Below are 144,179 nucleotides of genomic sequence, written 5' to 3' on the forward strand. Positions count from 1 at the left end.
CACCCGTGTGGGTATCCAGGCACTGGGCTACAGGTTCACTTGGAGAGCCAGGTCTTGAGTCCCTTCCTGAAGTACGTCAGCTAGTTCAAAGTTCGGAGGTGGAGGGAGAGGGCATCCCAGGACTTGGTAGCAAGGTGGGGAAAGCAGCATCTTCCGATGTGTCAGTGGCGGATGCGTGGTATCTGTGCGAGGTGAGCGGATGTTTCTGGAGAGTTGGTGGAAGTTCAGGCGGTGGCTCATGTATGCAGGTCCTTGGTCATCAAGGGCTTTGTAGGTATGGGTCAGCAGTTTCAATTGGCATCTTTCCTGGATTGGGAGGCACTGGAGGTCTCTCAGGTGCTGGGTAATGTGGGTCCTTTTGAGGGCTCCACTGTATGCTAACTCCACTCTACACCACCCCACTCGGCGCCACTCTACTCTGTGCCACTTCACTCTGCACCACTCTACTATGCCCCACTCTAATCTACGCCACAGCATTCTATGATACCGCATTGTATGCTGTTGTGCTCAATGCCAATAACTTTTAGATATACTGAATGCCAGCCACACTAGTGTACAATATGGCTAAAACATATTGGCAAAGCCACAGGCAAGGCATATTGGGTCTGCCAATGCTGGTCTTTGGTCGGCAAAGGCTTGTAATGAAGAATGTATGTAATGGTGTTGCTAATACTTGTCTCTCATTGTTTTAAGTTTGATAAAACAACATGAATCACAGTCTTTAGATTTGTGATCTGTTGCCGCAAAAAACATACAAACAGAGTGTTCATCATTTTAAGCAAACTTTGTGCTGCAATTGGGAAATTTCTTGAAAATACGAACATGCATCTTGTAAAACGCAATGGAACAAATTCTCTGACCTGGTTAGAGCTCTTAAAAGCCTTATAATTCAATTAGTAGACATTGCCTCATAGCAATAAGTGTTGAGTTCAAATCTTTACCAAATGTTGATGTCAACAGTTTTCCAATTTTCCACACAGCTATCAAAAACCATCTTCAAACCCTATGGCAGAAAAAAAGAATCCAAAAGGAAGGACACATTTTAGGAGACTGTGGGCTTCTGGCTGTCATAGAAAGCAATATTAACACTTATGGTCTTCGCCCAAAAGGAAAACTTTAAAGTAATACAATATTCAAGACCCATGCACTAAATAGCAGAAAAATCTACAGCATGTGGCTCTAGACGAGGTTCCAGCTACAGGAATTGTGTATTGTTTGACATTACAGTAACAAGATGTTTGCCGGGCATCCGTTTGGCAGAGAAAGTGCTTTGAAACCTTCAATGTCATGACATCGGTCTTGAGGACACATGCTTTTCTGAGCAAGATCTTCAATGAATTGCATTTCCACAAACATATGTTGAGCTTAATTTATTTTGTACCCTTTTCTTGGGGGTGAACAATTATGCTGGATGGACTACAAAAAAGTCTAATGTGGAAGTGACCTGGCCACATAACACTGGCAGTCATAGCCTATGATGCTCCAGTGGTCACAGAACGTTTCTTCCAATTTTTCAGTGACCATGCCCATTAGGATTAGACATTCAACCTGACTTTTTTCCCTTGAAATCACAAGTGTCAATGTAAGGTAACAAAGCCCATCTGCTTAGGATGACTTAAAGCCTGAAATGATGCACAGAGAAAAAGTCTTTCCCACGAATTCCTGTGTATATCTAAGACTTCACAACCACAAGCTCCAATGATCTGCATAAATGAGTCACATCCTAAGGGTCTCTCTGGCAAGGCAAAAGGCTTACACCCTGACGGACTGTTCTATACAATAGCAACATTTTCTCAAAATGGGAAATATTGACTGCATATGAAGGATTATCCTTGCAGTGCTAAAAAAGCCTAAAGCAGCAATAGTATTTCGTTAGGTCTAATCCAGCAAAAATATTCAATTTTCTAGCAGAGGGAGCCTGGAAACTGTCAGAAGAACTCATTCAGATCCTTTGCAAATCTAAGCTCTCCCAATGGAACTAAATCCAAATAGTTTTGTATATGTTTCTTCAGTTACCAACATCTAAGTGAACAGGGGCCAGAGGTTAACGTATTTTCCAGTCCCATAAAAACATCTCTGGCAAGGCAAAAGGCTTATACCCTGACGGACTGTTCTATACAATAGCAACATTTTCTCAAAATGGGAAATATTGACTGCATATGAAGGATTATCCTTGCAGTGCTAAAAAAGCCTAAAGCAGCAATAGTATTTCGTTAGGTCTAATCCAGCAAAAATATTCAATTTTCTAGCAGAGGGAGCCTGGAAACTGTCAGAAGAACTCATTCAGATCCTTTGCAAATCTAAGCTCTCCCAATGGAACTAAATCCAAATAGTTTTGTATATGTTTCTTCAGTTACCAACATCTAAGTGAACAGGGGCCAGAGGTTAACGTATTTTCCAGTCCCATAAAAACAGCAACTCAGCAATTAATTTTCTCTATGTGTCAGGCAAAAGAGCAGGAAAGAAAGGGAAGGCAATCTTATTTTCAACTACATCAAATCTTCTGTCTAACCCTGGAATTAGTTTATCTGGAATAAAAGGTCCTGGGGAGGAAGGAGTGCCTACGGAGGATATTACAATGTATCTGTGTTCTCTTTCCTATCTCAGTTAAGAGTAAATGTCAGGAAATATAAGAGTGAGAACATTCTGCTTTGGTGAGTAGTGACCTGTTGACTGTCACTTTCCATCACTGCTGCTCACATGCTGACACACACAAACAAGTGCATTGCTCGAGATAAGAGTAAGGAAACTGACAGTAAATTCCGAGCCAATAAGTGGATTATTAAATATTATAATATTACTCAAAAAGTGATACCAGCCACCATTTTAACAAGCTAAGAAGTATGTATATGACACAAATAGGCAAAATCATCAGGTGTCTCTTTCCTGGCCTACAGAGTGAAGTGTTGTAATTTAGATCAAAACTCCTGCATTAAACAGAATCACAAAGACATAACATTTTTGAAAGAATCTGTAAGGACACAAAATGAAAACAATCCTCATATAATTTTTCCAGTATGACCTTTAGAGTGGTCTCTTTTGGAATCCACTGAGCCAGCAGACCTCGATTCTACTCCCAAGAAAAAGCACAGTAAATGATGAATTTACAGTGGACCAGGATATGACAATATTTGCTGGGGCCCTTCAATGATTCCCTCACTATCACCATTCAACAGTGTCCTTCATCTCTCCACAGCCCGTCTTTCACATGTATTTCATTTCTTTTATAGCACCTATCATACCAGTGTAGGGTGTTGGAGCACTTTACATAACACATAACATACAGAGACAATGACCCGTACATGAGTAAATCGGTGTAACGAAAATGTTATCAGACAATGGGGATTACAAGCTGTAGGATTCATGTCATCCATACTGGTAGGCATTTTTTTGAGAGGTCATGATCTGGAGAAGCACAAACTCAGTATTCAGAACGTAACACAGTGGTTAGGGTTGGCTTTACTAATAAAAATTGATCTTTATCCAAATAAACCCTTCTTAGCAAAATTAGGATAATAAAAGACACTGAAAAAAACATAACTTCTAACCTGTACCGAGTAGTTTGCATGCAGCTCTTTGATGACACTTCAAGGCTCACTGTGCTAGATTATGATTGAAACTTATGAACTGCACAGTAACAAAATGGTCTCTTTTTGCAAAAGCAGTAACCCTTTGAGCAATGCACATAAAATACTGTTCTATGATCTGCATGATGCACATCCTTTGCAGCAGGCATATTCTCCCTCTGTGCTACCTTACATGAATCAAAACTGCCAATTGACAAAACTTATCTTGACACTTTTATTGTTGCTTGAAAACGACTAGATATACAAGGAACTCTGCAGCGGGTGCTTTCAGAACTGCTGCACTGCTATAAAGCTAGCCCCCAGTAACAGAACTTGCCCCCCACACATCTAACCTCCTGGGTAAATGCCAGATGCCTGGTACGGCCAGTCTGGCCTTGCTTAGTTTAAAAGAGTTCCTGAAAGGAACAGCATCATCTCATCAGAATCAGAGAAAGTTTCTTACCAGTTTAAATGTTTATGTGATTTGACAGAAAACAAATGAAGGGACATTTCATCAAAATGGTTTGAAAATAATTGCACACTTAATAAATAAACATCTTGGGGACAGGGATAAGACCAAAGTACTTATTAAGATCAACACTAGTTTACTAACAATGTTTGTGTTTTCATCCAGGGTTTTCTCCTTGGTATCTTCTCCAACATATTCTCTACTGTACCAAAATATTTATGGTTTGAGCAAAATTCTTCTCATCCACAGTACATAGGCAAAATTTGTATACAAATATTTATCGCTTTTAGTGACCACTTTGCACACTGATGGTTTTCTCATGTTCACCAAATTTTTATTTTCCCTCCTGGATGTGCTGCACGTAATTTCATGAAAAACGTGCCATTTTGGGTTTCTTTTCAGAATTTATATCATGCATTTTCTGGTGATTTCTAAGGTTTCCTTTCAAACTAAACCATTTTCCACATTCTATGCATTGATAGGGTCTTTCTCCTGAATGTGATCTCTGGTGCCTGATAAGATCTCCATTCTGAATGAAGCTTTTCTCACATTCTGTGCACTGAAAGGGTCTCTCTCCAGTATGCGTTCTTTGATGTCTAATAACGCTTTTCTTTGCACTGAAGCTTTTTGGGCACTGATTACAGTAATATCGTGCACTTTTTTGCTCCATGTCAGGCTGATTTGGAAGATTATTCAAATATCTCTGATGGTTATTATGTTCAGTAAATCTATCTTTTAACCCTACTGTGGCGTAATCCTTATTCGAAGTGGAATGTGATGGACTACTGACATGAACAGCACTTTGAGTCATTTTCTCTGCTCCTTGGTTCTGGTTGGTTCGTGACAACAGTTGCGTTTTTCCTTTTATTTCTTTCTTAGAATTTTGAAGCACTTTCATTGTTTTGTTTATCTGTACAAGATCCTTCATTGGTTGGTTTTGTTCCGTAAATTCTCCAAAATGTTCTTCCTCTCTTATTCTGTTAATTGAAGTATTAGCTGTTGGATTGAAAAAATAAACATGAATTAGTTTTTGACAGCTGTACTGCATATAGAAAAAACGTTATTTTACATAGGGTTTGCTGAAGCTAAAAGTCACAAATGTGTTTCTCAGGTGGCTGTCACCACACCCACCAGGGAGTGTCGGAAGTCCTGGAGGGGGTTTGTAGATAGTATTTCAACAACAAGAAATGGTGTAAATTTTTCTATCTGCTACTTGGAGGGCATCGAACAACAATAACATTATGAGAAGGTGATAACTTAAGGAGGAGACTAATCCTACGTATTTACTACGAACATTAGCTGTCAAGAGAACTCAGTGGGAAAAGCCACCATAGCAGAGTGCTGTGTTTAATCTTAATGGTTCACATTTGCATTCAGAAAGAAAGACCAGCTGTTTATCATTTGTGGTTGAAATAACAATAAAACTCAATTGAGTAAACATGTACTATCACATTTCAAAGAAATAGTGCAGTTTGTGGTGTACACACTTAATAAATATTCAATATTACATTGATAACTCCTGCACCTTCTGGAAATATTTGCCTACTAGTCACACAGTGATAAAGGAGTTTCGACATGTCTCCAACTACAGAAGAATAAAACAAAGAAATCAATTTTCCAGCTCCTTTCATTTATTGTGCATCCAGGCACAATTGTGTTTGTTATTTTCTTACTGCAAACAATCAAACCTATTGTCTCTAACGTGGATCCCTTTTCTGCATTTGTTGTCAAAGCTTCATGGACAAGTTTGATCACCTATTTACAAACATCATTAACACATTTGAAGAATCAATCTTTCCAACAAGCTAGAAACATGACATTATTTGCCCGATTATGAAACAACAAGTAATTTTACAGCTACAGGTGATAACAAAACCAAACTCTCTTTTTGACACATTTCAGTTCAGCCTTTACCTCTGAAGCAAAGCCAGTATGTGTACAACATATAGTCTGGCAAGTTACTTGCAATGCAGATAAGGGATAAAGCCACCATTGCATGCTCACTGGGCCATTCAGTGGTATCAGGACTAGGAATTCCTCATCAAAAGCCTTCCCATCATGCATGTTTGTCACCTAGTTTGTATCCTTTCTTCACAAAAGATGTCACCATATTCAGAATGATTTATCCTACTCCTCTACAACTGACTACAGGCCTTCAGAATAAAATAATGGAAATACTGACAGCAGAAGGATAGAAAGAAACAAATGTAGTAGAAACGTAGGAAGGTATCAATGGTTTGCAACAAAAAAAAAAAAACAAGAAGGAAGAGAGGAAAAAGTTTAAACTTTGAAAATATTACCACAGTTTACTTTGATTCTTCTCTTCGCAGGCAACTCCTCCTGGAAGTCTGTGGGCTTAAGGTTTACTGAAAACACATCTGCAGTTACTGATTCTCCTAATAAAAATTAAAAAAAATTGCATAAATCATTGCAAACATTAACAAAACAGCCTGGTAATTATAATAACTGGTTATCCCTTTATAAAGAAAAATGTAAAATTTTGAGGAAAGGAGGCACATAACATTGTTGAAAGGGTTTCAAATGGTGCAAATCAGGATTCTGTTATAACTACTCTTCTGTTGTGGGGGTGAGGCTGCGTACATTCCCAAACTTGGACTCCTAACCAACAGAGAAAAGGGCCAGGATCAGTGAGACAATTCGGTGCTGTTCAGTGTTGTAGAACATTATCTGTCAGATTGGGCATTTATGAGACTTCATCAGGCTCAAAAACATAACTGGCATAAAGATCTTTGCCACTAGAAATCCACAAGACAAGAATTCAGGTGTCTCCATCGAGCAGAGATTTAGATGACAAAGTGCAAGCTAAAACACAAATCGTACAACAAAGTTCCAATGATTAAGATAGGAAAGCAAATTTATAAAAAGCACAAGCTTGGACACATTATGGAGCCGCATGACATTCCACGCAACATTACACATGGATGTTGGCAAACCAACATAATGATGACATCTGATACAAACTATACTAAAACAAAGACCATTGTAATGGTCAGAATAATTCTGGAAGCAGAATGAGCTGTACTTTATTTGATAATGTGATACATTTTGTTTCTTTCTTGAAGTAAATACAATGAGAAAAGTAACAGAATTTCTGTTGAAAAACATTTAATAGAGATTTTGCAACATTAAAATACTTTAGCAGATCGGTCCATCTTAATAATTTAGATACTTGTTTTACGAATAAAGTAATAATTGATCTGGGGGAGGCATTCTTGTATCATACTCCATGTTATCCGAAAATAGAACAAATCTGGTTGATCAAAGGTGAAGCTGTAAGTGACCTATAAAATTTAACCACAGCAATGAATGTGGCACTGAATTGGATGCCCTGTTTTGCATCTCAAAGGCACCCTACCCATGCTATAACTTTAATCCTTTCAATGATTAAGTGTGAATGGGATTTTCATGTGGGATAAAAGATCAGTCATAAAACAATGCTTTAAGACATGGTTTTAGAGACAGACTCAACAGACATATTTGAGGAAAAAAAAAAAGAGGGGGCAGAGGAACATGGCGGCCGCCAGCTGAACGTCCGCGGCTCGGCTCCCCTAAAGAGATGTATTGTTATAGTTCGTTATGATGTTCCTGCTAGCTTTTAAGTTGGAAATCGCGGTAAAATCCCCCCTATAATCCTCTATAACCCCCCCCTGTTACCTGTTATGCCGCCGGAGTGCGCTTTGCTTGGTTTTGGATCCCCTTGCATTGAGGAGAGAGGCCCGGGCGCTGAAGGGGACAGCGGACGAGGCTGGTGCTCGCGTTGGCCGGAAGCGGCTCCAGCGCAAAGGAGACACGGCTCAGCTTTATTCCTATTCCGGGTCGCGGGAGGCAGCGAAGGAGGTGGCACGGGTTTTCTTTCGAATACAGCAGATGCAGTGGAGAGAGGAGTGAGCTCTTGTTCAGTTTTTGAAGCTGACGCCAGCACCAAGGTAGGCAGTCGGCAGGCAATTAGAGGCTACATTGTGGGGAGGACATGTAGGAGAGTGTGGTCCCTGGAGAGATTTACTGTGCCTGAGGAAAAGGGGGAAGAGAGTCCTTGATGCTTCGGACAGATGGATGGAAACAGAGGGAGAGTTCAGTTTTGGTACTTTCCTGGACAGGACAGTCTTGGAAGCACGGAAGTGGTGCCGCCAAAGGAGGTCCAGACCCTTAAAGTTAACAGGTACGCCCTCCGTGCTAGGTCAGTTTTTGATCCTCTAAACGGGAAACCAGTCTACCTTCCACGTGTCTCCGCCCCTATCTCTGAAATAGGGGTTAGTGCCAGAAGGGGCAAAGCTAAAGGGTGCAACTCCGGCGAAGGTGTTGGGGCTAAAACCAAAAATGGTGACATTGCTGGTAGAAGGAAAGGAAAGGGTAAGAAGGGATCACCTCCTAAGATAAAAGTTACCCCTTCGCTTAAAACTTTTTATAAAGTCATGTCTACCAGTACCGCCTCAACAACCCCACCCAATTAAACCATGGAGATGTAGCCGAAGAAAATGTAAGTCAGGGGGATCCTATCATCGTCAATACTGTTAATATCATAAGTCCAGCAAATGAAGAGGCGAAGAATCAGCAAGTAGTCAAAGCCCCGATAATGATACATCCAGCAGTAAACCTGTCAAATAAATATTCCGTTTTGGCAAGTAATGACCCAGGAAGTTCCTCTATGGAGCTGTTTGGTGCTGGTAATTCAGAACAACAAGGAGCTATAGGAGTTATAGAAGACAACGGCACTACCATTAATGGAGTAGCAAAAATAACAAGAAAACCCGATGTAGCTTCGTCCACTCTGGCGGATATTCTTTTGGCAATGAAGGACGAAATAACCTGTAGATTTACAGTCTCAGAAAATAATCAAAGATGACTAGCAGATTCCTAACCTCAGAGGCGAACCAGGCAGCAATTCAAGCCTCCTGCGAAATACTAACAAAAAGATTAGACAAAGTCACATTAAGAACTGAGGCCATGGAGAAAGAAATCCCGATGATGAAGGACTCTTTGCTATCGACCGAAGCAGAGGTAGCCAAATTGTCCGCTCAGAATAGAGAACTGAAAGAGGACATTGATCGCTTTGAAAAATCATTCTCGGGGGAAAAAAGTAATGTTTTTAAACGTTACTGAAGCTTTGGAGAGGTCTGATCTTAAGGGGTTTGGGATTTCAATGCTAAAGGGAACGGTCCTGAAAGGAGCGCAAGAAGTGGACCTAGTACACGAAATTCAAAGGGTGCATCGTGATCCCTTTAGAAGGAACCCAGCTAAGCAAAAGCCAAGGAAGATTTTGGGTAATTTTTTAACTTATTCAGTAAAGGAGCAGATCCTAAAAGAAGGGCCTATGGGCCATATGTATGAAGCATTATTGCATTTGCAAACGCCGAAATTCGCCGAATTTCGGCGTTTGCGAATGCAATTTAGCAAAAGGGTATGTATCAAGGCAAAATAAGGAATTGCAAAATTTGCGATTCCTTATTTTGCAATTGCATTTAAGGAATCGCAAAGTTTGCGATTCCTTAAATGCAATGTAAGAAGCCAAAAAAATGCAAATTGGCTTTAAGGAATCGCAAATTACCACCAACTTCAAGTTGGTGGTAATGTGCGAATTTCTTGAAAAATGCAAAAATTTGCGGTTGTCAATGTGCCATGTGACGCACCTACATGCCCTCAGGGCATGTAGGTGCACCACATGTGCACCCATGCTTATTTCAGGGGTGCAACAGGGTGTCCTTTGGACACCCCTGCACCCTTGGAAATATTTTCAATTTGCGATTAGCAAATTGCGGTTAGCAATTTTCCCTTTCATTTCTATGGGCCAGGAGGCCCATAGTAATGAATGGGAAGTATTCCTTAATTGCGAATTCGCAATTTGCACATTCGCAATTAAGGAATGTCTAGAAATCGCAAAAAAATTGCATTTTTCTTGGTACATACCATTTTGCGATTCTGAAATAGCGATTTCTTAAAAATCGCTATTACAGAATCGCAAAATGGTTCCTTGATACATATGGCCCTATTTCTTTTATTAGTTCTAATCCCTTCTCCTTTCAAATTAGATCAGACATTTCTCATGTAACTGCTACTGGACAGTGGGAGTTGGGAAAAAGGCTGGAAGAGCTAAATAGTATGGGGGATAAGGCACAACTGAAGTTCCCAGCACAGCTTCGTGTGATGTGGAACAAGCGCATATACCAGATAAAATCAGGAGAGGAAGCCGACGCCCGCATTGTAAAGATTAAGGAGGAACCGGGGGTTAAAACGTAGGGGGAGAGGATAAAAGATAAGTAAAAGATAAGTAAAATGCTTCTGATTGTTCAGCACGGGTACTAGCAGGAATTTAGTCAATTTAAGGTTTTTGCATCTCAGGGGGGAGGAGGAGCCAAATAGGCTTTGCCTTTTGGAAGGGAGGGTTCCTTATGGAAAGAAGGGGCACAGGCACAGGGGGTTTGGGGAGGGGGGTGGGGGGAGGCACATGGGTGGGGAGCATGAGGTCAAAAATAAAAACAATCTTATCTCACTTTAGTTTGTAGTACATCATGCCAAGTTGAGTAGTTAGCCATACAGGTAGATTGGGAAGATAGCCGAGTTGAGGAGTTAGCCATACAGGCCCATACAGGTAGATTGGGAAGATGGCAGGAAACCAAGGTTTAAGGGACCATCTTTATCTTTTGGAACGTAAATGGACTGAGGTGCCCTCGGAGGCAAAGGCTAATCCTTAATAATCTGGAATTATCCACTGCCCACGTCTGCTTATTGCAAGAGACACATTTGAGTTTAACAGAAAGCTGTTCCGTTTTTTTCTAAAGTCCCCTGGATAAAATGCTTTAGTGTGTCTCATCAGACGTCCCATAGCAGGGGCGTAGTAATATTGGTGAAACATGGTGCTTTTTGTTCCATTAAAAGAACACAAACAGACTCCTCTGGGAGATGGTTAGTGGCCCAAATTACATTAAATAATACGGACGTAGTGTGTGCCTCGTTTTATGGTCCTAATATTGATGACTCGGCCTATATACTTAAGTTGCAATCAATATTGACACTAGAGACCCCTCCCTATATTCTAGGTGGAGATTTCAATGTCCTATTGGACCCCATAAAAGATAGGTCTAATCTGAGTCATTATACAGGCGCCCCAAAAATACGTCGTGCATTATTAAACCTGATCCAAGATTTAGATCTGACTGACGTGTGGAGAGCTATGAAGGGTAAACAACAGGGATTTACGTTTTATAGTAAGAAATACGGCCACTCCTCTAGGATAGAATATGTCTTCTTATATAGACAGTTCTCGAATGACATAGAGGGGATTACCGTTATGCCAAGCCACCTTTCAGACCATGCACCATTGCAGTTTAAATTTCAGAGTAAAGGGTTGCAGGTACAGTCAAGATGGACGTTAAAGAGGGCCATGCTTCTCGACCCTGAAGTTATTGAGACTATTCTCTTTAGAATTTTTCCCGTTGAATATCGGTTCTTCAACTATGGATTTCATTTACGATGCGTACAAGGCATGCCTAAGGGGGAGAATAAATGGTATCATATGCTCCAAGAACAGGGCAGAGGCCGTGGCACTAAAACATATTGAGGAAAGAATAAGTCAGTTAGAGAAGGACAGAAATGGCTTAAATAATGCGGACTCAGAGCATCTCTTGCAAGTTTTGCAGGACCTGGACGAGGCATGACAGGAATATAGAGGGGCACTGGATGCAAGGTGTAGAGCGCAATATGCAAATTTTTGATTATGGGGAAAAAGCAGGGGCTTTACTGGCATGGAAAGCCAGAGTTGACAGTATAAGAAACGATATCAAAGAACTGATTGTTATTGGTAACTGGGAGACATCAAGTAAAAATGAGGATATTCAAACTTGCCTTCTTTCGCTGTTCTAAGACCTCTACAAAGAGGATCTGGCTCCATCCCCGCATTCCATTCGCTCATGGCTGAGCAATAAACTATTGCCCACCTTGTCTGAGGAGGGTAGGAACAGTTTAGATGCTCTTATCATATTGGAGGAAATCACAGAGCAGATTAAGAAATCAAAGAACAAAAAAGCTGCCGGCTCGGACTCACTTCTAAGTGAAGTATATAAGCATCTTGAAGAAGAGCTGTCTCCCGTTCTGGGCACTATTTTTAACTCAGTATAGTGCCTAGCTGGTAGAGTACCCAACTCGTGGAAGGAGGCAATAATCGTTCCGATTTTAAAGCCAGGCAAGGACCCTTTAAGGGTAGACTCATATCGGCCAATCTCCCTGCTAAATGCCGATTACAAGATCTTTATGGGCGTTTTGGTGGGGAGATTGGCAAAACTGGTACCAAGCTGATCATACAGACCAGAAGGGGTTCGTGGCTGGAAGGCACATCCAGGAGCAGACACATCTATTAATAGGCAATATAGATCTAGCCATTCTAAGATCTGAACCCTTGGCCGTAGTCGCATTAGACGCGGCCAAGGCGTTCGATAGACACTGCTGGGTGTACCTTTGGGAGGTTTTGGAGGTAATGGGGTTTGGTCCCATTTTCATCCAAACCTTAGGAAATTGCTATCAGGGAGCCTCTGCGCGGATTCTCTTAAATGGTCTGTTAACACCAATTATTAATATCCAGCGAGGAACTAGGCAGGGGTGCCCCATCTCCACTCTATTATTTAATACTTATATAGAACCCTTGGCGCAAGCTATAAGGTTAAATGAATCAATCAATCAAATCAAAAATAGCTTTATTTCGATAATACATATCTTAAAAGTTGCAAATTTCATGTAAAATTATATAAATGAATCAATCTCCTCTTATAGGTCTGACTTTACAGCTCCAAATTAGCCCTTTATGCAGATGACCTGATATTATATACAAGTGACCCGGAGGTGGTGATTCCTCAGGTTGAGGAGTTATTGGTCGAATTTGGGTCCATGTCAGGCTATGCGGTGAATAGATCAAAAACAGAGGTTATGTGCTGGAATCTGGAGCAGTGGAGGGGACCAGTGAGCACAGACTTTAGATATCTGGGGATTTATATTGTGAAAGATCTGGAAAGAATTCCTCAGATTAACCTAAACAGAGTGGCTATAGAAATAGACTGTCTTTTCAGTAGATGGAGAAATCTCCCTTTAAGCATTTATGGGAAAATCAATTTGGTAATCCTTTTGGGTCTTCCCCAATCAACCGCCAGTTATGCTGTTCATCTGGAGATAGGGATGGGTTACATCTCAGATCAATTGAATATGCCCCCTATCCTACAATGGATAAGAACATGGATAAACCCCAACCTAACTTTGAACCACAAGATTATTAAGGACTGTATGGCTCTCGATAAAGTGGCGGAAATTCAATGGCTGTCTTATATTAAATCCATATCTAATTATCTTGGACGTCCAGAGATCTACTCCAACCCAGAAACTCTAGTTAAAGCCGATATCAACTGGGTAAAAACAAATTTGTTAAAATCAAGGGAACTGGACCGTGAAGCAACAGAACTCTGTAAACCTACTGTGAGGGCCCATTATTTGTTGATATTGGTAATGTCTATTCAACCATATTTGACAATTGTTACCAAACCCTTTCACCGATGGTTGGTCACTAAATTCCATTGTAATCAATTGCACGTGTTATTGGGAAATTACAAGGAGTGGAGCAAACCAGAGGAAGCTGCTCCTTGTAAATGTGACTACCATTCATACCAGGACACGATGCATTTTGTGTTTTTTTGCCCATACTACACGGAAGGAAGGAAAAAGTTTATTACTCCACTGTTGAAAAATAGGGGTTTCATACAAGTAAAACCTGCCTTACTTTACCTACAGCTAATGGAATCCCCCGTTGTTATGTTTGGGGTAGCTAATTTCTTGGTAGTCTCCTTTCGTAACAAAAAGTTGAGGCAATTAAGGGAAAAATTCACAGATTAAAGTAACATCATTAACTGAAAGAAATTTTACATAATTAATTGAGTATATACATGAAAGTGAACCTCTTGTTTGTAAAATTGTTGTCTCATAGATATTGTGTATACTTTGTAAGATAAATTGAATATTTATGAATTTGACAACACTGTGTGTTATGTATATATGAATTGTATATCTATGTAAATCATTTTTTTAATTGTAATATTTTTGTACCCTTGATTTTAATATGTGATTGAATAGCATACTTTTATGATTTTAAATAATCAAATAAAGTGGATTTGACTACTAGAAGCGGAAGATCTTGCAATTCCTTCCCCAGAGGCGGTATGGAACCGAACCCCCATAGAATCCTCAGTAGAGTCCCTTTTTGAGCCATCAATAAAAACACTATATAAGTTTATAAAACCTGCGTGTCTGAAAAAGAATAATTTTTTTGTCATTAATAGACTCTATTATTCCCCCGCTAAGATAGCAAAGTTCGCTCCAGTACCTCCACCCAAATGTCCAATGTCACATACTTCTAGCTAATGACCTCCACGTCTTTTTTGAGTGCTCAGAATTGGAATCCTTTTGAAAAGAGGTGGGTGACTCACTTCGGGACATTTTTAAAACCAGAGTTGATGTTAATCTCTCCTTAGTCTTATTCGGAGATGATGATTTCTTCTGTCAGAAAGCCTCACAGTGAGACAGAGGTCTCTAATTATATATGATTCTTTTGGCGCGGAGAGAGAACTGTAAGAAATGGAAAGATCCCCTCCCACCAAAGAGAGGACTGGCTCAAAGCCTCGTTTGCTATGGCCCGGCTAGAATATAAAGGTGTATAGGATAAGTCATTAAACATCTGGCATCCTCTTATGAGTTGGGGGCGAAGCCTTAGATTGATCTAGCTGGTCCTATGATTACACCAAGTCCCATACAAAAGGGGATGGGTCGGGTGACCCATGCGTGTGCGGTAAGCCGAGAGGTCCTCAGTTAGTGAAAACGGCTTCACAAGATCCGCAGAGGCTTAAAATGTGAGATGAGGACTTTAAAAAATTACAAAAAAAAGAAATAAAAAGAAATAAAAAAAAAAAGATATATTTAAATCAGGATTTGGTATATACAACAAGCACCTACAGAGTCGCATCTTTTGGGAAAGGCCTGACAAAATAAGAATAGATATTTCCTTTTTTCCTCACATGTCAAATAATGCTCAGGTAGGACTGAAGAAACGTGAAAAATGACAGATTTTCTTTAGTGATGGTCAAGAAGGTGCACATTCCATCAGAGTTTAGGAAAAGTACTGATCACCTGAAAAACAAGCATTGGAAATGCAATATGTATCGGATTTATTTGAGTTAGAGCTAAATAAATGTAAATGGCAATGTCTTTTAGACATGTGTTATGAAGTGTATGCATGTGGTGTGTAGTGTAATTATGTGGGTTGGATTGGAATTGTTAGTTGTGGAATTGTGTGGCGTGAAATTGTGTGGTGTGGAGTGTATTTGTGTAGTGAAATGATGAAGCATGGTAGAATGTTGTGTGTAGTAATTATGTGGTATTGAGTTTACTGGAATTGTGTGGAGTGGGATTGTGTCTTATTGAGTGTAATTATGTGTAATGGTATTTTGTGTTGTGGAATGATATGTGGTGGAGTTTAATTATGTGATGTACTGTAGAATTTTGTGGCATGATGTGAAATTCTGTAGTGTGGATTAGATGTATGTGGTGTGTTGTGTTATTGTGTAGTTGAATTGAATTATGTGGAATGATGTGAAATTATGTGGAGTGGATTTTTTGCAGCAATATGAGTTGGTGAGGTATCCGCATACGAAAATGTCACTTGTAGCCCCTCCTCCATGCATTCATTCTCAGGGAATGAGGTGTGCGCTTAGGAGAGGTAGGCAACAGTTTAATCTTTCTCACATTACATCAAATATATTGCATGCATAGCAGGGTAGTTGGTTTGGGATATACAAAAGGAAATCGTGTTTGCATTACTACTGTCTTTGTGGAGATAGGACGCCAGCTGACTAGGCCCTGCTTTGAATATCCTCAAGCAAAGTCTCCACACTCCGATCCTAGTGAAGCTCCTTTCTGATTTCACACTCAAGTTAATCAATGGCTATTGATTGCATACCCACAGTGTGCAGACACCATCCTAATTGAGAGGCTGCACAAGAGGAGCTCATCAATTAAAAGGTTCTGGGATCACTTTTTCCGTGAACTATTGAGAATGATTTCACGATGGTTTTCGATGACAAGCTCTTACATTTTAAAAGTGAGTGCCTGTTTTCTGATATTTTGTTAACGTGTATATATGTGAAGCCTGACAGAGTGCAATGGTTCAGGACCTTTAGGAAGAAAAGAAAAACCGACGAAAGAGTAGTACTATTAAAAATAAACCCGAAATAGCTGCCAGAACCAGGATCTGGCGGGATCCCTTTTCTTTCCAGTAGTGTCTGCTATAGTTGTGGCGCAGGGTGCAGATAGTTTGGTGTGTTGGGTTTGTGCAACAGGTCATGCCTACTGGGGCAGGCTATTCAGCGGATCTTAAACGTCTGCAGGATAGCCGTCATGTGTGTCAGGTGGCTCCCAGCGATGAGCTGAAAAACACGGGTAATAGTGTAGGGTTTGTTAGTGACCACCTGCATTCAGTGGATTTAAGTGGAGCACTAATTGAGCCTGCAAGGCAAAGCATCACAAGAGCTAATAAGGTTTCACGCTGCTGTCTTCATCACGGTGCTGGTTGCGTTCACTTCTGTACGTTCAGCTCGTCATTAGGAATGGATTAATTCATGCAGGGTGTTTGCACGATTACAGTTTATGCTTAGTGTATGTTTTGTATCATGACCATGTTAGCCAAAAAGGCATGTTTGTACACAGTGTGTGTATATAATCTAAACAACATTCAGAAAGTTATAAAAAATAGGGGTGTAGAGAGAGAGGAGTGTGTAGAGAGAAAGAGAGAGGGATGTAGAGAGAGAGGGGTGTGTAGAGAGAGAGAGGGGGTGTAGAGAGAGAGAGGGGGTGTAGAGAGAGAGGGGTGTGTAGAGAGAGAGAGGGGGTGTAGAGAGAGAGAGGGGGGTATGTAGAGAGAGAGGGGGGTATGTAGAGAGAGAGAGGGGTGTGTAGAGAGAGAGAGAGGGTGTGTAGAGAGAGAGAGAGAGAGAGAGAGAGAGAGGGGTGTGTAAAGAGAGAGAGAGAGGGGGTGTGTAGAGAGAGAGAAAGAGGGGTGTAGAGAGAGGGGTGTGTAGAGAGGGGTATGTAGAGAGAGAGGGGTGTGTAGAGAGAGAGGGGTGTGTAGAGAGAGAGAGGGGGTGTAGAGAGAGAGAGGGGGTGTAGAGAGAGAGAGGGGTGTAGAGAGAGAGAGAGAGGGTGTAGAAAGAGGATTTGTTTATTTAAATCACGTTTTCTTATTGCTATGATGTATGCTTGTGTTCTTGTGACCTGCTGGTTCCCTGGTGTTTGTTTGATTCTTACAGATACAGTATGGATTGCTTAGCCATATGTAGGTGCGCTGCTATAGGTTGGTAACATTGTGAGCTCTGCAGCACCCAACTAGAAGTCAAGCAAGTGCAGTTGGTCCGATAACCTAAGGATGTAGTTAGTCAAAATGAATCAACACACACAACCAACCGCTTTACGTGCAGTGTAGCCTACAATGCTTGTTGCACTTGACGTAAGGCGTTGTTAACAAGGAAGAAGTTGAGCACCCTCTCTTGACAGTATCTACAGAATATGTACATATTTCCCGACCCCAAGGAAAACAAGGCAAAATGACAGTTTTTTGTTTGGGTGCTCCATTTTGCCTACCAACAAGGCTTTTTAAGCAAATTATGTTCCAGTCTGGTAGCTCATTCTAGCGGAATGAAAGATAATGGACCATCCCATCCCTTAGTTGTCCGCAAACCTGAGGGAGACAGGAGAATAAGGGAGGTGCTCTAGCCACCAGTTGTTTTTTCTGAGGTCACTTGTAGATCACTTGAGAACCAGAGTAGAAAGTAACCTCTTTATTGATCATTACCCAGGTATAATTCTATATAACTTCTCCCTTCATTTTTCTTACTGAGCATATAATTCTTTACTAAGCTACCTCTCCACTAAATATATATCAAGTGCTCTAGCATTTAGACCGCCGGTGTTCCAATTGCAGCTTCAGGCTATTTATAAAGCATTGCCACCCTCCAAATTGCCCCTTGCTTCTGCTAACTGGCCTCAGCCAGACCCACATTTTTTATTCACTGCCCTGTTCTATGCCAGGCAACTCATGTTTGAGATGACCCTGGTGCAAAAAAAATGTTGTCTACAAATCTCATTGCTGCTCCTAGGAGGTCTGTAAGCACGTTATCAAATTCCTGAAATAATAAACACTGCCATTAAAGAACTCTTTTTGTGTTTTTAAACAATTTTGAATGTGTTTATGTAGTGATCTTATGATAACACTGATGATAACGGAGAGAGGTCGGCGCACAACCACAGTTGTGATATCTGAATAGTACTTCTGTTAAAGAAAAGCTGAAGTAGTTGTAGTTTGGCTGATTCGCATCTGAGACGCTTCAAGTAACAGAGGTGGGGGAAGAAATGCGAAGCATAATCAGCGGCTATTTGCATTAGTAACTCAGAGGTTTCAATCAGAGGTTCATTTTTAGGAATAATTTTGTGATCTTAAATTATACAACAGATGCTCAATACTGTGTGAAAATGTCAGGCCCAGATGATTGATGACTTGTTTTAGCATTGAAAGAAAAAACACTTAACTACTTATATTGTTTTGGTCACTGCTGGATAGCATTCCTTTTTTTTCTATCGAAATAGGTGACTATTTTTTTTCTGTGCTTTGTTTTGTTTAATTTATTAGTCTGTGTTCCTCCTGTGAGGGGCTTGGGGGAGAAGAAGTGTTTGGAGTTTGCAGCAGCCCGCCCATTCCATATGGCAGCTCGGATCTCTGTGTAAAACGTGCTCTCTCCCACCCTGGCCCATATGGCATGCTGAGCATGGGGCCCTTCATCCTCCACAGAGGCCATATGGCACGGAAGGCTCTGCGAGCACTCATTTACCGCCCATTAAAATTTTATTTTTATCTGACAGAAAAAAATCGCATTGAAGTGAAAGGATTCAGCCCCGAAAGAACCGGAGCCCCAGAATCGATACGTGTTTGACAACACGGTTTGTGAAGTGGGCGCTTTTTTTTTCTAATGTGTGTTTGAAACATGAAGCTCTCCTGAATAATATATCAGAACGGTTGATACAGTCATTCAGCACTCGAAACAAGTTGAGAACACAGTTCTTAGCGTTTTACATTTAGCAAGTTGTTAACACAAATTGTTTTTTAAGATGTCCACTTAAAGGAATGGTGTTCATTGTTTAGGTTTTAATACACTGCTTGGAACAGTGCTAAATTATAAGCACTGGGAAAACGCGTCTGCATCACATGTGCATCATCTGCATATCAGAGACGGGATGAGCAATGTCAATAAAGAGTCCTCGCGACGAGCGGCAGTGAACTTTAACCCTTCAGTAGAAAACCAACACGAGAGGCTTACAGAATACATGCCCCGATTGAGCAACGTGACTGGCTAAAATGAAAAGGTTTATTTTATATTTTTTTACATTTTTGGTAAAATGTTTTGTGAGTCCAGGAACTGAAGTCAGGCGATCAGTACATTTCATACACGACAGACGTAGTCAGCAATTTTAAATTCTTTTTTTACCGTTGGACGAAACTGAAGCCAATATGAATCGAGGCTCCAACTCTCAGCACTAATAATACCAAGCAGCACTGAAAGCGATCATTTCGCGATAGCTATAGTAAAAAAAAAAAAGACATATGGGCTTTGGTGTGCGTAACAGACACCAATAGGCCATGGGCGGAGCTACGCGACTGCCATGGCCTATTGCGTGTTCTGTTTTAAAAATACACGCACACAAAGCCCAATAAAAATAGACATAGGAAATTCATACGCAACAGCTGTGTGGAATTTCCAGGTCCATTTTTAAAACCCTGACAAAAGGACTCTGGCTGCGCGAACACTGCTGCGCAGTGTACGCTAGGCCGAGACCTAAAGAGGACTTCTGGATTCGGCGCATGGTTTACTTACAGGAATATTTCCTGTAAAGTGCTGAAGGGAATAGTAGAGGTGTACTTCTATACTGATTTATTTGCAAACCGGAATCCAGGAGCCAATATCAAACAACTGAACAGTGAAAGGAATATGGACTTGCCAAAGGTTTATGCAGTTTTAACCCAAGTTGACCCCCAAGTGCCTTTTACCCAAGTATTACAGTTAATATAAAAAAACAGACTGCTTTACACCCAGATTTGATGCAGATAGTATTTTATTACTACATGTATGACAAGGAGCCACAGCTTAATGCATTTTTTGCTCATTGTTAAAGTGTTAGTTGAAAGTTATGTTAGAAAGAAAGTGGAAGCACTGAGTTTACCAAGGAAAATCCAGTAAAAGTATTATTCTCGGTCAGGTTACATAATGTATAGTTTAGGTTATCGGTATCCAAGGACGATTGTGCCAGTTCATGCCTTATGCCCACTGTATCCTGGTGTCTGCCACCAGCAAATAATTGGAAGCACTGCAGGTAAACTGATGATGGGGTTGTAGGAGTTTGTATCCAAGTGTTTGGCAGTAGTTCATCCCAACCAGCAGTCAGGATGTGGTGAATGGTATCCATGTGGAGCCAGAAGGTAGTAAGGTCCTATGATCCATACTTATTTAAAGGACTGACAGGAGAAGTAGGCCCCTAGAGCAGCAGCAGGAATTTCTCTGAAAGGGTCAGTACCAACTCTCTGTATCCACACTTCTTACCCCCCTGATCCACCCTCACTCAGGCTGTCCGAGGCCCTAAATCTACCCCTTTTGAGAGCATTATCAGGAGCTATATGAGCCTGGGAGAGGAGATAAAAGGCAAGCATTCTGAATTGTAAGTTAAAAAAAAAAGAAAGAAAAGGGATGCTACTTAGCCTGTAAGTATCTGTTTGTAGTGTGTAGTGCTGTAGATTCTCTGCATACGTCTGCCATCATCTAGTGCTGGGTACTTATTTTACTTCAAGGAAGTTTTGAATCAGGAGTATCCTGTGACTCTTCCCTTAGAAAACAATACACTCGCTTCTATACGACTTGGTGTGGGTGACCTTGGTTGTCACTCTGTTGACCCTGGTGGAACATCTGGTGTGATGGTCCTTGCTGGTTTCCACCCCTTCCGTTCGGCCTCCGAGTAGGAGTGCCTCTTCTCATCCCCCTGAATTGCAGGGCCCCCATGGACCTTGCCGTCTCGTTGTCTTACTTCAGTTGGGTGAGTTTCTCATCAACTGGGGCTCCGAACAGTGTTTCCCCATTGAAGGGGGTGTTCAGGATGTTGTTTTGAACCTCCGTCTTGAAGCCTGAGATCCTGAGCCAGGCTTGCCTTCTCTCTGTGATTCCTATAGCCATCAGCCTGCTGGATGTTTCTGCCCCGCCCAAGGCTGTCTTCCACAAGGTGAGCGACTCTCTGCTGGTGGGAGATGCTTGAGCAATTGGTTCATCTCGTCCCAATGTTGGTACTGGTGCCTGTTGAGAAGGGCGTTGGAGTTTGCCATCCTCCAGTACATTGCTGCGTTTCTCTCAATTTTTCTGCCGGTTAGGTCCATCCTCCTGCTTTCCTTGTCAGGTGGTGGCCCAGATGTTGTTGGGACGTTGGCCCTTCTTCGGGCCGTTGCGGCTATAATTGAGTATGCTGAAACTATCCCCTGGATGTAAGGGGGTGTCCTGGGAGGAGAATTTGTTCTTTTTCTCCGTCCTTGGCGTGACTGACCTGCAGGTAGCTGGTTCTCTGAACGCCTCTTTGCCCTGTGCCATGATACTCTTCAGCATGAAGTGGCTTTTTGTCTGTGCAGGGAGCAAGGTTTCCAGCAGGAAATCTGCCTTAGCCTTCTCCTCCTTCAATTTGACTCCATAAGCTGCTGCAGCCTTCTTGACGACCTCATAGTAGGTCCCAATGTCGTCTGGCGGCGAAGGCCTCGAGGGGTATGTCTCCACAGCCTTCTCCGGGTTTTCAGCCTCGATGTCCTGCCAATCCTGGTCCTGAACCGTCGAGGATCCCGAGTTGTAGCTCGAACGCGGGCCCCCATAATCACCCTCCGTGTAATAGAGGTCCTCCTCTTCTCCCTGCTCCGAGGGCTCCAGAGTTTTCGGCAGCTCTTTGGCATCGAACTCCTCGTGTTCTTCTATCTCTTCGAGGACCGTCGTGGGCTTCGAAGGGATCCTATAGTTTTTCATTTTGTCTTCGAAGTCCGTATACCTCTGGATGATGTTTCCCATCTCGGCCTCGAGCCTTCTTTTCTTTCTCTCCATCTGTGCGGCCTGCTCGGCGTTGAGCGTTTCGGCCGCCCTCTTCGACGGCCCCGTCGATGCGGCTCTCAGCTCCTTCTCCTTCGAAGTTGAGGATCCCTTTTCGGGAGCTTGCTTCGACGACCTTTGCTTTTCGCTGGTCTTTGCCGTCTGGGACTCCTTCTCGAAGGATCCGCTGGGCTGTTTTTCGGGGACCGCAGCTTTGGTCGTCGAAGATTTCGACGCCGGTGCTCTTTGAGGTTCTAAACTTAGATTTTCGAGAGTCAGCCTCAGGTTTTCGAGGCCCTGTCGAGGGTTTCGGAGTCGTAGACTCTCCTACCTTGTCTGACGATTTCTTATCGGTCTCTGCGACCGTGGAGACATCTGGACCTTCAGCGATGTTGTCCTCGTCGTCGGTGGAGAGGCCCAGGTCGTACAGCGATGGGGCCTTGTCCTTGCCCTGCATCGTGTGGTGAGCTATCCTCTGTTTTTCCCGAATCCTCAGCGTCTTTGGCGTGAAGACTGAGCAGGCGTTGCAGTCCTTGCTCCTGTGGTCGATAGGCAGACAGAGGTTGCAGACCGGGTGCTGGTCTCTCTGCGCGTACTTGAGGTGGCAATTACGTCAGAATTTAAATGGTGTGTTGTCCATTACTGCGCTCAGGGGTCCCCCTGTGTGCGCATTCTCCGTCGGATGTCGAAGATCTCGAGGTTCCTCTGCTTCTTCTTCGTCCCCGCTCTGATGATCTTCTTTTCCTGGTCGTCTCGAGTCTTTTCTGAAGAAATTTGCGCATTTTTCTCCTTTTCTCCTCCAAAACTTCTAGAGCTCCACGCGACGATCCAGACCCAACGGCAGAAAAAAGAACCTGAAGATGGCGCCCAAGGGTGGGAGCTTCCGCCGGAAGCATGCCGACGTCACCGAAGGTACACCAAATGGTGGGACATCGACGCCCACCTGGGCTACGGAAAAAAAAAACAGAGAGAAAAAATGACTACGATTCCGGACCCAACCACCAGGTAGCGGAATATGCACAGCATAGTGAATCCAGAAAGATTCACGCTGCAAAAGTGATTGTTCCGATGCTCTGTCAATTGCTCAACTTGTCTTTTACCACCGGGCAAGTCCCCTCTCAAAGGAAACATACTACTGTGGTTCCAATTCTGAATAAGCCCACTCTCGATCCATCTAAGCCAGATAATTTTAGACCTATCCACCTATTCCCTTTCTTGGGTAGAATAGCAGGGAAACATACCTCAACAGCTGTTGGTTGACATATCGAGGTAAATGCCTTGCGACATGAAACCCAATCTGGATTTAGACCTCATTTTAATACAGAATCAGCACTCTTATTGGCCCAAGAATTACTAAGACTTGTCGCTGAGGAGGGCAAGACGTCCGCCCTGGTCATGCTAGACCGGAGTGCGGCCTTTGACACCCTGTCTCATGGTCTTCTATTGGAACAAATGTGGAAGTACGGTGTTGAGGGTCAGGTGATCAGATAGCTGGCAGACTATCTCTAGAATCAAACATTCCAGGTGTCACTGTAGCCCTGTACCTCAGAGATTATTGCACAGCATCGGGATTACCGTAAGGTTCTTCCTTGAGTCTGACTCTATTTAATCTATACATGCGCCCACTAGCTGATGTGATCGAGCGTCATGGTGAGAAGATTGTGCCGTACGCTGATGACAAGCAGCTAATCATCACTCTGGTGCAGGACGAAGGCACTGCAGCGAATAATTTTAGAGCATGTCTAGTGAATCTAGCAGAATGGATGGACACCAGCTGCCTGAAAATTAAAGCTAATGAGATGGAAGCCCTGGTTGTGGGGAAACAACCTTTGATATGGTCCTCGGCGTGTTGGCCAGACAATCTAGGTTCACTACCAATGCCTAAGCCTAAAGTAAACAGTCTGGTCTCTGATTTGATCGTAGCCTGGCCTGTGACAGCCAAATAAATGCCCTGGCTAAAACATGCTTTGGCATTTTATTACTACAAAAAATACTATCACTCCTTTCCAGACCGGCAAGGAAGACAGTACTTCAGGCTCTCCTAGTATCAAGATTGCATTATTGTAATCTTGGCGCAGACTGGCTGAAGAAAGGTCAGCGGGCCCAAAACGCTGCTGCACGGATGTTGCTAAACATTCCTAGACACTCTCCTAGGGGCGATGCCCTTTCTAAACTCCATTGGCTTCCTTTAAGGGAAAGAGTCTCATTTAAAGCTTTATGCTTCAGTCATAAAATTCTGCATCAGAGAGGTCCTCGCTACCTCTTTCCCTTGATCGAATGGTGCCATCCAAATAGATGTCTTAGGTCCTGAGGGGAACACTGACTGTGATCCCAAGATAAAACGACCAGGTCTGGGTAGTCGCTCATTTAACTATTTGACAGCAAAGCTGTGGAACTCCTTCCCTTCTGAGCTGAGATTAGAATGCTCGGAAACCATAGTCCGAAAAAAATCTTACAACTTGGTTTTTTAGACAACTATAATTGTTAAACTTCTAACACGTAATATGGGCACCGACTTCCCCTTAGATTGTTTTCCACTCAGACGGTAAGTAGTGGAAGTGAAGTTTAGAGTAAGATTAGTATTGTGTGGCATGCATATTGTAAATAGTTAAATAAATATGGTGTGAGAAGGTTTAAAATGTGCCCTTGTTACAAGCCAGATTCTGGGAGGAGGGTGAGGACATGTGATTTTACAGAACTCACGCTATGAACGGACAGGTGCAGGGTAAGTAACATTTTCAGTTCATAGCAGGTGTGGCTTTACAAACACATGTTCTGTGTTGACTGTAAAGCAGTTTCTTGTCAAAATGGAGGCTGGCAGCAGATGATGCATATGTTTGGAACAATGTCCTTAATACAATTTGGCTCACAATATTCTGTTGATGGGTTAGTATGCCCACTAGTACTTTGTAAAGGTGTGTGGTGTTGACTAGGTAGATAGTGGTAACCCCCTTTTTGCTTTTAGAGTGTGCTCTAAGGGGGTACATTGAGTACATGTTTACATTTGTTGTGCACTTAAATGAGTGGTTCTTGAGTAGTGACAGCTTGTACCTCGCTTATACGTCTGAGCACGGTTATAGTTACTAAGAAAGGCGCCTTCCCATATAGGAACGGCAGGCTGCAGGAATGGAGGGGTTGAAATGATGGACCCATAGGTCTTGTGAAAACTATGTCAAGATTCTGTAGATGGGCTAGAGGATTTTAAGTGGGTATTACACTTTTGAGTCCCAGCAATGAACGCCTTGATCGCAGGTATTTTGACGAGAAATGAGTGTTTCCAATTTTGCATGTATTCTACAACAAGGTTGGTGAAGATATATTGAAGTACACTCAAAATCTGCCTTTTGGAAGTGTGAAAGGTAGCAGACAATGTCTTGAACTCTGATCATAAAGGAATTTAGTTGTTTTTAGACGCAATAATGGACAACCTCTTCCACTCAGCTGTATAACATGCACATGTGGTAGGTTGATGAGCTTCATGAAGACAAACACTCATCAGGGAGGTTTAAGTAAACAAACTCCAAGACCTGAGTGCCATATTGCTAGGTTGAGTTGCTTGTGGCCTGGGTGCCTGACTTACAGTTTTGCTGTGTGAGAACATCTGACCTGATAAGTAGTTTCTCGCAGGAACCAATGGACATCTCCAGGAGTATTGAGTACAAGGGCTACCCTGCCCAGGTTCTGGCCACTAGGATAAGGGTCATTGACACCCGTCTCATATTCTTCATGAAGTTTGGGATGAGAAGGAGAGGGAAAGCTAAGGTAAATATCTCTGTCCAGTCCATCCACAGTGCATTGCCTATGTACTTTTGATGTGGTACCTGGAGGCAAAGCATAGGCATTTTGCATTTACTAGGGTAGCTGGGGCTCCCCACAGCTGGAAGTATCTGTGGAAGACTTGCCAGTGGAATTCCCACGAGTGCACTTTTTAATACTGCTAAGCATGAATGCAAAGCCATCGACAGCCCTCGCTATTTATCCTGCTAACAGGTGCATCTTGTTGTGGATTCGCCAGTGCCAGATATCTTGTGCTAGCACAGACAGCTGGCAGGGAGTTAACTCACACTGTTTTTGTACGTAATACACGGTCCTCATGTTGTCAGTCATTGTAAGGACAACCGTACGTCAGACAAGTTTGAAGAAAGCTTTGAGGGCTAGACGGATGTCAAGTATTTCCAGGCTGTTGATGTGATGACCCTAATGTTAAGTGGTCCAGGTACTTTGCCCAGTCATTTTGGAGTGATGAGTGTTCCACCCAGTGAGTGAAGTAAAAGTAACTTGTTTCCCATGCTCTCCATGCCATTGGAGTAAAGCTAGCCTGGCTGATGAGGAGTGAAACCCTGAAACAGGTCCCAGAATGCATGTTTCTGGTCCAGGAAGCACCTAGCCTGGCAGTTCGGGCTGGACTGTTCCCATGAGGAACAGGATCAAGACTGATTTGCATATGGCTGGGTTAAACTGGAATGGCATGGGTAGCAAAAACACAATGAATGTAGGCCCAGATCTCTGTACTCAGGTAAATGTTTGACATTGTTCAACATTCTGTCCATCAATTGTTCTTTTTGCATTTGTCACCCAGAGTGGGACAGGTATGCCCAGACGTGGCTTCAGTGCTCTCCATGCCTGGCAGTTTGGGCTGGACTGCTCCCATTGGGAACAGGGCCAAAACTGAGTTGCCTATGGCTTGGTATATACTGGACTGGCATGAGGTGCAAAAAAACGATGGATTTAGGGCCAGATCTCTGTACTGGGATGAATGTTTGACATTGTTCAACATTCTTCCATCAAATGTACTTTTTGTATTTGCCACCCCAAGTGGGACGGGCATGCCCAGACGTGGGTCCTGTGCTCTCCATGCAATTGGAGTCAAGATAGCCTGACTGCGCAGGGATGGAACCCTGAAACTGGTCCCAGTATGCTTGTTTCCGGTCCAGGGAGGCCCTGGCCTGACAGTTCAGGCTGGACTGTTCCTATGGGGAACAGGGTCAAGACTGATTTGCATATGGCTGGGTTTAAACTGGAATGGCATGGGGACCAAAACAACGATGGATTTAGGCCCAGATCTCTGAACTATGTGAATGTTTGACACTGTTTAATATTCTGTCCATCAATTGTTCTTTTTGCAATTGCCACCCAGTGAGTGATAACTTGGTGGTGATGGTCACCTGCTGAATTGGGCCCAAGAAAGTTCTACTGAGCAAAATGTTGCTGTTCCACCATTTCTGAGCTGGTTAAATGCTGGACTTTATCAAGACTAGATTGTCCCAATGACCCTTCATTTGGAGCATACACAAGCAGTTTGGAGTGTGGCATAATTGCTATGCAAGAAGCCTACACGCCTATTAGCTTCATTACAATTCTTACAGTGAGTGGTCAAGCAGACTGCAGACTGTAAAAGAGACAGCATTGTCTGAAATGCCATCCCTGTCTGTTCATTGGGAAGAGATTACCCAGTGATAACTTTTAACACTGAATGTCAGAAGGGATGGATTATTTGGGGTAAGTGGTGGGATTTCTTTATGTCTAAGGTGAACCCTAGGTTGTTAAGTTGGGACACCACTGTCTATGAGTGTGCACTAGGCATTGTTGCCTTCTGCTACTCAGGAAGAGCCAGTCACTGAGGTATACGAAGACATGAATGCTGCCTTCGTGCAAAAGCTTGGTCAACACTGCCAAGCACTTTGCAAGGCTGTAGTGACTTTGAAGGGTAGGACTTTTTACTGCTAGTGTTGTCCTGTTACCAATAAATAAAGGTACTGGGAATGGTCAGGGTGGATGGAAATCTGACAGTAGGCATCCTTCAGATCTAACATCATCACAAAGTCCCCTTGTTGAAGGAGCAAGATGACGTCCTGCAAGGTTGTCATATGGGCATTCTCCGACACGATGCATCACTTGAGTGAAATTAAGTTTAGGATGGTTGCGAAGGACTCGTCCTTCTTTGGAATGATGAGGTACAGCAAGTGCATGCCTTTGCTCTGTTGGTGTGGTAGCACGGCCTCAATTACACCATTTTAGAGGACCACCTAAACCTTCTCTTTCAGAATTCTGAGGTGGTCTTGGATGAGGATATGGCGGCTGGGCAGTATGTTGTTGGTGGTGGTTGCGTGGCACACTAGGAAATAGCCCTTCTGAACTACTGCTGACACCCATTAATTTGAGGTAATCTCCTCTCAGCAGCAAAGGAAATCTTTTAGTTTTGCCCCAGACAGGTGTGTGACCGGGGCCGGGGAGGAATATGGGGGTAGGCTAGCGGTAACTCATTGTTTGGAGAAGAAGGCTTGTTTACCAAAGCGGGCTCTGCCCCTGCCCTTCCTTTTGTTTCTATATTCACCCCTTGTGCATCCTTTGTTTGTCTGTGTCTCCTGAAAGAGCAGCTGCTGCTGTTGTTGTTGTTAGGGTTATGTCTGATGAGGAGGTGTGGCCTCAGCCCTGCCCCAAGATTGTTAGATGTGAAAGGCTCCCCTTGAATTGACATTTTGTAGGGTACTCATGGATTTAGCTATTTCAGAGTACTTTTTATTTTTTTCTAAAATCTCATCTACCTGGGGCCCCAAAGGAGTGCTCGTCATAAAATGGGATGTTGAGCAGGTGCTATTATACTTCCAGTTTAAACCCCGAAATACGTAACTCTACATACTAATGCAACATAATGCTTAAATTAATTCCCCGTGAAGCAATACCCACTGCATCTAGTGTGCAACAGATACTGTCATTTGAAGAATGTTCCCCCCAGCTACAACCTCTTGGCCCTCTTCCCATAGGTTTCTGGGACATGTTGCACCAGAGTCTCCATTTCCCCAGTAAAATGTGAGTGTGAGTTGAAATTCTACATTGCAAAGCACAATAAATTATCTCACTCCAAGTCAAGAGCCCATTCCTGCTCCAAGTCTTGGTCGTGGTAGAGGTCCCCACCCATCAGTAAGTTTAGGACAAAGTCCAAGGACATATCTTGCCACAAACATAAGAAGTGCAGATGGGAGTCCTCTCACCACTGCTACAAATACAGGAAGATCTTCGTAGTCAGCACAAAAAGGCCTGATCAGCACGAGTTAGCTAATTTTGACTCTATTCCACAGCTGGAGTAGGTGGGCCCTGAATTTCCTGGTTATTCTAGACTCCACAGCAGGGAGAAGCTTTCAAGGAGGCAACACTGCAGTTATACCAGACAATTCCAGATCTTGTGGAATTCCTTTGGTGCCATGGATCCGCCAGGGTCCCCAACAGAACTTTTACTGGGAAGACCTGCCTAAGTTCTGACTGGCCGCATTAGACCTCTGCCCAGCTCACCACTGGAACTGGGCCATGCCTCCACTTCTTTGCTAGAGGTCATGTGGGTTTCAGCCAGGCTGGCAATGGATCCGGAAATTAGCTTGGCTAAATTTAAGCCAATGTCTTGCTATGAGATTAATAAAATACAGCCAGTTGTCAAGGTCAAAGGGTTAATTTATTTAGATCGGAATCTTTAAACCAATACACAGTACTTACTTTCATTACAAAAAGACGATGTCCATCAACAGTAATACATACAAAATTCTCATTGAGCTCTCATTCCTTTAAAAGAAAGGTGTGAATGGCCTTCTTTCAGACATTTAAAGCTGGGCACACATTATCAATTACCCCAACAATTTTTGTCATTATAAAATTCATAAAACCGGTTATCTCTAGACACAAATCAATTTAAAACCTTAAAATCTATTTCTGACTTATTAAAAAACTCTGTACAACCTTTATAAATTTCCCTAGTGCAATTACAATATCAATGCTTGGAAGATCCGTAAGTAGAACAAGTGCTTGACTCCTATTCCTTATGTCATATTTTACGAATAATGGCCGCAGCCAAAGTTTACGCTGTTCTAAAATATTTATACAGTCCAACAAAAAGTGCAAGGTATCCCCTTTTGTACCCAACCTGCATTTACAGTGCCCATTTGGGTCCAACATTTTGGTTTCGAGTTATTTATTTGATATCCATGGGTTGATCCCAATACGTAACCTTCGGATCTCTTGTCTAAACCACGGGTTAGGCAACAGATCCAAGTAGGGGAACCAGATTTCCTTTGCCCATGCATTCATCATGAACTCCACCAATCTTTTTTTTACCAAGATATTCCCTGTCCGTGCTTCTAGTGACCACTTGTCCTTTAGTTCTTAGCTCTTGTTTAGAGCACTCGATTGTTAGCGAAGCACCAGATATATCCACATTCATATTTTCGCAGGCCTGTAACATTCTCTTCCTACACATTTTTGCCCATTTTAGGTCACTGTGTTGTATTTCATTTCGACACCATTGGGCAACTTTTTGATCATTTTCGAGGCGTTTCCAAAATCTAATTGCTGCACATTGTGCCTGGACCCCCCAGGCAGTTGTCCCTAGCTCTGTTCTTATGGCTTGCACCATTGCCGATGGGGGTAGGGATAAGAGCTTTTTCAAGCATTTTCCTTCCTCCAGGTCCCAGACTCCCTTACCGCTCAAATAAAGGATTTCTGCTCCATAGAGGACTTGTGGTGGGATCATCGCATTGTAAGCTTTCAATAGTGGTCGATGAGACTTATCCCCATATGCCCGGTTAAACATTTTTAAACCAGCAATTGAGGTTTGTGACTTTGCTTTTTGGGCTTCAAGGTGTGTTTGCCAATTTAATTTTGTATCGAACCACACACCTAGGTATCGGTATTCATTTACAGATTATAGTTTAAGATCCCTAAAAACCAATTAAACTTAATTGCTTTTTTCCCAAAGCACAGGATTTTCGTCTTGTCTAGATTTACCTTTAAAAACAGATTTTTACAGTATTCATTAAAAGAGTTTAGTTTCTTTTGGAGGCCAATTTCTGTTTGGTCCACTATTACTAGATCATCTGTGTATAGCAGACACTGTACCTTTTTGCCGTCCATTCTTGGGCTGGCACTACCCATCACTTCTAGGCATTTTGGTAAATCGGATAGGAAGATGGAGAATAACTGAGGGGCCAAAACGCAGCCTTGCCTCAGACCATTTCCAATTGGAATTTTCGGCGTTAATGACCCCTCAGTATCCCTAATCACTTGGGCCCAATTTTCCCGGTGCAATTCTTTTAGTACTGTCAACAGATCTTTTGGGATATTTTTCTTTGTTAGTATTTCCCAGAGACAGTCCCTGTCCACTGAGTCAAATGCGGCTCGGAAGTCCACAAAGCAGCAACAAAGTTTTCCGTTCAGCTCTGATGACTTCCTTGCCATGGCCCATAAGGAGAAGCAATGGTCTATCGATGAGTGTCCTGCTCTGAACCCTCCATGTTCGATCGGTATTATTGAGTTCTCCTCAACCCAGACATTTAGTCTATTTAAGAATACCTTTGGTTTGTATTCTCTACCGTCTGACCGACTCATTCGTGAGGAAGGCTGAGGGGTGGTTGCGAGTGACCCGGTGGCCTGAATCGGGGCACTTTCTTCATTTGGTGCCCGAGCAGGTACTCCATCGGATGACCCATTCTTACCGGCAGATGGGTGAGGAGGTGGGGTCCACATCGGGTCCGACAGGTGGACCGGGGATCCCTGCACGAGAGTCTTAATCTCGCAGCTGCCCAGTCTGTTTGACCGGGTGGTGCCTTGTCCAGTGATCATCCCGACTGGGGTCCTGATTGGTGAAACTCTTGGATCTGACCTTTTGGTTCGAAGAGTCGGCAGTGGAAAATAAACTTGTTTGACCTATGTGTATCAGGTGAGTTTGCTTTGGTTCTTTGTGGATGGCGCCATTTTGATTTGCATTTGACACAGTCTGAGGACCATCTTTGGACAAGCGCTTGAATTTGTTTGAGTTCTTTATGAACATGGTACCATTTTGATTTGTATTTGATGAGGTCCGAGGACTGACTTTTGTAAAGATATTTGCAAATATCTGCTCTGCCTAAATAGTATACTTGTTTTCTTTTGAAAAATTCTGTGACTTAGTAAAACATTTGTTTGGGCTGTCATTGCTGTTCTGCTGCTGCTCAATTGGAAGAAAGTCAGCCAGCGCCTCCAGAAGGCACCCCAAATTTCGATATGTACGTAAAACATGTTTGCGAAAAGGAGTAGGCAGTCGATGTTTGATTCCCTCAGAACATGGCAAAAGGAAGCTAGACAGAGACTAATAAAATCGGAGAAAGAGGCCCGGAAGAGGAGAATGCAGACATTGACTCAGGAAGCTGTAGCGCATGATGGAGAGAAAATAAAAAGAGGAATAGAGTCTGCTGATAGGAATTTTCGATTACAATGTGAAAAGTCTTATGTTGCCCGAGAAGAAAATGATAAATTTGAGGAGGAATTATTACATACTTGACCTCCACCTCCATATGGATATGTACCCTGCCATGCCACAGCCTCAGTTCTCCGTTCTTTCTGTATCTGCTGCTTCTGTTTCTTCTGCTATTGATCAAGCTGTCTCGGCCACAGTGCCTCCTGCCCTTTATTTGACTTTGCCTTCTGTGGCTACGATGATTGACAGTCTTCCTGATATGGCTATTGTTTTGGCATCTCTCTCGCCAGCCCTCACACCTACGACACATTCACCAGCGACATTGGTGCCTGTTACTTCTGTTGCTACTCCTTCCCTGTTCCCCCATCGCCCGACATTACTGAGCAGTGGAACGCCAGTATGTGGACTAGGGGACGGGGACTGGGCGACTGCAAGGAAGCGACTGGGGCAGATATTGATACAATCTGATGTGAGCGATGAAGAGAAAAGGGTGGTAGTTAATCAGTCGCTCAGTGGGCTCGTAACCCTATTCAAAGTGTGGAGGATGTGTGGAGTGTGATGAAGGATTATGATCCGTTTATGCAGCAGCATGCCCTTAAGCACATGTCGGCTACTTTGATTGGACTGTGGGAACAGTGTTTCAATGATGTAGCACCCCAGATTATTTAGGATATTAGGGACCATGTATATGCTGCTTATATGGCACCTGGTGAGGTTTTTGGTAATGTCGCAACGCTGGTCACTTATTGTAATAGGCTGCTTGAGTAGAGTCCTTGACACTAAGACAGTATCCCAGTTTCCGATGAGGGAAGTCCATCCCATATATCACCCTGAACTACAGGAGCTATAGGATCCGCAGAATACTGTTATTAGACCGAGGGCAGAGGCCCGTTTCCAAACACAATGGGTTTACACTCAGTGGAAAAGGAGTGAGGTTTTGTCCCTTTAGACTCAGCTACCTGACCCTAGGAAAAAACCTACTGCATATTATAAGGAATTGACTAAGGCCGCTTCATTGACAGTGATGCCGCTTCCAGGTATTGAAATGTTCTTTAGTATACTGGTGCCCGTTGATATTTAGAGACAGGTTCAGACACAGGACCACATTGTGGAATTGGGTGGTACCTGGGATCAGATTAAAGCATGGGACTAGGAGCGGAAGCCTGAGGAGAAGCCTAAGGCCAAGGTACTAGTTTTGCCTGGTCGAATTATTACATATATGCACTCTCTTATTCCGCTGAGGAGGGTAGATTGGGACAAGTTAGCGGCATGTCGTCAGAAGAAAGAGAAGTGTTTCTGATTTTTTCACTCGGTTTGAAGGGGTGTTTTGGGATTTTAGCACACAGGATTTGTCAGTGGAGGGAGGTGTCTGAATGTTCGTTAATAGATTTGTTACAAACCTGCTTTCTGAGATTGCAACTAGGTTACATGCCTCGGAGAGCACTTGGACTACCTTGTCCCCTTCTGTAATATTGAGTATGGCGCAGTATTATGAGCACAGGGAAAATGAAGGGAAGGTGGAGAAAAAGCACAAGGAATTGAAGACAAAGGTGCTGTTGCAGCAGGCTTCTAGGGGAAATGGTAGAGGACAAGGTGATTCAGACTGGCAGCTTCCACGTACAAACTGGAATACTACGCCTGAAGGGCCGAATCAGTGTGCATATTGTAAAGAGTAGGGACATTGGTGTAGCAAGTGTTCAGTGTTGTTGCAGAACGTCACGGCCCCTAGAGGTCGAGGTTCTCGTGGAGCTGGTGGACAGGAGGGAGCTCACCATGGCGAAGCCTCACAGGATCGTCCTGAAAGTAACTAGTTTGATGACTATAGGGGCGGACAGTATTATCATGAAAACTATGACATTGACGAGGTGACGGGACTGTCTCGCAGCTAGGACAGCAGGGACAGAGTGAGGGACCAGTTCAGATACCTGTAAATCAGCGCGGTCCTTATGTTACTGCAGATTCGCATGGCTCAGCTAAGGAATTTTTGGTTGATACAGGTGCAATGAATAGCTCTATCTCTCTTTCACTGGTCCCGGAAGCAGCTCTGTCTGGCCATGATAATGTTTTGGTAGGATTTTCTGGCGTACCGGTCGTGAGCCCCATTTCCAAACCACTTACATTGACTATAGGTCCTTTTACTGAGGATCTGCCATTTTTTTTACATCCAATTGTGGGGAAAATTGGATGGGCTTAGATTTATTAAAGAAGTTGCATGCAGCCATTTATTGTTCCCCGGAAGAAGTTTACATGACAATGTGCCCGAATGTGGTCAGCACTAAGCAGTGCCTGTCCAAAGATGCATTCCTCCCTGCTGAATGGAAGGACGTGCCGCCCACGTTGTGGGTAACGGGTGACACGGACATAGGACTATTGCAGATACTCCCAGTTTCCATCAAAGTTAAAGATAATGCCATTTTGCCTTCTGTTCCTCAGTACCAGATACCGCAGTCAGGGAAGCGAGCCTTGTTGCAAATTATACAAGACTTGATTAAGTCAGGGGTTGTCGAATAGACGACTGCGAATGTATGTAACCGCCCCATTCTTAAGAGGGCACCTTCAGGCTCCTCTGATGTTCATCCAGATGTTTATCATTTTGTGATTGACTTGCGCAAAATTAATAAAATAGTAGTTCCTCAGTTCCCGGTGGTCCCTGACATTACTGCCCTTTTGACAGGGATTCCTTCTACTGCTAAATTCTTTGTGTCAGTTGTCTAAAAATGCATTCTTCAGTATCACAATCGATCAATTATATTCAAGATCTGAAAAGGGACACTTCTAATAAAAATAAGAAACAATTAAAACCTAAAACAAAAAGTCTCTTAGAAGCCCTCATACTTGAATATCAATTAATAGACCCCTGGAGTTGCAGGAACCCAGATAAAGATTTTTTTACATGCTACTCCCATCGGTTCCGGACAGCATCCAGAATTGATTTTTTTCTTAACATCCAGATCTCTTCAGATCTCAAAAACACAGAGTGGATGTAATCCTTTTTCTGATCATGGCAAAATTGAACTTGAGCTGGTATTGGGAGTAGCGGACGGGGAGCGTCCCAGGTGGCAGCTGGATCGCACGTTGCTCCAAAATCAGGACTGGGTTACAGGTTTTAGAGAGTGGATTGTGGAATATTTTTAAATGAACGATAACACAGCCGAACCTTTTTCAGTATGGGGCGGATTCAAAGCAGCTGCCCGCGGCCAGATTATTGCGTATACTAGTGCCCAGGCGAATGACAGAAAGCTAAAAATATGTAAGCTACAATCTGCCATAGAGAAAGAATAGGCCTTGCAGCTTCAACAACACCCGAATCAACTAGAGCAAACCAAAGCACTTTTAAGGGATTTCTTTATTTTAGAGATAAATAGCTCAAAAACCTACCAGCAAAGCGTTTACGAAGATAGCCAGCTGGTAGGGAAACTACTAGCTAATTCCGTGAGAAAGAGGCAGGAGTCATCTAGGATAGTAAAAATCCGCGACCCCCAGAGTGGGCAGGAAGAAGTTAATGGTGACAAAATCTCAAGGATTTTTTTGGACCATTTCGAGAATACTTACTCCACGGAATACCACGTAGAGGTAAAAATGATCCAGGAATATTTTTTCAAATATTCAGATCCCTAGAATTTCAGAAAATCGGTCCAATCAAATCAGGCTTGAAATAAGTTCTGCTGAAATACTAGACTCTATAAAAGCAACAGCCGGGGCTAAGGCATGTGGCCAGGATGGGTATCCAATCGAATTTTATAAAGTTTTTTCGAAAGAATTATTAATACCCCTAAAAAATATTTAATTATATTAGACTAGGAGGCCATCTACCCGCAGATTTTAAAGACTCAGCAATTGTATGTTTCGTTAAAAAAGATAAAAATCCAGATCATGTTAACTCATATAGGCCAATTAGTTTATTAAATTCGGATTACAAAATTCTTACGAAAATCTGGGCGGAAAGATTTGTACTTGCAGCACAGGAAGTAATACATCAATATCAGACCGGTTTTACTGTGGGACGATCAATTGCAGTATATCAAAGTGGGAAAGCTGGTGAGTTCAGTAAAGGTTAAAAAGGAAAACTGAAGAGGAAAGCAGAGATTTGTGTACAGTTTCTAAAGCCACATGGCCCTTATATTATGTAATATTGCCACCAGATGAGGTTCTTCGGGCCAAAGGTCAGTTACATATGAAAATAGAAAAAAATCAACCACAGAAGAAGACATCGTATTTTCCATTTCCTCTAACAAGAGCAAATAAAGTGCAATTATTTATCTTGATGTTCATATTATACAACATTCTCTAAGAATTGTGGGAACATTCTATTCTAATTCAGCATTTTTCTTCTACACTCGTGCATTCTGAATACACAGTTGTAGGTATAACGACAGGAGGAACGAGGAACATACTACATCTGGTATCCTACTCTCTATTCTTAGCACCACGTGATAGTAATAGCATAGTAAAATGTATAGGTCTGAAATGAGAAAATATTTACGCTACGTTCACTGGCTGAAAATGAGGCTAGAACCAAACTAGCAGTGTTTCAATGTGTTTAGTTTATCTGGTGACACCGAGAAGAAAACCTAGCATACTTAATGAGGAAAAAAAGAGGTAATTTGAGTGCTGGGGCAACATTGTCCTAGAACCAGCGAACAGCGCTTACTGACCTGTAGGCAAAATAAAACTTTCAATTCCAATAGGGGATTGCTGTTCAAGTGGCTCAACATCATCCTCTTCTTTGATGGGTAAAGAAACAACTGATGTGACAACTACTTGGTCTGTCAAAAGAACCAACAAACAAATCAATTAGTAGTCATTGAACAAATTAGGCCACCAGGAAACATCAGACTACAATCCATCTAAATACACATTACTTGAGGTATTGCATATTTTAAAACACCCCATAACAGGAAGTGCCAAAGTAAGTGGGGAAGGAGGTACATGGAGAAGAGAGGGGTGTTAAGCAATAAAGTCATAGGTGAGCTGTGATACCCCCAAAACAATAGAGGAAGCGTAGAGGTAATGGTAGAATCATCCTCCTAACAGATTTATCTAAACAAAAGGATTCTATCAACGTGTGATGTGATTAATTTTTATTATTTTTATATAATGCAAGTGCGGTACTAGGCTCTCTCTTTAGGATGTAAAGACGAGGGCACTATGTGCTTTTAAAATACCCCTCACACAATAAGGATCCCTTAGTGTCATGCTTCACTATGGGGGTCTTCCCGTCCCTCTATGGGGCGGGCGTGCTGCGACCTACGAGCTACGCGGGAGCACTGATCGTTGTGACAGAAGGCTTATGTGTTGGTGCAGTGTAGGTGATATCAGTGAGGTGTAGGGACCTAAATATGTGAGTGCAAGATTAAAAAAGGGGGTTTAAAAATTCCCTGGCTAGTAGAAAAAATATATTTTATTCACTTCTCTGGCTGGGAACATTAAGAAGGGGATTTTGAGGTAGAGCAATTAGCTGGCTACCTGGTCAATACCCTGTGATACCCTTCCTGTTCATTCACAATGCCATCACAGCAACGTAAAAACTCAAGGATGAATGTCACTGTGTAAGTAACAAAGCCACTGACTCTTACAGCAATGTAACATCTCTTTTTTGTGTTTGTTGTACCTTTCCCGAGATGGGCCGAAATCAGTGATAATACAATCAAAGCTGTGGAAAAACTCAAGGATGAAAATAACTTACCTATGCTAGCGCTGGGGCTGCTCTCTCTCGTTTGATGATCCATCAAACATTCCGCAGACTTTGCTTCTCTCTTTGAGCAACCGCCAACAAACGGTGATGACAACCCTTGAAAACAGGTAGAAAATAATGATATATTTCAGAAAATTGAGATTCATGGATTTTAAATAATGTGAAAAACAACTTTTAAAGAGCTATATCGTTCATAGGAAAAAGAGGCACTGAAACATTTTTCATTTACTCCCTTATCACTTTCTTTATTGCCTCAAATGAAAAAATTAAGGTAGCTACTGAGTTAAGCGTACAATGAATAATTTGCGTAGAAAGTGAGTGAAGTCCAACCTGGCACAAAGTGGATTAAGACCATTGCTTCTTTTAGGGGGTTGGTGTAGGAGGCTGACTATTTGTGTTGTGCACCTAAGAGATACACTAGGCAAATAGTCCATGTGACGCATATTGGTTAACAGGGGCTTTCTTTAAAAATCCCAAATGCTCTCTTTGTAGTAGTGTAGTTGAGCAGTTTAGGATTATCAAAGGGGAGTGTTAGGCATTTGTTGCACACACAGTCAATAAATAAGGCACACACTGAATAAGAAAATCTGAGACCAATTTAGAAAATTAGATAGATTTTTATAATAATTTAAGACACCAAGATCTTTGGAATCGGGTAAGTACTTTTCGAGTTAGCAATTTTCAGAATCACAGAAAATACAGCTGTCAGATATGAGGCATAAGCCTTGAACACAGTAATATTTTCCTATGCTAAAAACATACACTACATAGGCATACTTGCAATCAAGTTACAGGGTTGTTCTTCTGGACTTAAGTTACGTAAGTAGGGGCCAAGGTCCTTAGAACCACCAGTAGTTTTGATTTACCTGCCCTGGAGTGTCCAGGTGCAGAAGTGCTGGTCGCAAGGGTAGCCTCAAAAGCTACTGCTGAAGTCAATGGGGAAACCTGTAACAAGAAAAAGGATGCAATTGGGGACTGGGGAACCAGTCCGGAAGAACCCAAAGGGGAGGCTTGGATCTTTAGGGTCTCTGTAGGAAGGGTGCACTGCTGGTAGGCTCGGGGTCAGGTGTAGAGCGGTTTCGTTTGGCAGATTGCTTGCGTTGGAGGTTCTCACTTCTTGGGTTGACTTGGAGATGGAGACAAAACAGGACAACAGGGCTAATTTCGACGATGCCCTCTCTGATGCTGTTGTTCCATGTCGTTAGGTCTGTCTCGGAGTTGTTGGTGTCCGGGTTGGACACTGAACAAGACCTGGTTGTTGCAAGGGCTCTGATACTCTGGGTATTGGTGCTGAAGGGCCCCTGAAGGGTCTAGCGTCTCAAAATGCACTAGAGAGATAGGGCTGACCTCAGGGGGCATGAAGAACCTTTTCCTGGGCTGCTGCTGCAAAGGTGGACCCGGTGGTCAGCAGGTCGGTGAACTCCACTTTGCAGTTGGTGCCTGCAGGAAAGTGGTTCCTCCACTTCAAGAGGATCCTGGCTTGTTGCCGAAGTGCTGGCATCCCCTCCAAGGTTTAGGGAGGATGCACAGCTGCAGGACTATTCGGATCTTTGACAGGAACTATTAGGCAGGATTTGGCACCAAAGTCCACAGCTACTCCACAGTTCTCACGTCTTAAGCTCTTCTTTGCCCATAAACAAAAAACCTATACCACGCTTATCACATATGAGCACACATTTTGAACAAAGCACACTCCAGCAGAGGGTCACAATACCACCCATTCCAATGCACTGATCATGCCTTTAAAACACTCAGTCCATATCCACCAGCCAATGAAGAAAACGTTCTTACTGAGCAGGCCCACCAAAACAATAAATATAAATAACCCAGCAAGACCCCTGTATTGTCGTCCTCAAATACCGAACCACACAAAAAGGTAAGCCCACTTTATGCCATACTCAGCACATGCAAATCCAGACTCAACACACAACACACCAAGTTCAAAACATATACTACCCAGCAGTGGGAGGTCAAGGTCATAAAACACATAGCCTAGTGGTCTGCGCTATATAGGCAATCTAGTACTAGTTTTTTAACTATGCAGTAGGGGGAGAATAGAATTAAGAAACTAGCTTAGGTATTCTTCACTTTCTGACACAATTTTTATCTGCTTCTCATTTCATTACATTAGGTTCAGAAGTAAAATTATCTCCTTGCCTAAAAGAGCTCCAGAGAGAATCCACCTTGTATAACCAGATTTCACCACAGTGAGAAAGGGGCCCAACGATGAAGCATGTCACCTCGGTGAGTGAGTGCACCTGTCCTTTTAGGGAAAGCCCTTAATTGAGGGCCACCCTCTTCTGATGCCAGTTCTCTGAAACCAATAAGGGATCCCAGGCAAACACAATCTCTGTTCCACAGATTGCAGTGAAAAAACCAGAGGAGATCAAGCTCAGCGATTGGCATCATCTGTAGCTGTGTATATGTCATAATGTGCTACACATAAATCATAACAGATATGAGGAAGAATAAGTCAGAAGGAGGCCACATGGAGGTATTCATGCTAGGACCTGGTTTTTTTTTTTTTGAAAATCTTTATTGATATAAAGTCATCATTAATATACATAATATTGTCGAAGGATGCAGGTAATCATCATACAGGTTGAATTAACAATATCAAATGGCGTCTGTTGGTCGATAACTGTATTATGTGGGGATCGTGTGCGTATTCAAATGCTCTATTCACAATCCGATGTCAAGTGTTGTATTCGGTACAGTAAGCATTCCCAATTTCGTCCATTGCAGTACCCCCTAAGCTATTCATGGATACGATTCATGGTTACAAGTAGACGGATAGCTTCGAAGTAGAAAAAGTGATTAATAGAAGAACTAGAAACAAAAATTAACAGTGTCGTCATCAAGCTATCTGAAGCAGTTTTACACCATCACTCGAAGCAGTAATGTAAAAGAGTTTGCATAGTCCGGTACCCTAACAAAAGCCAGTGCTCAGCCGGTTACGGCACCCAGGTCATGACATTCCCCCCCTCAGTCCTCTTCTTCCTCAGAGTCCAGATCCTCGTCCTCCGGAAGGGGTTCACAGATGTCTCCTCTGTAGCTGTTCCAAGGCGTCCATATTTTATTCCACTTCCTAGGGCTCGCCCTAAGTACATACACACCCCGTTCCACTGTCATTAACATATCCATGTTCTTGGCCCACCTTGCCGCCGTAGGCATGTCTTGAGCCCCCCACCTCTGTGCAATGTCTCTTTTCGCTACTGTAATGGCCAGGGTGGCCCACAATTGCCCATATCGGTCCAGGTCATTAGGTTCCCAAATGTTCAAGAGGCATTTACGGGGTTCAGGCAGGACAGATATGTTAAGTGCCTGAGAAACTGTACGCAGAACCTGTTTCCAGAACTCCTGTACCAGTGAACATTCCCACAGTGTGTGAAACAGGGTCCCTTCTGCCCCACAACCCCTAAGGCAAAACGGGTGAGGAGCTCGATGGATTTTGTGTAGTAGTGACCTCGTGTAGTAGACTCGATGTAGGATTTTAAGTTGTACAAGCCTAAATTTCATTGATATGCCCACTTCTTTTGGCGAGGCCAGTGCTTCGTTCCACTCCGTCTCGTCAACCTCCCCTATCTCTCTTACCCACCTCTCCTGAAGTGGTAGCGTGGGGTCTTGCAGATTATTGACCAGTTTCTTATACGTAAGGGAAGTGGCGCTTTGTGGCATAAACTCCGTCAGGAGCCTATCTTCTAACGGGGATGATTCAGGAAGATCAGCGCCCCGTGGAATTGCTTTGAGTAGGGCGTGGCTGATTTGAACGTATCTGTACGTCTCGGTGTGGCCCAGACCATACTGCTGTTGAAGCTGCGGCAGAGGAATCACTGTGCCCTTGTCCCATAGGTCCCCCACTGTGGAGATCCCTATGTGATCCCATTGCGTGAACCCTTTACATGCTCTGAGATTACCCAATTGTTTGGTGTCCCATAGCGGCGTTAGTTTAGTAAGTTTGCCCGCCCAACCTAGTCGGGCCTGCGCTCTGTGCCATAGTGTCGCCGTGTGGTGAGTTGGGCCAATCAGTCGCCTGACCTGGGCTTTATTATACAGAACCGAAAGCATCCCCTCAGTTCCCAACTGCGACCAGTCGGCCCTGTAGGCCGGATCCTCCCGCGAAGCATGCACCCAGGAGTTGATCACCTTGAGTTGGGCTGCCCAATAGTATAGTTGGACGTTAGGAAGAGCAATCCCTCCTCCGTACCAACTTCTCACCACCTTGTCATGGGCTATTCGCGCCGGACCATTGCTCCAGAGGAGACTGGAGACTATCGCTGCGATCTGTTTGAAGTAGTGTGGCGCAACCAAGTGTGGCGTGTTCTCTAAAACATACAGAAACCTGGGAAGCGCCATCATCTTATATAAGGCCGCCCTGCCCAGTAGGGTAAGGGGGAGAGTCGCCCAGTGTTTGGCATCAGCTTTTAGACGTTCTAGAGGGGGTTTCAAATTAGTATTATAGAAATCGGTGGCGTCCCTCGTAATGTGGATACCCAGGTATTTAAAGGAGGATGTCGTTAAGGTCAAGGGGTAGGTTGCACTCAGTAATGGCGCTGGGCCTCGGAGTACATAAACCACGGACTTGGTCCAGTTGAGCGTGTAGCCCGATGCCGCCCGTGTGTATCACAGAGCTGCAACAGTGCTGGGACGCCAGCCTCGGGGTCTACCATATAAATAAGCATGTCGTCTGCATAAAGGGAGACCTTGTCTTCCCACCCTTCCTTCCATGTGATCCCCCGAAACAGTGGTGTTTTTCTGAGTAGAATCGCTAGGGGCTCTAGTACCAACGCAAAGAGCAACGGGGATAAAGGGCATCCCTGTCTCGTCCCTCTCTTCAGCGGGAAGGGTGCCGAGATGTGTCCATTGGCCACCACCTGGGCGACCGGCCGTGTGTACAACAGGCGTATCCACGCCTGAAATTTAGGCCCGAAGCCCACTCTGGTGAGCACTGCGAACAGGTACTCCCATTCCACTAAGTCAAAAGCCATAGTGGCGTCAACGGAGAGGATCGCCGTAGGCTCAGTAAGAAGGTGTGTGCGCGCCAGTACCCCATGAACTCGCCTCAAGTTCAAAGCCGTGCTCCGGTGTGGCATAAAGCCTGATTGGTCAGGATGGATCAACGAGTGAAGGTGGTGCGTCAGTCGGCTTGCCATGATCTTGGCGAGGATTTTAGCCTCCACATTGAGAAGGGAAATGGGACGGTAGGAGGCGCAGGCAGTCGGTGGCTTACCCGGTTTGGGGATCGCCACAATTGTGGCAGTGCGTTGGTCGAGTGGCAGGATCGCCTTGTCAAGACTTTCGTTATACATGTGCAGCAGCGGTTTACTCAGTGTGGGCGCCAGCGCCTTGTACCATTCCACCGGTAGGCCATTAGGGCCCAGTGCTTTACCCGACTGCAAGCACTGGATTGCCGTCTGAATGTCCTCTTCCGAGAGGTCAGCCTCCAGGTCCTGTTGTGTTTCAGGTGTGAGTGTAGGAATGTCGATGTTTTCCAGGGAGTACAGTGCAGTCTGTGTGGTGACTTCGCTGTCTGGGGTGTAAATGCGTTGGAAATGGTTAGCTAAAGTTTGCACTATGTGTTCTGGGTGTTTCTGTAGGACCCCATCGTGCGTGTAGAGCATCTGTATGCCTTTATTGCTACCTCCCCTCTTGTCTAGCCATGCCAGCATTTTCCCGGCTTTATCTCCCACATCATATACCCTGTGCAGTGTGTTCTCGTGTTGTGCGCGGACAGTCGTTTTGAGGTGATCATGGTATTGTTGTTGGCGTAGTTGCAGCAGGTGTGTCTTTTCCGGTGTGGGGTCGGACATGTGGGCTATATTTGCGTTGTGTAGTGCAAGTTCCAATTCCGTGAGCTCCCGTCTCGAATCTCGTTTGTGACCTGTTATGGCTGCTATGGCCTCCCCCCTCAGAACAGTTTTGTAGGCCTCCCAGAGGATAGAAGGTGAGGAGACTGTTCCCTCATTTTCAACAAAGTACCTAGCAGTGGCCTGTTTGAACTTTTTTCGTACTGTAGGGATTTTTAAGTAGTTGGGGTACAGTGGGTAGGTTCTCGCGCTCTTCTTCCCCCTGGTGGCAAGTGATAGGGAGATTGGAGAATGGTCAGAAACTCCTCTTGGAAGGATTTCAATTTTGTCAACTAATCCCAACCCCAACCCCTGGAATAGGAAATCATCAATTCGCGAAAGGCTTTTATGAACTGCAGAGTAGTATGTGAAATGTGTGGTGGCTGGGTGGAGGTGTCGCCAGACATCCGTGAGGCCCATTGCTTCTGCAAAGTCGGGAAGTACAGTCGTGGCACCCGAGCGGGCGCGCATAGGTAGGGAGTCCAGCGACGGGTGCATTATGGCATTAAAATCCCCCCCAATGATCGTGTCCCCCTCCGGGAGGTCCAGGAGAAATTTGCCCAGGGCCGGCAGTGCTGTTGAGTGGAGTGCTGGGGGGATGTAAGCGGAGACCACGTTTAGAGCCCGACCTTCCCATTGCCCATGCAGTGCCGCGAAGCACTGCATGGGCAATAAAGGAGGATGTTTTCTTCATGAGTATCCCAGTGCCCCTGGAACCCGATGTAAACTCTGAGTGTACCGCCATTACATATCCCCGTCTGTTGAGTGCTTTACATGCGGTCCCTGCAAGGTGCGTTTCTTGAAGTAATACCAGGTCAGGTTTCTGACGTTTAATTACCTGCAAAACGAGACCTCTCTTGATTTTATCCCCCAATCCCCGAACATTCCAAGTCAAGATTTGGAATGGGGGCACCTCAGTAACCGCTGTCGCCCCCTCCTCGGGCCCCGATCGTACCCTTCTAGTCATTGGGTCGAAAAGGTCGAAAAGGTAGGGCAGCGGACCGATGTACGTCGTCCCCCGCCCAAAGGTGGCGTCTCGCGCCAGTGCACCAGCAATGTTTGATCTGCAGAAGTGTGGTGTACTTTAGTGTAGACATGACGACAAAACAGAACCATGTTAACAATGAAACAATCCCCCCTTCCCCCCACCCTGCTCCCCTGCTCCACGGACCATTCCCCGCCCGCTTCCCCAACTTGGCAGAGTGCTTTACTTCCCTCCCAACTATGTTACTTGCTTGTGGGGTCGGTGAGTCTCCCGTAGGCATCGGCTAGTGCCCACCTTACTCGGCTTAGCCGCCCAGAAGTCCAGTGTTACACATATCTGTTCCCAATTACAGTTCACCTCTAGATCGATGCCGGCTGTCCGGAGTCGAGGGGGTCTCTTTCCAGATCAGAGTCTAGTCCAGAAGCCGTTGTTTGCTGCGAAGGTCGAGCCTGTTGGTTATTCGCTTGGCCATCGTTGTGTGGATGTGTTCGGTCTCTGTGCGGCCGTTGTCGCTGCCCCGCTTGCCTCCATCCGTAGAGCCATTCTCGCGCCACTTCGGGCGTATCGAAGAACCATGCCTTTCCCTCGGCCACAACGCGGAGTTTGGCGGGGAATAACATGGAGTATTGCAAGCCCCTGTCCCGCAGTGTCTTCTTGACCTCCGTGAAGGTTTTTCTACGCCTGGCTACCTCCGCCGTGTAGTCCGGGAAGAAGGCCAAAGTAGAGTTCTGAATCCTGATTGGCGGGGAGACCCTTGCCGCCTGCAAGATGACGTCTCTGTCCCTAAAGTTAAATAGGCGAGCCAGCACAGGTCGAGGAGTTGCACCCGGCTTGGGCGCCCCCCCCCCGGGACACGATGTGCTCTTTCGACAGAAAAAAAGTTGGACAGGCCTTTAGGTTGCAGAGTGTTCTTTATGAGGTCCTCTACGTAGAGATCCATGGCCCCTTTCCCTTCTGATTCCGGCAGGCCAAGAATACGCACGTTATTTCGGCGGGAACGTCCTTCCTGGTCGTCCAGCCTGTCGCGTAAAAGTTTTGTAATTTTCTCCACACGCTCCATCGCCACTTGCAGGTCCGAGGTGTCTTGGATAAGTGATTTTGTTACCCCTTCCACCTGTGCCACCCTCTCTGTGATTTTTGAAAAGTCTGCTCTCAGTAGGGTGACTTCAGAGGAGATGGAGCCCACTGTCGTTTTAACCTCCGCAAGCGTTCTCATGATGTCCTCCAGCGTCACTTTTTTGTTACCCTCCGCATCAGGGGGTGTCCCTGCGAAGTGTCGGACGCCTGTTTGCGAGTGTCCTTGTTGGCTGTAGGCAAACTTGTCCAATTTCGCTTGTGTTGTTGAGCTCCTGGTGCCTTTGCCCGCCATGGTGCTGGGTCGTAGATCCCAAGATGGCGGTGGAGCCGCGCCGTCCCGGGGTGAATGCCAGGCGTCCGCTGTTGTGTGGGGTCTGCCGGCAAGTGAGTGCGTCAGGGCCGCCCTGACAAGAATGGCGCTGTCCGGGTCCGAGTTCCGGGGGCGCCCGTTCCCGGTCACGGGCATTCTAGGCAGACATGGTCCCTCTCCAGAATGGCGCTGGTCCGGGTTCCAAGCCGTCGATCGTCTCCTGGAAGTGCGTTCAGGTTCTTTCCCCACCTCCTCGAGTGACCGGAGCGGTCGCGGGTTAGGCCTTTGTGTGCAAGCGCTGGTCGAGTTAGTCCCTCCAAGTCTTGTGCTAGCCGACCGGTGAGGCCGGGTGTCGACACTGCGCCACGCCCAGGTGAGTTACACCGTTTCCGGCGAGGTCAGAGAATCCAGGTCGGGGATCCTCTCTCGCTATAGGCCCCTCTTCGCACTCGATGGAAAGTGCCGTTCTCGACCTCCGGTTTTCATCAGGATTGGACCTAGAGGTGTAGTTCTGGTCCCTGAGTCGGTGCCACCGCTTCGGGTAGGCTATGTGACGGATCAGGGTATCGGATTCTTCAGAAGGCCGTTATGCCTCGGGGAGCTCCCAATTCACGCTGCCGCCATGCTCGGCCGCTAGCCACGCCCCCCCCTAGGACCTGGTTTTAATTGCAGAGTGAACAGGGAGACTGGATGAAACTATGTTCTGAGATACGGGAACTAACCAGACTGTGTATAATAGAAAGTGAAAAATGTATATACCATGTGCAATATGGTCGGTACAACCAGCACAAGAGGAAGGATAGGGAATTAATAGCATGGCTGGCTGCCTCACATTCTGTGGATCCTGCTCTGAATCTAAAAGGCCACTAATTCTCCCTCTTTTTATGCATTAAGCTCAAAGATGAGAAAGTGCAGCTTTGTCAGATAGGGAGGTGGTTAGCAGAAGACTTTGGATAACATGAAGAAGTGAAGAAAAGTTGCAGACGGTGAGCAACAGTCGTTGAAGGAGTAGAGTAGGTAACAGAGGGAACTGAGGGACAGCAGTAGGAAACACAGGTGAAGAAGAATATGTGCTTTTTTTCTTCAACTTCATTATCAGACAAGCGTTCAGGGGGTCACAAGGAAGACGGGGATTACTGGACCATAACCATGGTGGCTAGTGTTGCTTGGCACTGGAGGTCTGGGGTCTGCCCTAGTATGGCTCTGGCCAAAAACAACCTGGAGGAGTCTGGCTCACTGATTAGAGCGGCAGACCCTGATGCAGAGGTCTGGCCCGGGACCAGGGTTCAATTCCCGACGCGGCAGGGTCCTGAGCCCAAAAATGTCCACGGACTCGATAATTCTCGCCTCGGTGCCTACTCTAATCATGGGGTCCCACGCTGCAACTCTGGGCAATAGCTTGCTTAATCTCCACTACGGCGGCCCATCCGCTGCAGGATGCCTGGCTTCACCTTTGGGATGCCCAGTAGGGGTTATCTCACAGGGAAAAGCCAGGACGGGTTCCTAAGGGAAGCGCCTTGATGCCTTCGGGTGATACGTGCGCTATATAAGTCGCAATACATTTACCTAACTCTCAGGGTAGTGGGACAAAGGCCTCTCAGGGTGATAGTGTGAGAAGAGAAATCACAGAACCCAACAGTCAACGAATAGACACATTATTTTGATGGATGGCCAGTGTTATCTTAAGTAATGAAAAGTATTTTAATGTCACAGCAAAACAAAATATGACACATGCCAATAGTGTTCAATACAGGATTCAGTAATCTTGACTATGATTTAGCACTAGGCGCCCACCACCTCTAGTGCTCTCTTCTCCTGTCCTATGGAGCTTCACCAGGCCTGGAATATCTCAAGGGATAGAAAAGTACAGGTGAGAACAGCACAGGTGCCAGTTATCACCATGAAGTATTAACCAGTAGGTCAGTTTGTGTGATCTTGAGCTAAAAGAGTTCAAATTGCTAATGCAACATTCTAACTTTTTAAACTAGGCTTTGTAGTTCAAAAATCTGCCTTACTCTTGTTAAGGCATTGTGTAACTTCTTTGCAGGGGACACAGGTGTTGCAGCTCTGGTTGGTGATTGTTTGTTTCCCACAAGCTGCGTCCTTAGAAGTAGTGTGGCACAGCAGACAGGGACCTTACTCTTCGATGGAGCAAGTCAAGTCCTTAGTACCCGATTGTTAGGTGCCTTTTACTGGCAGTTGCAGCTCCGGGACAAGGAAGAGGGGTACTACTTGCTATAACGATGATTGATTCTCTTCAAACATAGCATGATGAGCAGCAGCACTAGTCTTTTCCAATGAACTACACATGTGCCAGACAGCACATATGACCACATGACCCTTCACATCTTAATCGATAGTGGTTGAGGTCCAAATAGTCAGGTTCTTCTCGTTGTTCCACACACCAGGAACAAGGCTAGTCTTTTCCTCCTGGATAGTAACTCCTCCTGCAGGGCCAGGCCCTCTCCTTCTCTCTCTGAGCAAGCAGGAAGACTTCCAGGTGCTAGGCGCTCTCAGCTCTCCAGCAGGTTGTGCTGGTAGAGCCTACATCAGAACTGGAATTAAATTATAAAATAATTTTCCCTTGCCTCTGACATTGCCCAACAGGGCACTGGAGCGGGGGTTCAACAAGAATCTTGTATTGGCACTGATATAAGTGTAGCTGGGGGTTCTATGGAGGGGAGCAGAAAAAACCTAGACACGGGGGGCATCCAACAAGCAGCAAGCAATAAAATGTGCCCAACAGTTCACGGGATGGATCAACAGAGGCCATCAATGAGGCGAACAAAACACACAAGCGCCCACAAGTCTCACAAGCCTCATAAGCACTGTGGAAGAAGTCACGTAAGAAGGCTTGGACCATGGTGCAGTAAAGTGCTTCTTCTCGTTATCAGATGGGTCAGAATGGTCTATGGAGGGCTCAGACTCAGGGGAACACTCCAGGGACAGTGTCCTCAGTAAATCAGTGGATGTCCCTGAGGGCAGCATTCCATCAACAATCCTGAAGGCCACAGGAACGGGCACGAGTCAAGCAAAAGCAGGAGCAGACTTAAAATGGGATTATTCAACAACAACGGCACAACTGTTAGGAGAAGCTATCATAGACTCCCAGGGCCCAATAGATCAGCATCCACTACCCTTGGATGCTATGTGTCAATGTGTCATGGTGCACAGGGACGAGACCTGGTCCGATAACTGTAGGGCCTGTTCGGTGACTAGCAAATGGCAAGGAAATTTTGGCATGGTGGCCAAAACATGTTCTGCTTTAGCAGAAAAGATGGCCAAATGGAAAGTAGGGTCACTGCTTTGGAGAAGGATGATGCTTCTGCCCGTGGACAAACAGAGGCTCATCTAGTTCAACTCATCGACATCCAGTGGAAACGGGAAGACCAGGAAAATCAACAGCGTCAAAAAAATCTCCATGCCCTAAGGGTAACAGAGGGCAAGGAGGAGAATGACACAAGGCTGTTCTTGATCAACCTGTTCTACAAGGCTTTTACCGAGCTCAAGGGGTGGAACTGGGGTCAAGAGATCCAAAAAGCACATAGAATCCTTCTCATGAGGAAGCAGGTGAATATGGACATCAAGAAATCCTGGGCTATACTGGTATATAGTGTGAATTTTGTCCTAAGACAGTAAATATTTGAAAAAGCACGCTTGGATTCGAAACTTACAGCAGATGGATGTTCTTTGTTCGTGAGACCGGACTTTTGTCTAGTAACGATCGAAAGACGCTCGAGACTCAGGCAGCTGATCAAACGGTTCCAGGATAAGAGGTGCAGGCATTTTTGATAAATCTAGCTAGGCTTATAAACAAATGGAATAAAAAGGCAGGGGTGTTTACATCTGAAATTAAAGCCAAGGAGTTCTTGGAGAGCAAGAGCTCATGGATTTGTGACTTTGTGAATTTGAACTACTATATCTATATCAGTGTGAGCCAATTAGACCTGAGACTCAGGCCAATAAGTGACATGACGATGCATTCTCCGGGTTCATTACTTATTTTTCTTACCTTTTCTTGGTTCTCCTTCTTCCTTTTCCCATGGATTTTTATGAATTCTATATTATTGCCCCCCTACCTCTTTTTAGGTCTCGTCTTTTCCATTTGGCGAGAATTCAAGTGCTCAAAATACTCGTGAAACCACGTTTTTTTTTCGTGTGGTTTTCTTTGAGTTCACGTGAATCACGCGACCAAACAAGCACGCGCATCAGCCTCCCTCCCTCCCTCCTAATTGTATTTTTTCACGGCCGCCACCACATCAAAGGGCTTCTCCCAGCGTGTGCTCTGCGGCTTCTCCTCCCCTAATTATTCATGGCTGGCCGGTGGCCGGCCGTACTTTCAGTTTCCCGGCCGCTCTTGTTTATAATGAGAATTTCATTATGAAATCCATAAGCTTTCTCGCTTTAAACATTTTTAAACCTATGGGCTGCGCGCATATTTTGAAGGCATTGCTGTTTCCTAACTTGATAATTTACATTACTAAGAAATAATAAACATCTATTTTCATACAACAGTGTATTCTTATTACAAGTTGCTATAAGTATAATAGACGGGATCAATAATTATGTAAAGACGACCTTCCACAAAAGGGTAACTTTTACAGTGCTTCCATCTAAATGTTCATATGTAACAGCAGCCGCATCTACGTACGTTGATGTTCGCTGTGCTCTGGAGACAACGGGTCCTAGTTACCAGATGTGTGTTTTATGTAATTGCAGTTAAACAAATGCAATTGTCCCGTTTCCAAGAGTTGCAGGCCACTCTCTGGGAGACTTCCATCTTGGAATAATGTTTTCCAGGAATTTAATTAGCCCCAGAACGTGCCTTGTAAATGTCTGCCTTCACCTCACTCTGTTTTAAATATGACCTTTTAATCTATTATAAGATCGTATTTCTGCCAGAGATTGCTAGTTATGTGTATATATATATATATATATATATATATATATATATATATATATATATATATATATATATATATATATATATATATATATATATATTCGAAATAGGATTCCAGTTGTTTTAGTTCCACACTGAAAGCATCCAGGCACTCACGAGCAGAGATATAACAAAGCTTATTTATTTCAGCAATTCCATCTACGCGTTTCGGGAGTCAAGCTCCCTTGATCACGATGTTTTTGCGTATGTCTGAGCAATCACTTTTCAAACATGGGCAAGGTGATAAAAACCAAAAAGGGACTCACAAAGGAACACACTGTTGATGTAAATACAGCGGCCATTTTGACATTTTCCCAATACATTTAAGAGAGGTATTCCGATGTATAAAGCATTATAAATCCACACTTTACACAGCATTTATAAGGGAATATTTGAAACTGTTCTCAATAAAGGAGACATTTCCAACAAAATCCCTAAAAAGGACCGTTTCAGATTTTTTAAAGGTGCAAGTACATATTTTCATTTCAGAGAAATGCGTTGGCTTAAATGTACGACAGTACACAAATTGACTAAGGCAAGTGCCTTTTTACATCAAAGCCAAACCCTATCTGTAAAGTGAGGAAAATTCATCTATACCCCACATATTGTCAAAACATCATGATGCATTCAATTTTAGCACAGTTCAGTTCCAAGTGAATGTGTTCTGGCTCTAACAATCAAGATACATTCCTTGTGCTTGTGGGAACATTGCATGTCGTAATGCTGTCAATCAATTCAACCTTATTACAATCATAAAGTGCAATTGCTTTAGTCAATAGACCATTATATACTGTAAACAATTAGACTGGGTATTGCACTGGAAAGATAGAAAGTGCTAGTGCTTGAGCAGTACTTATTGTATCACATAAAGTGCTAATGTTACTAAGTTTTCCACAGTATTTAAAAACTGTGCATCACCACCTTCGGATACATTTCTATAAAACGATTGGGGAATATCCTAGTTTTAGTACAAAAGTGCAAGTGCTCTGACTTCAAATACAGTACTTCATTGATGTAAACATTTCACTCAAATTGCACATTCCCAAATATCATTCAAAGTGTCAGTGCATATCACAGAACAAAAACAGCATTACTTCATTGCAACAAAATTTAACCCTGAGCCAACGTCTTTAAAAGACAAAAAACCACCTCTTCACATGAAAGTACAAAAGGTAAAAGCTCAGATTTAGACCATTAAAATCACAAAGAAATTTTCATCTAAAAGAGAGTTCAACGATGAAAAAAATCTTAAAATACGGTTCAGGAATTATCAAGGCAGGGCTCGACAAATCCACTCGCCCGCTCGCATTTGCGAGGGAGAATGGATCAGGACGAGCTATTTTTAGGTCCTACTCGCCCTTTCTGGCGAGTAGGAAGTCAAACTAACTTTTGTCCTCTGTCTTTGAAAACAGAGCAAAAGTGACAAGATAACATGATTTAAAGGCACTTTTATTGCTCCTAAAGGGAATGAGCATTAAAGATGCCTTTAAATCTTGTTATCTTGTCACTTTTGCTCCGTTTTCAGAGACGGAGGTCAAGTGGGTTGCAGTCAGGTCGAGGGGATTTTCCATGGTACTAGACCAGCAGGACTAGTACCATTTTTCGGATTTGTCAAGCCCTGCAAGGATTAGAAAACAGTTCATAATATTTACATGTCAAATCAGGCAAGTATAAAGGTCTTCATCCACGTTCAGGCCCTGCGGCTCCTTACAATTAAATTCTAGTATGAAGTAAGTCTCCAATCTCCTCAACTCACTTTTTCTATCCTCCCCTCTTTTCTTTTTTGGGACTTCTGCAATACAAGAGTATTGCAGACCTTCGGGGTTGCTTTGATGGTAAAGCTCAAAATGTTGGGCCACAGGGTAAGACCTATCCTGGTTGACTATTGCTCTTCTATGCTGTAAAATCCGTTGGTGTACAGGTAAAATTGTACTTCCGATATAGATCTTAGGACAAGGACATTGTAAAAGGTACACAACAAATTCACTTTTACATGTTATGGTGCTTTTTATTTTTACAGTTTTATTAAAAGTTGTTTTAAACTCTGTGCGATTCATACCATGTAGGCATGCTTTGCACTTAAAACACTTTTTAAAACCAGGTTTTGGCCTCAGCCAATCAGCATTGCTCTTACGTTTATCTACAAAATCACTACGGACAATTAGATCTTTTAGTGACTTGGATTTTCTATAGGTGATCTCAGGGTTGTTCTTCACCTTAGAACCCAACACTGGATCGTTTCTGATTAGATACCAATGTTTCCTTAGTATTGATCTAACTTCCTTGTGTTTAGTGTTGTAAGTAGTGATAAATCTAGAGCTGCCACGATTTAATTGTTTTGAATTTGATTTACGAGTTCTTGACGGCTCAAAAAGTAGGGACTGTCTAGTCAGTTTTTTAGCTTTGCTAGCAGCACCTTTAAGGATTGTTTTGCTGTAACCCCTTTCTAGGAATCTCTGAGTCATCTCCTCTTCGATGGTGTTAAACTGTTCATCACTACTGCATGTCCGTCTGGCCCTATAGTATTCCCCAAACGGAATGCTCCTTATTAATGCAGTTGGATGGGCACTTTCTGCGTGAAGTATTGAATTCCCCGCAGTCTGTTTACGGAACACAGTGGTTTCTAATTTGTTGTTCACAGGGGTTATTCTAATATCGAGGAAGTCAATTGAAACCTTACTACAGTTTCCCACAAATTCCAAATTTAAAGAATTTTGGTTGATCTCCTCAATGAATACGCCGATTGATGCCTCCGTGCCCTGCCACAGCACGAAGACATCATCGATATATCGTACCCACAGAAGGATATGCTCCGACCAATGATCAAGCGGGCCCCCTCTGAGCACCTGTTCCTCCCAGTAGCCGAGATGAAGGTTGGCGTAACTGGGGGCAAAACAGGTGCCCATCGCGGTCCCCCGTTCCTGAATATAAAGATCATTTCCAAAGAGAAAAATGTTCTTAGATAAACACCATTCCATGATCTCTAGAATCATCCTATTTTGTGATGCAAGGCGTATTGGTCTTCTATTCAAATAGTGCTCACAAGCCTTTAAACCGTCAATGTGTCTTATACTCGTATATAGAGTAGAGATGTCCAATGTCAAAAGGACGATACTAATGGGGTCCCAACAAATATCAAAAATACATTTCAAAAAGTCAGTAGAGTCTTTTATATATGATGGAAGTGTTCTGACAATAGGATTCAGAAAATAGTCTATATATCTGGATGCTTTCTCGAATAGGCTCCCACAGGACGAGATGATGGGCCTCCCTGGTGGACTAGTGGGATTTTTATGGATCTTAGGCAACATGTAGAAGACCGGAATCACCGGATTATCCTGTTTAATATATTTATGTTCATCCCAACTTAATAAACCAGATTCTTTCCAGTGATCCAGTCTTCCAGTAAATTCTCTGACAACGCTCTCATATTCCTTAGAACTTATTCGTTTGTAACAGCTGTGGTCAGATAGTTGACCCATGGCCTCCTTTTTGTACTGTTGCCTTCCCCAGAGTACCACATTTCCTCCTTTATCGGAGGGTTTCACCAGGAGTCCATCCTCCATTTGTAATTTATTTACTGTTTTATGAAAAATAGCTTTCTTCGGATTCATCTTGCACTTCTTTTGATTTTCTTGCAAATATAAACTCTTGAGATCTCTGGTTACATTCTCCCCAAATAGGTCTACATTATCTTTCATCGTTTGTGGTAAAAATTTAGATGTAGCTCTAAATGGAGTATGATCTTCAATTAACATACCATTTCCTAAGTCAGAACTAACATTATTTTCTTCCATGGAGGTGTCATCCATTAACGTTATCATATCTTCTAAAGCTGGCAATTTGTTTACAGTGAGGGAAGGTTGTGTAGTGTTCAGTTCCATTTCTGTGCTCAGAGCAGCATTACTATTTTTAGTTGCATGCATTTTATTAAGTTTAAGTTTCCTAATATATCTGTAGAGGTCCATCCTACTATTAGGATAATTAAAATCATTGGTATCACAGTAGGAGAGCCCCAACTTTAGGATTGTCTCATCGTCACTTGTTAATTTCACTGAGCTCAGATTAATAATTGTCGTGTCTTCTTTGGTAGTGTTGGCAACATTTACTGCTTCTTGCTGTTCGAGCGCAGAGATCTTTTTGTTTGCCAACCATGTACTCCTCCTGTAACCTTCCCCCCCCTTCTTTGTCTTCTTTTCCGCGGCCCCTTCCCCACCCTCTTCCTCTCCCCATGCGATGGTCCGACTGTTGTTCCATGATCATAAAAACGTACCTCATCCGTTACCAGCAACCGTACATCATTTGGTCCTCTTCGGTTGCCATCATCCGACTCCTGTTCTGAGCCTGTCCCAGAGCTCGCATCACTTTGCATAGGTATTTGTTGTGTGTTTTGACCGCTGAAAATCTTCTGTCGTCTGACTATGTCGAATTTCTTCCCGAATGTGTAAATTCGCCCAGTTTCATAGTCTATGCGATCTCTTATAAATTTTGTTGCCTTCCTATCTTTAATGCGTTTCTCATATTTCTCAAGTTTTGGCTTCAGGTCAGATTTGAATTTTTCAATCCTTGTTTTATCATCGTGCTTCTCCAATAATTCAGTCAGTTCTTTGATTTTATCTATTACTTCTAAACGCTCCTTTTCTGCGTATTTCAGAAGTATCTGCATCATATTTTTGGAGCTTCCAGCACTATTTTCAGCCCACTCTTCGAGCATTCCAATGTCCGGGTTTTCAGAGGAGGGGGAAATCATTATGCGGAGTCCCCGCGGAATTCGGTTCACATCTAGGTAACGTCTCAATGATTCCACCTCCCACCAACGGGATATTTCTCTCTTTTTTAGTTTTTCTAAAGATTGCAAATTCTTCGTTAGATCCGGATTACCCACAGGTGCAGCCGCGCCTGCTTTCTCTGGTCTTGGCTGAGCAGAATCTTCGAACAGTTTCTCTGCCTCGAGTTCCCTCGCCGCATATTCTTCTGCACTCATTATTATAGCTTTTAACAATGCTCGTCCGGTAGTACACCCTGGTTGAATTGCTCCTTCGAGTTTTCCAAGGGAAACGGAGTTCTAAGATCGAACCCCGACCAGGGAAATAATACCTCAGAAACCGGCTCCCGTGAACTCAGTCGCGGACCTTCAAAACAACATGCGCGTGTATGTGATAGCGAGTCGGGCTGACTTACCAGAAACCACCGAGACCCTCCGATCCCTGGGTTACAGGAAGCCGCCTTCCTCAGCTCCACCGTTCACGCACTAATCACCGGTCCACTGTGTCCTCACTGGGGGCGCGCCTGTCTTCGTTTTGTTTTGTTTGACGATACAAACTGGCGTGCTTCCGAAACGCCGGCGGTGCCTGGTTCTGCGACAATCGTCCGCGTCGCTCTCTATTCGAAATAGGATTCCAGTTGTTTTAGTTCCACACTGAAAGCATCCAGGCACTCACGAGCAGAGATATAACAAAGCTTATTTATTTCAGCAATTCCATCTACGCGTTTCGGGAGTCAAGCTCCCTTGATCACAATGTTTTTGCGTATGTCTGAGCAATCACTTTTCAAACATGGGCAAGGTGATAAAAACCAAAAAGGGACTCACAAAGGAACACACTGTTGATGTAAATACAGCGGCCATTTTGACATTTTCCCAATACATTTAAGAGATGTATTCCGATGTATAAAGCATTATAAATCCACACTTTATACAGCATTTATAAGGGAATATTTGAAACTGTTCTCAATAAAGGAGACATTTCCAACAAAATCCCTAAAAAGGACCGTTTCAGATTTTTTAAAGGTGCAAGTGCAGATTTTCATTTCAGAGAAATGCGTTGGCTTAAATGTACGACAGTACACACATTGACTAAGGCAAGGGCCTTTTTAGATCAAAGCCAACCCCTATCTGTAAAGTGAGGAAAATTCATCTATACCCCTCATATTGTCAAAACATCACGATGCATTCAATTTTAGCACAGTTCAGTTCCAAGTGAATGTGTTCTGGCTCTAACAATCAAGATACATTCCTTGTGCTTTTGGGAACATTGCATGTCGTAATGCTGTCAATCAATTCAACCTTATTACAATCATATATATATATATATATATATATATATATATATATATATATATAGTGCCCGAGTGAAATAATATTCTAATCAATTGATGGCCTAGCAAGGAAGGATCCAATAGATGTGTTTCTAGAAAACCTGGATGTTGTTGAGGTCGAGATGCTTGGGGACCTGGCTATGCACTCCCTTCATGTGCATGTTTATAGCTTTGTCTAGGCGATGTTCAATTCATGCACACAGGGATTTGGGTTTTCACCAATAACTTGCATGCATCTGCTTTTATTTTACTTTGCAATAGCCCGTCAAGAAATAGCAGAGTGCAACACTCCCGATGTATACAATTAATAATTTGGATTATTTTGTTGGTACTGTAGGAGGGGTTTGTGAACCTTTCTGCACCACAGTCCGTCTTTGGAGAAAGAAATTTCAATGTTGGCAGCCCAGCTCCCCTGGACAGCACCACTGTGCGTGTAAGTGAAACCTAGAAGTTGAGCAGGTCTTTTTTTTTTTACTTGGGCAGCGTTACTTTCGTTTTGCAGGTTTCACCTTTTAGTTTTCTTTTTGTAGTAGTACGTGCGGCGAGCACAGGGAGGAGGGCTCATGGGAGAGTCCTGCAGTGCAGAGACCTGTAATAGAACTTCATTTTCTGTTCGGGGGTTTTAGGCCTCAATATAGACTGCTTTAGCTGTTTAGCAAAACCTTATGTCGGCACATTACACTACATGACACCACACTTGCATACATACAGTAAGAGGCTTTTGGTCAGCCCCCTTCAGCCATTGGCTTGTTTCCGACAGTCCCCTTCAGGCATTGGCTCAATCGGTTTTCATTCATGTTTTGGGTCCGCCCATGGCCTATCACAATGTTCACCTCATCCTTTAAATTGATGACGCATGAAAATGCATTGTTTTTTATTTGCCACAACTTAAATGCACTTGTATAAACATCCACACCACTCAGGGACACCACCACAGCACTGAGGGACACCACCACAGCCCTCAGGGACACCAACACGGCACTCAGAGACACCACCACAGCCCTTAGGGACACCAACACAGCACTCAGAGACACCACCACAAAATCAATCAGGGACACCACCACATCACTCGGACACCACCACACCACTCAGGGACACCACCACACCACTCGGGGACACCACCACACCACTCAGGGACACCACCACATCACTCAGGGACACCACCACACCACTCAGGGGACACCACCACATCACTCTGGGACACCACCACATGTTATGTTATGTTATGTTAATTATCGCTGCTTGTCTCCACCGACTGAGGATGGAGGCTCTACCGCTTTTAGCCGAATTTTAAATATTGATAAAACTCACTGGATTGAGCGCTGCATTTTCGCTCCTCTGCCTCCTCCCCTGGGTGACCAGCCGATTCAGGGCTGACTCATCGGGGGCACAGTCGAAGAGACGGCGGTGGCCATCTTTGATAGGGTTGAGTATAAAAATAAACGGCCATTGCTTCGCGCAGCGGACGCGTACAGCGGGCGCGCCATAGTCGCGCCGGAGTCAAGCCAGAGTCCTGCCCGTCTGCGCTCATCCGCGCTAAGGCAGAGCTGGGGCAGGGCTCCCTGGACATCCCCCACTATGCTATCTAGTGATTTCCTCACTGGTCTCCGTCCCAAGGTAAGCTCATGTGCTCATGGTGCTCTTGACCCTCTCTGTGGGCCTGTCCAATGCCCTACGTGCTCTTTCGCACTTCCACTGCCCCTACCCATTGCGGAATTACAGCCTAAACAGTCATCCCTAAATGTGAACGCCCCTACTGTTACCAGTAAGCATGGGCGAATTTTGCGAATCTCGCGTTCGCGAATTTTGCGGATTTGCGAACTCGCAATCCGCAAAATCCGCGAATTTGCGGATTTTTTTTTTTTGTGTTTGCCACTCTCTGTCACCACTGCCACTCTCTGACTACTCATGCCACCCTCTGGCCCACCCATGCCACCCTCTATTTCATCACAGCACCCTCTGGTTGTCCAGTCAGTGTACCTTATTGTGGCAAAGCAAAGCACACCTTCCCTGCCTCAAGTGACCTGAATTAATTTGGGGCTGATTTATGTGTCACAGAATATTTTTTTAGCTGGCACCTGCTTCCTTAGTGCTTCCTGATTAGTGATCTTTTGCACTTGCTAAGTGCTTTCATTGTTGCAAAATTAGTTACAACACCTGCCCTGCCCCAACTGACAATAATGAATTAGGGGCTGATTAATGGATTTGAACTTCCAGCCTGGCTCCTGCTTGTCTCCCTTAGCTGTAATTCAGGACCTTTGTGGCATATGTGTAACTATTCTGAGGTTCAGAGCAGGGTCACATAATAGTTGCAACTGGCAACTGAACTCTGGAGGGGCCCCTCAGGAAGCACTACAGGAAATGGCTACTAATGATGAGCCTGAACTTTTGCACCTGCTAAGTAGTTTCAGTTTTGCTAAGATCGTATTTCTGCAATTTAGCGCTTATTCGCGGGGCGCGAAGTTGTACTGGGAAGCCGCGAACTCACGCGAACAGTGCGAGCAAGCCATAAAATCCGCTGCTCGCGGATTTGCGGATTTTGCGGGAGATTCGCGAATCTCGCGGATTGCGAATTTACCGAAAATCCGCAAAATCCGCGAGCGAAACGGATTTTCCGCCCATGCTTAGTTACCAGCCAACAGACTACACTTAAAATACTACATCTTAATGTTAGATCCTTGGTCTGCCACCACTTAGATGTCTTTACTATACTTACAGACAAACAGCCTGACATTTTCTTTTTAACAGAAACATGGCTTCCCGACGATGCCACAGCAGCTATTAACCTTGCGCTTCCTGATGACTATGTCATGTATACTTTGATCCGCAACTCACGAGGTGGCGGAATTGCGGCTGTAACTAGATCATGTTACCCATGTTCATGGAAAACCGTTCCCATAGCTGGGTGTGAAAGTGCCCATTTTGCAATTTCCATAAATCCCCAACTTACCATCTCTGGACTAAATATTTACAGACCCCCTGGCCCGGACGCCGCCTTCAGGCTCGCCCTCCCCGAGACGGTCTCCTCGCTGGCCCTTAGATCAGCTAACTTTAGCATCATAGGTGATCTCAACCTTCACCTAGATACTCCGCTCTCCACTACCGCTAGCAGTTTCCTTGCAGATCTTGAGGCCCTACAGCTGTATCAGCTTATTAATCGTCAGACTCATGTGGGCGGGCACATCCTCGATCCCTTTCTGACGAATCTTCACAATGTTACCACTCTCCCACCCAGACCCATGGCCTGGACAGATCACCACCTAATAGAAGTTCAGCTAATATGCAATATCTCCCCTTTTAAGAACTCCACTCCACCGATCTTTAAGCGGCCTTGGAGAAAATTGAGATTGGCCGACTTCCATCAGCTTCTGTCATCGCATCCTCTTGACCCTCCTAAAGATGCCTCGCTGGGATACGACCACTTCTGTGAGTGGCTGACCTCAGCCTTGGACACCCTTATCCCCGCTAGATGGAGCAAAGTTCGACCTGGTCCTTCTAGCCCGTGGTACGATGACTCCCTTAGGCTTCTTAAGACTACCTGCAAACGAGCAGAAAGAACCTGGCGTAAGTCTTATGATCCCGACCTCAAGCAGACTTACTTGACGAGTATTAAAGCATACCATCAAACCATATGTAAAGCCCGAGCCACGTTCTACTCCGAGGAGTTTAAGAATAGCCCTAATCCGACAAAACTCATTTTTAAGGTCTGTAAAGATCTCATCAGCAAGAAAACGGCGGCAATAGAAAAACGCTCCTTGAATCACTGCGAAACGCTAGCGGCCTTCTTTGTAGAGAAGGTCGAGGCGATCTACCGATCATTCCCCCCACAAACTGTACCTATAATCAATTCAGGAAGCAATCCCGACGATCACTGGGTCTCTCTCGCTTATACCTAAGCCATCTCAGGAAGAGTTTAAAGCCCTTACTATAAAAGTTAAATCAGGCTCACCTGTGGACCCCTTAAGACACGCACAATTCAATGAATCCGCCGAGATTTGTTTGCCTCCTGTGCTTGATCTAACTGGGCTATCCTTTGAGTCCGGGACTGTTCCCAGTAAATGGAAACAAGCTACGGTTATCCCTATTTTAAAAAAGCCCACCTTGGACCCTTCAAAGCCTGAACATTACCGACCCATCTCCCTCCTCCCATGGGTATCCAAACTTGCGGAGGCACATGCCAACAAAATCCTGTCTAACCATCTTCAAAACTCAGGCATTCTAGATCCATCCCAGAATGGTTTCCGTGCAGGCCATAGCACGGAAACTGCTTTGTTAGCCATGGTGGAGCATTTGCGGAAGTTGATAGACGCAGGACAGACGGCGGCACTGATCCTGTTGGATCTCAGTGCCGCTTTCGACACTGTCTCCCATCCCATCCTTCTTCAACGGCTACAAGAGGCCGGGGTAGAGAATAACGCACTAGAATGGTTTCGTTCCTTTTTATCTGGACGCACCTTTAAAGTCTCCACCCCCCCATTTGAATCTGCCTCACGCAATATCTCCCAAGGGGTCCCGCAGGGTTCGGCACTCAGCCCAAATCTTTTTAATTTATACGTGCAGCCGCTAGCCACTATTGCAAAAAACTGTGGTTTAACCATGGTGTCGTACGCCGACGACACCCAGCTAGCGGTTGCACTAAATGGGGACCCTACGGTTGAAGCCCCAAAATTCCAGAAAGCCCTAAAGGAGGTAGCCTGTTAGATGACGAAGAACTGTCTCCAACTTAACGCATCTAAAACAGAGGTCCTAGTTCTGGGTAAACAGGCTCATCTGTGGGGAGACCACTGGTGGCCACGGGAGCTAGGCCAAGCCCCCACTCCTGTGACAGAGGCTAAGAACCTCGGGGTCCTGATTGATTCCATCCTCACTTTCATCCCCCATACCAAAAGAGTTGCTGGCACCTGTTTCGGGGTTTTGCAGAGCCTCAGACCTATTTTTAAATTTTTCGATGCCTCAACTAGACAACTCATTGTCCAAGCTACAGTACTCTCTAGGTTGGATTACGCCAGTTCGCTTCTTTTGGGCGTTAACCAAGCTGAATTAACACGCCTTCAGCGTGTACAAAATGCAGCTGCCAGAATGCTAGTAGGCCTGCCCAAATTCTGTCCCGTCAGTCGCACCATCCACGATCTTCACTGGTTGCCGGTCGGACAGAGGATCAAGTTCAAAGCTCTGTGCCTGACCTTTAAGATTCTAAAGGCCTCTTCACCTCCTATTCTTGCACAGGCAATTACCTACTACACCCCTGCTAGAGTACTACGCTCAACGGGTCAATTTCTGGCCTGTGTTCCTCGCTTCAGAAAGGCTAGAGTGGGCGGCCGCTCCTTTGGCGTTCTGGCAGCGAGTCTCTGGAACACACTACCTGTTGACATCCGTGCCATCTCTGACACACTGTCTTTCCGAAGAGCTATTAAAACTTTTCTGTTTCCACTTGGTTCTGATTATTCTCTCATCTGGTTGTGTTATTTTGTCCATTATAGCGCCGGGACGCCACTTTGCTGTGGCAGCTGAGCGCTCTATAAATTTTATAACATAACATAACATAACACAACATAACATAACATAACATAACATAACTCAGCACCACAACAGCACTGTCCTTGCTGGCTAACAACAAGCATTCCCATAGCCAATACGACTCGCATTAGGAACGTGTAAGCTATTGGCTTTGTAAATAACAATGCTATTAATTTATATATTTTCAATGCCAACACATATTAAAAAAATAATTGTCATTTACAATACCAATAGCTCACACTTTCCTAATGCGAGACCTATTGGCAACGCCAGTGCTTGTTTTTCCTTTTCTACATAGCAAATGGATTAGGTTGCAAATTATGGGTTAACAACTTTTTTTTGTTAGTAGTAATAAGCTCTGGCGGTTAGACAGAATGCATGAACATCTTCAGTAGACCTAAGTTGGGCATGTATGCTTCAAATGGGGGGAGGGGCGAGAAGGAGGGGGTTTGTGAACTGGTTTGAGGGTGTGGAAGGCGAGGTGGGCAGGAAAGGAGTTACTTAAAAAAAAGAGGGAGCAAAGGCAAGAGGTGTTGTGAGGCTTGGATTAGGCTGTTTACAATTACTTTGATTCTTGAATAAAGTAAGGTGGGGCAATATGAGGTGGCAGGGAGCAGAGTCTATTTTTCTTTGTTGAAATCTACTTCAATTTCAAATGATGCAGGCTAGTAAAATTCGTATATGTTCTGTTAATGATTGTGAGTTCAATGACCAATTTAAGAGGCAAAGCGTAGTGGCAGTATGAAGAACTCTGGGGCTTGATATTGTTTGTGAGCAAGAAACTCATATTTCCTGTGGGGCAGTACTCCCCAGACTCCACAGTTGTGCTGATAGCTGCTGAGACCCACATTGATCTGCGAGGGCCGTGAGCCCCGGGGCAAGTGCTGCACAGATCGAGGCGACACCTTGGAGGGACCTCGTCTCAGATTTTCCATGAACTCCTGAAAGCACCACCAGCCAAGCGGACTTATGAAGAGGTGTCCAAGTCCCAGGCTCCATTTTGTTCCTCACATATCGCCGAGGCCCTGACATGGCTGGGTATGCCAATTGTCCATAGTGACATCTGTGTGTGGGGGCATGCTTGGTGGTGCGGGGGGGATGGGGGAAGAGTCCTGCCCCTTTGCAGTGGAGAGTTAACTTGTGGCACCTTCCGCACCAATGCTGGATGAAGGAGTGGATAATGGGAGCAGGCCAGAGACTGTGCCTGCACTGAGCTTTCTCACAGGCCGCATCAAGGAGTGGGGTTGACAACATGGGGTGCTCCCACCAGGAGATCCCCACCAGCCCCCTCCCCCCCGCCAGGGGCACAGTGTGACATCCTCCCGGCACTGCGGTTGACTGGAAAGCGCCCAGGGCAATGGTGAAGGTCAAACAATCATGAGAAGGAGAAATGAACATATATACAAGGGCCGGGCCCCACCCTACCAACAGTGGAGCAGGAGGATGACGCAGCCTCATGGACAACAACGCGACCCTCCTCCAAGTGATTCAATCCTCTAGGGAGGCACTCGAGAACAAGATAGCCGAGGTTTGCTCTGAGGTTTTCCTCTTGCTCCAAAACATAACTACTGTCTCAGAGAGGGTGATGACGGCAGAGACATGGCTCTTGGAAGTGGAAGACATGGCACACAGCCTTAAGAAAGGTGAGGAAGATACCCGCAAGACTAATGCGGACATCATATCACGCCTGGAAGATGAGGAAAATCGAGCCCACGGAAATAATTTGTTTAATTTCTGGAAGAGGTGGATGGCACTGATACCAACTAGTTCTTAACCAGCTGGCTGCTAACCACCTTCCACTCTGACAAGTTTGCAGTAGAAAGGGTGCACAGGGCCCTTAGTGAGAGACAACCCCGAGGGTCTTGCCTACCACAAAATAGCAAAGTATGTTAACTTTCTGGACTGAGACATGATCCTCTGCGAGGCCCACCATAATGGAGACTTACACTACGCTAAATCCAAAATCATTGTGTTCCCCGACTACAGTCGACAGGTTAAGTGTCAGCGATGCGCGTTCCAGTCTATGAAAACAAAACTGCGTGGCTTCCGACTCCAGTACATATTACTGTTTCCTGCTAAACTGAAGGTCTTATTTCCAGATTGGGCCCTCTTCTTTCAGAAGCCAGAGAAGGCTTGGTCCTGCCTAGAGGAAAGGCCCAGATTCACGCTGCGGCCAGGTGCAGAGCCCAGCCAGCAGCTATCCAGGGATCCAGAGGCCCAAAGTGGGAGATCACTGACTGGCCCCAAAGAAGCCCTGGGTACAAGTACTGTCCAAGACTTCCCCGCCTCGGTCCGGTGGGTGGGGGATTCATCCTTAGAGATGGAAAGTTTGCATCCCCTGGCCATCGAGATCGTGGCATTAGAGACAGATATGGTGGGCTAGGTTCACCAGTCGCAGATCTATGACCTGGAAGGGGAGCATCCGAACTGCTGAAGTGGCATCTCAATTGCTGGGCACCTAAACAGTGAACAGACGACCGCGGCCAATGGTACCTCCTCTTTGGGAGACCACAGCTGAATTTTGCCTTTGGACACTTGTCTACTCATACAGCATACGGATTTAACGTGGAATGTGAATAGGTTGGGAAATAAAAACAAACGTGGGTTGGTAAAGACCTATACTAGACACATTCAACCTTACATAGTCATGCTACAAGAGACACATTTAGGGGGCACTCAATGTCGTTTGCTGGGGAGACGAGTGTACGTGGCTCTGGCACATTTCGGTTACACCTCCGGGTCCAGGGGTGTTACAATACTGATTAAAAAAAAATCACCCCCCTTCATGGTGACACAGAGATGGACTGACCCACACGGTAAATATGTGGGAGTTCAGGGCACTTGGGCTAGGCAGGAACTTACTTTGAACGGTGTCTATGCACCTCCCAGTCTCCAGGCTCCGAAGCTGGTCAAAGTAGTAGATATCTTGCTGAAGACCCCAGCTACCTCCATATTTTAGGTGGTGACTTTAATGATGTGGTGCAACTATCGCTGGACTACTCCGAAACCCAGAGGGGAGCCCAAAAGCTACCCGCAAACCCGGTTCGTGGACACACTAGGGCGGTCCAACTTATGGCTCTGCCAACATTACCATACCGGAGACTATTCTTATTTCTTCGGGGGTCATAGAATGTACTCCCAATTGGATTAATCTTCCTGATGGAAGGGGAGGAGGGGAAGATGTCCCCGGCGGAGTACTTGGAGGAAGATTTGTTTGACTGTTCACCACTGCTTGTTCAACTGGAGGCGAAACCCAGATTTCTGGAAATAGGGTAGAAAATGAATGCCTTGGAGCTCTGAGATGAGGGACTGGATAGAGGCCTCCAGGCAGACACTTGAACACTTCTTCGCAGATAATAAGGACTCGGTCGACTCAAAAGTTATGTTATGGGAGGCATAAAAACCCGTCCTAAAAGATAGGGCACAAAACCTGATCGCTCAAAGAAAGAAGTGAGAGGTAGCAGAGCTGGAGCACCTTGAGCAACGAATCCTCCGCCTAAAGGAGAGATCGGGGCACTCTCCTGGCACCCTACTATATAGACAACTTGATGGCCTCAGCAAGGAATACCGTGACCTGGCACAGGATAAGGCTTGACACCAAAGGTTGGTGACCCTGCACCATTTGTATGAAGTGGGGAACAAGGCTGGAAAACTTCTCTGCTGGCTTAGTAAAAAAAGAACTGGAGCCCAGATGGGTCAATGGGATTCGAGATGACGAAGGGGCTTTCCACACCATGGATGCCCAGATTGTCCAGGCCTTTGCCACTTATTATGGTAATTTTACCAGGCCCATCCCTTATGTGACCACACAGCCATCACGCATTACTTAGATGGCATTCTGACCCTGGTTCCAGGGCCTGAGGTGGTTGAAGCCCTGGAGAGTGACTTTACCTTAGAGGAGGTGGAGGTAGCAGTCTCCAAATTGAGGACATGTAAAAATCTGGGACCCAATTGCATTCCTGCCAAGTTTTTTAAATGCTATCTCAACATCCTAGGACCCCACTTGTTGAATCTTTTTATAGAAACATAAGAGGCAGGAACTGTACCCCCAGACCTCCGGACTGCCACCATCAAAGTCATTTACAAGGAGTGCAAACCTCGTGACAGGTGTGACTCCTATCGCCCAATCTTTCTTTTGAGCACTGAGGTGCAATCCTGGCCACCGTGCTGGCAGCGAGTCTGCTCCAGGTCATAACACCCCTCATTCACAGGTATCAGTCGGGTTTCATGCCGGGGCATTCCACCCAGCTAAAATCACGCAGTACCCACAATTGAATGTCGGAGGTTAAAAACTGACCAGCGCCTCATGTTGTTTCGTCCCTTGAAGCGGGAGAGGCAAATGATGCAGTCCATTGGCCATTTCTAGAATGCATGCTGGTCAAATTTGTATTCAGGCCTAAATGTAGGGACTGGGTATGGATTTTTCTTTGCACACAAAGGGCAGCAGTCCATGTTAACGGGTTGTTGTCTTCTGAGTTTCCCCACTGGCACTGGGACACGGCAGGGAAGCCCCCACTCCTATTTGCCCTTACGGTAGAATCTCTGGCGTGCACGGTTCTGATGCCCCCGAGTATCTTTGACAGCCACTGAAGACGTAGAGAAGAAGATGTTCCTCTACGCAGACAATATTCTTCTGTACATCCCCAAGCCAATACCTAACATCCCTACTCCATTACACACTCTGGAAGAATATGGACGACATTCAGGACATAAAATCAACTGGGATACGTCCACTATATTCTCACCAGGACCGGTACAAGACTGGACCCCCAGCCGGGTAAACTAACGGGGCCCTTGAGGGTTTCAAATACGCAGTTGGGCGAGATTGGCAAATTACAAGGCTTTGGGCCGTGGGATTTAATTGGAATCTCAACTATCGGGGATATCCTGGAGGGGAACTTAAAACCCTGGCAACGTTGTGTGCCAAATATAATTTGCATAGGTTAATTTTTTTTAAGTGTGTGCAATTGAGACATGCCTGGATCACTGAGGGTCTACTCTGCACTGAGATCCCGGAGTATGCTCCACTGGAGGGGAGACTGCTGCAAGAAGAACTCACTAGGGGGGCCATTTCTCTTTCTTATCGAACAATGAACAATGAAAAGTGGATTTGTATAGCTCAGCTTATTACCCAGGAGGGTATCCAGGCGCTGTCCATAGGCACGGGGAGATTAAGTGATTTGCCCAGAATCACATGGTGTTGAGCCAACGCCGAGACTCGAAACTGGAACCCCAGCTCTGACCATTAGTCCACATCCTCTCCCTTCAACAATAATATGCCTGATAATCTGGAAGACATTGACTGGGAGGCGGTACTCATGCAACCCAGGGAGGTCGCTATCAAGTCCCGGTTGAGACTAATTCAATACAAAATCCTGCACAGGGTATACTATGACAGGGTTAAACTACACACACTGGGTAGAGTGACATCACTGACATGCCTCTGGTGTAATGATGATACACACTATGGCACACCCTTTTTCAAAGGAACTGGATCGCAATACTAGTGGAACTTGTCCTGGAGGTTGTGCTTCCAGGTGAACGCACATATATCATATTGGGAATCCTAAACGATATAGACATTCCGCGGCCCCACCATCTCTTCAGCTCTCTGGGCCTTGTGGTTTCAAAACAGGATCTGGTGCAGAAGTGGGGAGCGGTGGAAGTCGCAAAGTATGGACCTTTACATGATGGCAGAGAAGGTAACACATGCAAGTAGGAGCTGCCCCCAAAAGTTCAGAAAAATATGGGGCCGGAGGATCAACTGCTATGAACTTGATTTTGTTGATGGATGGGAAAGCACACCACACATTTGAGTGAATGAGAATTATGAAGGGCCCGGGGACTGGGTGGCCAGCACACAAAACTGTGCCACTGGAGGGAAGAGTGTGAGATTACTCTTGTCTGCACTACGCTGATATTATTCCCATGTAATGCCTGCCGCATGTGAACCTGCTGTGCTATGATTTACTTTATTTTATGTATGTGTCCTCTACACAAACGTTTCCCAAACTGTGGTCCGTGGACCCCAGGGGTCCGTGAGACATTCACAGGGGGTCCGCAGGACTCGAGTTCCTGTGGTCGTAGAGAAAAATGAAACGCCCATGCGTCCTCACAGCACACAAGAGCTGTGAATGTTGGCGCCGGGGCGGCGAGACCAAAACAATGCAATCGGGAGGCGGGGGCAGCGAGTGTGCACAGCGGCTGGGGAAACGAGTGGAACAGAAGGCAAAAGGGGCACAAAAACAAAGAAAAAAAGAGTGGCACCGAAGGCAGAAGGGCACAAAAAAACTAGTGGAACAGAGGCCAGAAAGGCACAAGAAACGAGTGGAACAGAGCGCAGAAGGGCACAAAAAACGAGTGAAAAACAAGTGGAACAGAGGGCAGAAAGGCACAAAAAATAAGTGGAACAGAGGGCAGAAGGGCACAAAAAACGAGGGAAAAATGAGTGGAACAGAGGGCAGAAAGACACAAAAAACGAGTGGAACAGAGGGCAGTGGGGCTCAAAAAACGAGTGGAACAGAAGGCAAAAGGGGCACAAAAACAAGGAAAAACAAGGGGCACAGAAGGCAGAAGGGCACAAAAAAAGAGTGGCACAGAGGGCAGAAGGGCACAAAAACGAGGGAAAAACGAGTGGAACAGAGGGCAGAAAGGCAGAAAAAACGAGTGGAACAGAGGGCAGAAGGGCACAAAAAACGAGGGAAAAACGAGTGGAACAGAGGGCAGAAAGGCACAAAAAACGAGTGGAACAGAGGGCAGAAAGGCACAACAAACGAGTGGAACAGAGGGCACAAAAAAACGAGTGGAACAGAGGGCAGAAAGGCACAAAAACTAGTGGAACAGAAGGCAAAAGGGGCACAAAAACAAGGGAAAAACGAGTGGCACAGAGGGCAGACAGGCACAAAAAACTAGTGGCACAGAGGCAGAATACAGAATACAGAAATATAGGGGCAGCTAAGAACAGAAGGCAGAACGGGCAGTGAGGCACGAGGCAGCGAGGGAAACATAAGGGAAAACTGGGCAGAGACACAGGGCAGCGAGGGGTACAGAAGGACAGACCGGGCAGAGAGAGCACGGGGACAGCGAGGGGAACAGAGGGAGGAAAAAGGGGCACGGACCATGTACAGGCAGCGGGGGAAGACAGACAAAAGCAGTCACAGACACAACAATGAAAATACAGGCAATACAATAAAAGCAATAAAGCGTTGAAAGGCACATGTGTATAGGTTACGTTACTTGGCAGGCAGGTAAAAATAGATGCAGCCAGGATCAGCAGTAGGATTTTCGTGCTGCTCTCTGATTGCTCACTTTCCACAAGCCCTTGGTTAAATTATGTGTGCTGTCAAGCTTTCATATTCAGACATATCAAGCTCTTATTCTGTGTAGCCTTTGCAGTTTGTTGTTGGCAAAGGACGGGGCAGTGGGCATCCTAACAGGAGAGGGTCATGTCAGGTGCCACGCGAGGCCTCTCTGAAATATGCCTAAACTGCACTGCTCACCTCTTGGTGGTAAAATGTTGTTCTGCTGCCTGTAACTAAAGATTATGTCTTACAGGGGTTTATGGTAATTGGCAAAGCATTGTTCCATCTCGCTGAAACAATATGCCTCCTGTGCAGATACCTTTCTGCCATCTCTTTCATTTCCAAGATGAACTCCAAATATAGACCTTGAATTTGCACTGTACACTGGAGTCATCGCTTTGTGCACTATCTTCTTAGAATTTTCACAATATTCGTTGCTCCTTGGGGCATGTCTTTATTATAAAATGCTTCATAATTGTATAATATTTTAGACCTTCATAAACTGTGAATAGGTAAAAATGCTAATAATTCACAATCATTCAACCTGTTGCTGTAAGGAAGGGTCACCATTCCAAGGCTCTTGAACAAGAATGTAGAGGTGCTGCTATGGCTGAGAGCAGGAAACTTGTACCACAAAATAATACACTGCTGTATGCATACATGTCCATGCCAATAGACTCAATTTAGGCTGTCGCCCTCCTGAAATCGCCTCTGCTTCAAAAGGCATTTTTAAAAAGAAATTTAAATTGTGCAAATTGCTTGGGGGTCCCCGTCTTCCAGTAGTGATTCAGTGGGGATCCTCAGGAGCCAAAAGTTTGGGAACCACTGCTCTACACCACTGTTTTGATGTTTGATTTTCAGTGTTGTTACATTGAAAATGGCAAAATAAAAAGATATTTTTTTAAAGTGCATGAGATAGTTTAGGACATGATTATAAGGAACAAGTGTTTAAATATATAGGGCATATTGTTTATTGCAATTCTGAAAGCCAGCAAAACGTTTCTGAAGTTTAATTGTGGAGTGGAAGTGAGTAGAAGTGTTTAAAAGAAATGAGGACATATTGTGCCTTATTCAGCAAAAGGCAGAAGTTCAGCAGTCGGATAAGAAGAAATCATGCAATGAGTGAAGAAGCAAATGCCACAACATCAAATGTTCTCCTGTTGGCTCACCCTCACGCTTCTCTTTCCAGTGGGCTTAGCTTTACCATACTCTCTACTTTTAGAATTACAATACCAGTGGCAGCAGACCAACACTTTATCTACTATGTGGTGAGGTGCACACGACACTCTTTCCTGTCCTACTCATTCTTGAATATTTGGCCTCCAGTTGTCCAGGTAATGATAGTTAACTGTGGTACACTTCGTTGCATGTGGGCTTTACTGAGATGTGGTGCCACTGTGGGCCACACTCCACACAAAGATGAAACCTCCGATTTTACTGTAGTGGCGGGGGCATATAGTAGTAACACACTCAAGTCACAGTGTACGTGGGGTGCCTGTGTCAAAGATAAATTATTACATTTTTGTCAAATTCCCACTAAAAGATATTTGAATGCCTGACTTACCTGGGGAATGATAGGATTTTTGCCTTCTTTCACATTCCACGTGATCCAAGGGACACAGCTCTTCTTTTCCCTTTGCTGCTAAGGAAAAAACTGAAGCAGCAATAAGTGGACCTGTTATTAAAAATAAAAACAAAATAATAAAATCTCAATTAGCTCTTCTGTAATAAGAAGACAGTACAGAATAGCTGACACTGAAGACGGTTATGTGACAGAATTGAACTCCACAAAGGCACCTTATGTAATGGTTAAAAACATTGGTTGGGTTTATTCAAGACATAACCCGTTTTGGATACCATTTGCACGAATGCATTTCAAGTCTAACAAATCATCGTGACTTTATCACAGGCAAAGGAAAACTGGCTTTTCAGTTTGTCTCATGGTCACAAGCATGCACACTCTGGAAATTAAAATAAAAAGACTTTCCCTAAGGGTCAGCATACAAGTCAATTCCATCCAAGTTTCATTAGCTTGGAGTTAGTGGAAGGTTCTCCCAACCGTGTGGCTTCATCCTAGGTACAATGTGGTAAAGGCTTACTTTGGACTTGCATTTTTGCTCAGACTTTTCAAGAGCTTAGTTGAAGGTCATGCAAAGCTCACATAGCTTTTCCCAGGGCTAGATTGTAAATAGTGTATGCGCTCTTGAAAGTTCATTACCCAAAGGCTCACTATGTGGCCCAACTATTGAAAGGCTTACCCTTACCAAAAGCAGTCTATAAAACCTGGTCAGCTTTCTGATATCAGACCAGCAAGGATATAAGTGGTTACATGTTAATTACTTTTTAGGTCTCACCTACCAGACAGCACAAGATCTATTGTGAACTTACAGTGGGCTTACAACCCCCCTGTTGCTTACCACTGTCTGGATTTAATGCCACTCTTGCTTATTTAAAGGCTTGCCTTCCCTCTTCTTGTGTATGTCCCTCCACGGAGTACAGCCACGTTAGAGTCCTTTTAACTGTCTGACTTCTATCCTTCTACTTTTCACTTTTAGGGAACAACTTTTTTCTTTTGGTTAATAACACCATGATAGACCGTGTTTTTACAGCTCGTTCAGGCGCTTGTTTTCTGTTGCCTGTGCTACTCTCTCCCTTATACGTTGCTGGATTTCATGTTTCTCATATCAAAAATGCTTGTCCCTTTGTGCAATATGTTGTTCTCTTTGTGGCTTTCCACCCATCCACCATGTTGCTCTCCACCCTTCTGTGCTGCTTTTCTCCTCCCTTCACCAACTCCTCCATTGTGCAACACCCCGCAGTCCTTTTAATTTTTAATTTGTAATTTCATGAAAAAAAGTATATTTTTTAATTTACAGATTTCAATGGCTCCTGTGTCATTCTGTCACACATGCCTATTAACACAAGCGTGCACCAACAGCACTCACATCATTCTGACTTTACAGCCCCTTTTTTTTTACAATGCTGTACAGCAGAAGCACACTGCATTGGCAAATCCAAATGATCCAAAATGCAAGACTTACTGGCTTTGCCTGTGCTTGCTTTCTCAGACAGAAGAAAATATTGGGCACATATCACATGAAAAATACCATCTTAGTAACCTGATGCTGTGTTTTTCATGCATAACGTACCCAATACATTTTTGCTTTTTAGAAAGGAACTGGAAAAAGGTTGCATGGTTCCTTTGTGCAACAGAACTTACATTGTTGAAAATTTTAGGATGTTTTTTCTTGGGGCAAACACATTGGATTTGTCAGAGGTGTTCGACCCTTGAGTTGTATTTGCATGTGTACATTTTAGTGGTGGGAGTTTTTTGCTATTTTGTGGAAGGGCTGTTATTTGATTATTGTAGTGTTCTGCATATGTTTTTGTTATTAGAAAATATATTTGTGAGGGAAGGTCAAGAAACCAGGGTGGGGTGGGCGGAGTCCAGCTGCAACAAAGATGGCCGGCTCCAGAAAAAGCTCCTGAGAAGCACAGTTCTCTCCTGGAGAATACAGCATACCTAGGGCTCCCCACTACATGACATGGGGTGATCATGGTGCCAGAACATGGGGGGTGCAGTTTGCAATTCCTCCTGTAGGCCCTTGATGGAGAGAACTACTTTGACTAGGCCAAAGCAACTGGGCAGGGCCTACTGTCGCAGGGATTCCGTGCTCAGACAGAACTGTGCATCGAGGCTTGGAACCTCAGTGAATTAGTGTGTGCCAAAACTCACCTTAGTACCCAAAAATCCCCTACCAGACTAGCCAACAGTGTCTCATTGGTCATCATAAACTACCAATGCTTAGACAAACCAGAACATGAACTTAGTACACCTCAGGTAACGTGGAACACATGAACACTCGTTCGTTATACAATCATTTCAATCCAGAACAAGGAGTAAAAGAGGACACGTGCATATTTGAAATGTTTATTCACTAATGCCGTGCTCTCAAACGCAGTATCCTAGCTAATACAAGCAAACATATTATAATAAACAAAGTAATCAGCATAGTCACTAGTCCATAGAACACAAACGGTGCAAGCATAGTATTATGCTAAAATGAATAGGGTTTAACAAAACCTAATTCTCACCCTCCCTAGCTAATATATGATATTATATCTAAGAAGGTCTCTTGTGGGTTTTAGCAGAGCGGCCCCATACCGCGAGATCCTAGTGGTAAGGTATCACATCATCAGCAACCAGCTCTCTGCATGCAAAGCACCATCAAGTGTGTGTGTATGCTCTTGTGCAAAGCAATATAAAACGTGCCTAAAGCCAGAACTTGGCTGCAGCTGCATGCATGTTATGTCTAGGGACGTGCGAAGATCAGTGCTCATAATAACTACTGTGTTGAGATATCCTTGAAGGTTTCAGCACTCACTGTACAGACACAGCTCGCCAAGCAAGGCTGATATCAGTGTAACAACATATTATTCTCGGATGAACCGAATTTTTTTTACTAGGCTCAAAGCTAAAGCAGCAGATGCGTGTCGTGTGCAAAAGCAGCAGAAAGGAAAAATGGCGTTTAAACTCACAAAAAGCTCATGCTAACTTAACACAGTAATCAGGCTACATCTATTCATATATCACTACTTGCTCACGGACGGCCTGCTCTACCTTAGCAAGCGACAGACTACAGAAGCCAGATATTGGCCGGAGCAGAGGACCCGAGGTGAGTGGTCGTAGGGACAGCAGGCCCTGTGTGGCTGCAGCACCTTGCCCTCGGGCCCTGACAGCCCCGAGGATACTGAATACATGAAAAAGCAGACCAGCTCAGCATCCTGAGACTGTGGCTATAGCAGCACGAGAGCACTGTTTTTACAGGAGACGTCAATGCCTCGGTTCTAGGGCGGGCCACTTCAGTTGCTCCCTAGCCTCCACGCGAAGTACTTCTAGGTTGGCACTTGGAATATATGGTGCCATTGGCTCTCTTGATTCTCCGTGTGACCTCAACCCCCAGCAGTGAACATACCAATGACAACACATGGTGGGGCCCGGATACCGTCTTGTGAATCTGGGCAGGTGCAGCTCCCTACCTCCAGCAGAGGAGGTTTACCTGTTTGGCCACAGCACGACATGACTATCAGAAAGATGCTTACACTGAATGCTTCATCCTATCTGGAGGCATTGGCGCTATATACTACTCCAGTTCTCTATTAAACATGTGTAAAATCTACCAGCCTGTCTGCACATAACTGGGCGGATTACGGAAGTCTGATCCCAGTCCTATGCAGCTGTGGTGCCCAGTTGGCAAACCCCGGAAAAGACATTTCGAGACCCTGCAGATACACTGCTCAGCAGGGGGTCTAGTATACAGGCTATATACTACCCCAGATCTCCATTGAACGTGAGTAAAATCTACCAACCTGTTCTGCGAAAAACTGGGCGGATTACGGAGGTCTTATCCCAGTCCAATGTAGATGTGGTGCTCAGTCGGAAAACCCAGTAAAGACATTTGGAGACCCTGCAACACACCACACAGCAGGGGTCTAGTCTAAAGGAGGTCATCACAATCTGTCTGTGGCCTTTAACTCCAACAGTTGGCATATCATCTTTAATATAGGACCACACTGCGGAGCCCAGGGACAGACCTCTGGCTCATGACCAGTTCACTTCTTCGCCCATAGTGATAAACCTCCAACTTTGCAGTGGTGGCATAACTTACCTGGCATTCAGTTGGTCCTATTCTGGGGACGGTGACTGCAAGATAGACAGCTCTGTATACCTGCAGAAGTACACTAAGGGTACATCCAAAATTCTATCATTTTGCTCATTTAGAACCTCCGAGTGGATCTCCGGCCTTAATTTCAAGTCCCAACTCCCTAAGCCACGAAAATTCTCACACCCTTCTTTATGCCCAAAGTAAAAACTATGCTCCAGTGGTGGACGGCAAGTCGAAGAACACTGTGCCCACTGTGGCGAACATTACCTTAGAGAGCTCACATACATTGAGTGAACCTTGGACTTGATGCTTGCGGACTCTAAGTCCATGGCTGCCGACCACAGATCCCTCCTGTTGTACTTCAGTACTTTCCACCTGTGGCTCGACAACACGGATCACAAAGTGGTAGTTATAGACGATCGATTAATAGTTTTGGAATCTAATCCTGATGTAGGCAGGCAGGTGTGGCACCTGCACAGGAAGATGACGGATGTTGAAGACCGCAGTAGAAGACATAATGTCCGCTTCTTGGGTGTGCCAGAGGCTGAAGGCGAAAAACATGGACAGATTCCTGCCTCCATTTATCTTGAAACTTAGAGGCCTGACTTTTGTGCCATCACTGGAATTATGAAATGCACACAGGATCCAGATCAGGGGAGACATGCATAAAAATAGCCGCGACCAATAATCTCATGTTTTCTTCGACATAGGCATACCCATCAGGTTATCATAGCAGCTAAGGGACACAACAGCTTTTTTCTTTATATGGGTGCAAATATTTACATGGCAACTGACTTCTCCCCTCCACTGTCAACTTTTTAAGGAACTTGAAGGCAACACTGTGCTGCAGCCGGAGTTTGATAAAGCGCTCATCAGACTTATTTTGAAACCAGACAAGAACCCTACTGTTTATGTAAGCGATCACCAAATATCATTTATAAGTACAGATATGAAGATACTCGCAAAGTCCCTGCAACTTGCCATAAGAGGGTTATCCCGAGCTTTATTTATGACTACTAAGTAGGATTTGAGTCCAGTTGTGCCTTCCACAACCACAGTCGTCTTCTTTCCAATGTTATATGGCAAATGTGTAATGATCCGGATGATAAGCTATTGCTCGTATTGGATGCCAAGGCTTTTTACCAGGTGCATGTTGAGCAGAAGGGGCTCTAATTTCCTGTAAATGTCAGATGGCTCAATACCTCCCCTATGGCACAGAATGATTGTGGAGGACATATTTTAGGTACCTTCCTGTTCCTAGGGGGGACAAGACAAGGATACCACTGTTGGAACTGGCAGTTTTATGGTTGGCTGAAGGGATGCCCCCAGCCAGGCAGAACTACTGCTCCAGGCAATGACAGGTGATTACACGCGCTGTATAACCAGTGCTTGGCACTGAGAGGTCAAGTTCACTACAGAGGCAATATGTAAAGCAAAGGCACAGCAGCCACTCGCGATACATGCACTGAGCCTCACAAAAGAGACTTCACAAAAGATGTATGTACAAACATTTATATTCAACACGCATATTCAACCATTATAACATGACCATCGTATACTTTTGGGCATTAAACACAATTGGAAATATTACTAGCAGTACCAGGACCACTCGTATGGATATGCTTTCAATAGTATGCACACTATGGACAGTTCCTAATCTAACTTTCCCCTGAGAGCACCTTTGTGCGGTGCAGGTGGCTGAAGTCACACTTAATCTGGGTCCCCAGGAAGCAGGTAGGAATATGTAACAGTTTTAATTAGGAGGTAGACTTAAACAAGGGAGAGGTTAGCAGCCACTCGGGAAGTTAACCCACAGGTCTTAAAACACAAATGAGCCACGCAGTCTCTTGAACCGCTTCCGAACTGTCTCAGAAGCTTTTCTTCATCCTAGTCAATCTCTCTCGCTACTAGCTAGTGCCAATATGTCTTTGGGAGGGGCCAGGTGTGGAGAGGGCAGTTTGTCAAGATCTCTTCCCTCACCACTAGTGCTGAAAGATCAAGAGATATAATCAAACAGCTAGTGAAAGCTACTTCCAAATATCCCCGTTGAAAAAGGCACCATTTGCTGTTTGTGTGCTGATTGAGGAGCCACATCGCCGCCTGCTGCCGTGGTGTCCCCGAGTTAAGGGAAGGACGCTGCAACTTGCCGGACCCGCTCCGCGGGTCCCGCTGCGCCAGGAGCCCCTGTGGGAGCAAAGGAGAAGACCAACTGACCCCTCCCGCACCGGCAGGGCTGCGAGCAGCCTAGCAGGGACTCCGTTGACCAGGAGTCCCTGCGCCCAACACCTGTGGCTGCTCTCCCTGCCGGACACGCCCCTGACAGCTTAAGAGCTGTTCTGTGCTTCCTGCCTGCGGGAAACCTTGCTGTTTGTGTGCTGATTGAGGAGCCACATCGCCGCCTGCTGCCGTGGTGTCCCCGAGTTAAGGGAAGGACGCTGCAACTTGCCGGACCCGCTCCGCGGGTCCCGCTGTGCCAGGAGCCCCCGTGGGAGCAAAGGAGAAGACCAACTGACCCCTCCCGCACCGGCAGGGCTGCAAGCAGCCTAGCAGGAACTCCGTTGACCAGGAGTCCCTGCGCGGAACACCTGTGGCCGCTCTCCCTGCCGGACACGCCCCTGACAGCTTAAGAGCTGTTCTGTGCTTCCTGCCTGCGGGAAACCTTGCTGTTTGTGTGCTGATTGAGGAGCCACATCGCCGCCTGCTGCCGTGGTGTCCCCGAGTTAAGGGAAGGACGCTGCAACTTGCCGGACCCGCTCCGCGGGTCCCGCTGCGCCAGGAGCCCCCGTGGGAGCAAAGGAGAAGACCAACTGACCCCTCCCGCATTGGCAGGGCTGCGAGCAGCCTAGCAGGGACTCCGTTGACCAGGAGTCCCTGCGCGGAACACCTGTGGCCGCTCTCCCTGCCGGACACGCCCCCTGCCCTGTCAGCATCTTACATAACTGGGTGGGGCTGCCGCTGCGCGGGAGCGCGCGGGAGCGACCGGGGCGAAGACCGGGCAAAGAGCGCGCCGTTTGAGGCCGTTCGAGTACGGCAGAGTCCGGCCTAGGCCCACCCCCCCTGGTCGATTGGAAGGCCATAAGGTAGGCGGCGGATTCCGCTCTAACATCTCCCGTCCCCTTGTGTTGCTAACACAGCCTGACATCATTGTAAAACTCTGCCATCTGCACTCCCTGCAATGCCGCTACGGTCAGGCAAAGAACGATCCGTGCAAATCCACACTACCAAGGGAGTCGTATCTGGCCCCCTTGATGCTTTTATATCACGGGCTACTGGAATCCTGGAGAAGGAAATTGCCATGGTAGAGAAAAGACTCTCAATAGATCTTATTAGTGGCAAGCGATCGTCACTGGGGGCCCTAGCTATTTCCATCTCCCCTCTGCCCTCTGCCCCACATGCTGCCTTTAATTGCGTCCACACTACCTCTACGGACGCAATCGTCCATCTAGAAAGTATAGGGGCGAGCCCAACAGCTGATATTTTGAAGGAAGAAAGGCACAGTATAGAAGCTTCCCAATGTAGCCAGGGGGATGATGATAATGACTCATTGATTAGTGGGGGGCTTGATCCTAGTCAGCTTTCTGGATACCTCCCCCTTAATCATTCTAACAACTCTAATCCTGTTGAAACCTCCAACCACCCCGCCCCTAACCCTGGTCCCAACACTAAAAAGAGAAAGTTGGATTCTAGATTGTCGGGGGAGAGAGATCTAAAAATTCCTAAAGTAAACGAAGCCCAAGTTGATAGGAGACAGGGGTCTGAGTTTCCTTCAGACCCTCTAATCCCCTCTGTACTTACCAATATGCTATGCCCTTCCCTCACGGCCTTGGGCTCTTCAAGTACCTGCCCCATGTGCCTTAATAGTGACGAAGTTTTGTTAGCAAAAATGGAGGCCATGTTTAAAACTTTACTTCTACCTGTCCTGGAGCGGACAAGGCTCATGACCTCAAAAATTGATAGTATGGAGGTTTTGATTAATTCAAACCATGCAATGCTACAAACATTACTTGGCACAAATCATACGGGTGCCAGTAAACCATTAACAGTTACTAAGGCCCCTGGTAACAACAATATGACAAGGGGTAAACCACTTCCAAATAAAACCTCAGGGCCGAACACGACCACGCTCAAAGGGGGCAAAAAATCTAATGCCACATCTTCTAAACCAGGCACTAGCACCCACGTCCAGGCACCAAAGCCCCATTTAAAAAAAGGTGGATAAACAAAATACTGGTGGGCGTCAAACCATGGGACCACCCCCACAATCTACTTCAAACCCTGCTCCCCCTAGCACGCAAAGAGACCAACGTACTGCTCTCACCACCAACTACAGGGAGGGGGGACGCAAAAGACCAACTACTCCTCGTGTTGATTTACCACCTGAAGCAGCTCAACACACTATTGTCCTGACAGGTGTAGCACCTCTAAAACCAGGTACTAGGGAGTCTTATGGGGACCTTCGTAATAAAGTCATTTTTTGGCTAAATAAAAACCGCCCGTTACCTCCTTCCACCCCTACGGAGATACTATTCGTGAGGAGAGTAGATTGGGTGGGACATGGGACCAAAGACTTGGAAGGAGATTGTATCTTAATCTCGTTCAAAGATATGTGGGTGGTTGATGCCATCCGACGAGAACCGAGGTTTGCAAGACAGGGGGATGTACAAACCTTAGCCTTATCATATTTTTACCCACATAGGCAAATACCCCCCCAACCCTACCCTTTATTCCGCCAGGCCCCAGCCGTAAGACACCCCCTGGCATTAACCCCTCTCGACTGTCAGCGTCCCTTTCTCTTTAATCACTTTGGTCCCCTCTCTGGCCTTGAGGCTATTGATTGACTCAACGACCCACCCAGTGAGCCTCCCCCTGTTAAAGCAGCAGCCCAAGAGCCTATTGAGCGCAGCATGGTGAGTCCATACCAACTCAGTAATCTAGTAGATGAGGGTGGAGGTCCAGCTTCCCTGCTACTTAATCCACCACCCCACATAGTTGTTCAAGAGACCCCGACTAAGGATAACTCCATAGTCCCAATAGACCATGTTAGGCACATAGAGGTTAAAAATGATAAAGGGCATCCACAGGGAGTCACACAGCCCTTACCCTTGCAACCTCCCTCCATGGTCCATTTGAATGACAACTTGAAAATTCTGTCCTGGAACATAGCGGGTATTAAAACCCGCCTTGCCTCTACTGACTGGTCGAACTTTGTAGACAATTACGACATCATTCTGCTGCAGGAAACCTGGGCAACCAAGCCTGTTTACAAGTTGGGTTATATTAACTTTTTCAAACCTGCAATTAAAGGGGGCAAAGGGCGGGCCTCAGGTGGCCTGACGATCTGGGTGAAACAGTCTCTGGGTTTTCATCCAATTGAACTCCCTACTGAGCATCCGGATCTCCTCCAAATCAAACTAAGCAAAGGGAACCAGCAATATGTGAACATTCTTAACATCTATGCTAGAGGTCTGCCCGGTGGTCGAAGTCCGCCCTTGTTGAACATTATCGACCATATAATTTCGGAAATGGACAGCGGAAATGTCACCATCCTTGCTGGTGACCTAAATTGCACCATAGAACCATTGTTTGATGTGGGAGACACCTGGAGCATGGCTGAGGATTCTGTTTGGGGCATCCCAACTTAAAAGTGGAAACGAGGGCAAAAGCAACAGAGGCGGCAGTGTCTTGGATGGCATTCTGCCTACAAAAGGGTTTTCGTGCATGTAACGGCCGCTCTACTTCGGTCATTAAAGCAAATTGTACTTTTGACAATGGGCAGAGGCAGAGCCGTATTGATTATATCTTGCTGAATATGGTACATTGGCAGTTACTAATTGACATGGCAGTACTAGAGCGCCCGGAAAGCGACCACAACCCGCTGTCATTGTCATTAAAGATGCCAGGTCTAAAGAGACGGGAGGAGTCCACCGCCACCTACACAGGGGATGCCCAACTTACTAACGATAGGAGGAGACTGAAATGGTCCCGGGTCATGGAGGATAAGCGTCTATGGGACAATATTAATACTGTGGCTAAAAATGCGTTTAATGAAATGTCGCAAATTGACTTGTTGGGGGCGGACTCTGGTTTGGCTAATAATGTGATGGGACTACATACTAAATGCTTTGACCAGTTAAAATCCCTTCTTTCCCTCCCGTGCCGAAATGCTCCTACTAAAACAAATCCTTTGCCCCAAAAATGGTACAATAGGAAATGTAGGGAGGCACATACAGCTCTCATTTCAGCCATCAAATCACGGGACATGGCCGGAGTGAAGGTTGCAAGGCTCAACTACAGGAAAACCCTTAGAGAAGCTAAACGGGAGTGGGAAGATAAGTTCTGGTCAGATCTTCTGGAGGCATCTTCCTCTAACAACCAAAAAATGTTTGGGGATTTAGTTAAATGGGGGAAAAGCTCTGACTCTTCTACCCCGGGAAACAATGTGCCCCTTGAGGATTGGGTATCATTTTACTCTGCCCAATTCAGAGCCGATGATCCCGAAGCTATGAATCCCTTGGGCAATATACTCTCGCTGACCCCTCATGGGGAAAAACTAACTTTCACAGTTGCTGAGGCCGAGCTGGCCCTGGCCTTGACTCTCCGAGGGAAAGCCCCTGGCATGGATCTGATCCCGGCGGATTTATTTAAATCCAATCCCGCCCTGTGGCTCCCGTATAGAACTATGACAGCCAACACTCTAGCCTATGGAGCCACAGTCCCGAAATCGTGGAAGGGAGCTGAAATAGTCCCGATCTATAAAAAGGGCGATAAGTCCATCCCAGGAAATTACCGCCCTATTAGTTTGATCGATTCGATTCAAAAGATAATAGCACGTATGGTCCTGGGACGGGTCCAGGGATGGATCGAAACAGAGGGCATTCTATCTCCCATGCAGGCGGGCTTCAGGTCGGGAATTAGCACCATAGATCAGGTTTTTAGACTCTGTCTGATCTATTGGAAGGTGGTCTGGCTTGGCGGCGGTACCATCTTTGCTGCATTCATTGATCTGAAGTCCGCCTTCGATCTGGTGCCACGGGATAAACTGTGGGGTGTGCTGAAAAACTTGGGGTGCCCATTAGAACTGCTTGACCTCATTGTTAGACTCCATGAGGACAACTATGCGAGGGTAAGGTGGGGTGGCCAGGGACAAGTGACGGAGACATTTCCCGTAACTCGAGGTGTCCGCCAGGGGTGTGTTCTGGCCCCAACACTCTTCCTCCTTTTTATTGATCAAGTTGTCAAATTTTTCATGGACACCCCCACTGATGCCCCAATGCTGGCTGGGATGAGATTTCCACTTCTCATCTTCGCATATGACACTTTAATCCTCTCAAAAACACGTAGCGGACTCCAGCGGGCTCTGGAACGCTTTGAGGAGTACTGTGCCATCAACAACCTGGTGGTAAATGTGGGGAAAACGAAGTTTATGGTTTTTACTAAAAATTACCCAGTCCGGAGTTCCGTGAGGTTGAATGGAGTAAACCTCGAGCAGGTCGACACCATGACCTACTTAGGGGTTACCCTTGATAGCCGTTTGAGATGGAAGGACCAAATTAACATTCAACATCTCAAACTTGCAAGGCTGACTGGCTGCCTTATTAAAGAACAAAAGGAATCAACCACAAAGCGTGTCCTACCGGCCCTCAAGATTTATGATGTTAAAATCTCTACCGCCATTTTATATGGCGCGGATCTTTGGGGCATATGGACTTGCTTAACTTATTTAAAATCCAATGTAGATTCCTCCGTAACTTAGTAGGCCTCCCACAGTCGACCCCTTCGATCCCCCTCTGCCTAGACCTTGGTTCCCCTCCGATCAACGAGATGGCTAGATTTAGGCTGGTGGCACTATGGAGGCGTATATGGACGTCCCCAGATCTATCTCTATTTGCAAGAGAACTGGCCGAAGTTAGGTCTATTCCGGGTTCAGGGAAAATCCCATGGCTCTCTGCTGTTAAAACTATCCTTATTGATATGGGCTTAGAACACCTTTGGTCATCCCCTCAATCCAATGTTTTCCCCTCTAAAGATGAGTTCAAATCCCTGTATTGGGCTACGACTCGCTTAAAAAGAGTCCTAATTTCTAACAAAAATAGCCTCACAGGCAGGTTCCTTTCATTCAAACTTGACCTATCGCGAGAGCCCTACTGGGACATAATAACTAGACCGCTAGACAAAAAACTGTACCATCAGCTTAGAGTGGGTTCTCTGCCTCTGAACCCTTTCTCAAACAAGTGGTCTATAGGGTCATCGTCCAACTGTACATGTTGTCCAGGTCATATTGAATCTGAAGGACACTTTCTTTTTGCTTGCCCTAGATATGCTGTACCACGAAAGAAATGGCTAAAACCCCTGTTTCAAAAATTACCATTCAAAACATCGATGGAAGCAATCTGGGTGCTTAGGACCAATACCTCCGAATTTTTTGTTGTAAGTCTGGCAAAATATTTGGGATGGGCTTGGCTCCTAAGGCTAAAAAACATGTCATAGTTCCCAGGCCGACCAAAATGGCTCGTAATCTGTCATAACCTGATTGATTACGTATCAGTTAAATGATCTGTGATTAGAATCAGTTTTTTTCATCTGCATTCCTTGTATTCCTGACATGATAGGGCCCACTGACAATGAATACGAACTGTAATGTCTCTTTTTAATTTAACATAATTCAGCCTTTTATAAATTATTCAGGTTCTTCTTTAATTGAAATTTAATTCTCTTTTATCTACTTGTTTTAATATGCCCTTTTGTGCTTGCTTTCCGATGGTTGTTTATTTTTTCTATTCCTGAACAGTTTTCTTTTCCCTTGTTGTTTTTGTATAAATCTATTGAATTAGTTCATTTCCTTTGTATTTTAACGTGTCTTTTATGATTTGTCAAAAATCGAAATAAAGACTTGAAACCTGAAACCTGACCACATTGTTTTTGAAACATTGTTTGTCCACTCTGGGAGTCCGAGCAGCCATTAATGGCAGTAAGGGAAAGACGCGATCGGATCTGAGTTGCCGGTCTAGTCTTTCAGGGCGCGCGGACGGCAGCAGTAATGAAGCACACGCTTGTCTGCAGAACTGCGCACTTCAACTGAAAACCCTCCGGAGTAGCAGAGCGTCACCTGAGAGTGCTGAAATCCTCGGTGGAAATCCTGTCAGCAATACCCTGGTGAGGCAAAATAAAACGCATGCGCAACGTGGGATTTCTCAGCAAGCAAACATGTCCTGTTAGAGACTCTTCGTGTTAGAATTGTACTGTGAGTCAATTTGTAACTTTACCGGAGAACTTCTGGTGTTTCCCGGTTTTCGAACTGATATTAGTTTCCCTCTCTGATAGTGAAGTAACTATCTAGTTATCCTTGAAGTAGTTTACTAACATGGTAAATACAAATTGGAGCGCCTTTCTAGTTTCATTTTCTTTCTTGAGTCATTTGGAGTGAGTTACTATTGGACTATCCTAAATACCAGGTAATAGAGATAACACGAATTAGGATTAAAAGGTCATAACAACTGAAGAACAGTATTCTAACTGTGTCGTTTTGTGCAGGAGATGTCCAAGAAATAAACCTAGTAATCTACAGTGAGAGAAGCAATAGTCCAGGTTCACAGGGTAAGAGTAATTCTCAGTGGTTTAATACTTGTAATACAGTTTAGTGATATTGTGAATACATGAAATGCTCTTTTACAGGTGTTAGTTATACAGAGCGCCCGTGAAGGAGTCTAGTGAGAAGACCAAGACCACAACCTGGACTGTCTCTCTTTTTTCTTCCACTTCCCCTTTCCCCCCTGCTTTAAAGGTCACCAATAGTTATCTGCTGGTGGCAGTTGAGGCGGAGGCGCGTTTGGACTATCGTCGACTCCTGTGGATATCTCAGGCCTTCTTGACAGATTGAAGTGCCACGTAATCCACCTGAGTCGGCATGGCAGAGGGTTTAGATTTAAAATCTTTGGCTGGAAAGGGTTACAGAACCAACTTTCACATACAGCAGAGGAAAATAGAGTCCTTAGAGATGAGGTAAAAAGATCCCAACAGGAAACTCGTCAAATTCGACAAAAAATTTAGGAATTTCTGGCAGGAATACTCCCCTGCCAGGGTTCAATCCCCCTCAGAGTTCGGCCACTGAGGTAGCTACTCAGGTGATACATTCTGTGGCTCCAATAGTTCCTTTAGCCAACCCGGAGCGATTTAGTGGGGATCCTCATAAGGCCCAAATTATTCTCACACAATGCTCTCTACATTTCCTATGTAGGTCAGTGATATTCAAGGAAGATCAAGCCATGGTCGCATTCATGTTGTCTTACTTGAGCGGCGATGCCGCAGCCTGGTCCATGCCATTGGTCTCCCGTAATGATGCAGCCTTATACAATTTTGACCTGTTTAAGAAAGAGTTTTTAAGAATTTTTGATAGGAGATCCGCAAATCAAGCAGTTGACAATGAATTACTTGATCTTAAACAAGGAAATCGAGAAATTGTAGCCTACATTGCACAATTCAACAAGCTAATTGTAGAAACTGATTGGCCCGATAGTAAACGATCAGCAATATTTTATTGTGGCCTCAAAGACGAACTAAAAGATGCACTAGCTCAGATTCCCAAGTGTCCTCAAGAAATTTCTGAATTGATTGATTTAGTTCTCCAGATTGAACATCGTCTCTTCTAAAGAAAATCTGAAAAAAAGAAGGCATTGTCTACGCCGAAACGCGCGTCGAACTCTATTGCCACTGTTCAGTTAGATACCATTGAAAATAGTTGTGTGTCTAACTTTTTAAATTGCATTTGAAGTCTTGAAAATTAATGTTTTTTAATTTTGTATGATTGATGTCAGGTAGCTTATGCTATCTAGCACACTACATGATTTTTAACTTTGCTTATTAAAATTATGATGTTTTTATATAAGTTTTGTTTCCTTCTTGCTTTGTTTTCTTTTACTTGTTTCCATTTGTAACTGCCTAGGAAGTTATACTCATACATTTTTTCCCTGTCCTAGGAGTTGGTTATACTACTACTCAGGGGGTCCTTGTTTTTTATTAATTTTTTACGCACACAATAACCTGCCTTTGCAGGAGGCAGATGGAATCATGGGTACTGGCAGGCTGCTCATGAGTTTACAGATGCTACCTATCCGTGCACACCCAACGGTCTGCAAAGACAGATCAGCCCGTGTTTCAGAACATGAAATCAGCGCCATTCCCCACAACGGATCGGAAAAGCGTGTGCACTTTCACACCCTAGTTGCGGCAGAGGCCACATAAGAAAATCAGCAAAACCAAGGTGGAACATGCAAATACGTTCCGGGAACTGCAAACTGATGAGCATCAGGTCCAACACCTGCTGTCCCACTAGATGTTCCATCTGGCCCTAGAGCCTTTGGTAGCTGCTATCCGTCAGTCCACTGACATACAGGGCGTTGATATGCCAGTGGGCAATTGCTAAATTTTGCTTTATGGTAATGATATCTTACTGACCCTGAGTGGCACGGAATCCTTATTTCACACCTTGTTATAAATGGGGGACTCTAGTTGGCAGAGTTAGGTACCATTGTCCAAATAGGGACCCTTGCTTCTAGTCAGGTTATGGGAGATACACATCTAAAATAACCCCTGCTCACCCCCTTGTAATCTTGGCATGAGCAGACAGGCTTATCTCAGAGGCATTGTGTAAAGCATTTGTGAACACATACAATAATACAGTGAAAACACTAAAATGGGCACCACACCAGTTTAGAACAAGCATTTGCAATGCAATAGGTCTCGCATTTACGCAAGTTTAATCTATTGGCATTGTAAATGACAATACTTTTTATTAGGTTTCAAAAACCAAAACATAAATAAAAGGCATTTTCTTTTACAATGCCAATAGCTCAAACTCACGTAAATGCGAGACCTGTTGCATTGCAAATGCTTGTTCTGTATATATGGGGCAGCAGGCTGTAACTCATTTTTTGGCACAAAGGTCAATTCATGTTGCTAACGAGTATTATTATCGTTCAGGCAGCGCAGGAAGCAGTCAGATGGCAAATATAGAAGTAAGGCTTTAGTCTAGCTTTTATGTCTGGCCTGTTCCAGCTGTGGTTTCTCACAATCTGGTTACCCTATGCTGGGGCCATCCGCCATCCACATTTATAAGAGCATACTAAAGGCAGACAGTGCTCTGAACAAATTCCAACAATAAGAAACATTTTACCAAGAGACATTTTTCCATACATAAGGATAGTTAATGTGTGAAACAGCACAGTTAGGTATTATGAACATCACTTTAGTGTAATAAAAATGTATTGTGAGTCTGTGCCTGCTGAAATCAAGGGGCGGGTGTTAAAATACAATAGGTTGATACAATTATGTGGGCTTATGGTAAGAGCTACCGACTTTGGAGATAAGAAACAAGGTTTGCGTCCGCATCAGCTAAACATCCTTTGATTATGGGTACATCACTTATTCTCCACGTGGCCAAAAACAAAGCAATTCGCCTAAAAAACATAGCAATTTGACCATGTGTATAGAACTGGTACTCATGTAAAGCATTTCAATGCCTTTGGGTCGCGTTCGCGGTATGTAAAACTTGAGAGAAATAAAAACTACGATGAGTAACAGGACGCCAAGAAGACCACCTACTCCTTGAAAGGCGGAGAACCCGGTCCTTTAAAAACATTACTCATTCAGGAGCATGTAAATATAAACCTGCCTTCCTGTGCGCTGATAGGCGAGCAGGCTGGCATTGCCATCTGATACCTGCCAAGAGGGGATTAATCATGAGTACGTGAGTGTGAGCCTTGTGACGCCCTCCGCTCGCTGATTGGCTGACGGCAGTGTTTGCGATGTAGTGGAGGCCGCGCCCGGCGCTATGTTGTTTTCTGGCCGGAGAAGGCAGAGGTCCCTGGCTCAACTGGGCCCTCCCCCAGCGCACCGAGAACGGGGTGATTAGGCCAGGCAAGCCTCTGCCCGCAAGGGCCCGGTACTATGCTGTCGTGAAACCGGAGCTTGTGTGCTTAGCGACCGTCGGACAGACAAAACCAGGGGGTGCAGGGGGCTTAGACCCACTTCAGGTCCCCAAGAGGCCGGGCCCTGGAGCTCAGAGAGGCCCCCTCCCGCCAGCAGTACAACTCGAGTAGCCCCCTCCTGCCCGGTGGGAGGATGTGCAGAGGATAAATGGTGGCCCCGGCGGACAGCGGTGCCTTCCTGCTCCTAAGGCTGCTGGTGCTGACCTTGACCGAGCCACAGCGACCAGGTGAGGATGGAGGGACTGCTGAGAAACCCTGAGGTTGAGCTTTTGGGGGAACTATGTGAAGGGGTGCATTACGACCCCCTCTCCATATTGTATCAGAAGGAGCAGATCGGAAGAGAGATGATAGAGAAGGAGCAGGGGCGGGTTTGGATTCATTGCCTCTGGTTCAGGATGAGAGGGGCTTATAAAACAAGCAAAAGCATGTTGCTCACTGTGGCTTGAGGACCAGCCGAGCTGAGCATGTGTGCACATTAAGAAACTGAAACTGCATCAGCCTTGCAACGACGGAAGGGGGACAGGAGATGTGCACTTCGCAAGTTAACTAGCGTGTGTTCACAGGCACGTTCACAATTGCAGTCCGTCCTGCGCGTGCACACGTCCTGTCTCTCTTCCAAAGCAAGTCAGTAACAATAGACATCGCTGGCGACAGCGCTTTCACGCTGCGTCGCTAGGCGAGACCTAAAAAGAAGTAAACTTTATCTAAACCAAAACAAGACCAAACAACATAAATCCACAATACAGTATTAAAAATAAGGCTTTCAAATGGTAGAAATAGTTCAGTTTAATGCAAGTTTTAAATGTGACACTTTTCTCACAGAGTACCTGGGATGCGACACGCAAAACAAACAAAAAGTCCGCAGGGAAGGTGATTCGTTGGCTCCTTACATGCAGAGAAGGTGATGCGTCGGTTCCTTGCTTCGGGAGAGGTGATGCGTCTGTTCCTTACTGCAGCGCAGGGGAGGTGTTGAGTCGGTTCCCTACCAGAGAGGAGGTGATGAGTTTTCTTACTGCGTGGGTAGTTGATGTGTCTGTTTCTTACTGCTTACCCCAACGATGCAACAGTCTTGGCGCCTCAATGCTATTTGTCGATCCGGTACGATGCGTGGCTTCGTGCAGCCGGGATTGCCTTGGGGCTGTTTTTAATTGGTTCCAGCTTAACAGCCTCAAGTGCAACTCGGATAAATCGGAGGTACTTTTCTTCGGCTGCAGATCAGACCCAGATTGGCAGGAATGATGGCCTGCTAATATGTTTCCCCCTGCAGGCTCTTCCCAGTTAGCCAAGAACCTGCGGATTAAGATCGACAATGGTCTGACGCTGAGATCCCAGATTCTTGGGCTCACTGGCACCTGCTTCGGTCTCCTCCGGATGCTCCGCAAGTTTCTTCCTATACTACCGGAGGATCACAGGAAGATAACGGTTCAGGCGATAATCGGCTTGAGAATGGATTATTCAAATATCCTCTATCTCGGCCTGCTGGAGTATCTGCTGCAACGACTGCAGGTGGTCCAGAACTCGGCAGCACGGGCCATTTTTGGATTACCCGGCCGTGCTAGTACCTCGGGCCTCCTGCAGTCACTCCATTGGCTGCCCATCTGGAAGCGGATAGTCTTTAAGGCCTTGACCTTGGCCCACAAAGCTCTACATGCTTCAGGAGCAAAATATCTTCGAAAAAGGCTAGCTTTTTACCATCCTGCAAGGTCCCTGAGGTCGGGGTCTTTGTTTCTTGCCGTGGTCCCTCGCATAAAAAGGGCACGTATAGGAGGTCGATCTTTCAGACTGCTAGCTCCGCAGCTTTGGAATACTCTGCCAGTGACACTGCGCAGTACCTCCAATCTGCTGGCGTTTAGGAAGGGCCTAAAAACTTGGCTTTTTACTCTGTAGATATCAGTTTTGATTGTTAGTTTAGGGATCTTCCATTTTTCTGTTTTTCCTTTTCCATTATGTTGTGATACAGGTTTGCAATAAAGCGCCGGGACACTCTTTGAGTAGCCGTGCGCTATACAAGACAAAAAATAACATAACATAACACAGAGTGTCTTAACTCGGCCAAATTCTCCATTGTCAGTGTGAGCCCAGGCTCCAGACACACCACAGAGGGGCGGAGCCTTCATTGTGGAAGGCTGGCATAGTCCTATTCAGGTGAAGGTGCTACTCCACCCACCAAACCAAATGCAGACCAGGCCTACACAGGCCAGCCCTGACTCATCAGACTTCTGGAGCCTCTGTCCCTCTCCTCTTTGTGTATTGCATGTCTCCAGCCAGCCACACAATACACAAACCTAGCTGAGGCACACTGGATGGTTAGGCAAGAAAATACCTACTTTCTAAAAGTGGTATTTTCAAACACAGAATATAAAAATCACCCTCACTAAAAGATGCACTTTAACATTCTGAGTTCAGGCATATTAAACTTTACTTTTCTATCTTGTTCCTAGGGTCAGTTATGTCTATAAGATGTTATAAACACACTTCCCATTCTGTCCTCTGGGAACATATAGCCTTGCAATAGTGAATAACGATATTGGCAGTATTTCACTATCAGGACATGCCACACACATCAGGGCATGTCCTAACTTTCTCATTCAATGCACCCTGCCCACAGGGGTAACTTGGGCCTACCTTAGGGGTGACTAATATGTAGAAAGGGGAAGGTTTAGGGACTGGCAAGTGTGTGCACTTGCCAAGTCAACATGGCAGTCCCTGACTGCACACGGGCTCTGCAATGGCAGGCCTGAGCCACATTTTACAAGCTGCTTCTGTGGGTGGCACAATCAGAGCTGCAAGCCCACCAGCATCATTTGATTTACAGGCCCTGGGCACACATGGTGCACTGTACTAGAGTCTGACAGGTAATTCAAATAACCAATCATGGAATCACTAATCCAAACAACAATTTACAAAAAGGGAGCACATGCCCTTTGCCACCGAACAGCAGTGGCAAAGTGCCCAAAGCATCTAGACCAGCAAAAACACAGGAGGCAACAGCAAAAATGGAAGGGAGACTCACGCCAATGGTGCCAAGTCTAACACAACTCATGACAGTAATTGATGCCTTTATGTTTTTTTTCCAGGCACAAAATAAATTAGATAATAAGCGAGGCTCTACAACTGATGAGTTGTGGCCGGCAGTCTACGCTTGATTACTATGGCTTTACATGGAATGCTTGGGCCTGAAATATCTTGGCCTAATGGTCAACAGGGGTCTGAACAAAATGATAGCTGATAATATACAACCTGATGGGAAGACATGTGCAGAAGGCAGAGTGGGAAGCGTAAAGTTTAGAGTAGTACAAAAAGGCACTAGATAAGGACAGTGACAGGTGAGGTACAGTTGTTTCAGTAGATGAGCAATGGGTGTGGGAGAGGCTGTGCACATGCTCCGTCTGTTAGAAATTCTCATGTGTATGGACAGAACTGGTTAGCAGTGGAGGAAGCAGGGGAGGAACCCTGGTGACAGTATTTGGAAATGTCACGTATTGTACACTGGGTATGGTAAGAAAGAGAAGAAGTGCAAATGATTTCCATCCATAGAGAGAAATTTAAAAAGCAAATCAGTCTAACTGTTTTTGTGGTGCCTTTATAAGTGTGTGTTTGCACCCGTTTCACGGCCAATCCAAAATTTGGTTTTGAAGTATTAGACCACGATGATTAAGTATTTTCATTTGTACATTTACAGTAAGGCAATTTTGATTTCTTTTTAATTAATATTTTGACAATACAGTGTGATCTCACAGTTCTTAAAGTTGAACTAAAAAAACAGACTTATTGTTCTGAAGAATTCACCCCTTCTAAATGAAGACAGGCAGTGCATACTTACCCATTGAAGTCAAAGCTTGGTGAATTTCCTTCATCACATTATTGTAAAGTTCCTGCTGCCATTCATGTAGAAGCTTCCACTCCTGGACAGAGAAGCAGGCCGCCACATCATGGAAAGTAACTGGGGCCTGTAAGATCAAACGTTTAGGAAAGTCTCAGTAAATTCACACAGGGACTTAATACATTTGATAGTCATATTAAAATGTGGTAAGTTTTCTCCTCATCTCCATTTTCTTTTCTTTCTTTTAACATGTGATAACGGTTAGGGATATGTGTGAAAAGAGACCAGGGCTTATTTCACAATAGGAACTTGTACCTAGTGAATCCAGAACATTATAAAATGTAAAAATGTGGTATCTCCATTGCTTGGCAGTCAGTTCTAAAATGTACAAATGAATGATCGATAGTACAATATCTAAATTTACTCATGCGTGTACTTTCCAATAGGGATTGGTTTTTTCAAGAAATGAGATAGTAGTAGTCTATACGAGTAAGCCCCTCCTCACTCAGGATCCTTATGCCTCCACAAAAGAAGCAGAGAGGAGGTAAAAATGTGCTTATTTTAAACACTTTGATGAATGCACAGTAAAATGTCTGATAATTCATCATCATCTGTACTATTTTTTCTGCCCCGGAAACTGGTGCTGAATCACTGCAGTCTCCTGCAACATGGACCAGGCATATCCACTGGTGTGATGGTTCACCAACTGCAACAACATCATGATGCAATTCTCCTGCATCACATAAGTTTTGTTCTCAATCATCAAAATTAAAGGATTTGGCCAGTGGTGAAACTTAAAAATCCGATAGAAGATGCTGGATAATTCTCAAGCTACCTCAATTTGTAGCAGGACTGAAGAGAAATGGTGGATAACATTGTCTGAACAGGTACACGCTTAGTCATCTTTAGTCTAAGACTACTGCATCACTTCAGTCTTGTTTTTCCAATGGAATGATAGGGTATCAGAACTGATGAAGTCAGCGGCAGGAACATCAGCAGTACTGTGTAAGTTTATAGTTTATCCACATTTGAAAGTGTTCATAACTACATAAAAATTCAGCACAGAGAGCTTTGGGCCAGATGTATGAAAGTGAGGAACAGCGATTTCCTAACTGCAATTCCTTGCAAATCGCAATAGGAAAATCATATGAAAAATGTTGTTTCATTTAGCAATTCCTAATGCGTCGGAAACAGACATATGTATCTCATGAATATTAATAAGGTAGGATGCAATCTACAACCCACTAGGAATCACAGTCATCACAGGGACAGTGGCTTGCTCGGGTTAGCAGACTACCATGTCTGTAATTGCTTTTAAATAAAGGAAGAGAGTTTTTAAGAGTTGACAGTGGTCTTATTTTTTAAACCATTCGCAAATAGGAAGGTACTCCTTCCTATTTGCGAATGTGTTACCACCATCTTTCAATTGGCGGTAAATTGCAAATGTTTTGAGACAGCATTTCGGCCGCAAAACATTCATACATACCATTCCAACTTGGTATTAAAAAAGGACACCCTAAACACGCCCCTTCCAAACACTGAATGGCAAAACCCAAATTGCGATTTACCAACAAGTTACAGAATCGCAATTTGGGCTTTGTACAGCCCAAAAAGCATTTTTGTGGTTGCAAACGGCCCGGTTCTGTGAATCAGGCCGTCTCAGACCTCAAAAATGCATTAGCCCTTAGTTTAGAATTTAGCTGGAGCTCTTCGCAAAGAATAAACAGGATTTTAAAAATGATAACGTTAGAGACTTACATGTTCCATTAAGAAGTCATCAAGATGAGAATAGTATGGCTCGTCAGGTATTAGTTCAGAATCGAAGGATGTAATGAAATAATCTGCTGCAAGCATAATAGAACATGTTGCATTGTGGCTCTCATCTTTATTTCTCTTGACATTAAATGGAAAACATCAGACATCTGAATGAATGAATGCAATTAACAGTGTTCAGCTGCCACCCACATAAGGGGTTACTGATGCTAAAGATGTCCAAGAGAAAAGGAATTATAAAATCAGCCACATTTTAAGATTTTACCTTAAATGAAGGATAGTGGGGTTCAGCATGGAGCCTTTTGATGTGTGGAACTTTGACTAAATAAGATAAACAGAAGCAGACAAGAGATTTCTGTCAGGTAAATCGGTGGAAATGTGACTAGAGGTAAACTCAGGACTGTTTGGAATGCACAATTACAAATGCACAACTATTAGAATATAGATCATTCGGCAACAAGAAACCAGGAAAGGTTTTAGAACTGCCAGATATAGAAGGTCAGAGGGAAAATCAGACAACTACATTTTGATTAAGTTGGATTCACTGTAAGAGATGTTTAGAGGGGCCTTCTGAGTGTGGTTGGGTAGAAAGCAATACAGCCAGGAAAGGGATCACAAATCTTAAGAGAGAAAAGCCAATACAGGAAGATCAAAATAGTGTTGCAAGCAACAATTAAATCTAGCAGGATTAGTGCCGCTCTGCTACTGCCACTATTATCATTCTCATTCTGAGATCATCTTCAACAGCTAAAAGAGCTACTTCCATACTGTGAAATGGAAGGAGGGCCTCTTCAGCACAGTCTAGGTATTCATTCTCTTCCAAAAAGACAGACAGAAAGTGGTCTACTAACTGTTTTCTACAATATTCGCAGGAATTGCAGAAGCAAGATCGGCCTACAATTACTAGTTGTCTCTGGATTGGCTGAAGTTTGTTTCAAGTGTGGAGCCACTATAGCTTCCTTTCACAAAGAAAATCCTTAGCTTGCACAGCAAAGAATTCTTCATTAAGAGCATTGTATCTCAGTTGAGCAACACATCTTTTAACTAGGGTAGTCAGCTTTTTTAAAAAAATGTTCTTTTATTAAGCATCACTTTACCTATTTTAATCCACCTTTGGTCTCCTCACTACATACACAAACCCAACCCACACATCCACACTTCACCATACAGCATTTATAAGATATATGGTACAAAGCTCCCTAGTGGGTGCCCGTTGGGCATTGCAGCTCCAGTCTGACGAAGAGCAGGCTCAAATGATGAAGCATGACACCTCTCGGGGTGTGTGAGGGCACTTGCTCCGATTGGAGCTTCTCCTTTAACTCGGAACAGTCAAAGCTTTTTTACGTCCCCCAACCCCTTGTTTTAGAGGAACTGCATACTCCTGTCTATGATTAGTGTACTAAAATAGGACCTATTTTTTAAATTACGACTGAAGTATGCCCCAAATGGTCAGTGCAGGAGAAGCAGTTGCTGAAGAAAGAAGTTACCAGACAATAAGATAGGATAAAGTAAATTTCTCCAAACTTTATCCAAATTATGGATGCATGTTCCTATGGAAACCATCAACCTCTTCCGGTGTGTCACATCTCCTCACATTTCCCCATTTTATGTTATGGTCACTGCCAACCAAAACATTATTCTAAATTAAATCTACGTAATTATTTTAATGCAAACCGCCCCCAAAAAAACAATGCTAACTTCAAACTGTGATATGCAAACAAATGATGGACGGAATGCTGAATAAATCATACATTCATCCCCAGCCAAAAGATATGGGTTAAATCCATTGTTCTTCTGCTCACTACGCCACCCCAGTTTGGACCCAGCTTCAAACTGTACCCTTCAATTAGACCTTTCAGATGCATTCGGTATAGTTGACCATCCCAAACTCATGTGCACCATGTAGTCTTCATTGGGATTCACCAGAAATGTCCTTCACTGGTTCGCTTTCTACCTGTCCAACTGATAACAGTTAGTTCACATTTGCGTCTCCAGTCTCCAAAAGATCCCTCTCTTTCCTGTGAAATCCCTCATGATTTCATACTGTCCACGGAGCCGCTTGGGGCCCTACTCACAGATAATAGCATCAAGATTCACCAATAAGCTACAAAATGAATGCGCTAGACACCACCATCACCACGTGGCATGCTATTGGGAGACTAGCAGCCAAGCTTTCAATCTATGCTCCGGGTTTGCCGCTGGCGCATCATGCAGCGCTCTCAGTCACGCAGGAGGAGGGCCCGCTGCATTCATTGAGAGAGACTGGTATAGAAACAATGCACGATATCTATCCCAGTGGGAGTTTCATCACACATGAGGAGCTTCAGTACATCACTCACCAAACGATGCTCCTTCAGTTCACTTTGCATAGACTGAAGCTTGCTATAAAAACACATTATACCTTTCCTGCTGAACCACCCTCCTTGCAATCACTGCAGTTGCAACTGGTTGCACCCAAACGACGCAAGCTAGTAACTAAACTGCATAGGGCAGTACCGGACGAGAAGGTTACAGGTATAGATAGAAGTCTGGCTCACTGGAATGACAGGCTCACTCCTCCGCTAACGTCACAAGAGTCGGAGCATGTCTGCAAGCCCATCAGCACCCTCACTTCAAACAGCAACCTGCGGATTATCCATTTAAAATATATTCACCAAGTGTACCACACACTCTTAACACAGGTTGGGACTTAATGACACAAATAAAAGCAAACACTGCGGCCAGATGGATGCAGACTTCTGGCACCTGGCTTGAGAGTGTGGGCTAGTGTTTATGTTCTGGGAAGATGTAGTGAAGGGCATTCAGTCCATGTCTGGGACCTCAGTGCAATGTGTACCACAGGTATTTCTATTATGTTATATACCTCAGATGAAAGGGACCATTGTCAGATTTGTACATATTGCACTGCTGATGGCAAAGTGCCGAGTAGCACTGACTTGGGAAAGTACTCTGGCCACTCGCGCAAACCACTGGGTCAAATATCCAGTGTAATGTAAAGAAAATCTGGAGCTATATGCCGAAGAGCTCCAATCGTCTTCTAAGCCCAAGGACATTTGGGAACTTTTGCGTCAATATCTTCGCTTGCAAGCCCAGGAAAGATCATTGTCTAGCGAAGAGTGCTGTTAACAAATTTTTATGTCCTCTTACAGCATGGTGATATAAATGTATATTATACGGAGCCTAATTCATGATATGAGGAGAGATCAGTCAATCACTTGTTTGCCTGATGTTGTACTGCCTGGCAAGGCAGTGATGCTATTCATGTTTCTATGAACATTCAATAAAAAGATTTTTTTTAAAAAAGGATTCACCAATAAGCTGATTATTAGACCTGTCAACATTGGTGTGGGCCTCCCGTCCTCTGTTTGTTTCCTATCTTTTATGTTGGCTGGATATAGTTGCTCTGGGCGCTGTGCCACTGCTAATCAGTACCACAGTGCGAAAGCTCCCTGTGTAAAGAGGACTGTTTATATTGGGATAACCATAATGCCTAGGTCTGTGTAGCATGTTCTAATAGCGAGTTACACTCCATTTCACTGTTTACCATTGTGAAGTTATCCGTTCTCGTATGCCACAATGGGCAGGCTGAGGATTACCTTCCATAATCTTATCTGACCCCAGGAACCTGATAGGAAATTCGAGTATGATATGTTTATGCTCAGGACATTGAGATACACCTTTTAGTAAGGACCCTTTATATATCCCATAAACGAAAATGCCTCTTCTGTATTTTCTTGCCTAGGCTTTCCTGTAGGCTTTGCTAGTATGCGTATTGGCCGTCTGATTTTGGAGAAGCATGGCCAGCTGGGTCAGACCTGGCTGGAAGAAGAGAACAGCATTCAGGGGTGACTCTTTGAGCTGAACCGAGCCATGTCTGGCAAGGTGAATGATGGCTCCACCTCACACCGGCCCTCTGATAGCAGAGACCCTCATTCTGAAAGGGCAGGGTGTGCTCAGGTATAAAACGCTGCGCTGGAACCTTGTTCAAGTGTGTTCCTTCTGGATGCCAAGACGAATCTCTGTCCCAGTGAACAGAGGAAAGGACTTTGAAACTTACCAAGCTTACTGAAGAAACTACCCGTGGGCCTGAATCGAGAGCGCCTCCTGCTGAAGTCTCAGGGACATTAGACTTCACCCCGCCAGCCGTTCGAATGCCTGTGTGAGGAATTCTACTTGCAGGTGAGGCCTTCGTCGAGAAATCCGGAGCCTCTAGTTCTACTGTGAGGAGCGCGGATTGGTAACCCTTGTTAACTATGTGTGTGGGCCACTGCAGCAGAAATCCGGAGCCTCTAGTTTTACTGTGAGGAGCGCGGATTGGTAACCCTTGTTAACTATGTGTGTGGGCCGCTGCAGCTAAAAGAGAGTTGCCGCCGCTGAGAGCCCGCCTTAATTTGAACCTTCGGAACTTTCACTGAATCTGTGTGGGCCGATGCAGCTAAGAGAGAATATTCAGGGATGTGAAGCCCTCGGTTTCACCCTTCATCTTTCTCCCCTCCAGGACTGTACCGGGATTCTCCTGTATAGAACACCGGGACCTGCGGGGCCTTTCTTTGATGAACTACAAGTAGCTCTTTCGGTTCCCTGTCTCAGGTCGGATCACTGTATCCTTCTTGGGGATCTTAATGTTCATATGGACAATAAACTTGACCCTGATGCTATGAAACTTATTGACAACCACAACAACAACAGGTGATGGACCGAATGTGGATCAATGTCACACACTCACCCCAGTCCAAAGATCTGGGCCCAAATCCATTGTTTTTTTGCACTCCACACCACCCTGGGTTAGACAATGGCGATATGCAAATCAGCTCTGACCCTGTGCCCCATGGGAATAGTCCAGTCCGAACTACAAAAGCCATGTCCTTCCCAGAACGGAATCAAGCATCCGAGGACCGGACCGGTTTCGAGGTAACACCTCTCATCAGCCCGGCTAGCTTGACTCCAGTGGTGTGGAGTGCCTGGGACCCACGTCTGGGCATCCCCAGCGCACTTAGGGCGGAATATGCAAACACAACAGGTGATGGACCGAATGTGGATCAATGTCACACACTCACCCCAGTCCAAAGATCTGGGCCCAAATCCATTGTTTTTTTGCACTCCACACCACCCTGGGTTAGACAATGGCGATATGCAAATCAGCTCTGACCCTGTGCCCCATGGGAACAGTCCAGTCCGAACTACAAAAGCCATGTCCTTCCCAGAACGGAATCAAGCATCCGAGGACCGGACCGGTTTCGAGGTAACACCTCTCATCAGCCCGGCTAGCTTGACTCCAGTGGTGTGGAGTGCCTGGGACCCACGTCTGGGCATCCCCAGCGCACTTAGGGCGGAATATGCAAACACAACAGGTGATGGACCGAATGTGGATCAATGTCACACACTCACCCCAGTCCAAAGATCTGGGCCCAAATCCATTGTTTTTTTGAACTCCACACCACCCTGGGTTAGACAATGGCGATATGCAAATCAGCTCTGACCCTGTGCCCCATGGGAACAGTCCAGTCCGAACTACAAAAGCCATGTCCTTCCCAGAACGGAATCAAGCATCCGAGGACCGGACCGGTTTCGAGGTAACACCTCTCATCAGCCCGGCTAGCTTGACTCCAGTGGTGTGGAGTGCCTGGGACCCACGTCTGGGCATCCCCAGCGCACTTAGGGCGGAATATGCAAACACAACAGGTGATGGACCGAATGTGGATCAATGTCACACACTCACCCCAGTCCAAAGATCTGGGCCCAAATCCATTGTTTTTTTGCACTCCACACCACCCTGGGTTAGACAATGGCGATATGCAAATCAGCTCTGACCCTGTGCCCCATGGGAACAGTCCAGTCCGAACTACAAAAGCCATGTCCTTCCCAGAACGGAATCAAGCATCCGAGGACCGGACCGGTTTCGAGGTAACACCTCTCATCAGCCCGGCTAGCTTGACTCCAGTGGTGTGGAGTGCCTGGGACCCACGTCTGGGCATCCCCAGCGCACTTAGGGCGGAATATGCAAACACAACAGGTGATGGACCGAATGTGGATCAATGTCACACACTCACCCCAGTCCAAAGATCTGGGCCCAAATCCATTGTTTTTTTGCACTCCACACCACCCTGGGTTAGACAATGGCGATATGCAAATCAGCTCTGACCCTGTGCCCCATGGGAACAGTCCAGTCCGAACTACAAAAGCCATGTCCTTCCCAGAACGGAATCAAGCATCCGAGGACCGGACCGTTTTCGAGGTAACACCTCTAATCAGCCCGGCTAGCTTGACTCCAGTGGTGTGGAGTGCCTGGGACCCACGTCTGGGCATCCCCAGCGCACTTAGGGCGGAATATGCAAACACAACAGGTGATGGACCGAATGTGGATCAATGTCACACACTCACCCCAGTCCAAAGATCTGGGCCCAAATCCATTGTTTTTTTGCACTCCACACCACCCTGGGTTAGACAATGGCGATATGCAAATCAGCTCTGACCCTGTGCCCCATGGGAACAGTCCAGTCCGAACTACAAAAGCCATGTCCTTCCCAGAACGGAATCAAGCATCCGAGGACCGGACCGGTTTCGAGGTAACACCTCTCATCAGCCCGGCTAGCTTGACTCCAGTGGTGTGGAGTGCCTGGGACCCACGTCTGGGCATCCCCAGCGCACTTAGGGCGGAATATGCAAACACAACAGGTGATGGACCGAATGTGGATCAATGTCACACACTCACCCCAGTCCAAAGATCTGGGCCCAAATCCATTGTTTTTTTGCACTCCACACCACCCTGGGTTAGACAATGGCGATATGCAAATCAGCTCTGACCGTGTGCCCCATGGGAACAGTCCAGTCCGAACTACAAAAGCCATGTCCTTCCCAGAACGGAATCAAGCATCTGAGGACCGGACCGGTTTCGAGGTAACACCTCTCATCAGCCCGGCTAGCTTGACTCCAGTGGTGTGGAGTGCCTGGGACCCACGTCTTGGCATCCCCAGCGCACTTAGGGCGGAATATGCAAACACAACAGGTGATGGACCGAATGTGGATCAATGTCACACACTCACCCCAGTCCAAAGATCTGGGCCCAAATCCATTGTTTTTTTGCACTCCACACCACCCTGGGTTAGACAATGGCGATATGCAAATCAGCTCTGACCCTGTGCCCCATGGGAACAGTCCAGTCCGAACTACAAAAGCCATGTCCTTCCCAGAACGGAATCAAGCATCCGAGGACCAGACCGGTTTCGAGGTAACACCTCTCATCAGCCCGGCTAGCTTGACTCCAGTGGTGTGGAGTGCCTGGGACCCACGTCTGGGCATCCCCAGCGCACTTAGGGCGGAATATGCAAACACAACAGGTGATGGACCGAATGTGGATCAATGTCACACACTCACCCCAGTCCAAAGATCTGGGCCCAAATCCATTGTTTTTTTGCACTCCACACCACCCTGGGTTAGACAATGGCGATATGCAAATCAGCTCTGACCCTGTGCCCCATGGGAACAGTCTAGTCCGAACTACAAAAGCCATGTCCTTCCCAGAACGGAATCAAGCATCCGAGGACCGGACCGGTTTCGAGGTAACACCTCTCATCAGCCCGGCTAGCTTGACTCCAGTGGTGTGGAGTGCCTGGGACCCACGTCTGGGCATCCCCAGCGCACTTGTTGTTTTTGCATGAAACTTATTGACATCACAGCCCCGTTAGGGTTGTCTCCGTTCCTGCAAGGACCGACGCACAATAAAGGCCATACCTTGGATCAGGTTTTTTCAACAAAATCAATCAATATATCCTCCATACAGCCAGTACTATGGTCTGATCATTTCCTAATTTCCTTTTCTGTGCCTGCCACCGCCCTCACTCGGGTGAGAGAATCCATAGAGGCCACGCGGACTTCGCGTCCTTTCCATCTGCTCTCGGTGGATATGCTATCTGAGGCTCTCACTACTTTTCCATGTCCTCTTCTGGGCAATTTAGAAGAGAATCTTGCTCTCTTCCATAAATAGCTTATAGCCAGATTCGAGACCTTAATCCCCGAAAAGAAGCCTTAATCAGGTGAGCGAAGAGCGTCGGCCCCGTGGTTCACTCCCCAGTTGAGGACGCAACGGCAGGACTGTAAAAGGGCCGAGAGAGTCTGGAGGCGGGCTTATGATCCGACTGAAAAATTGACATTTCGAGCGATAACTAAAGCCTACCATCAGTCGATCTGGGAAGAAAAAAAGGCCTATTTTGAGCGCCGAATTGATGAGGCTGAAAATGTTTGTAAAGAAATTTTTAAAGTGGTTCAGGATTTTACTTCTCCTGCCATTTGTACTCCCTCCCATACTCACTCTGAACTATGGATAAAACAGCTAGCCACCTTCTTTGTTAGTAAAATTACAACCATTCAAGCCTCTCTTTCTTACTCCTGCCCACAGCTGGTTTCGAGTCCCTCATCCTCCTCATCTCTTGTGGAGGGCCAAGGCCCTTTTCTTTCTGAATTTCCCCATTTGTGTCTTAATACATCTCTCGATCTTCTGTCAGGTTTGAAATCTGACTCCCCACTTGATCCGTACCCGGCTAAACATCTGGGGAAAGTAGCACCTGCCTTAAATGCCTTGTTGAACCCCCTTTTGAACTCCTCCCTGTCTACAGGTGTGGTACCGCAGGCATGGAAGCGCGCCATGATCCTACCACTGCTCAAGAAACCTACCTTAGACCCCCTCATTCATGCCAACTACAGGCTAATCTCCCTTCTCCCTGCTCAGGCGAAAATGACCGAGAGATACGTGCATAGGACGATTTCCAGTTTCATCGAAGGAAACGACCTGCTGCATGCAACGCAATCCGGTTTCCCTGCTAATTTTAGCACGGAGACGGCCCTACTCGAGGTCACTGATGCCATCAGGGAAGTACTCGACTCTGGGGGAAGGGGCATGTTGGTTATGCTTGATTTGTCGGCGGCTTTCGACACCGTTCCTCACGATGGCCTCCTTGCAAGACTCTGGGAATGCGGCCTTCGAGGAACGGTGTGGAACTGGTTCAAATCCTTTCTGGCCGACCGCCGGCAAACGATCTGGGCGCCCCCTTTCTCCGCTGATATGGCTCCGCTAGAGGTGGGGGTCCCTCAGGGCTCCATTCTTAGCCCCATGCTTTTTAACATCTTTATGGCCCCTCTGGCGGCAGTCGCTGAGTCCTTTGGCGCCCAGATCGTATCCTACGCTGATGACACCCAGCTCCTATTCACATGTGATAGGGGCGGGTCGTTCGACGGCATACAGATTAGGGATTGCCTTGGTGCGGTCTTTGAGTGGTTTAGGTGTCATGGCTTAAAGTGCAATTCCGATAAGTCGGAACTGCTCTTTTTTGGATGCGCTCCCGAACCTAATTGGAAATCTTGGTGGCCACAAGATATGTTTCCCCCTGACAATGTGTCTTTCAAGGCCAAGAACTTGGGAGTGATTGTGGACAGTGAACTGTCCTTTGGGCCTCATATTTTGTGCCTCTCAGGTAAATGCTTCGGCATTCTGCGGATGCTCAGGAAATTTCTTCCTTTAGTGTCATTCCAGCATAGGAAGATAATTGTCCAGGCCTTGATTGGATCTCGACTGGACTACGCAAACGTTCTTTTCTTGGGTCTACCGAAATATCTTTTGACCGGTTTGCAAGTAGTGCAGAACTCGGCAGCCCGAGCCATCTATGGACTCCCGAGAAGAGCAGGTGCCACTGTCTTACTGAACACCTTACACTGGCTACCGATCGCAAAGAGAATTCTTTTCAAAAGCCTGACATTTGCTTTCAAAGCTCTTCATGGCACAGGCCCCAAGTACATAGGGAAACGTCTTTCCCGGTATGTACCCAGCAGGACCTTGAGGTCATCCTGCTTGTCCAAGATGACAGTCCCTGCCATTAGGCGTGCAAGAATGGGAGGTCGGTCGTTCCGTTACCTAGCCCCGAAGGCTTGGAACGAACTACCACTTTCCCTGAGACAGGCTCCCAGTCTTCTTGCTTTTAGGAAAGACCTTAAAATGTGGCTTTTTACCAAATAGTTATTTTTCCCTTTTTCTGTCTGCATTTTAGTTGTTATGTTGTTGTTTTACCTGCTGATATTCTTCGCCAAAGCGCCGGGATGCTCCTTGGAGTAGCCGAGCGCTATAGAAGAAATAAATTAACATAACATAACAGTTGCCGCTGCTGAGAGCCCTCCTTACTTTGCACCTTCGGAACCTTCGCTGAACCTGTGTGGGCCACCGCAGCTAAGAGAGAGCTGTAGCCGCTGAGTGCCCACTGTTGTGCCAGCCTGGTCAAGATCATCATGTGTCCTGTGGGCCGCCGCAGCTAAGAGAGAGCTGCTGCCGCTGAGTGCCCGCACCTTGGCAAACTTTGCATCATCGTGATTTATCCTGCTGGAAGCCGCAGTTAAGAGAGAGCTGCTGCCGCTGCGTGCCCGCACCTTTGCCAACTTTGCATCATCGTTATTAGTCCTGTGGGCCGCCACAGCTAAGAGAGAGCTGCTGCCGCGGAGGGCCTGCACCTTTGCCAACGTTGCATCATTGTGATTTGTCCTGTGGGCCGCGGCAGCTAAGAGAGAGCTGCTGCCGCTGAGTGCCCGCACCTTGGCAAACTTTGCATCATCGTGATTTGTCCTGCGGGAAGCTGCAGTTAAGAGAGAGCTGCTGCTGCGTGCCTGCACCTTTTCCAACTTTGCGTCATCGTAATTTGTACTGTGGGCTGTTACAGCTAAGGGAGAGCTGCCGATGCTGTGTGCCCACATCCTGTTAACCATTGTTGAGTATTATCACTATCGTCTCGTAGGCCGCCGCAGCTAAGAGAGAGCTGCTGTTGCTGTGAATCCACCACGGAGCTGCACGACGAGAGTCATCGCCAACACCAGCCCGGGCCGCCGCAGCCGCGTGCTGCTGCCGCTGAGAGCTCGCCTGTCTCCGGGTGCCCGAATCCTTGTGGGTGCACTCTGCGGACCACTGCAGCCAAGACTTGTAGTCGCTGGGAGTCCTCCTGTCACCGTCTTTGCTTCTTCGAGAAGCTGTGCTCTGAGTCCCCCTCCAACGGCAGGTATCTGATGCGCAACGGGTCACATATGCCCCGGCCTTGAACTCAGTCATGCCACGTCCTGGTGAATACCTTATTGCATTTTTAAGTCCCAATTGATTTACGTACCTTGTAGTTTGTTATAACACTTTGAGAGTCTTGAATTAAACTTTAGATAAAGATACTATTTTTCTATACCTACTTGACTTGTGTCCTTTTGTGGTGTCGTTACTGCCTTATTGTGCATGGTCATAAATGCTTCACACACTGCTTCTGAGATATGCCTAACTGCTCGTGCTACGTTACCACAGGGTTGAACAGGGGTTGCCAAAAGGGGTAGCCCACTTGCCCTGACTTAGGAACAAGGTTTCCTATTTTGACATTGGCGCCAGCCATTGCCAATCAGAGACCCCCATTTCTAACACTGATGATACACAATTCTCTTGAAAAGGCGTGAGAATCAATGCTGGTCACTTGGGTAAGTGCCCATGCAATTACTAAGTCTCACATGGCTAGAATTCATCTCAGATCAGTTTTCAGCATGGATGCCCATGCAATTACTAAGACTCACATGAATAGAAGAATACATAATTTAAAGACGGAGGACCATACAACCATCTTCTAGAGAGATCCTTCCAGTGGTCATGTTTGTAGAGTCAGGGAAACATGTAGATACAAATGGTTGCACCATCATGTAACCCATCATGCACAAAGCACTGAACTAGCTCTGCACTTGGAAATGGTTGACTGCACCGTCTCAGGGGGGAATTCAGCAGGAGCCCTCATTGCTGATTAAGCAATCAGTTTTATAAGCCCTGCTGAATCTATAGCACAGGCGACGTGAAGCAAAAGTGCTAGGAAAGAAATTCACCAAAGGTTTCAGGCCTCCTTACAGGAGACGTAGTATTAGCAGGCCCAAAAATGATTTGAAGTCAAGGAATGCCCCCCCTAAGAATAGTAAAAGCTAAGATTGAGCAGGAACTGGGGTTGGAGAGGATTTAGGACTCATTCACAGAACCCCATTTCACCAATTTTACCATGGGCATTAGATTATTTGGTGTTCGCCGCACTGTTTTCCTGAGAGCCAATCAGTCTTCAACTGGCTGGATCAAGGAATAGTGACCAGTGTCCTACACATTCATCAACGAGCAGGCTTCCGCTGTGAGAGACCCAGGAGTGGTAGTGCTGATGGCAAAAGTGGACATTGAGCTTACTTTCAAACTCCTACCAATACACTGAGACAGCTTACATTTACTGTATTTTTAATGTGACAATGAAATATATTGATAAATGCATGCCTACAGACTGTCCTTCTCCTGTGTATATTTGGTCATGTTTGACACAATTTAAAGTGTCTCTAGCGCAGATTGCACCAGAGGGAGAGTATGCGGCACTGCCTCAATGACTCTTTGTCTGTGGGTCACCCACATAGTGGGGAACTTGCTACAGTACTGAGGGCATGTCATTCCTTGAGATCTTAGGCATCTCCCTAGGGAAGGAAAAGACATTGGATCAAGTAATGATCTTTACATTATCAGGAATTCAAACTGAGTCAGCGGCTAAACACGAAGCTCACCTTTAAAGATACACTTTCTGGAATAAAGGGCGAGAAAAGGTCAACCTGTGATAACTGCAGGTGTCGATGGGAAAACTGAATTAATCACCATGTGAGATTGGGTGCGGATATTAGGCGGGATCTGGAAATGTGGATTTATTTTAGATGACTTCAGAGCACACTTATTTGGAAGGTGGTTTTTGCCAACACCAACCTGCTGGCACAGTTCACAACGGCCTCAAGTGAAGACTTTGGTGAAATACTGGGCAATGCTTGGTGAGCGTGGAAATGGTCAGTGATGGGAGCATTAGTGATTTAAAAAAACATCACTCTACCAGAACTTTTTCCCATCATCACAGGTTGTTATGTAAACACACTACAGTGCAATCTTCTTCCGCGTACATCACTGAAGCCATTTACGGTACTGTCCTTGTTTTCTCTGTGATGTCTTCTCTGTAGCGGTTTAGTTGATCGCTCAACGTGAGAGTACCCCCGGAAGCACACATACACTTTGTATCACTCTCTGGCCAGGCGTGGCCAGAGAGCATAAATAAAGGGGCCGAGGTCGCTCGGGACTTCCGGCCCAGACGACCACTATACTGTGTATGTCCTCATTTATATGCATGCGGCGCTAGCATAGACCCTTGGCCCCCCTTGTATCACTGCAATGGTGCCCAAGATCCCCACATTCTCCCGCCGGAACGCCTAAACACACAACTAATACATAAAATAAATGAACCTGTGCTGCACTTTACCAGGTAATCGTAAAATGCGTTTACGAATTTCCCCAAAAAACAGCTCACAACAGATAACTGCACAGACTAAAAGAAATGACTCCGATCGGGGAGTGGACGATCTGGAACTAAAAACAACCCCAGTGAACCTTATTAAAAATCGCCCATTTTCACTCTTTTGAGCTGTAAACAAATGAGTGTATGCTGGTTTTTACCTGCTTTTGCCACCCGTTTAAAGTAACAGGGGAATGCTGACCTCTTCGTGCCACGGAAATAAATGTGAAACATTACAGACTTGTGAATGAAAATACCAAAATAAACGCGTAAACGGCAATTCCAACACTAAATAAAAAACAACATCTATTTAAGCACGTTTTAACATTCAGCATCCACGTATCCACTGTTGCACGTCCCTTTCAATACACAGCGGATTCACGTTGAAGGAACCGCATAACATTTCTGCATACCTTGCTGCGGAGTACCCAGTTGTGGACCACTTATTACTAAATACTACCAGTTACAAATAGCTTCAGAAACACCCATTTTTCTACAAAAACATGTGCACATTAAAATATATGTACTCACCTTGCGCGAATCACGCCGAAACATTCCTCTGCGGAGCAACACTCAATTTTCCACGTGAAAATGTGAGAGATTTTTACTAGGCAGCCTAGGAATCAGCTCCGTTCCTACCCGTAAACAAAACTGCCAGAATCAGCCACAGCACATGCCGTAAACACGAGACACTACTCACTAGCGCATGGGTCTCTATTTTTCCTATTGCGCATGCTCACGGAAGCCTACTACGTAGGTTTCTGTTGTGGTGGCCACAGATGGGCGCTAGTGACCAGATACATGCGCGCCAGAGAATGTGAACACATACATACTGTATGCCGAGCAGCTCACTTGTCTCATTTATTCATACTTATTGTATTCTTCTGCCAAGGCTCAGCATACTGCTACTAGCTTCATGTCATGAAAATAATAACTTGTTTATGTCCATAGCGCTCAGCACAAGTCCCTAAAATTAATATGTGTAACAACATTTGCAATTTTTTCTATTTGTATCTCTTCCCTGTGTGACTTTACAACTTGTACATTTGCAATTTTTTTTCCTGTTTGTATCTTTTTTTTTTTTTTTTCAAGACCTTTATTGTAGCAAAGTCATAACATTACACGGCCAGGAGCCTACAACCCTGGGGCCGGCTGCGAAAGTAGAAACCGCAATGAAAGTGCATTGTGTAAAGATACAAGCAGTGCAAAACATACAGTTGGGTCTTGTAACGGTATTTGTATTTTGTTTTAGGAAACATAGGCCACAACCTACAGACCTAGGTACAATATCGAACTGGAGACCATTACCCCTGAAAGAAAAAGATTAGTGCAATTCGAGAAACAACGGCACGTGCCAGCACCAGGGCTCACATGATTGATGGCAATCGTTAAAGACATATCACCCAGGCGGTAGCTCAGGGACCCCTTGATCCTCCTCATCAGCCTGTCTTGCATCTAGAAAATCAGTGAGATAACACCAAAAGTCCTTAGGTCTGGATTTCGCCGGCAGGTCTTCCTCATAGGTCCTGAGCCTATCTCTGCAGCTGGCCATGTCCCCCAGCCACCTGGCTACAGTTGGTTTCTTGGAGCTATTCCAGCATTGAGCTACCTGTCTCTTGGCCAGCAGCAGCGCAACAACACAGAATTTACGTTTAACGGCTTTAAATCGGGCCGTGATTCCCAGAAGACCCACTCTTATAGAACACAGCATGTCAGAGTTCAGCATGGCAGATAAAGTATTGAAGACCTCGCTCCAGTAGTTCTGGATCGCTGTGCATGACCAGGCCAGGTGTAGGAAGTCAGCCCCCTCCCTCCCGCATCGTTTACACTGGTCGACATCTAATAATCCATATTTGTGCATACGAGCTGGGGTATAGTAAGCTTGGTGTAAGAATTTGAAATGTATAATACGGAGATTGCTATTGGGGGTAAGGATCTGGGTTAGCGCTCATGCCTGCTGCCATTCCTGTTCAGTGAGCGGGTCGCCAAGGACCACGTCCCAGCGCCCTTTGGCTCTGGCCGTGGAATAAGGCAAGTCCGCCTGAGCTGAGGAGTACAGCCGTGATACCATATGGGAGGTGTTTGGAGATGTAATCATTAGTTGTAGGGGAGACAGAGAATCTGGTTCCTGCGGGAAAGTGGGGTAGTGTTCCCTTAACGCCCGTTTCAGCCTGTAGTATGTAAATATGAACAGCGGGGACTTATTCTGTACATACGTCATGTCGTCTATGTCGATAAATTCCCCCTCACGGAATAAATCGCCCAGCGTGGATATGCCCACCCGTTGCAGCAAAGACATGCCCACCGATTCCCCAGTGACCGACAGAGCTTGGTGATGAGCCAACGGCAGGGATGGGGCAAACAATGGTGATTTATGCGTTAATTGACTCAATTTGTTCCATGCTTTAATGGTGGTATCCACTGGATTGATATCCTGGGAGTGAAGGGGCGGGCGTTTATGCGTGAGTATGGACGTAAGAGGGACTGGCGCTGCATCATCCTTTTCTATAGCTGTATGTGTAAGGTAGGGAACCTCGTGAAACCAGTATGCAGCAAATTGAGCTTGCGCGCAAAGGTAATACAATAAAAAATCCAGCACACCGAAGCCCCCCTTGATATATGGGAGCGTCAATGTCTGTAGATCAATACGCGCCTGTTAACCCGCCCATATGAGCTGTAGCGTAAGTGTTTTTATGCGACGGAATACCTCGCCGGGGGGGGGGGATCGGAATGTTATTAAACAGGTACAGGAATTTGGGCAAGACATTCATTTTGACAATCGCTATGCGGTCCCCCAGGGGCAGAGGGAGTTGTATCCAACGGCGGATTTTATCTTCCAACGTGGAAACGACAGTGCCATAGTTCTCCCTAATCACCACCTCTGGGTCTCTATGAAACATGACCCCTAAATAGCGAATTGGGTCCGTTTGCCAAACCAACGGATAGTCCGTGTGTATAGGTTCAGCCATATCAGTCAACGGGATAATGTAGGATTTTGTCCAGTTAATGGCTAGTCCGGAGTGACCTTCAAACTTCACGTATTCCCTTAGAAGCAGGTTTAGATTCGTGGCTGGATTACGCACATACAAGAGCATATCATCGGCGTATAATGATATGTGAAGAGGCCTGTCAGTAAAACGCAGTGCCGAGGATTTGTATTTCTGTCCGATCCTACACGCAAGCGGCTCGAGGGCGAGGGCTAATAGCAGGGGGGACAGGGGGCAACCCTGTCTCGTGCCACGCCCTTTAGGAAAACCGTCGGAGACGTAGCATTCACTCGCACTCTAGCGCAAGGGTTGGTGTAGAGTAGTCGCACCCATTGCACGAATATTTTAGGAAAGCCCATTCTGTGAAGTATGGTGGTCAGGTAGCTCCATTCAACTGAATCGAACGCCTTTGCAGCGTCCAACATGATAGCTACTGCCCTCGTGGAAGGCTGTAGGTAGTGGGATAATGCGAACAGTGTCCTGGTAGTGTGCGTTGTGGAGCGAGTGGGGATAAACCCTGACTGGTCAGGAAGCACTAAATTAGTCATTAGGGGAGTGAGTCTAACAGCTAGGATTTTGGCTAGTATTTTAGAGTCTGCATTTATAAGCGATAGCGGCCTGTAGGAATCACACAGTTTGTGGGGTTTTAACAACGTGATGATCACCGCTTCCCTAAGTGTGGGCGGCAGCTCTCCCTGATCGAATGCTGCACCGAACATCTCTACCAAGTGCGGGGCTAGAATGTCCACATAATGTTTATAAAACTCATTTGTGTAGCCGTCTGGCCCAGGTGATTTATTATTGGGTAGAGATTTAATTATTTCTGTGACCTCCTCGACTGTAATGGGGGCAGCCAGATACTCCCTCTGAGAGTCGGATAGCCAGGCGATGGCCACGTCCTCCAGGTAGCTGCAGATTTCATCAGGGGATGCTATAGAACGGGAAGTGTAGAGTGCACTATATGCGTCAACGAAACAGGTCAGTATGTCAGCGGCTTGCGTCTTACAGTCCCCCTCAGTGGGTCGTACTCGCAGGACAGTGTTTCGCATTCTACCCTCGCCAATTTTAGATGCCAGGACCCCCCCTGGCCTTCCGCCCTCCCCAAAAGCTCTAGCAGAGTTACGCTTGTCTAAGTACTTAATTTCATCTTCAACGTAAGCGCTATGTTCTGTGTGCAACAAACGCAGTTCGCTCAATAAGGAGTTGTCTTGCGATGCTTCAAAAGCCTTTTCTAGTTCCCTCATTCGCTTTTCTCGACTATTGATCTGGTGTCGTATATCTCGTAGTATGCCTACCGTAGTGCTGATACAGACCCCATGAATCGTGGATTTAAAAGCCTCCCAGAGCAGGCAAGGGTCGTCTGACGACGGCTCATTCAGCTGGAAGTAGTCCACGATGGCCGTGTGTATAGTGTGATCATAGTTTGAGTCAGTCAAAGCTCTAGAGTTAACCCCTTAAGTGCTGCTGACGGCCAATGGTCGTCAGCAGCGCTACCTCCCCAGTGCTGCGCACGACCATTGAACGTCCATTCAGCACTAGTTCTAATGGACAGCGCAGCACTGGGGAGAAATGTTTACACGCAGCTAAGGTGTTAAATCTCCATCGGAAGGGAGGCGGAGAGTAGTTCGGGATAGTTATTGAAAGCAGGACAGGGTTGTGATCGGAAAGTGTTCTGGGTAGGACCCGTATATCTGTGGCCCAAAGTGCGACGTCTGTCGAGGCGAGTCAGTAATCCAGGCGTGACCAACTGTTGTGTACCGCTGATATGTGTGTAGCACCAGCGGTGACCGGGAACTTATGCCTCCAGACATCCGTAAGAGTTAGATCGCGCATTAAGTGGTGTAGCTGTAGTTTAGCGTGTTTGTGTGGTTCGTGAGAGTTTGGTGACCTATCCAGCTCGTCATCCAAAGCTATATTCCAGTCCCCCCCACAGATGATATGTGCACCCCGAAAATCTTTAAGACGACCCCACAGATCCCGAATGAATTCGGGTGCATCCACGTTAGGACTATACACATTTAGTAGCGCAACTTTTTGGCCACGCAGTATGCCTTTGACAATGATGAATCTACCCTCGGGATCAGCAGTCGTCCCCAAATGTTCGAAGTTCGTGCCTTTCCGTATCAGGGTAATAACCCCTCTAGAGTAGGATGAGTAGTGTGAAGCGTAAGAGGATTCGGCCCAGCGAGCGCCTAAGGTACGTTGTGAGTTAGGAGCGATGTGGGTTTCCTGTAGTAAAGCGATATCGACCTCCCACCTGGTCAAGTAAGAGAATATCTGTCTAATCTTTTTAGGTTGTGTGAACCCCCTAACGTTCCAAGTGAGGAGGCGCATCTGTGTTCTGTATCGGTTAGTGTTCACAGTAGCCATAACTCATTGGCAGAATAGCAGACATTGCCATGATCATACAGCGTAATTGTGTGTAGCGCAATAGATCGGTGTATGTACAAGGAGCACTTAAGTGACAAAATAACATCGTATGTGTGTGGCAGAGCAATCGGTCTCAAAACAGTAACAAAACACCCCCCCCACCCACCCCCACCCACTCCAGCACCCCAAACCTGCCAAAGCCATTGACCCCAGGAACAATCACCCCAATAACAACGAGGACATAAGGAGCTCCCCATCCCAAGTAACTTTGCGGGGAACACCCTTTTAGAGGACCGCAGGGGGCACAACTCAACACCCGAATACACGGGCGTGGACGTCTCTAATGCATCCAAATTTGTACAAATAATATTGTATGTACCAATTCACATGTGGCTCGACCTCCAGTCCCAGTGAGCGGCAACCAAAAATAGACTCTCAATCCCCTCACCTCCCCCTCAGTGACCCCGTTATGAAATGCGATCAGGGTAGAATCACAAATCGACATGGCAGGCAATCAAGTTACAAGCTAACTTTACGTCTCCCGACACAGTCCAAGTATTAAATAATCCCCTTGTTAATAGAGGCAAATGCATCGAGATAGAAGTTAAACATGTGATCTGAAGCTAAACAATTACGCCTATACGGGGTCAGAAAACCTAGAAGCTATGTATCGGATCATATGCCCATGCATCGCATCTCATCAATGAAAGGGTGGCCGGGAGACAGCGAGATTAGGAAACAGAACATTGGCAAGCACTTAGACACCACCTGTATGGCCGGAGAAAAGCAATACATTGAGAGCGTGGAGGGCTTGATTGCTACTATACATACATGTGAAACTGTGCATAATTAGTATACCTGTCGGCATAGTACAAGGCACACTGTCTACAATAACATTTGACAAAGTACCACAGAATAAGCAGAGCTCGGGATAAAGTTACTTTCAAGGACCAGCTCTGCAACAATGTCTGTCGCACGTGGGTGCAACGGCGTTTCAACAGAGTAAAAGTCAATAGTCAATCAATGGTGACGATGAACACATACCTGCTGCAGGTTCAATATAGGTAAAATGAGTCTGGGTGAGCATAGCAAGGCTCAAACGACAGGGTAATTTACCATCTCAATCCGAGTCCTCATTTCGATCCTCTCGGGCTTTCGATTTCTCTTGTTTCTTTACGTTTTTGATACCTTCTACGGAGCTGATACAATCAGTATTAGGCTGGCAGTGCCCAGCAGGGATTAAGCGTTGTGATACATTACCATCTCAATAAGATTCCGCATTCTGTTCATCTCGGGCTTTCGTTTTCGCCTGCTTCCTTGCGTTTTTAACAAACTCCATTGCTGCCTTAGGGTTCGACAAAATGACAGCTTTCCCTTCCCATGTTACCCTGAGTCTGGCTGGATATAACATGGCGTAGACAATATTCAACTCACGTAACTTCGCTTTCGCTGAAGCAAATTCCTTCCGTGCCTGCTGAACAGCGATTGTGTGATCGGGGTAAAATTCCAGCTTGTTCCCCTGGTGAGTTATTTGCCCCTTCTCACGTGCAAGACGGAGGATGGTGTCTCTGTCACGGTAGTTCAAAATGCGTGCAACAATGGGTCTGGGAGTAGCGCCCGGGGGAGGCCGCGGCGCGAGAGACCTGTGAGCTCTTTCAACAATGAAGACTGAAGACAGAGCCTCTGAGCCGAATAAATCCTTGCATAGTTGTTCAACATAAAGTTCCATGCGCCCAGTGTTCGTCGTCTCCGGAACTCCCGTGATGCGCACATTATTGCGCCTGGAACGCGCTTCCAACTCTTCCTCCTTTGCACGTATCACTTCGAGCACTCTGTCCAATCCATTACATTTCGTTGTGGTAGTTCTAGATTCGTCCTCAACCTCCGAAATCCGCGCCTCGGCCGCATCAAGCCTCTCCCCATGTTTTTCAAGTTTGTCTGCCATGCCATCCATTCTACAAGTCAAGTGATCGAGCTTGCCATTGATATCCTGCAGGTTCGATTGGATGGCGAGAAGAATCTTCTCCATGTTGTTGCTTGCGGACACTTCAGGCGGACCCCCACCCTCCGCCATGGCCTCTGCGCTTTTATTGGGCTTCTTAGATTCAAAGCTTAACTTCGGTTGCTGCCTATCAGGTCTCACCATTATACCTCGCAGCGTGGGCTGGGTCTTGGTGGTCCGCCGAGTGGATCTCGTTGATGTAGTGAGCTACCCCGTCTTGGCTAGGAATTTTATGGCCGGGTAGGACTGAGGGGTGCGAACCCGGACACACAGTGGTTCGCTGGCTCCCCAACTCCCCCACCGCCGTTGCTTAAGTTTATGGCTGGTGAACTGCAGCCGCGGAGCCTCGTGGTGGCAGAAGGAAGGCTCAGCGGGGACACCCGCACGCGATTGTAATCCAAGTCCTTGCGGGGTCAGGTCACAAGCAATATAATAAGCACACTGTTTTGCCAGGCAGGGCTATGGTGACAAGCAGATGCAGCCTAATAATAACCACTCCCAGCTGGAACTCCTCAGATTTTCGCCCCGTGCATGCCGCCATCAAAGTGCCCCCCACAGAGCGAGGTTCCCCCACATAGCGTCGTATGTGCGCATTTGTGCACCATCGTACCACTTCGTGGGAAGCCGACGCCGCAGCAGGGTGTCCCGGGTCAGTGCAATCTCCGTGAGGCGGGCTTGCGGCAACAAGAATGCGTTTCGCGCTCCCTCGCGCTTCGGAAATGGGCTCCCTCTCCCGGGCGGTGAATCACACCCACGCCGCTGGCAGCGCCCACCACTGCAATTAACGCAGGGATGTCAGGGCGCGAGGGGCGACACACTGATCCCCAACACCACAACCACCGCAGCAACTCACTGTGTCATACGTTCTCCGATGGGGCTAGTCGAGTCTCGCTGGTCCGGGCGCCGCCATCTTGCCGCCTCCGGGTCCCGAGGGGCTCCATTTAGCCACGAACCCCATTCGCACCCTTTACGTTCAGCATAGACGTGTGTCTGCACTTCAACACACAGTCCCAACTCCACCACACTGCTGAGCCGAAACGCGATTGTGACTGCGGCAAGGATCTCGGAGGCAGACAGGCGAATCACAGGACGGCCGCCATCTTGACCATCGCTCTCACCCGTGAGTAGATTTGCCGATATCACCCGAACCCATCACGATAACCAGGTGCAGAGCCTCACATCTGATGTACGTGGTGTTCCGATACACGTTACAATGATTTTGGGCCGGGTTTGGCCGAGATTAGCTGTGTGTTTTGTTGAAGAATGTCGGACGTCCGGCGGAGCTGCGGTCTCACACAGCCATTCCGCTGTCCGCCCCCTAGCGCCTCCTCCTGTTTGTATCTTTTATGTAACTAACTCATGTAATCCTAAATCCTTATGTATCGCAACTGGTTCTTTTGTAAAGCTCCCTGACACCTTCGAGTAAAGTTTGCGCTATAGAAAATCGCAATAAATAAATAAATAAATAAATAAATAAATAAATAAAATGAACATACCCAATTTCGTACGACGTTCCGTGAAGGGATATCACATGAATGATGCAGGGGCAATACTAGACTTGAACTTCTGAACCAGTATGAGAACACACATTAACAAAGCCAACAGGTGTGGTTTAATGTGCTAACACATGCAAACATCATTTATGCATGGTTGTATTTTATTTCAAGCCAGAACTATTATTTTTTTGCACATTTATACAGCGCGAACTCCACCCGAAGGTATTGGAGCACTTTACATGAGCAACAGTTACATTACACAAGGACACATTCAGTATTGGCTTTGCTAGTGCCTTTTCCTGTGACATTTAGCACCATTGCAGCTTCAAGAGTGTCCACCAGACCTGCGAGCATCAAATGTCTGCAAGATGGTACCAAGTGAGTCCTGTGTTTGGTCTTAATATCTATCAACAAAGAGAGGGACAAAGAGGGCTATTTTTACCGGAGTCCAGCGTACAAACCCTATAATTCAGTAGACAAAAGAGGGTACGCGGTTCCCCAAAGTGTTGCACCACATTTAAGTCAGAAAAGGTTGGGAAGAGGCCCCAGTTAACGAAGGGGGAAGGGAGGGGAAATCTCCCTTTTGGGACTAAAACCCTCACACACCCAGCAAGCTAGGTGTCATGCTTCATCATTTGGGTTTTGCTCCTCGTCAAACTGGCGGTGCAATGTCTGACGGGCACCCTAAAAGGGCTCTTTATCGGAGTTCTTTTGTCCCTGCCAATTGGTGCTGTGGGTGTGAGTTCCCTAGGTGAGGTGTAGATGCAAGGGAGTGGTGAAAATTTTAAAAAGGTTAGGGAGTCCACTATGCAATTTTAATGGTGTGGCTAACTACCTTATTAAAAAAAAATAGGAGAGGTCACTATCTGGTACAAAGATCCAGGGAAGTACGATCTACCTAGCGGTCAACATGTTTCATGCTTGGTGCTCAAAGAGAAGCAGTGCAATTCGTCAGGACCTAAAATTTAAAAACTATCTACACACTGTGGTAGGCCAATACTACCTACTCCACATGGTATTCAAAGACAGGCCGGAGGTTCTGCCATTCCTTAGTGGGACCCTACAAATTCCGAATGCGTTGCCTCATCGGTCTCCTCCAGTGTTAGGGAACTTCAAAGGTAAGTACCCTCTCGCTCAGCAGGATCCAACAGTCCACCTACCCACACGGCACAACGGTGTAGAGGAGCCGGAGCGGTCCGGCTCCTCTATACCATGTTGAGTAGGTAGTATTGGCCTAGAGTATGAGAGAGAGAAAGGAAGAGATGGAGAGGGAGATTGAGTGCCGACACTGCGGACAAAACCCTCACAGCTCACCTTACTGCCACCAGTGAGTCTCCAACCACGTGCTGAGACATACTGCAGCCCTCAAGCTCACTCATCTGAAACATAATATAGAATTAGTAATGGCATAGTAAATACAACTGCACACGCCTTAATCGCTGTCCCACCCCTGCGCACCCAGGCTGCTGCACCTCATTCGCTCCCGCCGCCTAGAGGTGTCTGCCCGCCCCTGCGCACCCAGGCTGCTGCACTCCATCCACTCCCACCACCCAGAGGTGTCTGCCTGCCCCTGCGCACCCAGGCTGCTGCAAACCATCTACTTCCGCCGCCCAGAGGTGTCTACCCGCCTCTGCACACCCAGGCTGCTGCACCCCATCCACTCCCGCTGCCCAGAGGTGTCTGCCCACCCCCACACACCCAGGCTGCTGCATACCATCCACTCCTACCACCCAGAGGTGACTGCCGGCTGCTGCGCAAATAAGCCTCTCTTCTCACCTTCCGCCACCGGCGTGTTTCCAAGAGGCCCACCACGTGCTGAAGTGAGCTCCAAGGCCTGGGCCCACGTCCTTGAAAGCCAGAAGGTCGCATATTTCATTCTGGGTCTTGATATTGCAATAGCCGATAACATATCAATGCACCTTGCTGAGGAGTCATCTTTGTGTGGCGCACATGCGGTCCAGCCGAGCTCACAATTAAAATTGGGTCTTGATTGCCAGGATGGTGTAACGAGGCCTACGCATCATCGCAGGCTTCACACTCGCTCAGCTCTGGTGGCACTAACTCATTGGAACTCAAGTCATCGCCACATGGCTTGAGGACCATGTTGGGCAAAGCGCCTCGGCTCCAACCAACACTGTGTAATTCAAGTCATGGGAGAGAATGGAAATGGCCTCCAGCACGTGAAAGGACCCTTTTTATTGGCATGGTCACATGTCCTGCGACGCCTGTGCTGCATGGGTGTGGTATGGGTGTAAACCAGCCATGAGGGAGTGGCTGTGGCATGCTGATAACTAGACCTGTGATCAGCAGATCACTACAGGAAAGACCTGGGACATGTAGCGTTGTTGTTCCTTCCCTGTAAGCGTAAGCGGAGTGGGCTGGCCTGGTGTATGACAGTCCTGCGTGAGGCTGTGAACAATGACTCTGGAGCTCTGGGCGTGGTTCCGTCCTGGTCTGTTTGAGGAATCAACTGATGGGGGGGTCCCTGTTTAAAGTTAGACTACAGCCTGCAACATAAAAGGGAGCCCAGCCCACAGCCACACCTGAATGACAACAGATGCAATGGAGCCAACAATCATGCAGCTCGGACACCCAAGAGTGCCCTGATACCTCCCGCCAACACCCCCTTGTCCGCCATCCCTCCTAACCACCGGCAAACAAATGTGACAGCAACCTTCCGAAATCAGGAACGTAACAAATCGGCTGATGTCGCACAATTATAATAATCAAGATGCATGTGAAGTTGGACAAATGAGAATCACAGTCATCTATGGATTGACATATGAAGCATTTTATTTACACAAACAACAAAATAAAAGTAGGTACAACCATGGCACGTCATCCCTCGACAATCTGTTAATCACAGTCTGCAAGACAAAAAGCAAGATAAGATTGTGTGTCATGGGCCCATCAAAGGGGAGAGAGAGAGAGAGAAAGAGTGAGAGAGAGAGGAAGAGAGAGAGAAAGAGTGAGAGAGAGAGGAAGAGAGAGAGAAAGAGTGTGAGAGAGAGAGAGAGAGAGAGAGAAAGGGAGAAAGAGAAAGAGTGACAGAGAGAGAAAGTGGAGTGAGAGGAAGAGAGATAGTAAGAGAGAGAAAGAGTGTGAGAGAGACTGAAAGGAAGAGATGGAGAGGGAGAGTGAGTGCCGACACTGCGGACAAAACCCTCACAGCTCACCCTTCCGCCACCAGTGTGTCTCCAACCACGTGCCGGGACATACTGCAACCCTCAAGCTCACTCATCTGAAACATAGTATAGAATCAGTAATGGTAGAGCACATAAAACTGCACACGCCTTCATAGCTGTCCTGCCCCTGAGCACCCAGGCTGCTGAACCCCATCCACTCCCGCCGCCCAGAGGTGTCTTCCCACTGCTGCGCACCCAGGCTGCTGCACCTCATCCACTCCCGCCTCCCAGAAGTGTCGGCCTGCCCCTGCGCACCCAGGCTGCTGCACACCATCCATTCCCACCGTCCAGAGGTGACTGCCCGCCGCTGCGCAAATAAGACTTTCTTCTCACCTTCTGCCACCGGCGTGTGTCCAAGAGGGCCCATAATGTGCTGAATGAGCTCTAAAACCGGGGCCTCCATCCTTGGCAGCCAGAAGGTCACACATTTGATTCTGGGTCTTGATATCGCAATAGCCACGAACATGTCAATGCACCGTGCCGAGGAGAATGGAAATGGACTCCAGCACGTGCTGCATGGGTGTGGTGTGGGTGTAAACCAGCCATGAGGGAGTGGCTGTGGCATGCTGACAACTAGATCTGTGATCAGCAGATCACTACAGGAAAGAACTGGGACATGTAGCTTTGTTGTTCCTTCCCTGTAAGCGTAAGCAGAATGGGCTCGCTGAAACGCGTATCCTTCACGACTTCACCAATATGGCGTTTTGAATCCGCGCACCCACCGAGATAGGTATACGATGGGTGTGCGACTCCACTTATTTCTAAAAAATATATATATATTTTAGTATTTAATAAAAAAGAAGTCATTATATACTTTTAATAACAAACAAAAAAATGTACAAAAAGCTATTTTAAGGATATTAAAGTTACAAAATATAACTACAAAAACATACAAAATTACTGTAAAAAACATAGGTTTAATGAACATTATAATTTGAAATTAGCATTTAAAAAACCTTGTAAATTCACTGAAAAAAAAATAGGTTTCAGGGACGTTATAGTTAGAAATTAGCATTTAAAAAACCTTACAAATTCACTGAAAAAAACATAGGTTTCAGGGACGTTATAGTTAGAAATTAGCATTTAAAAAACCTTTGAAATTCACTGAAAAAACCATAGGTTTCAGAGATGTTATAGTTACTTGGACAGTTCACTCGTACAAAACCAGAGAAATTCGGCTGTTATAGTCAGTAGAGCTAACTATAACTCGCACCCCGCAATGCACTGCAGATGACGTCACATATTACATCACTCATGACATGGTCAGTGACATCACTGATGACATCTCAAATGACATCACTGATGACATCATCCATGTGATAATTTTATGCTCCTCCTCAGACCCTAATATAAGCTTTGATACACCCACTCGAAAAATACAGACTACCATTTTTGAAACCATAGACAAACGAATAGCAGTTACTACATACCCACTGACTGATTCCTAGGTATACACCCACATCCATTCATTCACCCATACAGTCACTTATACATGCAGTCACTCATCAATACAGCACTATCATATGCACTCATATACCTATGCAGACACTCACACAGTGCCACTCATGCATACAGTTATTCAAACACCTAGCCAGACATGTAAACAATCAATAACACTGTCATTTACTCACCTATTTAGTTATGCATTCACTACCTCACATATTCATACAGATACTAACATATACTATCACTGACACAAACACAAACTCATTTATACAGCCACTCTCACAATCACTCACTCTCACATATAGTCATTTATATACTTCAACACTCACATATACTGCCTTTCACATATGTAGTTACTCACACATATACCATTAAGACATCCATTCACTCACCAACACACCCATACACACACTCACCCACCTATACAGCTATTTTCACATGCTCTCCTGAACCCATACACCCAGTGAATCACCCACTCACACATCTATGCACAAACTCACAGACCCCCACCCACCCACACAAACAATCAGGCACCCAGAAAGATACTCACACAGCCAATAAATAACCCATATAGACACTCATGTAGCTACTCACCAACCCATGCAGCAGCTTACACAACAAGAGACAGACTGATACAGACATTCACACAGTTTAGTCACTAACCCATGCATTCAGTAAGACACAATTATTCAGTCCCTTATACAGTCAGTCACACCCCTATTAAATCCAACACCCAGACATTTATACACCCACTCATTCTTCAATACACCTTGGCATATATATATAAAACATATTTAAACTGTATAGAAACACACAGTCACTGGATGATGTCATCAGTGATGTCATCAGTGATATCATCAGTGATGTCATCAGTGATATCATCAGTGATGTCACTGACCATGTCATCAGTGATGTAATATATGATGTCATCAGCAGTGGATTGCGGGGGCGCGAGTTATAGTTTGCTCTACTGACTATAACGGCTGAATTTCTCTGGTTTTTGTACGAGTGAAATGTCCAACTAACTATAATATCCCTGAAACCTATGTTTTTTTTCAGTGAATTTCTAAGGTCTTTTTAAATGCTAATTTCTAACTATAACGTCCCTGAAACCTATAGTTTTTTCAGTGAATATATATATATACTAATCCTGACTAGGAAGTCCAGGAATAAAACTGCCAGTGGATATTCCTGAACCAGTTTTACTTCTGTACAACTATTCTTTTCCCATCCCTAAAACTTTGTGCTTGTGTTGTCTCCCCCCTCCCTTTTGCTCAACACCAGGCATTGTTCTGCGCAGGGGTGTTGATAGCAAGCCCTATGATGAAGCATACCACAACCTGTGGGTGAGGGTAGTTTAAAACAAGCGCATGCCACAAATGACATTAGCTATTTATTTCTCTGTACCTCTACTCCTCTTTTGTTTGTACTGTAACCTTTCTGCATTTATCTATTTCCATATGGGTCTGTTGTTGATTTCATTGGTTTGATTCTATTTCTAACCTGAAAGGTCCAAATGGGGGTCTGGGGTCTTAGATCTGTTGGGTTCTCTACAGATAATGTTTCTCATTATGCCTTCTATCACTGCCAGGCCGCCACTGGTTACCAGACAAGATCTGGGTGTTTGAGCATATCTCTTGGTGCTCCTCTACCCACTCCCAGGCCACGTGCAAGTGTATTTAGAAGGTGAGTCATCCTCACTGCCAGGTCGACGCTGACTTCTATACAGGATTTGGGGGTAGGAGCATATCACCTAGTTCTCATCGACCTACTCAAAGGCCACCTCTGGCTTCTCAATAGCCTACGGTAGTGAGCCACAGAGGGGTAGGGACTCCAAAGTCCTGGATAGCACAGTTATAACAGCACACCAAATTATTTTTGGCCTACCAAAGCACACCTAACCTGCACAGATCAGGTTGGAGTTCAGCATACAAAAACAGACGCTGGCAAGGCAAGTAGCATATATCATCTTCTGGGACTAAGTCCAGAAATCTGCAGCAGGAACTCACAATCAACACCTATGGTTAGAACTACAATGGCAAGCTTCATCACCTGCCGCAAATTTACTTCAAACCAGTCTGACCAACACAGGGTTAACTCAGCTCTGGGAAATACCGACTAACAGCTGAACATTTAAAAAGTTAGTATTGAAATCAGTCAAACTCTTATCATGGATCGAGGACAATGCTTCCCTATCAAAAAGGACTCATGGATGGATGACCCTGAATACATACTCTACACATGCTGTTCAAAAATATCTATTATCAAAATGGGGTTTCCCAATATCCAGTCTGGACCTGGGTTCTATATAATATCAAAGACGGTGTTCCAAGACTATTGATTCTGTATAAAAACAAATTCACACTTGTAATCGATATTTACAATTTTTGAAAACTTCTAGACATTAAGTTTATATTGTATATATCGAGATGCATGGTTATGGACATATGCAACAACTGACCCAGGGTAATTTTTACAGAGATGGAGTTTATTAAATCACTCCCTCATGTAGGATAAAATATTCATAATTCATACTTATTTCATTTTTAATAATTTTTCAATTATCGGTACAAAAACGAACATAGTGTGTCCAGGAAAGTGCAAAGAGGTGCTTAAATGATAAGAAAAAGTGGTGTGAAGACATCAAAACAGAGTGACAAAAGGAGAGTATTTACAATTATTTTATAAAAACAGGTCATACACTTCCAGTTCTGAGGACACCTGGCCATTAAACTCAGTAATATCAATTCAACATCATTGATTTACAGTAGAAATAAAGTGACATGTACAGGGAATGGTCCAGGGCGCAAAAAGGAAATGGGTGTCGACGTTTTGACCCTGTAGGGCTCGAGGGTAAGTGAGGACCGCGGCCTGCGGGTCTTCTTCGGGACAAGAACTGAGGTAGCCTGGTTACCGATAACGTGGCTTGATCACATATCTGGGGGTAAATTAATGGATTGGGGGTCAGGGTTGCATACATTACATCTATAGTAATCCATCTAATGTATCAGATGGATACAGGGTACAGCTTACCTGTGTGTCTTGTTGAGGGCCTAGATGATCCCTGAAGAGTGATAACAATGCGACCGGTCATCGGCGGCATCACGTATACATCTAATGGGGAAGGGGAGGTATGATTGTAGTAACAGTTCGTACCGTTTAAAAACATTTAAAAGGAAATCTGTGTCTCCACAAACGCAGGGATGTGGGCCATGATGAACACTTACCCTTTTTCTATGGACAGACAAAATGTTTGTAAGTATCACTATTAGGAAATACCATGACAAAGGGTTGAGGGCTGTTTGCGAGATGGAAAATAGTGGAAAAATAGATACGGGGGAAAGTAGGAAAAAATAAGCATTACAGAGACAAGTAAGAAAAGAGCCTGAAGTCTGGGACTCGAGGTCTTTACTAATATATATTTGCGGAGGGGGTGTTAGTGAGTCCCACCTCCCAGAACCAATGGGGCCCCTGGAGACCCAATCGCCATTGTCAAATGTTAATTTAAGGGTAGTAGGGCATGGGGTCCTCCTACCCGAGCCGCAAATGGCCCTGGGGACAAAGATCAATTTCATAAACAAATTAGAGGGTTCAGTGGTGCTTCTACCCAATCCTCTGTTGGGCCATGGGGACCACCACCCCCACAGCTAATTAACCCACATCTTACATGACTTGGGCTCTAACACCATTGATTACACTACTGCAACAATTGCAATTACATCAATCATGACAAAACTGTACATGGCGGGAGCACAAGTTATAGTTACCTTAGTGCATGAGCTATAATAACTAGAGATAACTATAACTGCTAAATGTCAGTGTTTTTGTTTGTTTAAAAAATTATGTTGTCTCAGATAGATTGATAGATAGATAGATAGATCGATCGATCGATCGATAGAGAGATAGATAGATAGGTAGGTAGATAGATAGTTAGATAGATAGATAGATAGATAGATAGATAGATAGATAGATAGATAGATAGATAGATAGACAGATATGAATCATGATTAAAATTACTTGTGTAGGTCAGTGATGATAGTACCATGTTACTATCATCCAGTCCTGGAGCAGGGTACTGGTGTGAAACAAGATGTATGTGCCCAACCTGGATTTGTAACCACTACTGACAAAGTCAATAGGTCTGCTGTTGGTTGCCACCTGTTGCCCTTGTATTGACAAGGGCAAAAGGTGGCAACCAAACGGCAGACCTATTGATTTGCTTTTTTTTTTTTTTTTTTTTGCTAAACTTTGTTTAGGAAGTTGCTATGCCCTTGTCAAACTAGAAAGCAAAAACTAGTCTCAAAAATCACCCATTGCCATAGTAGTGCCTGGCATTGAAGGGAATCCTTTGTATGTAGATGTGATCCTGGTAAAAGATCAGAAGCCATCACTCCAGTAAAGTCAGCCAATGACAAAAGTGCACTGCTCCATTGTGTCATGCTCTATGCTGTAGTGGATAAAGAGTGCTGGCTGAAAGCCCCTAAAAGTATATTATACAAAAATCACGTGTGATACCAGCAACAGCAGTAGCCCGGAGACACACACTCCTGTCCTGCAATAAAGGAGTTCAAAGCCACTTCAATGTAATACATGTGAGGTTTTAATCTGCAAAACCGATATTAATCCAATACGTTTTGGTGTCTTCTATGCCTTGCTCACATGTGGGTCCGTTTTGTTGCCGACAGTATTTTAAAGTCAATCGACATTGATATAGAACACGGGCATTCCACATAGCTACCAACATAAACGCCATGATGGAGTCGTCCATCTTAACACATGTTCTAAAACATTGCAATTACACAGGCATGTACCTACAAGCATGAATAATAACGGAACAAAGTTGTTTATGCATATTACAAATTGATCCGCCAGTAGTTAGTAAACATCCTAAGATTAGGAAGGGGACGCCTTTAAGAGACAAACTTTGCAGAAATGAGGTGACCAATACCGGCATTACAAATAAGACGAATGTAGGGGATTTTTACAAGTGTACTGTTTGTAAAGCATGCAAATTCAGCTCCAACAGGAAACAAATCATTTCCCCAGTTACTAACAACTACAGGGTAATAGACAAACACGTTACTTGCATTTCTGACTTTTGCATATATACTTTAAAGTGCACGTGAGATAAATTATACATTGGGAACACAGTGCTGCCAGTAAAAAAACACGTGCTGGAACATATGAGAGAAATACAGAACAAGGACAAGCAATACCTTGTTGCACGACAATTCGAAGTCAAACATGATAGTAACAGAAATCTGCTTCAATTTTGTGATATTGACAGAATACCGAAGTCCACAATGGGTGGAGATAGAGAACGCCGCTTACAGCAACTGGAATCAAAATACATTTTGGAATTGGACACCATGGTTCCGATGGGTTTGAAATTTGATGCAGAGATGTACATACATCGTTCGATAGTCTTTATTCGGTCATAACAATGACCATAAAAACACACATTCAAAAAAATACATTATACAGTATAAAGTTAATTTGAACAATGTTAACAATCTCATCAAGACTAAAAAATAAATATTCTTTCGAAGGATATTTCTTCCTCAATTTTATTGCAGACAAGATATAATTAAGGACAGCGGAACAAATTGTGGGAGTATTTAAGCATTTTAAAAATATCAGTCCCTCTTGGTGCGATGCAAAGTGCTTGCGCTTAAAAAGTGATAGTAAGAAACATTTTCTCAAGCTGCTATAAAGAGTCCAAAAAAGCATAAAGTGCACTGTCGTTTGGGGTGAGGAGTTATTGCCTGGGCAGCCTGGGAGTGTTTCAAACCAGGAGCCAGAATTAGGAGAAGCAGCCAAATAATGAATTGAATGTAACCTGAGCCTTGTGAGGAAAAGCCTGTGTTCTGTTTTTTCCACCCAGAATAAATACTGCTTTATCCCAGGCATTGTGTAAATTGGTGCAAATAGTTAAGAACTGAAGTTAAATGGCTTGATCTTGTGATTCTAATCTCTTCATTCACCATGAGAATATTTTCCTTAACTATGGCCTTAGTCTTGGGACCAATACTATCTGGAAATTCAAAGAGATTGGTCAGGCCCATATCCTTAAGGCTTTTCCTAACATAGGCCAGCCAAGGGATAGAGTATCTATTGTCCAACTTCAAGCAATTGCTAAGAACATCTCTTGAAAAATCTGCTTGTGGAGTACACATTGTAACCCAAAGTAAAAGGGGGGCCATTTTAACTTTGTCTACCAAATAGCCAATACCCAATTAACTGTGGGAGCTAAAGCTAGGATTTGATTTAGGGATGGGCAGTATCCAACAGAGGAAATTGTTTTTGAAGGCCTGCATTGTAGCTGGCACTTCATGATAACACACTCCAACTCTGTATGTTCCCACTCCCAGACATTCAGAATTGTATAGCTAGACCATCTTTTTAATTGGCTTTTGCCCCAATTTGTTTGCACATCTAAAGAGAGATTTGCACACTACTCCCATTTCCTGAATTCTGTTTTTAGTCAAGCTGCCCCATGACAAATGTGCTTCAAACAGGATACCTAAATAGTTGAAATATAAAACCTTGTCAATCGGGATCTCACCAATAAAAAAGGATTTTGTTTTTGTGTTTTTTGGGCCATAAGTTAAAATAAATGGTTTTTGGTGATTTACTTTTAGGCTTAGGTTTGTCATAAAACTATTAAAAGTTTCTACGGGTCAATTGCTGTTTGTCAAGTTAAAACCATGTCATCTGCATATAAAAGATTGTGACTGGTCGTAAGGAGATTTTAGGGGTATCATCACTGCATAAGCTCAGGGCTTTGTGTAAAGAAGTAATATAGAAAAAAACTGAAAAGGTGCCATTATACAGCCCTTCCTAACCCCCTTTACTACCTTTATAGGTTGTGTACAAATGCCTTGTTGCATATGATGGACCCTGGTGGTAGTATCCCAGTGTAACCTAAATAATAAGGTTCAACAATTGTGGGTCCACCCCAGCTGCCTCCATAAAAGACCACAACGTTCCCCTGCCCACCAAATCAAAATCGCAGGAGAGGTCCATAACACTATTTGTAATGAACCTCTCCTTGGCTTGACGTATTTTCCCATGCTGTGGGATAATTTAAATGCTTGCTCAATGGGCCCAAAACTTGGATGGAAACCATTTTGAACCTCTGAAAATAGGGGATTGATTTCTGTCCATACATCTAGATTTTCCAAGGAACCCATCCTAAAAGTTTTACTTTGGCATCTAAAAATGAAATCGGGTGATAACATGAGGTGCAATTCCTGATCCCTTTCTTGAATATAGGGACTAAAGTAGATTTCCTCCAGGTGTTAAGTAGAGCAGCCTTCACAACTGCTTTAAAGACATTTGTCACTAATGAGCCCCCAGAATTCCAGTTTAGATTTTAACATATCAAAGGGGACTCCATCAGGGCCTGGTGACTTTCCAGGGAAAGCACTCTGGATAGCTTTGGTAAGTGTAGTTAGATCAATAAATTTGCTTAGTTAGGCATTATCAGAAAAAGAGTGGATTTATTTCTGGTTCCATGTGTGGTTCTTCAAATTGATCATTAGGAATGAAAGTTTTTGGAGAAGTGACTTACCGACTCCTGCTCTAAAACGTGACATTCAATTCCATTTTGGGGGCTTCCTTAAAAAAAGGTCAATTTATAACCACCCAAAAAAGCCTGCTGTCTTTTAGATGGGCCGCTTTATCTAAGCCTTCCCATGCTGTGTCCCTAATTTTCCTTTCCTAATTTCTAGGGCTTTTTTATAGCATTTCTAGGCTGATCTTACTGCCTCAATGTTGCAAGCGATTATGTTGGTGGCTTTTTTGAGGGTTTTTAAGTATGAAGTGCAGTCGAATTGAACCAAGGGTGTAGTTTATTACCTTTGGTGGCCTGGTATTTGTTAGCAGTCGTAACAGTCTTACATATTTCTATGTAACTATCTCAGCTCTTAATAGGGTTTTCATCAAGGGAAAAACATTGAAAAAAAATACCATGGCTAGCTTCTGGTACTAACAGGCACATGCATCAAGCGTTTGCGAATTCGCTAAAATTGCGAATCGCAAAAATAAGGCAATTTGAAAAGTAGAAATGCAAGAACCTTAATTTTGCGAAAATCGCAAAATTTTCGCACAATTAAGGAATCGCTAAAAATTTCTGCGAAAACCATTGCGATTTCCCGTTTGCGATTCGCAAGTAAAGAATCGCAAATAAGGAATCGCAATCCAAATGCATGAAAAATCGCAATTAGCGATTTTGATGAAATTCGCTAATTTGCAATCGCAATTTAAGAAGGTACCCAACCAGGTGGTAAAAATGAGTGCAAATCAGAAACAGCTGAACACCAACAGAAACATATACTAACACACCCACAATGAGGCCCCAGTTTCCAAAATGGCTGCTCTGTACCTGATGGAGAGGAGGATGAGGCTGCAAGCGGCTCAACAGAGAGGGAGGCAAATCAATGAGCGCATCTTCAGAATACGCGTCACTCTGCTTGGTCAGGAGGATGATGAAATATATGACAAGTATAGGCTGAATGGCCAAATGATACATGATCTGATCCATGAACTGGACCCTATCCTGCAACGACAGACCCATAGGACCAATGCAATCCCAACGAATGTGCAGGTATTATGTTGCCTACATCTACTGGCGTCAGGCACTTTTCAGGGAGTCATAGCAGTAGCAGGAGGTGTGTCGCAAAGTGCAATGTCACGAATATTAGCTGATTTTCTTGATGCTATGATGGTACGGATACACAACCACATAAGTTTTCCTACCACAGCCCATGAAATAGCTAGGACCAAGCAGGAGTTCTATCAAGTTGCTGGCGTCCCCCAAGTACTGGGTTGTATTGATTGCACCCATGTGGCGATATGTCCCCCAGCAGCTCATGAATATATGTATCGCAATAGGAAAAGTTATCATTCCCTGAATATTCAGGTGGTGTGCAATGCAAAGAACATTATAACGGACATCGTGTCACAATTCCCTGGCAGTGCACATGATTCGTATATCTTCAGGCAAAGTGGCATTCAGACCCGTCTAGCAAGGGGAGAGTTTGGAGAGGGACATTTGCTAGGTAAGTATGTCTTTCCATACCTTGTACAAATCTAAACTCAAACAACCACTGACAGCCTTTCTACCCTCTCATGTATGTGACAGCGCATACGCCTTGCGAAACTACCTGCTGACACCATACCTAAATCCAGCCACAGCCGCACAAAGGAGATACAATGCAGAACATATATCTACGAGGAACGTGATTGAGCGCACATTTGTCCTACTCAAGAGCCGATTCAGACGCCTCCATAAGACCGGAGGTGCAATGAAATACAGTCCCGTCAAAAGCTCCAAGATAGTGGCAGCATGTGCCATGCTGCACAACATTGCAACAAAGGGAGGTTTGGAAGTGGAGCTGTCTGACAGTGGCTCGGAGGACGGAAACCAACAAGTGCCACACCACCCTGCCCAACAAGGCACAGGTGCAGCAGAAGGCCGCAGGCGCAGATTGGAGATTACACAGAATTACTTCTGAGGTGAGTGATGAAGACACAAACACATTCATTGAAATGCTAAGTATACTTTATGCAAATGTATTGTGACCGGTGAACATTAGCAAACAGCCAAAAGTGACTAATGTCACTATACTCATTTGAATACGAAAACAAAGAGAAAATGTAAATCAAATGTACTTGAAAGTCAGTGATATGGTCACATCGTGTCAATGGTTAAGTCACCATTTCACTCAAAATGTCAGGATGGGAGACTAGCGTTTTTTTCCCTCGAACACCCAGACGTCTGTTTTGCTCTGCATCATCTTGCCTTTCGTTGGAAGTGGATGGGGTTGCGCTGCGAGTAGTGCGTCTCACAGCAATTGCAACAGGCACTGTGGTACTGCTCATGCTTGAGGCACACTCACTGCTGTCATCCTGTGCAGTCATGTGCACTTGCCTACCAGATGCATTCATCAGCTCTATACTGCATTAGTCACTTGATGCAGTGCTTTGGCAACATCTCCACTACAGTGACACATTTCCGTCTGCAAAGTCACTGATCTACGCGCCAGCAGTGTCGGGGCTGTGGCCAGACTATTGCTGGTCTTATCTTGCTGTTTGAGTTGCTGCATCAGTTGGCGGTGCTGTCTGTTGTGCGCTGCATCCCCCTCCTGCATGACCTTTGTGAGTTCCAGGACACTACTGGCCAGTAGAGCAATGTTGCCTGACATCTGTGCAATTTCCTCCTTGACTAACCGAGTGTTCTTGCTCTGCAGGCAATGTGAGTGGAGCATCTGTCCCTCCAAGCCACCCCAGACTGGATTTCTCGCCTCCACCTGATGTTGGTATGCGTGCCCTGCGTCTTCTCCTTTGCGATCTACAAAAGCCTCTCCGGATCTGTGTTGGTGTGGGTGTTGCGATGTCTGTTTGCCGTACACGGACTGCAGATGCAGCATTTCCCTCATCATCGGAAGCCATGGGACGCAGTGTTGGGACAGGTGCCCTACGGGAATGAGGCACACGTGAATGCGTAGTTGACAGAGCTGGTGTGTCCTCATGTTCTGATGCGCTGCTGTGTTGCATTTCCTGACCATCAATGTCCCCGGCCTCATTGAGTTCTGCATCTGTGAGGTGAAACAGTGCAAAACGGCATCAATGTATGCTTGTGAGGTCATGTCACAGTTCTAATTTAATAAAATTGTACATATTCTGATCATCTGCTACCGCATTTCTTACGCTTTTGGGCATTTCTGTGTGTGTGTCATTGTCAGTGCTTAGCCAGACTACAACTCCCATGATGCACTTTCCTCAGTAATCTAATAGGAAACAGGTTTTACAGTGTGTGCTCATGCTGTGCTCTGCTGACATCCTGACTTATGTATTTGGGGCTATTGACACATGCATTTCTCTTACCTGCTGAGGTGTATGCAGCTCCGGAGGTGTCCAGCTGCGTGACTCCAACAACTGCTTCAGGCTGGATGGTAGACTCCACCAAATCCTCCATGGGAGTGTTTCCTGTGTGTGGTGGTGTTGCCCCTCCTGTCTTGTGTGCCTCCTTCATACGGTCTGCAATGCTCACCTTGGCACGACTGCGTAAATCGTACCATCTCTTCTTAAGTTCCTCTGTTGAACGGTGAGTGACCCCAATGGCATTTACTTGGTTCTGAATCCAGATCCATATTTTGCGTTTTTCCTGCTCTGGAACCTTCAGTGAGGCTTTCCCAAGCAGCTTGTCATTGCTGTGCACTACTCCCTCTATTAAAGTCTCTAGTTCTTTTTCCGAGAATTTCATTTTTCTCTTCCTTGAACTTTGGCTGTCCTGTGCTTGTTTGTCAGCTTCCATTTTGCAGTTCTTTCCAGGTGTAAAACAGTCTCTCTCACTCTCTCTCTCACTCTCCTCCGCTCCCAGAGCCAGCTCCCTCCTCCTCCCTGAGCCTCAGCAGTGAAAATGAGGCTTGGACAGCACATTTCCTGGTTGTGATGTCATCAGCATGCATCAATGTGCGACCTCGCAATTTGCGATTTCGCAAATTAGGAAATCGCAATTTTTTCTGCGATTTTTACCGATTCCTTAATAATTTGCAAATTTTTTCATGCATTCCGTTTTGCGATTCCTTATTTGCGATTCCTTAAAAATCGCTAATAAGGAATCGCAAAACCATTCAATGATGCATGTACCTGTAAGTCTACAAAGAACTGATATGGGTCAATGTGATCCCATTTTAACCGTACTCCATGGTTAGCGTAATGGGATGTCTGGTGCATCACTAGAGCCCAAAAGCAAATCGATGTACATACATTTAATCAGAGGTCTTCAAACTGTGGGGCGCGCCCCCCAGGGGTGTGTGAATGAGTTCAGGGGGGCGCATATGCCTCTGCAAGTACATGTAAATGAAGATAGCCTAGAAGTGTGGTGATGTTTATTTTCTGCATTTCCAGGCTGTATTAATTTACTCCGAAGCCATTCAAGGGAGATCAGAGTGCTGTGGGACGGAAGGTCAGTGAGTGTGCTGCAGTGAGCTCAGCTGGGCAGTGTCTGGAGTCTTATTTCCGGCATGCCCAAGTTTTTCGCAGGTCTTTAAAGACCGTTTGCATATATACATACCTTTGTAAACTGGTTACCGAGGCTTAGAAATTTTTCTGATTCCAGTACGCCCTGGGCCCCCACTCTGCCTATTCCTTACATTTCATGAACAGGAATATAAAGTAGGGTTGCCAAAAGAAAAATGCCAGCCATGTCTGTTTTAAAGAGCCTGCAAAGGCCTGGTCTGGACACTACATAGGGTTATAAATAAAAAAGTATGTATTCATTTGTAATGTGACTTTTCTGTATTTGTTCCTTTTAATTATCAGTCATGAATCATTCTAAAACATATTTGCTGCTTGAAGTACACAGAGACAAGTGCTGAAAATAAGGCTGTAGGTGACTGTTTATTTTTTCTAAATAATGAGCTGGCAACCCTAATTATAGACTCGACGTTTGTTGCAGGATCAGCACATTATTTATTTCCTCCACACTTGATCCCAGATTAATGCCATAATAGCAATAGTTTAACTTATATCTGAAACCCTATGCCACCATCAATAACATGCTGGTGTACCTCAAGTATCTGGGAATGCACCCTGCATTCAGACAACTCACTCCTCATTCTCACCCTTCACTTTCACGCCTACCCTGCACTCACAGGGCATAGTTATGGATTTCCCGCATTTGCCAAATAATCCATCATCTGTTGCATAATTTACAGATTGGAAAAAAAACTTGTTTCTAACTGAAACGGTTCAAAAGTTACTAAAGGTGCAGCAACACATGTTACCTTGCACTGGAAGACCCTTTCTAAAGGTTAACTGGTCACCTTTCTGTTGCTTATTGCTATATGTGGGTGTTAATGTGGTACTTATGAGGGGCCAGAAAAACAAGGACAGTGTTAACAAGTGTAAAAGTTGCAAAATAATGTGGTAATGCTATCACAAAATATGCAGCATTATGCAGCAAAATTCGCCTTTGCTTGGTGCAGAATTCAGTCAACCCTTCTGCATAATTTGGCCTTCTCCTGCCGCATAAGTCCAGTGGCCCTGTTATAGCGCTATGAGGTCCCAGCCTGTGGCAGAAAGCGCAGTGAATATGTAAGTCAATATTTTAAAACGGTATTTACATACTCTAAGCTAGGCTGCTGCAAAATGATGCAGTGATAAAACAAATTCTTCAAAATATACTTTTTAGTAACAATTAATCAAACTGTATCTAATGCAGACATTGTTGTAAGTGTCTCCACTATTCCAGATCTCAGATGATAACACCCTTACATTACAACTCAAAAAGAATAAATTTTTGCCACCATGAAGCTTTAAGCAGAGCAACTGGAATTATTCAGCAGAAGAGAACTACGTTATGCGGCAGGTTTGACTTAATTATGCAGCAAGAAAAGGTAAAATGTGCGGCACAATGCACCACATTTTGTGGTTAGCATTACTTCATTATTCTGTAATTTTAACTCAAGGTAACGCTGTCAGGGGAAATATTTCACCTCATTAGTACCAGTTTGACACCCAAATACAGCAGTAAGCAACAAGATTACCAGTCAATCTTTGCAAAGGGCCTTCCACTACTCCAAAACACTTTGTTAAGTGTTAAGTAACTTTTGTTCCGTTTCAGCTAGAATCACATTTTTTGGTTGAAATCTGCAGATTATGTAGCAAATGCAGTGAACTGATAATTACGTGGACAATGCTGCTGCTGCATAAACTCATAATTCCAGTGGCCCTAGCTTTAAGTGACTCAATCAATTAATCGCTGATAAGAAGGCTGGTTTCTATGGGGGCGTGCTTGGACGCCGATCGGGATGGCGGCGTGAGCTCGCAGCTCCGCGCGGTATCCCGCTAATTCTCCTGTTTTCGGTACCCTGGGCGGCCCGGAGGCGACGCACCTGCCCTCTGAAGTGTATGGGGACAGCCGGGCACGATCGGCGAGTCGCTGGGGGACTGCTGGCCCCGAGGAGATCGAGTTGAGGAGACGGCCGAGGTGTTGCCGAGAGTGAGAAGAAAATGGCGGCGATGAGGCCGGGCGGCCCCGGACTTCAGTGTTGAGCCGAGCTGTCGCCGACTGGCAGGAGATCCTGCAACTGATAGATCGGGACACTAGGAACAACGGTGCTGTGTCCAAAGACCAGGGGACGTTGACCCTACCCGCCCAGTCCTTGGGAACCCTCGCTGGCCGCCGTCCCGAGATCTCTCCTATCCCCTCAGGTTCCAGAGGGGGTCGGCTGAACAGGGCTCGCCAGGCTGGTCATAGTTCCTGAGGGCATCGGCGGCGACATTGGACACTACCCGGTGCCGGGGAGCCGGCACGGACCACGAGCGCAGACACTAGACGGGCACTTGGGCCTGTGACGCAGCACCCTGGAATGGCGGCGATCGGAGGGCTGATGGTCGAGGAGCGCGCTGAGGGGGACCCGGCGACATCGACTCGGATGGGCGAGATTCCTTCGTCGGAGTTGGACCAGGAGCAGCGTCTGAATCGACGTTTGGATGCCATACTAGATGCGATCACCTCGACCAAGGAGGCGCTGCATCAAGATATCGCCCAAGTGGCCACGGGCCTGGGGCTACTACGAGCGGATCACGCGAAGCTGGCGGACAGGGTCAAGGACCATGACCAACTGTTGCTGGACCTGAAGCCGTCGGTGGTGACGGCGGAGCACAGGATCACGGATATTTTGGCCCGGCTGGACTCGCTGGAACGACGGGCGGAGGATGCCGAAGGCCGCAATAGACGGAACAACGTACGGGTCGTAGGCCTGCCGGAACGGATTGAGGGGGAGGATGCGGTGGCCTACATGGAGAACTGGTTCCGCACAGTGGTGGCACCGGAGGGGCTTACTCCTTTCTTCACTCTGGAAAGAGCTCACCGGGTGCCTGCTCGCCCGCTGGGGCTTGGCCGCCCCCCCCCGACCGATGGTGGTGCGGCTCCTCCACTACAAGGACCGGGATCTCCTCATCCAGCGGGCTAGGATGTCGGGCCCATATGAGGTGGAGAACAGTAAGGTCACAATTTTCCCGGACTACACCCAAGCGGTCCAGAAGAACAGGGCGTCGTTCCTAGCGGTGAAGAAGGAGCTCCGGGAGGAGGTCATCCAATACTCCCTGCTCTACCCGGCCAAGCTGCGGATCATACTGGATGGCACTACGCACTTTTTTCAGACTCCGGACGAAGTTTGGCAATGGCTGGAGTCGTACAGAGCGGGGACAGACAGGTCGCATAAAAGTAGGCGAGATCAGCCTAAGCCGCCCCGGATTGGGCAATCGCAGCGCATCAGGTCCCGCAACAGGCGCCAGCGGGAGAAGCGAGAGGCTCAAATGGAGGCGGAGAAGAGGGATGCACTCGCAGCGACGGCGGCCATTACAGGGTCGCAACAGACTAGTGAACTGGCAGAATCGGACTCGGGCGGGGAAGGCAGCAGGACGGGAGAAGAACTCTCAGAGGCGGAAAGCTCGAAGGGGCCGATAGTGACCCCACAAACATCGGATGGAATATTTTGCGGCTGAGAATGTTTTGGGACTTGAACGATACTTCATGGTAGGGTGGTATCCTGTTGGTGAAGAGCAGGTTGCTGGGTGTGGGGGCTGAGTAACTGGCAGGGGATGAAGGCGCGGGACGCGGGCTCCGCTAGCTGGGGTCGGCGGTGACTCACCCCCCTTGGGTCCTTAAGGCCTGCTGTGGTGGAGACCACAGGGTAAGAGTGTGGGACGTTGGTTCAAGGTTTGGATGGGGGCGGCCATTGGGTTCGTGTGCTCTGTCCTGGGGAGTGGGGTTTGGGGAGTTTTTCTGTTCCGGGGGGGCAACTGCATTGGGGGAGTTATGAACCTTTATTATTTGAATCGGACTGGTCGATGTTGGAATGGGGACATTACCTAATTTGAAATGCCTGACGTGGAATGTCCGGGGGCTGCGTACTATGGTGAAACGTCACAAAGTTCATGCATACCTGGTGCGTAGGGGGGTTCAGATCGCTATGCTACAGGAGACTCATCTCACCAAAAAAGAGTGCGCTGCATTGCAAAAAAGATGGCGGGGCCTGGTAATTGGCACCACTTACTCAGCGTATGCCAGGGGGGTGTTGATCTGGGTGAGGGCGGGGATACCCTTTCAAGTGCTGAATCAAGTGGTGGACCCGGATGGCCGGTTCGTGGCGGTGGAGGGGAGGTTGTATGGAAGGGATGTGGTTCTCTGCTGTGTGTATGCGCCGAACACTGATCAAGCTCGATACTTTGATGGCCTCTCGGGGTCCTTGGCCTCTTTCCTGGCGGGCCCGATAGTGTTAGGGGGGGACTTCAATTCAATCACGAATGTCGCTCTGGATAGTCCCATCCCCCCCTGGTGAACTCCCCGGTACGCAGGTTGGCCTTGCACAGGAAGGACTGGCAGGATAGATGGGGGTTGCTGGATGTTTGGCGGGAGCAGCACAGAGACGCCAGGGATTACTCCTTTTACTCTGCTCTCCACGATCTGCATGTCAGGATAGATTTGGTGCTCTGCGGAGGGTCCCTAGCCCCCTTGATTTCTCATACGGAGTACCTGGCTAGGACCATCTCGGATCATAACCCCCTACTGGTGCACATTCAGTGGCAGCGGGAGCGCTCAGCGATACCAACATGGCGGCTTCGGCCGGAGACGCTAGAGGATTCTGTGTTCAGAGACGCGGTCCAGCAAGGCATTGATAGTTATTTCGGCGTGAATGAGGGCACGGCTACGAGTAGGTCCATGGAATGGGATGCAATGAAAGTGGTGGTGAGAGGGGTGTGTCTGGGTAGGTTCTCGAATGCTCGCACGACTGTGTTGAATGCGCTCATGAAAGCGGAGGAGACTTTGAGGGACTTGGAGCGCCGTAGGCCGGCTAGGCCGGACTTGCAGACCCAGTTATTGGAGGCGAAGGAAGTGGTTGCCACCGAGACAGAACGTTTGAGGTGTTACGATTACAGGCAGTATATCGTCAGAGCAAATGCGGAACGGGACAAGGTGGGCACCCTCTTGGCCAGATTAGCTAACCCGGAACTTAGGGGCTGCCCGGTCCTCAGCATTAGTAATGCGCGGGGGGAGATGGTGCACTCCCAGGCAGCGGTGTTGGAATGTTTCAGGGTGTACTATGAGGGTTTATACCAGAGTCAGCTGGGAGTGGAGGTTCAGGACATTGCAGACTACCTGGGGGAGAGGCAGCTTCCGGTCCTGGACGAAGAGGACGCGAAGGAGCTGGGTGGCCCGATCACGCTCACTGAAATACGGGTGGCCATTAAACACATGGCCCGTAATAAAACACCCGGGGTGGACGGATTGCCAATTGAATTTTACCAACAATATGTCGACAGTTTGGCTCCCAGGCTTCTGGTGGTGTATACGGAAGCTTTTAAGGCCGGGGAACTGCCTGGGTCCATGCGAGAGGCCTTGATTATACCGCTCCTAAAGCCTGGCAGGGATGCGGCGGATGTACGGTCCTATCGCCCGCTATCCATGTTGACGGTGGATTATAAGATTCTGAGCCGAATCCTAGCCACCAGACTGGCCCCGCACATGACGAGCTTGGTGCACAGGGATCAGGCCGGGTTTATACCCACGAGGAGCACGGCGCTGAACATTCGCCGCCTGGTGGGTATAATGGACGCCATCTTGGACGGGGAAGGAGCCCCGGCGGTCCTATCCGTGGACATCGAGAAGGCTTTTGATAGTTTAGAATGGTCTTTTCTGGATGGAGTGTTATAGAGGTTTGGCATGGGAGAGGGGTTCCGCCAGTGGACGAAGGTCTTATATGCCTCGGCGACGGCGAGGGTGCGCTTGGGCGGTCTGGTGTCAGCGGCATACCCAGTGGGTAGGGGCACGCGACAGGGGTGCTCCCTATCCCCCCTATTGTTTGCTCTGGCGATGGAACCTTTGGCGGTCCATGCGAGGTCGGGCGACAGATACGCAGGGATAGCCAGCGGTGAGCAGCGGCATTATATATCGTTATATGCGGATGACCTCCTCCTGTACCTCGACAACACGGCGCGGGCCCTGGACGGAGCGATGGACCTGTTGTCGGAGTTTGGCCAGCTATCGGGCCTTAAGGTCAATTGGGCAAAGACTTGTGTGTTTCCGCTTAGAGCGGGATCGCCCGACCCTGATGGCGATCTGGGTGTGGTCTGGGAGCCATCTTGTTTCACCTATCTAGGAGTCCGCATCTACCACGCGACTGCGGACCTATTGGAGGGCAACATTGGCCGATGTGTCCGGGCACTGAGGGGCAGCTTGTCCTTCTGGTCGACCCTCCCGCTGACGGTTCTGGGTAGGATCGCGCTTTTAAAAATGGTGGCGCTCCCCCGCTTTCTCTACTACTTCCGGACGTTGCCTGTCTGGATTCCTCAGGGGATCTTCAAAGTCCTGAGGACAATGATCATTGGCTTCCCATGGGGGCATGGTCGCCGTAGAGTGGCGTTGAGCACGCTACTTCGCCCCAAGATAGAGGGGGGCATGGCTGTGCCCGATTTTGAGCTGTATTATTTAGCGGCGCAGTTACAGGTCCTCACGCAGAACGTGGCTAGGGTGTTCAGGGGTCCGGAGGAGGACCGGAACCGGGGGATACCACGCCATGTGCTATCCTATATTATCATGCAACAGAGGCTCGAGTTGCGGGGCCTCACTATGGAGGAGCGGACGCTCCGGCTGTGCTGGCAGAGGAGCCTTCGGAGAGCAAAGGCGACGCGGCCTTATGCACCGGAGATCCCGATCGGCATGCTGACGGCCTTGCCGCACGGAGGAGATTGGTCCCCATTGCTGGACTGGGAGGAGGCGGGCCTACAGGTAGTGGGCGACCTATACATAGATGGGGCCTTAGCACCGTTTGATGCGCTCCGGGAGCAGTTTGGGTTGCCCGACGGGGGGTTCCTTCTGCACGCGGCAGTGGTGGCTGCTATACAGAAGCACTGGAAAGGGGGGCTCATAGAACCGACGACGACTATGGCGTGCCAGTATGTGGTGATGGCGGCGGGTACGTCCAAGGCAGTGACATGCCTCCATAATAGGATGCTGAATGAGGGATTGGAACCGCTCCAGAGGCTCAAGACTAAATGGGAGGAGAGTGTGGGCCGGCCCATACCGGACACGGCATGGGGCCACATCTTGCGGCGCACGTGGAAAGGCACGAGAAATGCGCGCTTCCAGCAAGTGCATTTCTACGTGCTTCATAGGGCCTACTTAACCCCTGAGAAAATACAGCGGCACTTTCAGGTACCGGATGCCCGATGCCCACGGTGCTCGTCTCCGGGAGCGGACATGGACCATTTGTTCTGGGGGTGCTCGCACTTGGAGGCCTACAGGTGGGGGACCTCCTAAACGAAGTGACTGACAGGGAGGTGGACTTCGATATGGCGGCATGCCTGTTGCTCTGGTTCCCGCACACCAAACACACCAAGGTGACGAGCAAATTTATTGATCTGGGTCTGATACTGGCGCAACGGGAAATATCGTGGCACTGGAAGTCCAGGGGGGGACCCTCACTGCGTAGGTGGAAGAATGAATTGCTGCGGTGGTCAGACTGCGAGAGTGTGCTCCGGATGAAACAGGCTGTCAAGACTGGGAATGAGAAGGCTTTGGACACGGCGCGTGCATGGGAGTTAGTGGTGCAGGCCTTGCGTGATTCTTTGGTGGAGGATGAGGACGGTGGGAATTAGGCCAGCGGACACTGCGGGGTGAACACAACAGACTTATAATCCGCACTGTAGTGGATCCATCCAACACGTCGGAACGAGGCATACACCTTTCGCAGTTGCCAGGGGGGTGGGGGTTTCGGGGGGGGTTGGTTAATGGGAGTTTGGGGTGGGTCGGAAGCCAAATAGATGGCTGCCCAATAGGGCACCTAGAATCCAATAGGATGGCGGAGTACTGTGCGGAGTGAGGAATGGCTGGGGGGTGCGGCCAGGCATGATAGACCTACAGTGTTCGGGGCAGGACCCGACATGGGCGGTACCACCGATAACCACTGGGAAGGTTGACGGAGTGTTGTTGAGGGTGGGGGGGTAAAAGCAGATACGTAAAACGATATATCAACCTTGGTCCCTATGGGACGTGCACAGTGATGTTTTCCTATTGAGTGGAGTATCATGCCGCCCGGCCTCCGGGATGCGGGCTGAATGGCTGTGTACGATATGTGTTCTACTATTGACCGGGGGGAGGTCACGAGTGCACTGGCTTACTACTTGTATTCTGTGGTTTCTAACTCTGCAATAAAAATATATTTAAAAAAAAAAAGAAGGCTGGTTTCTATTTTAGCTCTCTGTGCTACCACCACACCCTTCGCTTTCAGGCAGAGGCACCTCAAAGTCAGTATTAACCGTTCAGGCACAGTTTCTTGTGTGAAAGCTGAGTCCATGTGGTGCAGGTAGAAGGCCAGCAGGGTTGCATTCGGATACAGAGCCCTAATCCACTCAATTCCTGGGGTCTCACAGTAATGGTTTGGGAGACAGAGGAAAGGAGTGAGATTCATAGATATTGTCAAAGAGAAGGCCCAGAATAGGAAGGTCTGTATGGGGACTCATTTTTGTGTTTACAAATGTCCAGAGACGTCTTCTTCAGAGAGAACCCCAAAAAGAAGGGGACAATATGTTTTTTTTTTTAAAGGGACACTCATTAGTGAAGCTGGTACTGCTGCCAAGTGCATATGTGGCCACTGTTGGTTATCATTAAGGAAGTAGATGCAGCAGGACTGGGGCCCAGGGATTTGAGGGGCCCACTGTATCACAGTTATGACAGTCTACCATTAAAAAAAGGGCATAAGAGCTCATTTTCCTTTCAAGCATTAGGACCGAACTGATGATCTATCATAGTGGGGAAGAGGTAAAAGATGCAGAGGAGATAGCCTGCTACTCAGGACTGCAGTAATCATTAGTGCAGCAGGTATAGTTGCATTGGGGTCAAAGAGTGAGGGGCTCACAACACTGCAATTATAGGGAGCAGTTTCTTTGGGATAATATCTGTTTTTGTTTGATGCATTTGCTATTTTATAAGTCTCATATTTAGTGCGGTTCATGAGCTATAGAAAAAGTATTCCTGAACTCATCTCATAAGCCCCACTCCCTGCATGCAGCCATGTTCCTCCCGCTCCCCAAATCCGTGCCATACAGTTTTGGAGGGGGGCCCGACCTCTAAACATTTTGCTTAGGAGTGGCTCAGAGTAAAAAAGTTTGAAGATCTCTGATTTAGATGAATAATTTTCCCTAATGGGAGATTTTAAGGTACCAGTCCTCGACCTATTATAGGGTTATAAACTGTATTTACATCCTTTTAAGTTGTATATCTTGATGTCTCTCAAGATGTGTTTTAATACACCAAGAATAAATATTGATTTTAATAGGTTTGTTTGATTTATGTTTATGTGCATACAGGGCATAGTCTACCATCAGAAACCTATGGGCTGGCTACAGTTAGAGCCAACAAAGAGCACCTAGGAGCTGGAATTTTCTTCTACTCCTCACTCTACTTGGCGTTGAAAGACCAACGACTTCCAGTATGTAGACATCTCTTCTTCTTTTTCTATACTTTACACAATGGAGTTAACTTGATTTTCTTCTATTCTTTAGTTCTTCTATTACTCTTCTTACTATAATTGGTATGAACTCATAGATATTGTATTGTGAATTCTAAGGAGGCTCATTGAGAGAATCATAATTCATAGTAATACATGAGAAGAGATATCTATATTTTGGCAATGGTGAGAACACATGAAAGTAGACTCCTATTTAATAAACATAAGTCTGAACAGGAGTAATGAACCCATGCCCATTGGGGCCCAATACGGTGACAACACACAAGAAGTGAGATGACTGTGACCCAATTCCAATTTTTTGAAAATACATTCATTTATATCTGGATAGGTGAGAAATGGAATTCCAGCATGTAATTATCACACATGTTTCTGACCTTTGGGGCATGAGTGAAATTATGGTAAGTGTTTGTCATGTTGGCTTGCTGATTGGAGGTATTACTATATATGCATAACCACAAAATACATAAGAATATATATCTTTGGAACAGTGGATGATCACTGATTTTCCTTGGCATTAATGAAATATGCGCGGATGATAAAAAAGTCAATGTAATTTTTGCCTAGACAACTGCCACCTTATGCGATTATTCTTTGTGTATGTATGAATACCCCTACTGGTTTGTCTATAACATGGATTTACGCATTGTACTATGAAATACGGCGTCAGCCAGGCAGGATATCCATGCATATTAATTACACGAACACTGACGTATATATGTGGAACCAGCCAAACAGGGCATTCATGTTAATATTGCACGAACATTAACACATACTTGTTGTCACTGGGATTAACATATCAGTTGAACGCATGATACTCCTAATTTGTTCCATTATCATTCATGCTTGTGGGCACTTACAAGTATAAATACAATGTATTAGAAAATGTGTTAAGATGGCCAACTCAGTCATGGAATTTATGTTGGTAGCTATGTGGAATGTCTGTGTTCTATGTCACTGTTGAATTACTTTCAAATACTGCCAGCAACAAAACTGACACACCTGTAAGCAAAGCGTGGAAGATGCCAATATGCAATGGGTTAATTTTGCCATGGCAGATTAAAACTTCACAGGTATTGAATTGAAGTGTCTTTGAACTCCATTATTGCTGGACAGGAGTGCACGTCTCTCGGCTTCTGCTGTTGCTGGTATTGGAGGTGTTTTTTACATATTATGGGTTCCTCAACCCGGACGCACACCCAGGGGCGGCTCCTCCACTAGGGCAGAGGAGCGTCACCCCACTGCTTTTGGCAGTGCAAGAAGCAGAACCATAAAATGGTAATAACTTTCAGGTATTACCATTATGTTTGGTTGTGGGCAGGCGGGTGGGCGGACTG

The 144,179-nt window shown here is 45.7% G+C and overlaps 1 protein-coding gene across 2 annotated transcripts; it reads right to left on the reverse strand.

Annotated features, from left to right (window-relative positions):
- Positions 1-3,790: 3,790 nt before the first annotated feature.
- Positions 3,791-108,498, reverse strand: LOC147708788 (uncharacterized). 2 transcript variants are annotated; one of them, XM_086927419.1, is made up of 7 exons: positions 108,346-108,498; positions 92,693-92,819; positions 71,785-71,895; positions 38,138-38,242; positions 37,107-37,217; positions 6,336-6,431; positions 3,791-5,031 (listed from the first exon to the last, which is right to left on the reverse strand). In XM_086927419.1, exons 1-7 carry the CDS (start codon positions 108,367-108,369, stop codon positions 4,403-4,405), a joined length of 1,203 nt encoding a protein of 400 aa, XP_086783545.1. In that variant the 5' UTR covers positions 108,370-108,498; the 3' UTR covers positions 3,791-4,402. The 2 variants fall into 2 exon arrangements, with proteins under 2 accessions (XP_086783545.1, XP_086783546.1); XM_086927420.1 differs by having other exon boundaries at positions 6,339-6,431; positions 108,346-108,482.
- Between the last annotated feature and the right edge of the window lie 35,681 nt (positions 108,499-144,179).

This window comes from Lissotriton vulgaris, chromosome 6 (genome assembly GCF_964263255.1).
Source record: "Lissotriton vulgaris chromosome 6, aLisVul1.2, whole genome shotgun sequence".
Lineage (NCBI taxonomy): Eukaryota > Metazoa > Chordata > Amphibia > Caudata > Salamandridae > Lissotriton > Lissotriton vulgaris.

Excerpts from the sequence above, each read along its gene's own strand:
- LOC147708788 (XM_086927419.1), bottom strand. The coding sequence starts at position 108,369 with ATGTTTCGGCGTGATTCGCGCAAG. Across the intron at positions 71,896-92,692 it reads CCAAGCTTTGACTTCAATGG|GTCCACTTATTGCTGCTTCA; the intron begins GTAAGTATGCAC and ends TTTTAATAACAG. Across the intron at positions 38,243-71,784 it reads AAAATCCTATCATTCCCCAG|GGTTGTCATCACCGTTTGTT; the intron begins GTAAGTCAGGCA and ends CCTGTTTTCAAG.